Here is a 144,179-nt window from a genome sequence, read left to right as displayed (position 1 = left end):
TCTACCGTCAAAAAAAGAATTTGTTGGTCTAGGATTTGCTAAAACTCCTGCTTCATATCTTTCTCGTTTTTTTGCATTTTCATAAGGATCCGAAAATAGTGTTGTTCGAGGTAAAATTGAGTTTAAGTTTGGTTCTACTGGTATGAAATGTTGATGTTCTGAAATTTTTTCAGGCATGTTTATGGGAACATCTTCGACAGTATCATCATCAACATCTAATGTTTGTTTTTGAAGAAATGGTACTTGTTTTGATCCCTTAGAAAGAAGCTTTACTAACGAAGAATCTTGCTCTTGTTGGTTGGCACAATAAGCTAAAAAAAAATAAATACGAAATTTGTTAAATTGTATTATTTTTAGACTTTTAACACAAAATAACATAACACGGTCAAAATTTCATAACATGGTCAAAATATCATAACACGGTCAAAATATCATAATACGGTCAAAGTATCATAACACGGTCAAAATATCATAGCACGGTCAAAATATCATAACACGGTCAAAATATCATAACACGGTCAAAATATCATAACACGGTCAAAATATCATAACACGGTCAAAGTATCATTACACGGTCAAAACAGCATAACACGATCAAAATATCATAACACAATAAAAAAAATATCATAAGAAGATAACCAAGGTATCGAAGATTTACCAATATATCATAAATTTGCATTACAAAAAATACAAGAATAATTTAAGAAACTTTGAGAGAGTTTTTTGTGAGAATTTGTAGAAGATTTATATAAACTTTTATTTTTCTTTATTTTTAATATTATTTTATTTTTTATTTTTTTATTTTTTATTTCATTTTATTATTTTATTATTTATATAAACTTATATATTTTTATTTATTTAGATAAACATTTAAATTATCAGTTCTAACTTTTTAAAATTTATAAATTTTTAAAAGTTAGAACTGATTAGAATGAAATTTCTGTTTTTACAAATTTAAACATTTTCTTCAACTTTATTTCCTTACCATAATTTATTTTTTTATTGAGTTTCTAACTTTATTATTATACCACAGTTAATCGTTATACCGAGTTTCTAAAACTTATATTTATAAAAAAAAAAAACGACACCTTACCTGATGCAAACAAAACAAAGAATAAACAAAACCAATCTTTTCCCATCTTTTCTCATACAACATTATATGCAATTAATTAAAAGTTGTTTATTTTAATTCAAATAATTGAATAAATTTTCACCTTGCCATCTATTATAATACCCAATGTTTGGTATCCTATCTTTAAACACAAAATTTTCAGCACAATTGTGTTATTGCCCATGCATGCAGTTTTAAAAACAGCCAATTAATCATTCAAACGGAACATTCGAATGAAACTATGTATAGTTGATGTCTTGTAGACTTCAATTACAATTTTAAAAAGGATTATAGTTCTTCTTCTGAGTATTGATGTAACACTTTTTGCCTTTACATAAGCAACATTTTTTTAATTTGGTAGAATTAGTTTTAGTTTATATGAACTAAGACTTGCTTAATAAAGATACAATAATAAAATTTTTGTTAAATTATCTTAAAATTGAATATAAACTCAATAGAAATATTAAAAACAAGTTATAAACAAATACACAAGTTCAACGCAACGTTATTTGCGCAAAATTCTCAGAATTGTATCACTAAACATGCTGTTTATTTATTTGTAATATTTATTCATTTCGGTTCCCGCTGCTTCTAAAAATTTTTTTGAAAAACCACAACTCTCACAATTGCCTCTAATAATGACTTTTAATCTATCGCAAATTAAACAAATTTTTATTCTTGAAATCTGCTCGTTTTTTAAAATGTTAATTTCTGCATTAAAAAAGTTTGGAATAAAAGAACAATTCAATTTTTGGAGCAGAGTGGTGAAAACGCACTCGATAATAGAAATTTTATGTTTATCGTTAAGAACACTTTTTTCTGAATAATTCAACGACAACCATTTTTCCATGTGAATAATCACTTCAAAAAAGACATTTTTAACGAATTCGCGTGGTATATCTTTTAAAACGGGATCACCTTTAATAATAATTAACACTGCGTGTAGCGATTCCATGCAAATATTAACTGGAAAGGTTTTTATGATCTCTACTTCATGGAGGTGATAAGATATATTCCATTCTAAACAAGGTTCGTTAGCCGTATGGAAATTTTTGATTGCAATAAAACAAGGTACGTTAGCTCCTAACCATTTTTTAACAAACGGTATGCAAAAAAGTGGAAGTATGATAGTTGGAATCCATTTTATGCTAAAATTTATTGTTTTACTATCATCACTGTTGCCAAGACAAATGGATGTTGAATTTGTATTTGAAATACCAACAGAATGCAGACTAAGCTTACATTTGTTATCTTTCCATTCTTTTGTTTGTTTGTAGAGCTGAACGGCTTTTGAGAGAGTCGTATGAAAGCTCGTAATAACGTTGTCCACGTTTAAATAATGTAATCCTTCGCATAATAATGAGACATTGTGTAAATATTCTTTTGTCTCTGCCTCAGCAACTATCTTTGCTAAAACCTTACCACTTTTGAAAATATAAACTGAAGGATTTTTTTTCCCAATATTCAAGCATGAAAAACATTCATAATTTGTTTCTCCAACCTTTTGAATACAAAAGTCATTAGCTAACTTGTTATCGATAAAACACATTTTTTTATAGATTTCCTTGACAACCGCAGTTATAACTTTCTCGTGCTTTTTTTCAATTCTTTTGTATAAACAAACCTGATCTAGTGCAGATTTAAACAACTTGTTAACGCAACATTTTCTTTTTTCTAAAGTGGTGTTTATGTGCTCCATATTTGCTGCAGAAACTGCAGTTAAATTTAATTCCAAAACTCAAGGCGGCCATTCACTATTACACCATTGAATTTATTCACTATTTGACCAATGAATCATGCATTGAATTTTAATTGATACTAAAAATAACTTTAAATAAGTGATTTTCGCTGATACCATTTAATAAAAAACATTCGTGATGGGGAAAATGCTAATAGTAAAGTAATGCATATAATAAAGAAAAATTAAAAGATTTGAGAGGATAAACACATATATTAAATTTTTCTATTAAGTTTACGAAATACTTTAAAGGAATAAAATTACATTACATACATTTATACAAATAAAAGAGGCTTTGACTCTTGCGTTCCTTTTTATTAACTATCGAACCAATTAGACTTTTGTCACATTTAAAAAATTACGTATTTCAATATTATTATCATTATTATTATTGTTGTTATTATTGTTATTGCTATTATTATTAATATATATATTGTAGAGACTTTATGCACTTATTTACATTTATATATTATTATTACTTATTTACTTTTATATATTATTAAATATTGTAGAGTTTTAGTACACAAATATCTCTTTTATTCGTATGCACAAAACTCCATGGAAGTTGGGGGGGGGGGGGATTTGGGTGTTTAAGAGACACAAGTTTCAAGTTTATTTGCTCCCAGATACCAGTTACTTTAATTTTATCCAAAAAATTCTTTCTTTTTATAACATACCCAAAACGAGGTTTGCATAAACACACCCAAGTTTAAGGTTTGCTCCACAATTTAAAATTATCTTCAAAAAAAGATGCAGTGGTTCTTAAACACGCTCAAGTTTAAGGTTTGCTCCGCAATGCATAGATATCTCCGAAAAAAAGATGCAGTCGTATTTAAAGCGCTCGCTTCATAAACAAGAGGTTCCAAGTTTGATTCCCACCACGTCCCTGCTAGTACCGCGCTTGTTTGAACTTTCAAAATGGCCTCGGGCCTTCACTACGAAGTTAATTTTTGGTTGACGACCAATTTTTTTATTACACATAGCGTTTTTTATCATTTTCTACGAAGATAACCAGTTTTTAGGCTAACAGTAGTGTTTTGGTAACTTAATTTATTTATAAAGTAAGTAAAATAAATAGAGAACATAATTTTATGAATGATGCAGATTTACTTAAAAATCAAATCAAATCAAAATCAAATCAAATCAATATATTTTCACTTTAATAATAACTATATATATATACAATCGTGCGGGACATTTACAAACAGTTATAAACTGATGACGTGTAAAGACCTATGATGGTATAAATTATAGCATAATAATAATAATGATAATAGTAATAAGTAATAATAATAACAATAATAGTAATAAATAGTAATAATAATATTTAATACAGTAATATAAAAAAGTATAATCTGTACATATATTTTACTATATATAGATATATATTTTACTATATATTTATCTATATATATAATAGTGATAATCATTAATAATAATGCAAAATAAAAAATATAAAAATCATAATAACATCAATAACAAAAAATATAACAGGTAAAAAGAAGGAAAGAAAATGGAGAGAAGTTTAACGACTTGGAAAGTCAATGAAGGAGAAGTCCTAGGAGAGTTTTGTTATGTACCAGAACTTTTTAAGCATAGTATTTTACAAGGAAATAGAAATATTGAATATGCATTAAAGTATAATAAAAATAATTAAAAAAGAAAAAAAATTTGTTATAAAGAATTAAGCGGTACAATTGCATAGAAAATAGTTTATTGTTTATTTATTACATGTTACATGGTTTAGTAACAGTGCCACAAATTTTGGAGCTATATAGACTTTACAGGATGATGAAAATGAGGGTATTTGGTTGTGACTAAATGAGCATTTATATATTTTTTTAGAGTTTTATATTTTTATTTTTATTTCATGAGTTTTATATTTTTATTTCTATTTTTTAGTTTTGTATTGTTATTGTTATTTTTTATTTTTATTTATGAGTTTTATACTTTTAATGTATTGAAAATTTAGTTATAGAGAATAGCTTGGGGGTGATTGCATAACTGATAGTTTATTGATTATTTTTATTAAGGATAAACTTTTTTACATGGGTTATAAAGGCATTTCTATTTGTCATTTTGGAGAATATTTTTTTAGTTTCAACTGGAAGAGAGATCCAACAGTGAACTAATTGACACTTGATTGACTTTATGCCATACTTATGTGTTGGTTTTAAAGGCATAGAGAGACTACAATAAAATAAAGACCTAAGTTTATAACTATGAATATCATTTGTGAATTTAAAGTAGCTAGTAAAGCAGCTGGGCGTATTATTGTGGACAATGTCCCATACAAGAGCACAGTTTGATAAGTAGATAAGTTCGTCAAGCTTTAAAATTTTAGAAAGATTATATAGTATGTCAGAACTAAAACTGTTAGGTTGAAAGTGAATTATTCTTAAGGATTTGTTCTGGAGATTTTTAAGGTTTTTTTTATAAATGGATGAACTTTTTCCCCTTATCTGACAACCATAGCGTAGATGGGAGTTAAAAATAGCATGCCAAATATTCACAAGGGTTTCGTAATTTACAAAATGCGTTATTTTGGTAAGCGTTCCATTTGCTCGACTTTTGTTTGATATGGATTTAATTTGTTGAATGAACAAAAGATTTTTATCTAATAATATGCCCAGATATTTTATTTTATCTACAATATTTAGTTTTTGACCACTAATTCTAAAATTAAGTTTTTTGGTAATTTTTTTTCCTTGAGGTTTAAATAGAACTAATTCAGTTTTTATGACATTTAAAGATATTTTGTTTGATCGCAACCATTGAACCAGTGATGCCAGGTCATAATTTAGGTACTTATTTAGCTTTTTTAAAGACTTATCTATAATCAGAAGGTTAGTGTTATTAGCAAAATGATGCATCTTTGAGTATTTAATTCAAGTGTTTAAATCATTTATGTAGATAAGGAAAAGAAGGGGACCAAGAGTTGAACCCTGAGGAACACCTATAGACGTAAACTTAGTAGTGGATGAGATATTACCAATAGTAACACTTTGTGGAGGATAGTTTAGATATGACTTAAACCAGTTCAGAGCAATTCCCCTTACACCATAATGATACAGCTTTGATAATAGAATTTCATGGTTGACAGTATCAAAAGCTTTCTGCAGATCAACAAACATTCCACCAAGCAAATTGTTTTTGATCCAAAGTCTCGCGTATGGTTTCAGTTATATCTATGAGTGCTTGGTTAGTAGAGTGTTTCTTTCGGAATCCAAATTGCAGACTATAAAAGCTATCTGATAGATTTAAAAAACTAAGTAGCCTGTTATTCATAAGCTTTTCAATTAGTTTACCTACATTTGAGAGTAAGGATATAGGCCGATACCCGCCTTAAAATGATTTAAGGGACCCTTAAGGGTCCCTTAAAGGTTAAGGGTATCTTAAGGGCTAATTTTAAAATTCGGAAAAAATAATATTTTACGGAATAATTCTGTAAAATTGCTATTGTAAAAGGTTTTCCAAAACTTCTTCGGTAATGAATTCGCTTATAAGTGATCAAAATCAAGTCAAATATTTGTAGCTATAATATGATTACAGTTTCATTATATCTATTAACGAGTTTAAATAATCCTAATAATTTTTCATATATTATGATAACAATAACAATTTTTTCAGTTTTTAAATTATTTGCTTTATTATGGCTTCACGAAATGAAAGAAGAAAACGTGAAAATGAAATGGATACTTTTATATCGAGATTGAAAGGTAATACAATCCAAATATGCAGAATATTGTTAATCTTGATAATCATATAAAGGAAATCTTTTCAGTTGTGATCTATATTAAAAGACTATATATATATATTTATTTTTATTTATTTATTTATGCTCCTTGAGATTCAACGCCATGTTGAATCTATTATGAGCACATGCTAATTACAGTTTCATAATAATCATAGAGATCAGAGTTTCATAATATCCATATGTTTATCAAGCTTGTTTTTGAAGATTTCCATACTTTTTACGGAAAAATCTAATTCTATTTTAAATGAACAAGTTTGAATTATTTTATTTTTTACATATTTGTTTTAGGAGAAACTGGCAATAATTTAACACAGTTTGAAACTTCAGCAGATAAAGAAAATGTTGCAATTGGCGAAGATTACTTTTATGAAAATGTATCTTCTATTTTTGATGAGGTGACTGGAATATGTGATTCAACTGAGGAGGAAAACAATGAAAGTAATTTTTAATTTTTTTATTTTTAATAAATGAAGTTTGTTTTAATTTTAAACAAAGTTGCATAGTTTTTGACAATACTACTCAGTAAATATAACACGTAGTATTGATTTTTGTAAGTAATTTTATCAAGTGCTGGTAGTTGATTAGATGTTGACTGTTAAACTGACCATTATAAACTAATGTCTATTATAAATTGCTATAGCAATTTATAATAGACATTAGTTTTTAACATATAAATTGCTATAGCAATTTGTATGTTTTTAAATTAAGAAAATGATTAAAAAGTTATCTTTTTTTTCTTCAGGTGAAGTTCCATCGGAAGAGAATCAGGAAAGTAACAAAGATTACAAGAGTAATTTCTCATCCCTGCATACAAAATTATTATACTTCTGCTTACTTTATAAACTCAGCAATAGTGCAATACTCTGTTTACTTACTATTTTAAACGAGGAAGGAGTTGATGTTCCTGATTCAGTTTATCTTTTTAAAAAACCTCAAGTTGCAAAGAAGGTTCAGGTGTTAAAGAATACTTTAAACTGCGGTGGAAATTTTGGTTACTTATCGATTTTTGAAAATTTATTTTACTGTATTCAAAATAGTCTAGTGGTATTCAAAACGCAATATGTAGATCTTAAAATCAAAATTGGAATTGATGGTATTCCAATATTCAAAAGCTCACCTGTGTGTATCTGGCCAATTTTATTCATTATGAGAAATGTTGGTTTTAATAAACCTCTTCCTATTGCTGTTTATTCTGGTTTATGCAAGCCAAATTTTTCTGGTTTTATTGAACAATTGCACAAAGAGCTAGTTTTGTTTAAATCCTATGTTAATGTATCTGGATTTTTTATTAAAATAACCAATGTTTTATTTATATGTGATGCTCCAGCAAGATCATTCTGTCAATGTGTGAAAGGTCACTCAGGATATAATGCATGCCCATACTGCAGGATTTTAGGTGTGTATGCTTCAAATAAATTAATATTTCCATTTGGTGTTACATATCCTTCTTGTACTGACTGTAACTATAAATCACTATCTGAATCGAACCAACTACTTTTATCTCCACTAGCTGAAGTTGCAAATTTAAGTTATGATTTTCCTCCTGAATATATGCACACTGTTTGTCTAGGTGTAATGAGAAGACTTGTTATATCATATTTTTCAAACAAATATGGCCGGTTTAACTGTCGGGTCAGTGAGAATCTGAAAGAACTGTTAGAACAAAGAGTTAAATTGTGGCATGGAGCTTTGCCATCTGAATTTCACAGGAAAATAAGATCTTTCCGTAATATTAATTATTTTAAAGCCACAGAGTTTCGAACTATTTTACTGTATACAGGCCCTCTTCTTTTTAAAGGTATCATTCCGTTAAACTACTATAATCATTTTTTGTATTTACATTTTGCTATGTATGTGTTTATTGGGACAACACACAAACACTATTATGACAATGCTACTTCTTGTATACAGCATTTTCTAAATGATTTAAAGGAACTTTTTACTGAAAGTGCTTATACCTTCAATGCACATATGCTATCGCATTTACCAGAATTCGTTCAGCGACTAGGACCATTAGATAAGTTTTCTGCTTTTCCTTTTGAAAATTATTTGTATTTAATAAAACAGCGTGTAAAAACTGGAACTTATGTATTTGAACAGTCCATTAACTCTGTTTTAACTATTAGAAGTTTATATTCCAATCCACCGAAAAAAAGTTTTGTTTTCTCCAATAAATACCCAATAATACTGCTCTTATTGTTTATCAATCGAACTTTGTTCCACTTATTATAACTTCAATTAGTGACAACCATATTGCTTCTGGATCCTTATTATTATTTAAATCAGATTTATATGTTCATCCTTATCCTTCCAGTTCAATTGGTATAGGCAGGTACATTCTTTCTAATATCAATGTAACTGATGTTAAGATTATTAATAAATGTATTTCTTTTATTGATGGCAATGAATACATTATTATACCATTTGCAAATAATGTTTTTAAAGGTTGACAATCAATGACTGTGTTATGATGTAATAATTATTTTGTTTTTATGTCATAAAAAATGTTATGATATATTAAAATATATTTTATACATTATATACATTATACATTATAAATAGAGTTTATTTACAATATTGTGAAAAGAGTTTGAGTCTATACTAATTTAATTCACATATATGTATATTTATGTACATGTATATATATAATATATATATATATATATATATATATATATATATATATATATATATATATATATATATATATATATATATATATATATATATATATATATATATATATATATATATATACAATTTAAATACAATTTTTAAATATTTAGAATAGTTATTTAAATGTCATCTACATTAGACTATGTGTGTCAAAAATATGTTTTAACTTATGGTTTACATGACAAATCAATTTCAATTGTTCATGTCGATGATGTCATTGGCTGGACTCAAGAGGAGTTTGAGAAACTCAAAATTTGTAAGAGAGTTAATGGTGAACAATGATGATAGTCTGAATAAGGTAAAATTATCATTTTTTGTTTAATTGATTAATTACAATTCATAGCTTTTTTATGTAAATCTATTGTATTATTAGGTTTTAGTTCTGCAATGTGCATCAAGTTATGAGGGGCTCAAAGAAACTTTAAAGTTTGTTTTTGAAATGAAAAGAAAAAAGCAAACAATAAGTTTTATACAAACTCATTTCAATCCGGTCCGTGGCCTAAACAGACAAAGAATAAAAAACTATTGGATACAGACTCTTCTGAGTCAATCAAAATATTTTAAATTACAGATTTGACAATTTGTTTAATACCCTTTTATCTATAGAAATATATTAATTTTTTAGGCACCACATAATCAAGATACTGCTGCTGAAGCAGTTGTTTTAAAGCCTCTGCCACCTCTTAAATCTCAAAAATTTCCTGCTACACACAAGGTAATTTTTGTTCGTTTAGCTTTTTCACGCAGCTGAATCAAATTTTTAGATATTCTTCATAGCCAATCAGAATATTTTGTATATTAGACAATTTATTTAATACTCTTTTATCTATATTTTTTAATTTTATTTTGGTTGCATAAAATTTGTGAACACTTCAGTTAATTACTTATATAATGTAACATATTCAAATAGTCGTTTGAATATACTAATTATAATGCCTAAAATACTTTTTTGCTGCTCTTTATACTTTTTATTCACAGTGGTAATTAACATATTTGGCTGCTTTTAAACTTTATAGCCACTACTAAAAACTCAAAATCCTGTTTCAAAAAAGATAGTTTTTAATTTTGCAAATTACATGTGTTATTCTACATATAAGATTTCTTTTTGAACACTTACAACAAGTTTCTACATTTTTAGAGTTAAAATGAAAATAATTTTCAAACATCATTAAATCTATATAAAGTAATTTATTATCATAAAGTACTTCTAAATTGATTGATTTTTAAAAGCATGCTTCATGTATTTTGAAGTTTTTAATTATTTACTTTATTGTTTTTGTCTTGATAAATTCATTTTATGAATTTAATTGAATTTATCAAGCACTTCTTATTTAATATGATGTATAATAAAATTTCTAATTTTATTTATATCATAATTTATGATTTATTTGTATTGATATTTTATTTATGGAAGGTTCCAAGCGTACAACTACATTTATCTACCCAACCAATTGTAAGTTTTTAAAATTTTGGATCTAGTTGTATTTAGATTAAAAAAAATTAATTATGTAAATTTCTTGTAATTTCTTATAGGTTTCAAATGTTTCACAAACAGATATTCAGTCAATTGTATGCAGTTAACTATTTATTTTTCATATATAAGGATTTTTTATAGATATATATATATATATATATATATATATATATATATATATATATATATATATATTTATTTATATATATATATTTATTTATATATATATGTATGTATGTATGTATAAATATTAACTTTAGTCAAGTCCTCATGATTTCTCTGATACAAGTTTATTGCGGATGAACGATAGTATGCTAGGTGTTTGTAGCCGTCTTAACATTGAACCATTTAGTGCACAAGGTTTAATATTTTTTAAATATTTTTAATTTTTTAAATATATGGCAGAAATATTATGTATTTTTATTGTGGTTGTCTTAACAGGACAGTTTCTTATGAATGCGTACATTTTATGTGAATTAACATCAATTCAGTCTAAATTAAATAATTTAGAACAGCGGCAGGGAAGATTGGAGGCACGTGTTTGCAGTGTTTCTATTGACCAGAATTCCTCAAATACCCAATTTCCTGTTTTTACATCTCTGCTGCAATATTCTGAAGTTGCTAAGCACCCCAAGGATATGGTAAATTTTTTTAATTCATTTATCATTATGCCAGTATATCTATGTTGTGTTTGATTGCCAAGAAGAATATCTCTTATGAAAGATTTTAATATTAATGAGATTATTAATTTATGTTGTTACCTGATCATTTTTAGTTGTCATGGATGAAGCTTGAAGGAGGATTGACAGCCAATGAGCATATTTCTCGTGTCTTGAATAAGTTGCTGGCACTTGAACTGCAGCAAAATATTAACAGGACTGGGAGTAATGGCAAGCATAAGTTTTTAGATAACCTGGAAAATCTGGTCAAAAGTGAGTTTAATTCAGATCTACTGTTAACATTTTTGTATAAATAGGAGTTTGTCTGTGAGTCAACATTTTTGACTCATAGTGTTTCATTTAAAATCAATAACAAAAAGTTTGATTTAAAGAGTCTAGATTTTAAAATTCTTAAAATACTTCTATAGATGTTAAAAATTGATTAATTATTGTGATAATAAGATTTACTTATTATAACAATTAATTTACTTGTATTAATTTATATAATAACTATTTATATAATAAGAACAGTTATATTATATTTATAATAAATTATATGGAATCATGGAGAATTTTATTTGATTCATGCATATCGAATCATGGAGAATCTTATATGATTCTATAAAACGTTCTGTTATACGTGTGAATCCATATTAACTATATTGTTTGAACATTTATTATTGTATTATTTAAATTAAATCATATTAAGTGATTGTTTTGTTATATTTTTAGCGTCAACTATTCGCTTTTTTCCCAGTACAACAACAAAAGAAATTGAATTAAAAGTGGCTAGATTTTTTAATAACGCCAGAGATCGCTGTGGTGGTCGACTACAGAGAGGTCTGAAAAAGACAGACGTTTTAATCGAGCAAGACATAGATTGCGCTAGTAACGAGGGTAGTGAGGTGGACAGTTACAACGATCCTCAACCAAAAAAACGGAAGACTTTTTTAAATAAATATTAGTATTGTGTTTTTAATAAATCTTTGTATGGATACTTTTATTATAAGTTGTAATGCTTTAAATAAATAATAATAATAAAACTATCAAAATCCATAAAAAGAAGAATCGCTTATAAAAAAAATCTTTTGAAGATTTATAATTATTTAACTATATAAATTATGTTAGTGTTTTTAATAATTTATTTAAAAAATAATAATTTAAAAAACAACCACGTTTCACTACTCACATTTTGAGTAGTGAACCGTGGTTTTTTTTTTGGTCGCTTAAGGGCTAGCCCTTAAGGGACCCTTAAATTCCGCGCGGACATTTTCGGAAGGGTCCCTTAAGGGCTAGCCCTTAAGGGACCCTTAAGTTTTTTTAAGGCGGGTAGTTACAAGGATCTTGTTTATAGCTGCTTTTAAAAATTGGAACAACTTCTGCAACTTTAAATAAGTCAGGGAATATCCCTGATTGAAAAGATTGATTTATTATAATACTCAAGGGGAAGCTCAATTCTTGAGATGCTTAGGTTATTATTCTTGAAGGAATGCTATTGGGCCCGGTGCTTTTTTTTGGATTAAAGAGGGAGATATAGTCATTTACTTCTTGAGAAGTAACTGGAGGTATAAAAAAAGTCAGGATTTTGGTTTTTTAGATATTGGCTGAAGTGAAATCTAGGAGGTATAATATCTTTAGCAAGGTTATCTGCAATTGAGAGAAATATTCATTAAATGTGTTTGCAATTATTTTCTTGTTAGTTATAGTTTTATTATTGATATTTAAACTATCTATATTATTGTTGTTCTTTGATTTATTATAAATGATACTCCTTATTCCTTTCCAGGTGTTTTTAAGGTTATTTAGATTTTCATTAAAGTAGGTTGAATAATATGTTTTTTTTGGAGTATCACAGTAGGTTACTAATTTGATTTCAATAATATTTGAATTTTTGAAAGTATTGTAGCTTTAAATTCTCATTTTCACATTTTATAAACTTCTTGTGCAATTTATTTTCAATTTGTATTGACGTAATGATTCTATTAGTAACCCAGGGCTTTGATAAAGATTTATTAGCTTTTTTGGTAGACATTTTGAAAGGGGCATGATCATCAAGTAATCTTTTAAGTGTATCCAAAACTTAGAAGTAGAGTTATTAGCACGATAGTTCCCTTGTTGGTTTATTGAAAGCCAATCAGTTTCTTTAAGGTCTTTAATAAAACTTTTTTTATCAAAATTTTTAAAACATCTACGATATAGTTTGGGATGAGACTGTTTTAAGTTCTTGCATGGAAAGGATATGAACTGAATAAGATGGTCAGCAAGGCACGCTGTTAGGTTCCCCAAATACTAAATCATGCGATTTAGTATTTGGGGTGTGAAAGTTTACAAATATATTATCTATGAGTGTCTTTGATTTTGGAGTAATTCTGGTTGGTTGAGTAATTAATGGGAAGAGAGAGAAAGAGCACATAAGATCTTGACAGTTAGAAACTCATTACAGGAGTCATATTTTAAAAGATTAATGTTGAAGTTTCCTAAAAGAACTATATTTTTATTCTCTAGTGATAACTTGTCGAGTAAGGTTTGTATGTAAGTGATATTAAACTCACTCGTGTTCATACATGGGTGGCAATAAATGCAACCTACAATAATATTTTTTCCTGATGGCAGTAAAATTTCAATAAAAAGAAGTCTCTCTTTGATTTGTTTATAGATTTGTAAGGCTTTTTACTTTTTTTTTGAGCGGTAAAATTTAAAACTTTTTATAATTTTGTTTATATTTTTTATCTTTTTATTACTTTTAACTGATCTTAGCCCTCAATTTTTTTTCTTGTTCAAAAATCACATCTCACCATTTCCATAAAGTGACACCATTTTAGTTAATGATCTATGTAATGTCTTCATGTTAAATAAATCATGTCTTTATCCCAGTGGGCACAGTACGTTTTTTAAACGTTTTTTGGACGTTTTTATTAGGTTTAAACCTAATAAAAACGTCCAAAAAACGTTTTGAAAACGTACTGTGCCCACTAGGATGTAAAAAAGTTAACTGTTGTTGCCAACAAGCTTTAACTTTATCTATTAAATAGTGTTTATATTCATTAACTAAATTAAAATAATAAATCAATAATAAACTGCATACAAAATTAAAGATGCTATTTAAAATTAAATAAAAAAACTAAGTTAACTGAATAACCGACAAAGTTGGTTATTCAGTACACTTACCTAGAATTTTTTCTTTTTGTTAGGTGGAGATCCATAAAAAGAATTTAAATATTTTTTGTGGGGTTTGTAGATATTTGGTTTAGAAAATAAACTACGCTGTTGGAACAAACCAAAAAAATAAAAATGAAAAAGTGTTCCATGCCATGCTGTCAGATGAGATAGAAAATGTTCATCCGAACAAATTTTGCTATGTTATAATACCATAAGTAATATTATCAAAAGACTGACAACGACAACACTTTATTTAAGTATGATTTTTAAACCTCATTATGATGAATATTATTTTCAGCAGGTATAAAAACTCAGTAAAAGTCTAAATTTTGCAAAATAACTTAAACAAAATAAAAAGCCTATTGATTGTCCTGGTATTGGTGAAAAAGTCTGGTAATTTTCAATGATTTCGTACTTTAAAAAAAACATGGTGACAGCACACGACTCAGAAACAGATATTGAAGAATTAAAAAATGAATTTAATCCTATTTACAACCTTGTCAGTACAATTTATGTAATAAAATACCAAAACAATCAGTAAATCTAAAAAATTGCGAACTCTTATTTTGTTTTTTCTGCCTAGTAGAAAATTTAAAGGTAAACAAACTCTATAAAACTTTATGTCCAAAATGTAAAGAGCTTATATTACCTAAAAATTTGGTGACCAAAGCAAACTCTTTTTTAAATATGTTAACTGTTGAGTGTAAATGTAAAAAAAAGTTCAACGTAATGAATGAATATGGTTTACATACTAATCTTTAGAGAGTATCTGTATTGATAAATCAATATCACAAACAGCCCCATTGTTATTGCCAAAAATATCTTCATTTGGTTCTAATTAGGCTTCATCGTCATCACCTTTATTAGCTTCAGTATCATCGTCAACATCAACAACATCATACTTATTTAATAAGAGATTCTGCAACTTATATTTCCGCAGTGGGTAATGGTATTCCAAGAATAGTTGAAGATACTGCACTCTATGCTCTTAAGCAAAAGATAGCTAAAGATGGTGGACAAGTAGTTGTGTTAAAAAGTGGAGGATCTTGAGTAAAAATGTTTTTTAATTTTAACTTTTAATTTTATTATAACTATAGATTAAATAGGTGTTATTTTTCATGGATCTATTTTTTTTAACCAGTTTTGTTTTTACTTACTCCAAAAGCTTAAGTAAGCAGTAACCATGCATCAAATACAACTATAAATATCAGAAATGCGTTTATTAAAAGACACATAAAAGTTATGTCTGGTACATCCAATAATGCAATTTTCTGTCTATAATCAAGGCTGCTAAATTCATTTCAAGCAGAGACAAAAGGTTAATATTGGATATTCGAAATATTGGATATTCTAAATACTGGAAGAGTAGTATTTGTGCCACCAACATGGTAGTAATGAAAGCGAATCTGTGCATATTTTATTTGAATATCTAATATTTTATTCTGTTGAGAAAGAAGTGTCAATTAAAATATTTCTATTGACCTGGTTTTACATAGTCATAAAATATATGGAACAAAAGAAGTTTCCTCAAGAAAGAAATTAAAAATTGCAATTTTCATACTACAAACATAATAAAAACATATTTGGTTTTAAATAGTTTTTGAGTTATGAGCAATACATAAATATTGCCTCTGTTATTTCAATTGTTGTTGTCTTTTTCTTACACACACACAGATTAGATATTGACTGTTCATATACAACATTCAAAATGTTATATCTATACAGTACCGTGTCCCAGCCCCTTCTTTTTGAAAATAACATGTCATTAGAGCACTAAAATCTTAAAAATTTACTATTTGGTATTATTAAAAAATCCTTAAATTCGCTCGTTGCCCCACCCTCTAATTGAGGTGTGTGAAGTAGCCTTGCCACGGTCTTTATATGTATCTAAATGTATAAATACTCAAACAATTTAAAGAAAACAATTTTAAAAACTAAAACGACAATTCCAAAGTAAGAATATCTCAATTTGAATGTTAGCAAAAGCAAAAAACAGATTACATCTTCGTTTGAGCTCATCACTTGCAGATAGGGCCTCCAAGTCTTTATATATTATATATAAGCCCCGCGCCTCAATTAGTAGTTTATTTTCTTATATATTTTTCCAAATACACGTATCCGAGTATTAGATACTTAAGAGCCATGTTCATAGCATATCGAGAGCTTGGAACCAGAACGATGTATGTACATTTTTCAACATTTTGAATCATACATCTTAAATCTAATTCTTCACAAAATTTTATTTATTTGATGTAATTTGACATAATATTATTATGTAATAATTAGAATTAAATCTTTGATGAATGAGTTCAAATCGCTTTTTCTCAAATTGTTGAAAAGTGTACATACGCCGTTCTGGCTCCAAGCCCTCGATATATTAAAAAACTACAGATTTTGCCAATATGAAATTTTGAGTTCGTAAATATTAAGTGAATAACGAAATGTCATAATATTAAAATTCAGCTTTTTAAAGTTATTGCTAAATGCATATTGAATAGATCATTTCATCATTTTATTTAATCAATGCCTAACTAGAAACCGAAGTTGATTTGGCAGAGGCGTAACTAAGGCGAAGTGTAAGTAGGGACACACTCCTTCCTGAAGACATGGGCATGTTTGTGGGGAAGAAGTAGGTATTGATTTAAGAATTTTTTATTAAGACCTTAATGGTAATTCGGCTAAATGTATAGCGGCTTTTCAGATTGATGTTATTTATCCTCTTGGCTTTGTCTGCTAAATTGTCTGCTATCGGTTAGCTAAGTTTCCGCTTAGCAAACAAATGGCAGAAAATTTAATGCATTAGTTTAGATCTTTTTTTCAATTTTAAATTAGATCACTTTTTATTCCTTTTTTTTTTTTTGCTACAAAGAACATGTATGCTTATAGATAAATATAAAACATGTTGATGTAATGCTTTAATCCTTTCGGCAACTGATGTATTTAAAAATATGCTATTAACTATAATAACCTTTTACATATTATATGTGTGTGTATGTATATATATATATATATATATATATATATATATATATATATATATATATATATATATATATATATATATATATATAAAATTTTATTCTTAAGGTCCTTTAAAATAAAAGTCCCTGGCCCCCGGCGTCTTCGGCTTTACCTAACTAGAATACTGTATGTGCAGAGACGTATTTAAGGGGTTCAGGGTGGCTTCGGCTCCAAGGCGTCAAGTTTTGACAGGGCACCTGTTTTCAGAATGCTAGAATTTTAGGAAATTGTAAAATAGTCATTTTACATTATTTCACGAAAATTTTTATATTATTATTATGTCCAAATCATAGACCTACTTATTGACCTACTAAATATCTCCAGTTTTTTTCTGCAACATTTGGTTCGCAGAAGAAAATTTTACTCAAAAGGCGATCAAATTAAACTTGAAAATTGTAAACTTGAAAATTGTCCCTTTCCTCTTTCCCCAACTTTCTTGGCCAGTCCTCCCCCAGAGTCGGACTGGCCAAGAAAGTTGGGGAAAGAGGAAAGGGATTTCCCCCGGGCGTGTGCCATGCCTAAAAATCCTGGACCCTTCTATAAATCAAGATGCAGAAGTAAAACACACAAAAAAGCAAATTAGTAATAACTATTTATTATTTATATGTATTAATTTTGAGTAAGAGACTAAAAAATTAATTTATTACAAATAAACATTAAATTTCGAGTTTTGATTGAGTATTTTGTTTATATTTTATATAAGCCGATGGCTTATATAAAATATATACGCAGTATATACACGCAAAATAACCTACTAATGACGGATTCAACAAGTTGCACTTTTCAGTCTAAAAACATCTTATTATTGGGTTTTTGGAAGCAACAGCAGTTTTCATGAAACATTCAAGTAAAATAATGAAATGTGGAAGAAACTGGGAGGTTTTATAGAAGATAAAGTCAAAAGGTTGCAGATAATTGGTGATACACAATGGACATCAAAGGATAAAACTCTGGAAGATGTAATAGGAAGTTGTTCTTTGTTGCTAGCAGATCAATTTGTACTTCTGATTCGTGTATTACACCACTTTGCTTTATGCAATGAATTTAATACCAAAGCTGCATACAAGTCTTTGAGTTTAATGAAAAACTGGATAAAATTTGAAACAGTATTGACAGCAATATTTATTCGTAGATTTTCAATATATGCACATCTGTTTCAAAATATTTACAAACGGATGGCTTGGATCTTCTAGTTGGCATGAAGATGATAGAAATCACTTTAAACCGCCTCATTTTAGCCCGTAAAAAATTTCCTGATATCCTTATGAAAGCTGAATTTTTTGCACGATTGGCTAATAATATTATATCTGATGCTAACAAAGATATCGAAGAAACTTTTGAATTGAGCACCCACAAAAAATAGCTCGCCAAAAAAGTAGATGCCTGGTAAAAATACGAATGATGATATTCTAATATGAATGTTGCATATAAAATGGCATTATGTCTCCTTTACATAAAATTAAAAAGTGAGCAAGCTTTTTCGAAGTTGAAGATTGTAAAAAATTGGCTTTTGTAGTCTTGAAGGTGAAGAGTACCTCGAATCACTTATTTTAATGAATGTTGGGAATGACATAAAAATAGTTTAAAATGAGGCTGTCCACAGCTATGCAAAATCATCAAAACTTCTTACTGATTACTTGTTATAATATAATACTGCAAATGCATACCTTTTTCTTACATTTTGATTATTAATTTCTATATTAATAATTAAAAAACTTGAAAATAGACTTGTATTTTTCCTAATACTAATAAAGTTATTGGGAAAAACCATTTTAGAATGGTTATAATCTGCAGAAAATAAATTGGTGCAACATTACAATTTAGAAATGCTGTATTTTTAAAACCTTGCATATGGATTTATTTTCTTAAACGTGCTGAACAAATTGATGGATGAGTGCATGATCAAAGATATAGAAATTTGAATGCACATTATTAAAAAATGTTCATACTCTTATAACGAAAAAACTATGTGATCAAGGATTTTATTTATTTTTGCTAAATGTTTTGCTACCATGAGGGCCCCGTCTCTATCTCACCCTGGACCCTTTAAAGCCGGTCCGACTCTGCCTCCCGCCCATAAACGGTTGTAAAACATAGTCTTCAAACACCAAGGGTATGCTGACAAACTCGTGCTTTATGCGTTAGCAAAAACAAGATAAAGTTTCTTTAAAAATAATAAATTAAGTGGATAAATTAACATCAAAAGAATAAGACAATGGTTGTGGATAATTTAACATCAAAAAGTGGATAAGTTAACATCAAAAGAATAAGACAACGGTTGATCAATTGTCAGCCATTCAAGCAACAAGAAATAACACCAACCTAATTAAAATTCCGAAAATCCAACTTGAATTTGCTAAAAGTTCTTTCTATTACTCTGGTGCAAGTCTGAAACGATCTACCATTAGAAATTAGGAAAATCAACTCGTTGACTGAATTTAAAAATAAGTTAAAAATTTATTTTAAATAATGTTTTTTATAACATTTCTAATACCCTCATTATTTCAATTTATTATAATTTTTAATATATTCTATAACATGACTTACATTGATAACAGAATTGTAATAATTTCTGAAGAAATTTATCCTGTATAAATATTCGTCAAATAAAAAAATGAAAAAAAGACAACAATGTAATACTACTCCAATAGATGTAACTGGCCATGAAAAATGAAGTTAAATACAGCGGCATAAAGAAAATAGTATTATTAATTGATATTATTAATTATTCAACTGAACGATGATGCTATATTGAGAGCCGAATTTTTCAATAAATGTCCAAGTTAAGTTCCTTTCGTGATAATTATTAAAAAATTTATTAACCCAATCCCGAATCGGAAATTCGGGAATTCGTTTAACTTTTTTTTTTTCATAATGAATTGCTCACCGTAACATTTTGAAAGCGTTAAAATACGTTGAATTGAGAATTTGCTGGTTATCAATGATAACTTATCCCTTTCAATATGCTGGTTATCAGTGATAACTTATCACTTATAGTTAATTTAAAGTTATATAATATTGTGGATAAATATTTAACAAAAAACAAAAGTAGAAGATTGTATTTTGGCGATTTTTTGTTTTATTTTGTTCTAATTGTAGATTGTATATTTGTAAATTAAGATTAGTTAGGTATATTTAGATTAAGTTTTATTAAATTTGTTTTTATAAAGTGTATATGTTTATAGCTGTTTATATTAAGTTAAAATAAATTATATTTAACTTTTAGTATTTAAATTTTTTTATTTTCTATTAAATTAACAAAATAGCTGTTAAAAGTATATCTAGATTGTTTAAGGCTGATGGTTGCATCAAAATATATTTCACATTCTACAAGTTTAACCAGATTTATTATTAGTATTTCAATATATTGAATATAAGTATTCTTTTAATAAATTTTTTTACTAAAATAGACACTAAATATTGGACTGTTTGGATATTATTGATTGGACTGTTTGGATATTACTGGATATTGAACACTAATTATTGGACTGTTCAATAATACCAGCTCACTTTTCATTTAATTTCAGTATAATTTAATTTGATAGTTTTCTGTTCGATTCTTTTCAAGAGAAAGACTTGGTAGTTTTTTGTTTGTTAATGTATTGTGAAATAACATCCTACATGGTAGATCTGCAATGTTAGGTTTTTTAACTATTGTTCACTTAGGCCTCTGAGCTTAATTTTAAAGAAGAGAGTTGCTATTTTAATCGTAAAATTTGTCAGACTAACTGGCTGATTTCAGCTATCTGTTTACAAGTTGGCTGATTAATTTTACAAAAGGTTAATAAAAGAGTTAAAAGTTGGTTTTTTTCAATTTGATATCCATGTTATAATGCGAAAATATTTCTTATTGTAACATCTGTAATTTATAAATCCCTGTAAAATTCCTACAGAATTTGCCCATTAGAGAAATGTATGGATGGTTGCATTGTAAATAAATATCAAACCGGTGAATATGGCTATTGGGAATAATGGCTATTGGGAGCAAAACTTTTATTTGGCAGAATATAAAACTAATTAGATAGTGCAGAAATAGGCAGCAAAAATGATCCCATTTTGTAGATAAAGTGGCTGAATAATCAAAACAAAATGTTTTTATATAATGTTAAAAATTAAAGTGCTTATGTTTTTATTTTTGGGTGGGAGTTTTAGTACAGATCTAATAAGTGGCAGTTAATAACTTAATAAACAGGTAGGTAGAAATTTTTGATTTTCTTTTTATCAGTGAGTTTATATTTTAAATTTTTATGGCTGGTTTATACTGTAAATTTTGTTTTTGTTTTGAGATTTCTTTGTTGATAACAAAGTTTAATAAATTTTACTTATTATCAACATTCCATATCAAATCACCTAATGGTCCCCAGGGTATCACCTTAAATTTGCTTCAAATTTTGACCACCCACATTATTCATGAAAAAAATATAAACCTTAAAATTTCAGCTTGATTGACCAAACCTTTCAAAGGTTATGACTGATTTAATGTTGACAAAAGTCAAAAAAATTTACGTACCTGGAGCAGTAGATTTTTTTGATTTTTAATAGAGCATAACTTTGTAAATATTTCTACTTTTGTGTACTTAGAGCAACCACTTGTGGAAAAATTAAAACTGTGTTAAAAGTAAGTTTAAGACTTGCAAAATATCACTTTTTTTGAAAAATATAGTAAATTACATACACTTTGCAGGCATAGAAAATAGTGTAAACAGTTGAAATAAATTTAGAAACTTTTTACTGGTGAGGTTCTTTACATAGACAATCACCAAAAAAGAAATTGGTGCCCAAATACGGTTGACGCTGTTGAAAATGGTCTAGAATAGCCCCTGTCTATCTTATAACATAATTTTTGCATTTTGAGTGTGATGCTTTTTTTAGCTTTAAAGGATACCTAATAACGGAAGTTATATTATATTTCTAAAAAATAAAAATGACTATTTCTGCATGCACAAAACTTTTTATTTTTTGGTTCTTGCCATATTAAAAACTAAAATAATAAAATCTAGAAAACCTACTGTGCAGGTTTAAATTTTTAATACAAACTCTTGAAGTAATTAAAGTATTTTACACTCAACCATGTGAAAATTATATAATTATAATTATATTATACACATGAAATTAAACAAATACATATAAAATCATATCAAATAAATTAAGTTAAGTCACTGATAATGTTACTTTAGGGAAAACTGATTATATTTATTCAGGGAAAAATTAAAAATATACACCTAAGTGTATATAAGTAAAAAAGTAAAAAAGTGTACTAAGTGTATATAAGTATATAAGTGTCACCTAAGTGTATATAAGTATTTAAGTAAAAAAGTAAAAATGTCTCATTTTCACCTGGGGCTGGGGCCCTGCCCCAGCCCCAGGTGAAAATGAGACTTTTTTAAACCTGGCCCCGGCTAAACTATAAGATTTAGCAGAAGTTGATAGCCGGGGCTAGAAAAAAATTTATAATACTTTATATGATATAATTTTATGCTTACATTTACTATTTATTAATTACCTGCATATATTTATATATTTTCAAACTCTAATTTACTTCCAACAAGATTGCAAACAACCACTATTAAGTTATGAGTTACTTTAAAATAGAGAATAAGTAAAAATACTAGGAAATGCTTAACTGAAGACTTAAAAAATTGTAGGTTGCATATAAAAGAAAAACATGAAGATGGCTAGTAGTTGTAAGGTTTTTTGATGTGCTTGGAAAAGCACTTTTTATAAACTAAATATTGTTAAATATTATATATAGTTAATAAGATTAAGTGTTAGATTTACTATAGTTAATGACAGTGTTGAAGACTAACCAAAAGTCTCTAGAACCTAACATCTGATATAAGATACAAGATTTAGTAAACTGAGAATAACAGAGCTTAACATCAGATAAGACCTTTTTACAATAAAAGGACATTTGTTCTTAAGAGAGATGCTCTTGTTAAAAAGATGAAATAAATGATTAATAAAGCAACTGCTCAAGATGGTGAAAAATATGGAGTAGAATAAGGTTTGACTTAAAATTAAAAAGTAGGAATAAAAGCTTCTAAACTTTTAGTCCAGAAGGCATAAAAGCTTTTGAGACGGGCTTTATGCATTTATATTATAGATATAAACATATATGTTTGCTATTTATTTAGATGCTGGCTTACAATATCCTTTCATATTTATATAAACTTTAGTATTTATATGGTGTAGTATTTGCCGAAAGAGAAGATGATGATGATGATGATGATGATGATGATGATGATGATGATGATGATGATGATGATGATGATGATGATGATGATGATGATGATGATGATGATGATGATGATGATGATGATGGTAATGGTGATTATGATGATTATGGTAATGATGGTTATGATGATGATGGTAATGATGATTATGATCATGTTGATTTATATATATGCATATATATACAAATATAACATGAATTTTGAATTAAAAAATACTTTAGGATTTATAAATGTTTATGCAGCCCCAGTCACAAACCCGGCCCCGGCCCCGGTCAAATATCAACCCCGGTCATTTACTACTTCAATTATGTCATAAGACAGAGTATAGGTTTTTAAATTTTTTTTGGTGATTGTCTATATATAGAACCTTGCTAGTAAAAAGTTTTTTATGCCTTATTTTCTATGGCTACAAAGTGAATGTAATTTATCATATTTTTTGAAAAAAGTAATATTTTAACAGGCTGCCGCTAAAATAACTTTAATTATTTTAATTTTAATTTTTTCCACAACTCTAAGTACATAGAAGTAACAAAAAATTGACACAGCTTGTCTGTTGGTATTGAACTGTAGCACACTAAAGTTTCCAAAATTTTTTCTAATATTGGGTTATTTAGCAACTTGGAGGTACAAGAACTCAAAAATTGTTTAAAATCAATCAAAAACACCTGCAAAAATAGATATTTTGGGTGAAAAACTATAAATGTTGAGAATTTCAGGTGATCATCTATTTTATTTAAAAGAGTTATGATCTGTTAAAAATCAAAAAAATCTACTGTAAGCTGTATATATATATATATATATATATATATATATATATATATATATATATATATATATATATATATATATATATATATATATATATATATATATATATATATATACAGAGGGTGTTAGCCAGTCCAATGGCACCTCGTATACGACTGAATTCTCAATGAACAATAAAAAGAAATATTCCCAATATTGCAAAAACCTGGTGGCAAAAACTATTCCTGGCAAACACCCTGATATATGAGCTATAAAAGTTTTTACTGCTACTAAAAAATGTTTTATATTTTCTTATTGTAATAGCAATTAATGCAAATATTTTAAGATTTATTACAACAATTAAAATTTCTACAATTAAAGTGAATAATAATATATTAAAGTAATTATTGCATATAAATTATACAGTTCATTACATAAAATAAAAAGTGTTATGCAATAATTTCGAGTGTAATAATTTTATTTTTTATCAGTTCAATAATTTTATATTATATCGCTATAATTTAAAGTGTATTAATTTTATATTTATTAAATAGTCCAATCTAATCAAAAATATTTCGTGCCTTTTAAAAAACATTGCAGTTTATTATGCAACTAATTTTTTGTTTTATAAAAATGAATTTATGTTTTTCATTTTACTTATAATGATAATTATACTTTTGAGATAAAAAAATTATACTTTTGCGAGAGCCATAAATTGCTTTCGCAAACCATTTTAAGGGTTGATGTGGATATATATATATAGGTATATATATATATATATATATATATATATATATATATATATATATATATATATATATATATATATATATATATATATATATATATATATATAAAGGTTGATGTGGATATATATATATAGTATACATATATCTTGTTGTAGACCAGGATTAAATAACAAACTTCAAGCCTTTCCAGAAAATTCTTGCAGTTTTTAGTTGGCTCTTGCTGCTGCTGTTTTTACTTGAAATTTTACTTTCAAATCATGAGAAACTAGGTTTCTCATTATTTGTAAGTAAACTTCAAATAAATTCAAAAAAAAATTCAAAATAACTTTCAAATCATGAGAAACGTTGTTTCTTATGAAGTGAAAGTAAAATTTCAAGTAGAAGTATTACCAGATCATGTTTATTTTTGGTGCTTTCAAGTATTTGTCTGTTTCCCAATTGATCGAGCCTTGTGTAGTCTTGAGTCAATTTGTTGATTAGGCATATTTATTACTTTGCATTTTTCCATGTTCAATTCCATGAGCCATTTTTCAGACCAGGAAATAATGACCTATCATTGGTCATCTACTTTTGGAAAAAATTATGTTTTGATCCCCTAATATTAATTCTGGCTGATCAAATTTGATCAGCAAAAATTGCTAGGCAAGTTTAATATTAAAAAAATTTAAATACCTTCAAAAACAGAAAGTTAAAATTATTAAGTTAGAAACTAAATGTTTTTGAATATTAGAATTAACAAAGTTTTAAGACTGGCAATCAGCATTTATTGTGGATTATTAGGCTTTATTACAATAAAATACTTTTGGAACCATTTCCCATTATATATGTTTGTCTTTATTAACTCTCTCTCTCCCTTCCTCTCTCTCTCTCTCTCCCTCTCTCTCTCTCTCTCTCTCTCTCTCTCTCTCTCTCTTTCTATATATATATATATATATATATATATATATATATATATATATATATATATATATATATATATATATATATATATATATATATCACTACAAATATGTATATATATATATATATATATATATATATATATATATATATATATATATATATATATATATATATATATATATATGTAAATTATGTTAGTGTATTTTACAGATAGAGTGCTCAATGTTCTTAAAGAACAAAGCAATAATAAGTTAGTAAAAAACACTTATCTAACTTTTCTCCTCAACTTGAAGTTTCACCATTGCTGGATCATCAGGAAGAGAACTCTTCCTGATGATCCAGCAATGGTAGGGTTCCCATTCTCCTCTTTTTTGCGTAGGAGAGCGGGGCGCTAAACTAATTAAAATTGAAGTTTTCACAGCGTTCTCCTACGGAAAAAAGAGGAGAATGGGAACCCTAAGCAATGGTAAAACTTCAAGTTGAAGAAAAAAGTTAGATTAGTGTTTTTTACTAATTTATATATATATATATATAATATATATATATATATATATATATATATATATATATATATATATATGTATATATATATATATATATATATATAAATATATATATTCATGTTTGTAGTGAAGCTGTTTTGAAGTGCATATACAATCAAGAAAGTGCTTGATGAACTGAGTCAGAGCTATAATATAGTAGAAAACAAAACTTTGTGATTTTCACAACTTTATAAATTTGGTTTAACCTACCTGACAATAAAAGCATCTCTACCGATGTTGGCCAAATCTTTTTGCAATTAATAGATAAGCATTTCCCACTTTCAACCTCATTGCATAAACCATTCAATTGAAAAGTTAGTTACAGCTACTCAAACAACATTTCAATAATCATAAAACAACAAAAAAATAAATTCAAAAAGCATGTCTAAAAATTTCCCTTATAATTGCAAAAAAAAAAAAAGAAAAAGAAATCTGTCCAGAAAAACACGACAAAAAAATGTTTACTTTTTCATATGGAAAACTAATAATTTTACTTTGTAAAGATGCTGAAGAGCTACTTAATAAAAGAACAGTTGATTTCCAAATGTTGTCATGAAAATAAATTTCTATTTAAGCAACCACAAACCTAAAGATTCGATACACGCACTTATAACAATAGTTTTTTCTGTATAGTTTTACATAACTAGTTCAAATTGTATATAATTTTTTAATGAGAAAACTATATTTGTATTTCACCTGATGATTGCAATAGTATGAAACTTAAGTTGTAAAAATCATATAGTTTTGTTTTCTACTATATATATATATATATATATATATATATATATATATATATATATATATATATATATATATATATATATATATATATATATATATATATATATATATATATATTAAGGCGGGTCATACTTTTTTTTTTTTGTGGCTATAGCATAAAAAGTTGTTCTATTGGTCCAAAATCTAGGGACCATAAGATTTTTTAAATTTTAAGCTCAGTAAGTACTTGCAACTTGTAGTTGAAAATGTGGAAATAATGTGAAAAAGTATATCAATTTTATAAAGGCATATTCTTATTAGTGTTCACTGTGTTTAGTTTATATTACATTCGCTGGTACATGAAATGAGATTAGATAAGTCTAAGTAACCATAAATTAATCATACATTACCTTAACTCAACCAAAAGTAATCCTAGCATATCGTAAATTTACCCTCATCAAACCCTGTATTACGGTAATATATGTGTTTAACATGTTCTGTTTTATATTTTAGATTGTTTAAAAAAAGTGGTAATTGATTCTTGCTACAACAGGGTTTATTTCAATCAGTTGTTTATAATCAATCTTTTCTAATTGTTATATGATATTGTTTGGACAAGTTGGTTTCCATTGTATTGAGTATTAGTAAATGGCGTCCGTCAGCACAAGACTTGGGACTAAACACTCAGTTCTGGGGCAGCCTGCAGTTATAAAAAAAAATCAACTTCCTACATCTAGTGATGTTTACAGACTGTATGACTACTACTTAAAGCACAATAAATATGATTGTATGCAGAAGAGAGTGACAGCTGTAGCACATGAAGTTGTAAGTATCTACAACACTGCGAGTATCCCAGTAATTGACACAAAGAGTGTAGTCAATCGTATAAAGAAATTGATTGATAAAGTTAAGGGTCTTGCTAAATATCCCAGTTCTAAGAAGACATCCATCAACTACCTGTTTGAACAAGACTGTTTGAAATCATTACAAACTGTATTTGATGTATGTACTTGTAAATGTGTTGACAGCGGTATACAAGAGAATTCACAATGTATTTGTCCACTGTCGCATAAAATACCTCCAACAGAATGGTCTTTCTGGTTGGACCAAAAAACTGAAAGGAAAATGTATATAGGTGCTATAGATATAAAAGCTACAGGTATGTTGCAGAAGAAAGAAATGAGAGCAGTCAAACGTTTAAAATTTGAGCGCAATCAGAAAATAAAATATGAGACAAAAATAAATTATATCTACAATAACATGAGTGATGATGCTGATGATGATGGTGGTGAGGACGTAGAACTTCAACTAAATATGGGTGATGAAGTTCTTGATTATGAAATTTCCAGTGGTGAATCTGATGATGGTGTTGCAGCACCCAGAAACATGAAACAATATCCGGAGTTGTGCAAAGCTTTGGACAGATGCAAGATTAGTAACAGAGAAGCTTGTCTTGTAGTGAATGCAGTGCTAAAAGATATGAAGCTATTGTCGGCAGAAACTGCAATAGATCCTGCAAAACTTAGACGTCAGAGAGGTCTTTGGCGGCAGAAACAAGTTTCTAAGCATGCTGCCGAGATGCAAGAACTAATTTGTATTGGATTTGATGGGAAGAAAGACTTAACTTTTGTTGAGAAGTCTGGTATACGTAGAAGCATAAAGGAAGAACATTATGTTATTGTATCATTTCCAAACAATAACTATATTGATCATGTAATGCCAGAAACAGGTAAAGCAGTTGACGTTGCAAATGAGATATTATCGATAATTGCAAATACAAATTCAGCAAGTACGCTACTAGCAGTTGTTTGTGACGGTACAGTAACCAATACAGGCAAACGAAATGGTGTGATTCGAAAATTAGAGAAAGGCGTTGCAAGACCACTGCAATGGCTTGTTTGCCTGTTGCATGCTAATGAACTACCATTTCGGAAATACATTTCTGCTATTGATGGAGGATGTACAAGAGGTCCTAGTAGTTCCAGTGGTGTAATTATGAGTGCGCTAGACTTTGACCCCAAGGATTTACCAATTTCAAAGTTTAAAGCTATGTTAGGAAAAGTGGTTGAGATTAATGATGAGGTTAAGAACAGTCTAAGTACAGATCAAATATATCTTCTTAGAGCATGCTTAGCAGTGCAGCAAGGTTATACAAATAGTGATGAAATTAGGTCTTTACAGAACGCAATGCCAGGAAATTTAAACCATGCTAGGTGGCTGACAAAAGCCAACAGAATTTTGAGATTGTATATGTCAAAAGAAGTCTGTTCCCCATCACTATACAAAATTGTACGCTTTATAGTAAATGTTTACGCTCCTACATGGTTCAATATCAAGAGTCATCCTTCTTGCGCTGATGGTGCAAAGAACTTTTTTTACTTGCTGAAGCAGTGTCATGAGCTTGGAGCAGAAGATTGGAAAACATTAGAGCCTGTGTTGCAGAACAACAACCACTTTGCCCACAATCCGAAAACATTCTTCTTTCTGGTGTTTGTGACAATGATGATTCTGTGCGACATTTCTGTTGTGAAAAAATAATTAATTTGAGAAGTACTTCGTGTAGTTCTTCTGTGAGTGTTTTTGATAAGTCAAGTATCAAGCTAAACGCCAATGCTTTGACTTACGTTGATATGATTGACTGGACTACAGCTAACCTCACACCACCACCGTTGCTAGCAGCTATTGAAAGTGAAAAACTTCAACACTGTCAGTTTGATTTCATTTTTGGTATACCCTGTCACTCTCAGGCAGTTGAGCGTGCTATCCAAGATATCTCTGCAGCAAGCTCAATCGTTTTTGGGCATGAATCGCGACATGGAATGATTTTACAGTGTACTGCATCAAGAACAGAACTACCTAGTGTTAGCTGTAAATCAGACTTTTTGTAAATTACGTTTGATTATATTGTTTCATTGAACTAATGATATCTAGAACTTCACCATTTAAGTGAATTTTATGTTTCGACGTCGATAACACCCCCTTATCGTTGACAGGGCCGCAATTAAGGGGGTGCATCTTTTTTTTTAACTTTTTTTTATAGTAAGCAAAAAATGCTTATATAACCCCCAAAAAAATACTTTTTTGCGCTAGCCATGGATATGGCCTCTGTATCATATTAAGTGCTTGATGAATTTCTTATATTTTTAGCTATAAGCCATTAAAGGGTAAATCTTTGCGGTAAAGTTGCAAGTACAAGACACCTGTTGTTTTAAATGTTTTTGGCCTTTTTACAATAAGTAGCACCTAGAGCAACTTTTTAGACCATAGCCAGGTTAGCAACTCTAAAAAAAAAATAGTATGACCCGCCCTAATATATATATATATATATATATATATATATATATATATATATATATATATATATATATATATATATATATATATATATATATATATATATATATATATATATGTATATATATATATATATATATGTATATATATATATATATATATATGTATATATATATATATATGTATATATATATATATATATATATGTATATATATATATATATATATATATATGTATATATATATATATATGTATATATATATATATATATATATATATATATATATATATATATATATATGTATATATATATATGTATATATATATATGTATATATATATATGTATATATATATATGTATATATATATATATATATATACACATATATATATATATATGTATATATATATATACACACACACATATATATATGTATATATAGTTAATAAAGACAATAGATGTTGAAATGGGATGGTTGAAAAATGTGTTGTGCAGTGTGAAATGGATACTTGGTTACGATGATGAAATTGTTGAAAAAAAATCGATTGCTGCTACACCATTTGTGACTCACAAACCTAGGTAATGTTGTATTGAAGTTTCTTATAAATATCATTAGTAATTGTTGTTTTATCAATTGAATTTATTAAATGAATCCTAGATTACTAATATGTTCTGTTGTAGAATGCTATGTTCTATCAAATAACAAAGTTTTTTAAGCTGTATATTTATATTAAATGTATATAACTGAATGTCTTTAATTCAGGATACGGAGTCCCAAAAAGGACTCCAGATTTGAAAGTAACAAAAAGATTATTTCTTTCTGGTTTTTGGTATCCAAGAGCTCCAAAAATGGCTCATGGCTACTAGGCAAAAAAATTAAAAGTTTTAAGTTCAGATCAATCAATTTTTAAACATCTTTATGTATAATGGGGGCAAGGACTCAGAGACTCTAATCTAAAAACAGGAGGTACCAAGTCATGAAATCACATTAATTTTTTTTTTATTGTAGATCATAAGTCATTCAACAATTTTAGAGATGGACATAAGAGACCAAGAAAAAGAAGAGATTTAAAGCTATAATTCTTTTGGGACTTTGTATCCCTGGTTATAAATTATTTTGCCAACAAATTTTGATAAAATGTGTACAATATATATATATATATATATATATATATATATATATATATATATATATATATATATATATATATATATATATATATACATATATATATATATATATTCACGCATACATTTTTCAAAGTATTTATCGACTTTATTAAGGTTCTAATAAAAAAATTCTAAAAAAGTATAATCAACAGCATTTGTTTTGAAAAATTCATCATCAGGTATTTTCATATATTCACAAAATTTATTATATTTAGCTATGTGAGCATATATTTAACTAAATTAGTTTTGTAAAGTTTGTATTACTTATTTACAAAGTTGTAATGGTTATGGCTAAAGATTAAATAATGTAGTGTTATTGAGTCAATTTTAAAGTTAAAACTGTTCATTAGAAAACTTCTCTTTGAATAATTTTTAACTTTAAATGTCTAGAGACAGTTTTTAATGTAAAACACTTTCCAAGTATGATATTTAAATTGAGAAATACCAAGTACCGTTGAGTGGGGTTACTTTGATACCTGGGGTAACTTTGATAATTTTTTTGAAATTGCTTTTTCAGTATATTATCTTCAAAATATCTTTGTGATATTTTTTTATTATCTTTTCTATTTTCGGTTTCTTTGGTTTAAAATAAATAAACACTAATCAAAAATATACTAAGATTTCTTAAAATCGATTTGAAAGGTAAAATACATAACAAATGAAAAAATGAAGAAAGAAAAAAAAAAACTTTATAAAAAAGTGTATGAAAGTATAAAAAACATTTTCTAAACAATAATAAATACCTATAGATACATACCTACCTATCCGTAATATGTGGACCTACAAAAGGAAGGATAGGAATTGTGCTTATCGTTCACATTCAGAAACTCAGTTGTCAGCGTCCCTTCAATGTTGCTGGAAGGGTACTTTGAGTTTGCTGAAAGCATCTAAAACATTTATAATTCCATATGGGACATTGCACAATAGAATGAAAGGTTAACATGGAAAACAAGTTGGATATCCAGTTGTACTCTCTTTTTATTGCAAGAATTTCCTTTTGAAGGCAATAAACATTCTTTCTGATTGGAAAATGCCTGTTGATGGATTAACATGGATCACCTTTAGGGGTTTGTGGACGAACTGTGAATGCTTACTTTGATGAATTAGAATAGGCATTAGAAGGCATTGAGCCCTGTAACATTTATAACTATGACAAGACTAATCTTTCGGAAGATCCTGGCGCAAAATCAATCATGCTGACGAGGACTATTAAAGTAACCCCAAAATGCGGGGTTATATTGATAACTGTTTGGGCTTTAAAAAAAAATATAAGACAAGTTCTGATATTTCTTAAAAACATTTTTTCCTGTTAAGGAGAGATCATTTGGTATATATACCAAATGATCTCTCCTTAATATATTCAATATATTCAATATATTTGAATATATGAATATATATGAATATATTCATTATATGAATTATATGAAATAAATGAATTTATTTGAATTATATGAAATTATTGAATTATTATATGAAATTATATGAATTATATGAAATAAATGAATATATTCAATATATTTTAATATATTCAAATAAATATATTCAAACCAAAAACGACAGCAATTTATTAAAATTTTATCTCAATTTAAAAAAAAATATCACAAAAACCTATCAAAGTAACCCCGCTCGACGGTATAATAAGTTTTTTTAATGTACTTTACAACACTTTGACAATTAAAATCACAATCATCTTTTATTTTAAGGTAAGATTCATTGGATAAAAAGTTACTTAAAGGACCACAAATATTTGTGAAGGATAATTTGGTAATGATGGGTTTTTTTTGTTTAATATTTTTAGGTACTTTATTCGTGTTTTAAATTAATAAAGAACGTGACTAAATCATAGGTAGTGCATAACACTTTAAGCAACGAGCTATGAAATGGCCTCATTCTTGGTAATCAACCCAAAGTTAACAAATAACTTTTTATGTGGCCTTGACAAAAAAAAAATCCTACAAGGTGGCAAAAAATAAGGCATTTTGTACTAGACTACCAGTATTAGGTTGATCACGATGGTTATAATCTGATAATTACTGAACATATTGATGCAACATATTACTAGAACTAACTGCTGCAGCATATTACTGGAGCATTACTGGAGTGTATTACCATAACAAGTAATTGAAACGAATTACTGAAACAAATTACTAGAATATATTACTGAAACATATTTTTGGAACAATTGACTGGAACAAATTACTAGAACATATTACTGGAATATTTTACTGAAACATATTACCGGAGTGTATTACTAGAATGTTTTACTGGAACAATACTAGAATATAATGCTGAACCAAATTACTGGAATGAATTAAGTAAACAAACTGACTAGAACAAATTATATTTCTGAAAAAGCTGTATGCTGTAACATTCTCTGTGTTAATTTATCCTAATAAATAACATTTATTAGGATAAATTTGTTTAATTGCACTGAGAAATCTTAAAGCAAGGAACTGACAAATAAAATAAACACATTTATGATATATATATACATAAAAGAATGTTTTACAAAAAAAAAAAAAGTTAAATAGATTGATATTATTTTGAGTATTTTTATATTAATTTGAATATTATTTTTAATTAATTTGAAAATATTTATTTATTAAATATTAATTATAAATAAAAATATTAATTTATATTAATTGAGATTAATTGAGATTAATAAATAATAAAAAAATTAATATATATATAAAAAAAAAAATAGAAAAAAAACATTAATTGAATTAATTTGATTTAAATATATATTTAAATATTATTTTGAGTATTTTTGAATTTATGAGCCTGAAAAAACAGGATTTTGATAAAATTTGATAATACAGGAGTTTGTTAAAGTTATTCATCACAAGCCCTGATGAAGAAAAAAGACAGCTTTAAATTATTTTTGTTTTTTTAATTTGAATAACTTTATTTTACATTAAGCACCCAATATGTTGATGAGGATGGGGACGTTGCTGAAGAATTTTATGAAGAAGTTATTTCAAGTCATGGCTATCCATGGATGAAAAGAATTACAGAACGCCTTTGTTGGCAGGTAAATTTAAATCTAAGAAAATTAAAACAAATAAATAATAAAATTATTAGTGTTAAATTATTGTGTGTTTTTAGCATACTTATTTTGTTTTACATATGAGTTTTCATAATTAGAACAAATATATAATAGAATTGTTATTATTAAATTATTGCTGTGTATTTTCATCGTAATACCATTTTTCCAAGTAAAATACACACGCATGTGCATGCTAATATTTCATAAAATACACTCACCTTATTTAACTTTTGTTCCTATATGTGTGTTTGAATGTATTATGTGTGTGTATACTGAAAAGGTGTTATATAACACATGGTTAAAAAGTTTATCAACCTAAATAATAAAACAACTGCAATAAAATATTTGCATCTAAAAGAATTTTGTTATTTAGACCCTATATATGTTAGTTACCTAAGGATTTTGAGCTTGAAATTTCTTCTGAAAAATAAATTTTTTGGCCAAACTTCAGTTATCATTATTAAACCTCTTAAAAATCTACTTTTTAACTGAGAATCTACAGTTATAAGAAAAATAACTAGTAAATTTAGACTAACTTTTTATATTATGCTCATTTTCAATTTTATAAGATCATAGATGCTGTCAATCACATCATTCTTAAAAGAAGAGAGATCTAGTCGGAAATAAAGTTATTAATTCTTTTTTGATATTTTTTCATACGATGTTGCTTTCAGTTGCTTATTAAAATCACAAGTTCTTGTTAAGAGTCTTGTTAAGAATCACAAGTTCTTGTTAATCACAAGTTGTTGTTATTAAAATCACAAGTTGCTTATTAAAATCACAAGTATGATTTTTCTTCACCTTACAAAAACAACCAGACACCTTGTTTGTTATTGGTTGTCTTTCAGGGGCCATAATAGGTGCCATACATCGACCTCCCATGAACCTTTGTTGAAACCCATCTGAGGCTGTTTACATTTTTATGAGTACATTTAACTTGCTTTTTAATTCCTTGTGATTCATTGTATTCATAATAAATCTCATTGCATTCATATTTTCATTATTTTACTTCAAATGAGTCTTTTAAAACAAAGTACTGATAACAATGTGCTATATCGCAACAGATGCATCTGTTGAGACAAATGCATTTAGATGCAGTCTAGAGAAATTAATAACATAAATATTAAATAATGTGTTAATTGGGTGAAGAAACACCTTTTTCAAGTCTTTTTCTGTTTCTTACATTTATCATTTTTTTGTTTTCTTAGCTGTTATATTTTTAGCTTTTTAGTGTTATTGTTATTATTTTAGTGTTATCTTTTTGAAAACTACACTTTCATATGTAATGCAGTTTTACATGTTGTTTACTTGTTGTTTTTACATGTTGTTTTTATATGTTGTTTTTACATCTAAAAGTTTAATCTTAATTGCACCTTAAGATGTAATTGCAAAGAAATTATATGTAATTGGAAACTCATATAATTGTGAAAAACATAGTTTGAGTGAGTTGCATCACCCTTGCCATATGCTTACAAACGCACACACACCAATTATAGTAAGACGAAAATACCACAAAAAATACGTTCGATGTTTGGCGATAACTTAAAATATTAGGGTGTCAATGTAAACCATTTTTTATAAGTTTTGTTGAGAATTCAGATAATAAAAAAATAGCTCTTTTAAAACGGATGAACTGGAGACCACTCAATAAATAATTAATAAAGCATAAATTATTATTACCAAAAAGTTATTAGAATAAAATTAAACTTTAATAATGCTATTAAAATTATTGCGATGTTAAGTTAAACATCAATATGGGCGTCTTTCAAATTTAAATTGGTTGCATAATGGCTCATATTGTGTTGCGCAGCACATGTACAATCGCCCCCTATTATTTTTTGCAACAATATTTTCTAAATGTTGAGTCCGCTCAGATGGAATTCAATTTTCGTTTTTAACATTTTTTTAAGTTTGGAGCAGGTTGTTTCCACTGGTGATATTTGTGATTATTTTTCATCCTATCTGGTGGCTGTTTGCGATATGTTTTTTGATGCGCTAACATATTCAACTATTTATCATCTGATATTACTGTTCATTCTAGAAGGCTCTTTTTGTGCCTTTTTTAAAAGAAACAAAAATCTGCCTTTAAGGTTGTTATTTATGGTTGTTGTATTGATACTTATATTAAATTTCTTGGTTTTGATTGCTAAAAACATCATTTGGCAGTCATTTTCAATCAATGTTACCATTAAACATCCATACTTGAACAAGTATGTAATACTATGTTTTTTCTAAGTATTTAATACTATGTTTGTGACAGCATGTAACAAGTATAACGAACAAACACAAGATAATGTATAACAAAAACATAATAATTTTATTATTTTATATCATTAAGGCTAAGTCAAATTTCTCACATCAATTTAATAATAAATTAGTTACCAACTTATCAAAACACGTCCTAACAGATGATAAAAAAGAGCTTTTAAGTTTAGGATTAAATTTTGTTCCTTCAATTACAAATACGTCACTTAATATTCACATAATGGCTTTTGAAAGATTTAAAACAACCCTTCTCCAACAACTCTATTTTGGGACCGAAGAGATAACGAGGCATCCATTTCATAAAAAATCAAATTGGTCTCCCCCTATTATGAATAACAAAACTATTATAAGTTATCTTAACTTCGTAGAAAGTGGTATAACCGCACTTGTTTTTTCACAACTACCGAAAGATGAAAAAAATTTAACTCCTGAACTTATTCACGCACTAAACTCCCTTATGCTTAATCCCACAATTACCATAAAAAAGGCCGACAAGGGAGGGGGTATTTGTATTTTAGACAAAACGGACTATGAAGAGAAGATCTCTCTACTTTTATCAGATAAAAACACATATAAACTACTTTCAGAAGATCCAACAAAAAGTATAGCAAGAGATGTTAACAATCTTATTGACTATATGTTTCTTCATCATATGATTGATAAAAAAACATCGGAGTTCCTTCGTCCAAAAACATCTCTTTGTACACCCCTGTTTTATGGCCTTCCCAGAATTGATAAAATAGGCATTCCCTTAAGACCAATTGTTTCTGGTTGTGACGGACCAATCGACAACTTGTTGTTCTTTATCACAGAATTTATTCAGCTAGTTGCTGAACAACTACCAGCATACTTTAAAGACACAACACACCTCCTTAAACTCCTTCAATCTCATGTATTAGAAACCAACAATTATATTCTTGTAATGGCTGATGTTATATCTTTACATACAAACATTCCTCACCGTGAAGTTATTGACGACGTTAAATTTTATTTAAATAGAGCACCCCCATATAACGGACCCATAAAACGCCCACTTATTGACATATTAGAAACCATCCTAACCCACAGCAACTTTCAATTTTCAACTGATCACTTTTTACAATTAACAGGTACTACCATGGGAACACGTATGGCCCCACCCTATGCTAATTTATTTATGGGAAGAATTGATGAGAAAATAATTGACCAATTTTCAATGTGGATTTCTTTTTATAAAAGATTTATAGATGATATATTTTTTATTTTTCATGGGCCTCCTGAGAAACTAACACAAGTTTCGGAATTTATGAATGCCATCCACTCCACGATCAAATTTACTTTCAATAATTCTAACAATTCTAATAATTTTATGGATCTAACAATTATCAAAAAGCTAGATGGAAAGCTAGAAACAACAATATTCAAAAAGGCAACAGATAAAACAGCACTATTACATTATAATTCATTCCATCCCCCTCATCAAAAAAGCAACTTAATATATAGCCAAGCGTTAAGATACAATAAGATTATTTCGAACAATTACAACCTAATAAAAGAGCTACAACAACTAGCACAGATTTTAGTTATACCAGGCTACCCCCTCAAATTGAGAGGGGTTTAAACTACGAGGCTACCCTATTCAATCTAATTACAAAGGTTTTAAAAAAGCACTATAACATACACAACACGAACTTGTCTACAACAAATATAAAGAAGAAAGAGAAAAAGAGAAAATTTTACCGATAGTGACAACATTTGGAAAAGTTGGAAAACTTATAAATAAAATAATAAAAAAGCGCTGGAATATTGTGGAACAGGATACTGATCTTAAAAATATGGCCAACTCCACCTATTGCGAGTTACAAAAATATTAAATCGATCAAGAAATTTTTAATCCAAACGGCACATAAAAAAACATAAATGAAAATATATATATATATATATTTTTATTAAGTCACAGTTCCTAGGTGTTACTATTTAGGTGTTATAATATTATTGGTTTACCTTTATTTTTATTACATTATTTTTCTAGTTTTATCCATATTTGATTGTTTAGAATTAAACTTTTTATCGTGCATTTGTTATGGTCTGAAATATATGTTAATTCGGACCGTAGAGAAATCCTTATTTTAAAATATGTTTTCCCGCTGTTTACATTGATTTTGTATTTGGTATATTTCTCATGTTATTCTATTTAATTAAATACCAATTTAACCGAAAATTGTCTGTTTTTCTTTTATTGTATTTTTTACTAAAACATTATTTCATATAAGTTTTACTTTTTGTTAACCTCGGTTTAGTCATGTTCTTTGTTGATGAAGTTTTTTGTATCGTTTTTGTTGTGGTCTTAATAAAACGTTTAATTCGGACCATAGAGAAAACTCGTAGTTTATATATATATGTGTGTGTGTGTATGTATGTATATATGTATCATATATGTATATTGTATATATGTATGTATGTTTGTAGATGTACGGTTGTTTGTATATATATAAGTATATATATATATATATATATATATATATATATATATATATATATATATATATATATATATATATATATATATATGAGCAATTCTTTTTGACTAGCGGCTTTCGAAATGTTTTGTTGATGGACGTCTTTTTGTTGTTGTTTTGTTATGGTCTCAAATTTATGTTTAATTCGAACGTAAAGAAAACTTAACTTTTTCGGAAACTTTGATTTAGATATGGTCTCAAAGTTATCTTTAATTCGGACCGTTAAGAAGACTTTACTTCAAAACAATATTTTTCCCGCTTCGTACATCATTTTTATATCGCGACTAATATTATTGCTTTATCACCCAAAATAATTTTTTAACCACTTATTTGGCTAAAATTTATCTGGTCTTATTTTAGTATTTAGTTTATCTTATTACACTATTTTTTAATATATTATTTATCCGCTATTTTCATATTTTACCATTATCAAGGAACTTTTATGCTATATTATATTACATTCATTACTCAGCTTTGTTTTAATTTTCGCGTGCACAATTTTCGTCTTTTATTATTATTCAGAGAATTTCTTAAATACTTCACTACATTTTTAAATCTTTACATTTTGGTAGGCGATATATATATATATATATTGTACTTTTTCATATATTACTTGATTTTTAGTTATGATTTTAGGTTGCGCGGGTTGTTTCATTTTCTAACACTTAAGATTGGTTAACGAAATTCGAATGAAGTATCTATGACAGCGTTAGAGTTTTTTGAAGACTCTATTGTGTTTTATTTAATTTTAAAAGGGTTTTTAGTAGGGTATATTGCCATTTGATTGTTTTGGATTTATTTGTGCTGGAAGTACCTATATGGTTTAAATGGTCTAAGGGGTTAATTTGTTAGTATTTTCTGTTTACACACTTTAGTTGTTTTAGTTTTGTTTTTGGCGTTTTTACTTGAAATTTAATTTATTGTGCTTAGTTTTTTCTACCAGTGGTATGGTAAGTGATTTATTTTATTATTTTTATTTATATTGTGCAGTAGATCGACACTTTTTATCATATCAAAAAAATATTAGTGCTTTACAAATTTGGGTATGGTAGGGTTTAGCTACTTGTAGTGAATCCTTTTTTACTACAGTATGGAATAGGCGTAAGTTGAGGGGTAAAGCATAAGTGGCGATGACGTTTGTCTGACGGGATAAACTAGTTATAAGTGCTGATCCTCGTCGAAACGCCATTAATAATAGACGCGACTCTGAGAAGATGTTTATTACTTAATCACTACACAAATTATGTTTACACATTGGCATTAATGTCTTTTTTTTTTCCATTCCACAGTGGGCCAGAATGCACTTTTACTGGACAAAATTCATAACTAATTTAATATTAGAGCTATATTCACTAAAATTAGTATGAGTACTAATATGATGTCTGCGCTTTTTATGAAGGTAATATTTTTTTATTTCGTTGCTATGGATATCTTTATTTTGCTTAGCAACAACTTTCCTTAGTTACAAAGTGGTAAATTGATATTTGAATATCTTATCGGATTTTTGACCCACCTATATTGAATAAAAATTGAGTATTTAGGTAAATAATGTTTTAGGAATAATAAAAGCAAAAAATAGTGCAAGAAAACGTTATCAATTTTAAATTACATCAAAAAATTATAAAGCAATAATATCGTTTGAAGATTGTTTAAGTAATTGTAAAACATCTGAAGGAAATGCTTTATGATTTGTTTGGTGTGATGTTGATTTACGCAATGATGAAATAACAGGATCACTGGAAACTAGGAGTCTATTGATAAGATCAGTATTTGTTGCTTTTCTGGATGTTTTTCGGCTAAAATTTTCGCGATAAGATTTAAAGTCTTTATTTCTAGCCTCTTGAGCTTCCTCTGACATAAGTCCGATGGGTAATGTAAGGCTTTTAATTATGTCATGTCCATGTATCAATACTTTGTGAACTGATTGAGCCATGTAATACCATGGATAAAGGGACACATATAGTCTAAAAGTGCCAAAACAATAATCCTTGAACTTTAAGCAGTCTATTTCATATCCTGAAGAGAGCGTTACCAAGATAATGTAAAATCTGAATATAAGGTTTTGGTCAATACCTAGAATTTCAGCTGTTTGTTCTTATGCTGCAAAAGCACGCCTTGAGGTATTGCCATCATTACTTGTTCCAGAACCACCACTTTTAGGGAAATCAACAACAAGTCCCATTTTGTTCATAAAATCAGTCTGAATCTTTTGTTTAGCTACAGATGCCTTTTCTTTGTGTTCTTTAGATCTTGCTTGCAACTTTCTTGTTTCTTTTTTATATGCAATGTGCAATAACATCTCAAAAAATCGAATCCATGCATGAAGACTGGAAAGACCATATTTGAACTCTCTGTTAGTATAATCTATATTAAGGATATCAAGACTATTCATATTTTTTGGAGAGACACCACACACTGAACAGCATTGGTATGAGTTATTTTTTTCAGATAATATTGTTTGAACCTTCCCATCAATCATTGTAAGTTCAATAATACAATTCACTTCAATAGAAGATCGGCAAACCTCTAATAAAATCATACCCAAGCTTTCTATCTCACTTTTAATGTACTGATCTTCTTCAATCACAGATTCCTTGGATTCCATTTTGTATGCAAATCTTATGGGTCTACAATAGGCTGTGGAGGACGACTTTTGATTTCTCCAAATAGGCACCTTTTCGTTGCTGTTGTTAAATCCAGTCAAATCCAATGGGACAAGACAAGTAATAAATAATGATTCTTCACGCTTTAAATCTCTGTTAATGTCGGGTTCTGATAAAACTTGTTTATAAATGCTTTGGCCAGTAGCACCATCAAAACCAGCCTTACACGTTAGTGTCATTGTTTTTATTGCTTTGTCGTTCAATATCAAGTGCCTTAGCACAGGTTCCTGAACTGCACAGATTCTTTGCAAAGTATGAGTCATTAAATCTTTTAAAGGAACTGAAGCTGAATAGTCCTCCACTGTTATGTTTGCAGGATAACATTTCAATTTTGCATCTCTGACATCATTGTAAGCGGGGTAGATGTTATATTCTTTCTCCAAGGCTCCGCTTCTAATCAATTGATAGGAAGCTTTTGTCAGACTTACATCAATTATTAAAGCCAGTGCTTCGTCTGCTGAATATTTAGTTGCTTTATCTGTATTTGATATATTTAAAACATTCTTGGCAGCAATAACAACAGATTCATCTCTAAATTTTTTATTAGCAGCAAAAAATAATTCATTGGATGAATGAGATTCAATTAAACAAGATACACGGCGTTTTTTAGTTTTATTAGAACTATTATCAAATGCAACTGGTTTTCGACCACGTCTACTTGCAGTTGGTTCATTGTCTTTTTTTCTGACAATTAAATATTCATTAAGCCAGTTCACAAACTTCTTTTCAAAATTTTTCACAGTATAGTTTGCAGATTTCCACTTTTTTTTATACAAGTAAACAAATCGTTGAACAGCATGTCTAAAATCAACGTCTTTAAAATCAGCAAATTTTGGCTGAATAAATTTTAATATATCTTCAGTAATATTTTGTTTTGAAATACTAAGATTGTTTTTTTGGAGAAAATTATGAATGCCTAAGTTTAACAAAACCATATCTAAATAATTATTGTAACAAGTATTTTGTATTTAAAAGTAAAATGTTATAATATATATGCCGCCTGGACTACTAATACTTGTTAGTAATTAAGTTACTACAAGTGTTAGTAATTAAAATTAAAAGTAATTAAATTACTGTCAGTGTTAGTAATTAAATTACTAACAACTACCGAAAATATGTTGTTGCTATGTTATGCAAAGTAAGGTATCCATAGTAACCAAAAAAAGTTAACCTCATAAGAATTCTGAATCTCATTTTAATACATACCCCCAATATTGTGTATTTAGCGCAAGTAAAATACTGTTAAAACAACGTTAATGTAAAAATGAGATGTTGCTATGCAAAATTTAGTACCATAGCAACCAAGTTAAAACATACATAAAATCTGAACGGGGATTTAAGGGGACGAGCAATCAATTAAAACTCGATTGAAGCATCATATATTTATTAGTTATTGTGCGGCAAAAAATAAGTTTCTTAAGAAATTTTTTTTTTTAATCTGTGATTTTTAAAGTATAACTGAGATAACATGCTATAACAAATTTATTTCACACATTGGTTTTTCTTATCTCTAAATACTCTAGAATAACATGTACTAATTTTTTGTTTCAAAAACGTAGATGTAATTGAAATATAACACAACGTTGATGTCACCGTTAATTACTTATTTATAATTTTTATTTTTTTTTATTTTATCTCAATATTCAAATGCTTAGAGTCCTGGTAACTAAGGGATTTAATATAAATAAATTATCAATAGATTTCTCCTAATATATGTAGATACTAAAATTAAATAGGTTTTCAAGATTAGACAACTAAAATTTTTCCCATTTTGTCCACCTACTGGCCCACTGTGCATTCTGAGGCCTTTCATTGTTGTATGCATACTTTTTATTTTTTAATGTATTTTTTGTTTTATTTATTTTTTGTTTGGTGATATATTTTTTGTTTATCTTAGTTTATATTAGTATTTATATAACAATTTTTTTTTTTTTTTAATTTATTTTTGTTTGTTCTGTTTAGGTGCATTGTCTTTCTTTTTTATATTTTAAATATTCCTCTATTAATCTTTTATTTTGTCTTGACAACTGTCAAAATATACTTTGTTTGAAAAATTATTCTCCTTTAATCTAATGTACTTCATTTCTTCCCTCAGGCGTTTACTGCTCATGTGTGACCATTCGGGGAATTTTATATATGTCAGAATTATATATATGCCAAAGTTTATAAATAACAAAAAAATTTTATTATTTTAGTTATTTAAAAAATATTTTTTTAATTTTGAAAATTTTTTTTTTTGTCAGTTATTGTATTGATTCGAAAACAAAGATGCTATTGAAAAAAAAGCTTTTGTTTAATAAAAATGCTTTTGAATAATTGTAACTGGCGTAAAAGTATCCTCGGAAAATAAAGTTTTTGATATATCATAAAATCATTGATTCTGATAATGATTTTTAATTTCTCAAGAAAAAATGAACTGAATTGAATAATTATTTCTTTTTTTAATTTTAGGGTTTGGTAGCGCTTGAGTTTCCTCGTTTACACTATGATTTTCCGATTGTCATTTATCATAATTGAAAACTTTGATTTTATATTGAAGGTGGCGTTAAAAGTTATATTTTAACATGTTTTAAAATATATTTTAACGAAGTGCTATATCTATTATTTACAGTTGGTAAATGACGTTATAGTCAAATAATATATTAAGCAAGTGGCTGGCTAAGAATGTTTTAATATTTGGGATTTTGAATTAGATTAGATATATATAACGAAATGTGGACTGGTATAACGAAATGTAAACAATTATGTAAAATTTATTTTTGCTTTTTAGAATTGTATTCTAATTTACTTCAAATTTTCTTTTGATTAATATTTACAAAAGATACCTTCGACAAATCTACATTTTCCTGAATAAAGCATTTTTATAGTTGCTATTGGTTGCTTTTAATCATAAATGGAGTCTAGAAAAAATTGTATATTGCTTTTTCTTTCAAAGTTAAATCTTGATCAAAATAATACTTATTTTGTTTGGAAGGAATATTTAAAATAAAAAATAATTGGAATATAATTTTAATAAAAATTAAAAATATATCTATAAATTGGAAATAAATAAATGATTAAAGACCCCCCATCGTCCTTTGTACGCACCCGTGTGCTTTCAGAATCCCTCCTCCTCTTCCTCCTCTGCGTGCTTACGCATCATTTATTACAAAATTAACCCCTCACCCTTCCCTAAAGGCCGTTCTCGATTCAGAATTTTTTGCGCTTAAGCGGAAATTTAAGGCTATTCTCCATTCAGCTTTTTTTTAAAATTTTTTTTTAAACTTCACGCATGCGCGCACTGTAATATTAAAAAAAGTTGGTGGAAAATAATAATAAAAGTTGGAGGAAATGAAAGCTCAACAACGTTGAGCTTTTGAGCGGATAGTTATTTGTTCCAATATTATTATCCAATAAAAAACAAGAAAGCTATCACATGATACAAGAAATAATATTTTGTTTTAAACAAACTTCGAAAAATAAACAAGTATACTTGGATTAACAACTTTGCTATTTTATGATTATATTATGAAATATTAATGCTAAATTAGATATAGTAAACGGGTAAACAAAGTAATAATTATTTTAGGAATAATATAACTAGACTTTTATGATATTTTACTTTACAACTAATTTGTTTTTGAATTATAAAAAGGTATAAAAGCAAAATGGAAATTAATAACAATGGTGATTTGGCTAGAATTAATATGTCACCTGAACAACAAACATATATTTTATCTTTGCTTCAAAAACAAAACAATTCACAGCAACTGCTTTTGTCGCAACCAACAATTGAAACCTCACTTATATATTCTAAAGAGTTAACTGAAAAAAATGTAAATACAGCTCTAAAAAAAAAAATTAACTCCAACGATATAGACGAAATCGATAATGAAGAGTTTATTGAGTGTGTTAAAAAATACTCCTGTTTATGGAATACTGCATTATCTTCGCATAAAGATTATGATAAAAGAAAAAATGCTTGGGAAATGATTAATGAAAGTCTTGGTGGTGCTAGTCAGGTTAATAAATTTCTTGCAAGGGAAACTATAGAGAAAAGTTTTAGTTTTGGGCTGATTTATGTTTATAAATCTAATTTATAATTCTAATTAATTAATAGGAACTGATTATACTTATTTTAATGTATCATGGCACTCGAAGTAGTGCTTTTTTTAAGTTTTTTTGTTATACTTGATTTTTTGTTATTAAAACTCACTCTGTTCTAATTAACTTTATAGTTGAATCCCTAAAAAAGCTATGGAAAGGTTTACGAGAAAATTTTAAACGATGCAATGACAGACGAGAGAAAGCAACACGGTCAGGGGCAGCAGCATCTATACTGCCAACATGCAAATATTTTAAACAACTACAATTCTTGACAGATACAGTCTGTCCTCAAGACACAGATTCGAAATTAGATTCAATAGTTGAAGAAAACGTCAATATAGAGTTTCAAGTTGAACCAACTATATACACAAAAAATTTAGCTGAACAAGTCGGTTGCAGTTCCACCGATTTGCAGTTCAACACAAAAACTTGCTCAAGTCGCAATAAAAAAAAACATAAAGCAGTCAATGCTATTGATACCTTACTTGTTGAAAGTTTAAAACAATTAAATAAAGATGAAAATGAAACTGTTAACACAGATTCTGATGATTTATATTGTAGAAGTTTGTTTAGCAGGTTAAAAGAGCCTCCAAAAAAGAAAAATCGTTTGTCAAGAATAAGAATTGAAGAGGTTTTATTTACTTTAGAGTTTGAAGAATAATAACTTTTTAAACAAAACTTTTTATATAAAAATTATATAAACTTATTTATATTTATGATAAAAAACATCAAACTTTAAATTATTTTATTTTTTATTCCTTGCATACTGTGTCTGAATAATGTTATTTACTATTTTATATTTTTCTTTATCAAAAGGATTAGATGTACTGTTAACTATTCTATCTCGCCATAAAACTAAGCCCTCCTCCGAATTAAAGTAATCTTTAGAATTATTTCTTATAGATTTTGCTTTTTTGATAAAATTATGGGCTCCTTGACATTGAATTGATTTAAGTCCTTGATAATTATTTGTTTCTTTTCTCCATTGACCAGGAATACTCTCGTGTGAAGATTCTTGATCAACATAATGACTTGGGCAATATGAGAAATTATCTGTTTTTATTTGTATTTTCATTAGAAAGTTGTGCAGATCCATAGTTGCTTTTACAACAATTTTCACATTTTCAACTTTTAACACTATTGGTCTTCTAAATATTCGGAATCTGCTAGCCAATACCCCAAAAGAGTTCTCAACTACTCTTCTTCCTCTTGATAAGCGATAGTTAAACACAATTTCTGTTTTATCGAGATTAGTTCTTCTTGGATAAGGCCTCATCATATGCGGTTTTAATGCAAATGCCTCGTCTGCTAAAAAAGTGTAGGGAAATGTTATGGATTTCGAATAACCACTTATACATGATGGATCAGGAAAATTTAACAAACTATTGTCAATAGCGGATCCAACTTTGCTATAATTGTAAATACCATTGTCACTTTGACGCCCGGAGCCACCTATATCAACCAAAGTGAATTCATATTTTGCATTACACGTTGCTAAAAGTACAATGCTAAATGTTTTTTTGTAGTTAAAATATATTGAGCCACTTCGGGCTGGCGACTGAATAATTACTTGTTTACCATCTATTGCCCCAAGACAATGAGGAAAATTCCATCTTTCGTAGAACTCAGAAGATATTTCAAGCCATTCTTTTTGTGAAGATGGTGCTAACAAATATCCTTTTTTACAAATAACATTCCAAATTACTTTACATGTTTCTATGATAATTCTTCCGATAGTTGTAGGGCTCATTCTGAAACTTATTGCGATTGTTATCTGAGCATCGCCAGTAACAAGATATCTTAATGCTATGCATAGTCTTTCTTCAGCAGTTGCAACTGCCCGTCTTAGAGAAGATTTAGATAAAAATGGAGCAACCCATGATAGTAATATTTCAAAAGTTTGTGAACTCATGCGAAAACTCTGAAGGAAGTATACACTGTCAAATAGTTTTAAATCTTTTACTAATACATTAAAAAGACCTTTTCGTGAACGTTCCATAAAAATTCTACGCATCCACATATTATGTTTGCTGCGATTTCTCAATAAATACACTTTTTTAATATAAGCAACAAAGTTATTTTCTTTTTTAGTAGATTTCTTTTATTTAAAACCATTTTTTTTTTATAAAAAAACAAAACAACACAAAATTAAGCGCGGTAAATGGAGATTAAATTCCGCTTGAAGTTTTCCGCCCAAGAGCAAACTATAGCGCGTAAATTTTCGCCTAAACGCAAAAAATTCTGAATGGAGAACGGCCTATATTATATTACGCGCTATAGTTTGCTCTTGGACGGAAAACTTCAAGCGGAATTTAATCTCCAACTGCTGAAGCAACTGCTGAAGAAAGACTATGCATAGCATTAAGATATCTTGTTACTGGCGATGCTCAGATAACAATCGCAATAAGTTTCAGAATGAGCCCTACAACTATCGGAAGAATTATCATAGAAACATGTAAAGTAATTTGGAATGTTATTTGTAAAAAAGGATATTTGTTAGCACCATCTTCACAAAAAGAATGGCTTGAAATATCTTCTGAGTTCTACGAAAGATGGAATTTTCCTCATTGTCTTGGGGCAATAGATGGTAAACAAGTAATTATTCAGTCGCCAGCCCGAAGTGGCTCAATATATTTTAACTACAAAAAAACATTTAGCATTGTACTTTTAGCAACGTGTAATGCAAAATATGAATTCACTTTGGTTGATATAGGTGGCTCCGGGCGTCAAAGTGACAATGGTATTTACAATTATAGCAAAGTTGGATCCGCTATTGACAATAGTTTGTTAAATTTTCCTGATCCATCATGTATAAGTGGTTATTCGAAATCCATAACATTTCCCTACACTTTTTTAGCAGACGAGGCATTTGCATTAAAGCCGCATATGATGAGGCCTTATCCATGTCACCGTTATCATAATGAGCTACACATCAAACATAAATTCATCGCATTACGAGGAGATAGCAAGAATCCGGATGAGTCCATTTTAAAACACTTTTAGGTCGAATTTTCAAGAACTGATATTGATTACTCAAACTTTAATTTTTTTGAATGGCCTACTGACAATACAATAATAATGACCTACTACTCAAATCAGAAATATTTAATCAAGAAAGTTTATTTATGAAATGGGCTTATCAATGCCTTGATGAGAAAATAATTCGCTAGAAGACTGTCTTGAGTTAATTGAGTTAACTTTTATCTACCTTGGGGTAAAACTAACAGTGGGCAGAATGTTCAAAACTTACAGACCAGATGCAATTCACAATGCAACATTTATGTCACATTCTATATATATTTTAAAATCGAAACTCTTACCTGATAAATTTATTATGTCCAATGATGAGCAAACTATGATCCACCGTATGGCTAAGTTTATTAGCCTTTTTCTAAGATCTTTCGAGGATTTCCGTACTTTCTCCAATCAATAACTTCAAATTTTTTGTTACGATGAACTGGTAACAAGAAGAGTATTTAGATATTGCAACTGCTGTGATTTTTTCAATTAACCAACACCTTCGGTATTTAACAGAAGAGCTTGTTATTTTATCTTTAATAAATAAAAAATTGTCAAACTTTACCAGAACAATAATGATAGAGAAACTTTTTTTTACCCCAAAACCAAAAATATTTTTAGTTGGGAAACCAAAATTTCCCATATAAAAGTTCTTCAACCATTATTTATTTTTTAATTGGACAAGGTCTTTTTGATTTATTATTATTTAATTTATTAATAATTTTTTTATTTTTTATTATTATTATTTATTTAAATTGTTATTACTTTTTAATTGGAAAATATTTGAATATGGATTTTGTATTGTTTATTCAACAACTGTTTTGTGTTGTTGTTCAAAAACACAGAAAGCAAAACCCATCTTATTCGAAATCAAAACTAATTAATACTTTGAAGTATTTTTTATATTACAAGTATCTTTTTTATTAATTGTTATTATATTTTATCTTATATCTTAGAAATATTTTTTATCTTAAATTTTTATTAAGATTTTAAAAATAACAGGTTTTGGAGCTTTATATTTTAATACGACGAACTCTAGACATTAACCAATTTTTCTTAAAATTTGACCAAACGTTCATCTAATAACCCTTGATATATACACCAAGTAACGAAACATAAAATTAATTATTTTTTAAGTTATTTAAGCTTAAAGTTGAAAAAAGTGGAAAAAACGATGATTTCAAGATGGCGACCTCAAGTAAACATTTTAAAATTTTGAAAAATTTTCAGACTTGTTTTTTGCCCATTATTTACCCCGTTATGCATGTAACGTAGCCATTTTCGAAAAGTTTTCGGGAATGGAACACCCTAATGATATACCTATTTTTCATTAAATGCATGTACTTTTAAATTTTCCTAAAAAAAATGCCTAATTTTCTAAAACTTACGGAAACAAAGTATTAACGGACACACAAATTTGTCTCCGTTAATTTGTTGTTCCCGTAAGCATGCGTTTGTTCATAAACATGTCTCTGTAAGTGAAACGTACGGGGACATGTTTATGAATATTTATAGATATGATGATTTTACCTCTTCTTTACCCGTGTGACACAAATATAATATATTATTAGTCAGCATTGGACTTTCGTCGACATTAGTTTTCAATACATTTAAAAAAAAGTCGCCTTTAAAAATTGCATCTGGTATATAAGAAATGGGAATGAAAATGTTATCATTTAGAAATATAAACATTAGCTTTATACTAATCAAAATATTCGCTTTAAAAACACTTTTTTCAAACCTTAGGACTATTTATTGGAATTAAATGAATTACTATTACGATTTGTGTATTATATTAAATGTATTATTATTTATATAATAAAGTTGCTCATTTTTAATATATAAATGGTTGTCCGGAACCAACCTCCAAACAAGTGTCCGATACGACCCGATCATACTTCATAACAAGTAATAGTTTCAAAACCAGTGAATTAAAGTATTAAACAAATTTTTTTTTAATGTACTTTTAATAAAAATCTTTAATAAACAAAAAGTTATTAGTTTACATAAAAATTAGGTATGTTAATATGTGGATCAAATATGATGATACATCGCTCTTCTGGTGGTGGGAAACAATATCTTGCACTCTCAGCCAATCGCTTTGGCATGTCATAATAGATATTTTGCCTACGCCAAAATATCTATTATGGCATGCTACCCGATTTTCCCATATATATATATATATATATATATATATATATATATATATATATATATATATATATATATATATTACATTAATATATATATATATATATATATATATATATTACATTAATATATATATATATATATATATATATATATATATATATATATATATATATATATATATATTACATTAATATATATATATATATATATATATATATATATATATATATATATATATATATATTACATTAATATATATATATATATATATATATATATATATATATATATATATATATATATATATATATATGTATATATATATTTATATATATATATATATAAATAACTTTTAATTTTTAATATAAATGACAAAATTACAAAATTGTACCTCTATATACACTGAGGCATATTCGTTTAGACGCATCAATTTTTTTCTCTTTACCTTAATTTTTTTCTATGTAATGTTAACTGATATGCATGCAAGTTATTATCAAAATAATTGTTGTGTTGTGGGCTAATAAAAACCACAAAAAAAATTTTTCTATGTGTCTTTACTAACATGAGAGTATGTTTGATATACAAAAGCACATTTTTTAATTGGAATATATCTATAGACGCAATCAGGTTAATAACGGTAATTGTTGATTTTTAATCACTTTTACACAAATAAATTGATAAATTTTAGTGTAATTTGATCTTTTGCTTTGCCAGTATCATTTTTATTGCATTTTACGAAATGCCTAAAGGAAAGTATTTGACAGATGCTGAAAAAATACAAATTAATTTATATCGTGGCTCAGAAATCTCACCAGCACTCTCTATACGAGAAATAGCAAGAAAAATTGGAAGATCTGACCATGTTGTACAAAACTACATTGCAAAAGGTGACAATTACGGTGTAAAAAAAGCAACAAACGGCAACAAAGTATTAACAAATCGGCAAATTAATCGAATTCGCTTCTAAGCAACCAAAAATAAATTGAATGCAACACAAATAAAGGATAAATTATTATTGCCTGTCACCAATAAACATGTTGCACATATTCTACGTACAACACCAAACGTAAAGTGGAAGAAACCACACCAAAAACCAATGTTAAAAAAACACCATAAAATTGCTAGATTACAGTTTGCTAAAAACCATATGCATTGGACTCATGAGTGGCAAAACGTAATATTTTCAGATGAAAAAAAGTTCAATTTAGATGGTCCGGACTCTTACAGTTGTTATTGGCATGATCTAAGAAGAATAGATGACCCACAAACAAAACGAAATTATGGAGGAGGAAGTTTAATGGTTTGGGGTGGATTTTCTTATTCAGGAAAATTGACTCTGTGTTGTGGTTTACCTAAAATGAACTCGATAAAGTATACAGAAATGTTGGATGATGTTCTCATAACTTATACGGATGAAAACATGGACGATAATGCCATATTTCAGCAAGATAATGCTGCAATTCACACATCTAGGCATTCTATGAAATGGCTTAAAGACCACAATATTCCGGTTCTCGAATGGCCAGCTTGTAGCCCGGACTTAAATCCAATCGAGAACGTGTGGGGAATGCTATCAAGAAAAGTTTATGACGCTAAAGCAGCCGGACACCAATTTAAAACTGTTACTGAGTTAAAGTGTAAAATCCTTGAAGCATGGTGCGAGTTGGATCAAACTACACTTCAACGACTAGTGGAGTCAATGAAAGGCAGAATTTTTGAGGTGATCCAGGGTAATGGAGGACATACGCATTACTAATTTCCATTTTTTATTGTCAAAAATATGACTGCGTCTATAGATATATTCCAATTAAAAAAGTACTTTTGTATATCAAACATACTCTCATGTTAATAAAGACACATAGAAAAATTTATTGTGAGATTTTTATTAGCCCACAACACAACAATTATTTTGATAATAACTTGCATGCATATCAGTTGACAATTCATAGAAAAAAATTAAGACAAAGAGAAAAAAATTGATGCGTCTAAACGAATATGCCTCAGTGTATGGCATTTGATTTACTATAATAGTTGTTGTTATCATATTTCACTTTTAACTTATTTTATAATAGAATGTTAATATTTTAGAAAAATAAAAACATGATAAATACTTTTTTGCTTACGAATACTTTATTTGTATCCCCCTCCCCAAAACAAACATATGCTTTTTATTATTTTTATTTTTCATCTAATTTTTTTACTTTTCTTTTAAAGTTCAAGTTTATTACTAAACTATAATAATAAACTCAAGTTCTAAACAAATTTTCAAACAATTTTGAATATGATTCTTTTTTAAACGCCTAAAATTTTAGAGTTAAAGTCAGCCGGAATGTAATAATGTAAATACAAATTCCTTTTCAAAAATCAAGATAAACAAACAAACTATCTTTGGCATTCAAATTTTGTTTTATTAATAATTTTGTTAAACATTTTGCCATCACATTTATTTAAAGGTAATTAGGATTTTTTCCTATATAATTATTGCCAAATGTCCATGGATTAGCTTTATGACGGCTTATTCTGTTGAAATGTTGTGGTTAAAAGAAAATTGATATTGTTCACACTTACAAAATAAATTGGTTAATGCCAACAATGAAACAACAATTGATTGCGAAAAGGATGCAAATTTAGAACATATTCTTTATAATTAATTGCATCAATTTCGCAATGTTGACAAAAACGCTTTATACACTGTGCCGATATCCCATTAACTAGGCCGGTGCCGAGTGAAAAACATATTATTTGTTTGTAATATTATGTATTCAGTAACATTATGAAAAAACTAAATTTAAAAAAATATCATTTTTTTAATATAATCTTTTGGAAGTATTGATTAATAGTTTCAAAGAATGCATTATTTCAAAACGACTCAATTGTCTCGTCCTAATGAATTTTGTACAAAAAACTTTTATAGCTTTAAAAAAAAAATCTTACTAACTTATTTCTAGTTATGTTGTTACAAAAATCATGATAACAATATAAAAAATTTTGAAACACAGATTATCCGTATCATTCAATAATTTAGGTTTTTTTCTTATCAAAGGCTTACTCTTGTTATATTTAGTTCAAGGATACGCAGTTTCAAACAAAGAGATTACAGTCCAATCATTAAAGTGAGTTGTTTATAATCAGTAGATACTCTGGTTTTTTAATCTTTTGATTGTTGATGAAAGTAGCTGTAGTTAACTATAATAATGTAACATTAGATATCAATCAAATAAATAAATTGTAAAAGAAAAATACTTTGTATGCTATAAAACTAAAAAGCCTTGATCAACTATTATAATTAGAAATTTTATCAACTTCTCCATTCTTTAAATACTTTTTTTCAATCTTAACTAAAGCTTGTTCGTCGAAAATGGCAGCAACAATATTCCATAATAAGATAATACTTTATCGCTATGCTTTGCTATTATTACGGTTTGATTAAATTAGATTTAGGACGTTTGACGACAAGTTAATTAATATCAATCAAAGCGGCTTAAAAATTTAAAACTATTTATAAACGTCATTTTAATAACATGTTTGTTACATGTCCTGTGTGTCACTTAAATACAGAACACCTTGTATGATAAAATATATTAGCTTCCTTTTTTTCAAAGCATCAAATCTGTTACTAGGAAATAAAAACAAACAAATTTACTTTAGGATTTGAAAGAGGCTTAATAAGCTTGGCAAGTAAGTTTCGTGAGAAAGTTTGCACAGAACAGCGTCATTTGAAAAACTACACTTTTATTCAAGTAAACAAAACTGGGTATATGCTACAACGGTATAAATACATAGTAGATAGTATACAGGTATATATATTTTAATACTGTTAAAAAGAGTTCTTAGCATCAAAACTTTTTTATTTCAATAAAAGCATGACAATAAACAACGAAATTGGACGAAGGCTAAATGAAATTGTCGAAGAGTTGGAACACTGGTATAATAGTCAAGAAAACTTCTCTCCCACGCCATTTCAGTTTCCCGCAAGCTCAGCTTGTACATCAACAAACTTGAGGAGTATAGAAGAAAAACAATTTATATTTGAAATTAAAGAAAACAATTTACTTCAAAATTTAGAACCTGGTTTATCAAGAACAAGACTTGATTTGCAGCACTGCAATAATATTATAACAAGTAGTGACGTTTTCCCGCCGAAAACTCTTTATAAAGACAATACAAATTTTAAAAGTAACTTTATACGCAATCAAGTAAAATACAAAGATGATGAAAATGGGATATCTTTAGTGAAAAAAAAAGCTTATAACTTTCTACAGAAACTCTCTGATTCAAGTCTAATGAGTAAATTGTCAAACTCTCAAAGCATAAACAAAGAATTTTCACAAATTGCATATAAGTTAACAGATAAAAACAATTCTGTTGATTGGCTTGCACATAAATTAACAGATATAAATGAACAATCTACAGATTGGTTTGCTACAATTGACATAACTGTTGATCAGTTTGGTCATTATGATAAAAACTCTTTGAAGGCGAAAATAGAAAAGTGTACTGCCGAATACATCAAAGTTAGGATACCTAGCGATACGGACGTCAATTTGAGTGATTGTGGGACTCTAAAAAGTCCGACCATTACTGAATATTTTGTTTGAAAATTTTTGCTGAAATTTTTTCTTCTTAAAAATATATTTAAATTGAAAAGAATATTTAACCATTTTAAATTATTTATTGTATTTTTACTTACTTTTTTTTATTTTTTATAACAATTTGATGAATTTAAACTTTTTTTGAAATGAACTTTAAAAAAAAATGATGTTTAAGGTAAGATTTTTTTGTTTAGTAAGAAAAAATAACATTTGAACAAAACATTTACTGCGCGTAACTGTTTTCATGATGGTATATGTCTACAAGATTGTTTATTAACAAATTTGATCAAACTTTATTAACAAATTTATGACAAATAATAAAGTTAATTAAGTTTGAAGTTTTTCAAAAATTTGAATGAAAGAAATAATAGTTTGCTAATAAATTTTAATATAAAAAAATTCAATAATAAAAAACGAAAATCTATTTATAAAATGTATAATGTATTGGTCTATAAATATCAAAAATAAAGTTGTAAACCTTTCTCGCTGGTAATTCGAGGTGCTCAAGGTTTTACATACTTTGTAAAAAGACTGCAACGTAAAACAATAATTGACCGGTTTAAAATGTAGTCTTCATATTAATCTAAAAAGAATGTTGCCATTTTAAGTCTAAACTTATTTAAAATAAAAGCAAGGTCTCCTCGAAAGCCTCAATCTAATTGACTGAGGTGTATAGGGATATCTAAACACTAATTTTGAAATCAGTATTTTGAATATACAAATTGTTTTTTTGATGGTTATGTTTTAATTTGGTATATATGCAGAACATCAACCTTATGCAGTATTTCAGCCTTCTAAATATGTTTTTTTAGGTTGAATTATTTTTTGGTTTATCTCTTTGATGTAGCCTAGATCATGTTTTATTTTGGAATTTGAAAAACAAAATTTTTTTTTTCAAAATTAAAAAAAAAAACTCGACATAAAAAGTCTTGATCATTTTTCATTTAAATAAGTGATTGTTATTTCTATGTAACAATATTCATAGTCTATGAATCATAGACATCTTGAGTTTTGTATTACCAAAACAGTCTGCAACGTTTTGGTTTTCCTCAATTTTGCAACAACAAAATTTGACGAAATCGCTAAAACATTTTTTTGTATGTGTCCCATATCTAATACTTAGTCAAGTTTTATTACTGCGTCACTTATTGTCGCCATCATGCTCAAATTTAATAACTGCAAAAAATTTTACAAATTTTTCGTATAATTCAGTTTAAAAGATCATATCAGTTAATTTAAATCTTTTCTTTTTTAAATTTCTTTTTTATAATTTATTTTGTCTCAAAATTCAGCTAAAGCATATGACTAAATGTTAAAATACAAATAAAATGACAAATAGTAAAAAAAGAATAAATATAAAGTTTTTACATTTTTAAAATAGTTTAACGAAGAGTTTTTTAAATCAACCTCTTGATGCACTTAAAAAACAAATAAACATTTCAAAAGTTTGTCAATCAAAAAACAGTTTGTCTTTTTAACACTGTATTAAACTATATATAGTTTAAAACAGTTTTAAAAATCAGTTCATATATATATATATATATATATATATATATATATATATATATATATATATATATATATATATATATATATATATATATATATATATATATATATATATATATGTATATATATATATATATATATATATGTATATATATATATATATATATATATATATAGTAATATTAATTTATAATGTAATATTTGAATATATATATATATATATATATATATATATATATATATATATATATATATATATGTATATATATATATATATATATATATATATATATGTTTATATATATATATATATATATATATATAATTGAATATCATCAGTTCGTATATATATATACGAACTGATATCATTAGAAACAAATGATCTGCAAAAAATTACAAACTTTTATTGAAAATCATTAAAAATCAAAAAGTTTATTTAGTTAATTAAAACTCCTCCATAAAAAAAGGTTTTTTTAATATTAAAAAAGAAAAACTATATTTTTTAAAGTTACATTTTAGTATATATATATATTTTTTAAATGAAATTAATATTTAGGTTTTATTTATAAGTCACAGTTATCGTAATTGGTTTTTTTTTTTTTTTTAATAAAAGCATCATTTACTGAGTTTAGAATTACAAATATTTTTCCTATTGCATAGAAATAAATTTTTTCAATACGAGTAACCGTGGTGCAGTGGTTAGAGTTCTGGCTCAGAATCAAGAGGTCCAAAGTTCGTTGCCGGTTATGGCCGGATAGCGACATTGGTGAAGAAGGAGGCGTAAACTTCCTTGTTAAATGCTTTCACCGTGCTCTGTGTAAAGACCGTAATGACTTCTTTGAGCATGTCCACAAAAAATAATGTCAAAAGTTTGCGATAATTAAAAAAAAAAAAATCTTAAGATTAGAATAATTTGAATAATTAAAATTTGAATAATTAAAGTTTGATTAAAAAACTGGTTTAAATAAAACTGGTTTAAATAATTTTCAAGTTTAGTGAAGCTTTTTTTTTTTTTTTTATAAAATATTAAAAGACCGTGTTTAAAATTTTGATTAAATATTTGCACTGCAGGTGGTCCAAATTGATGGGTACATGAATGGTTATCATTTATAATTATTTTGATTCTGTGACAACTCTTATGATTTTTAAGTTAACATATATAGTTATTTTGACCGTGTGACAACTCAATAGGTATGATTGAAATAGGTATACTTAAATAAACACTTCAAACCACTTTAAACCATATATATATTTTTTGTTTTGCTTATAATTTTCTATTTTATTAAATTTAGATTGAGTGATCTTTAAGTCCTAATTTTTTTTCTACTAAAATGTCAAAATATTTAAGAAACTTGCTATTTCAAAAAGATATTTGGCAATAAAAAAACATTTAGCACTAGTGTTAAACTAATTAGTTTAAAAATAAAATAAAAATAAAAAGTAAAAAAAAAATCTTTAGTGGTGATCTAGCCGGTCAATAATCAAGACTACTTTTGGTCAGTCACAAATTTAATAAACTAATGCCAAGCCGACAAAATCTTTGGGTATAAAGAGTGATTTATAAGGAAATTTTGATAAAAACTGAAGGAATTTTGTATATAAAATCATATAATATACATATACAAATATATATATATATATATATATATATATATATATATATATATATATATATATATATATATATATATATATATATATATATATATATATACATATATATATATATATATATTTATATACAGTATATATTTATATAAAGTATATATTTATATAAAGTATATAAAAAGTATTTAAAAAAAGACAATAAAAAAGTACAACACTTTGATTTAATTTTGTTATTGTTTTGCTATTGTCTGTTTGTTTTTTATAATTTTTTATAATAATAATAATAATAATAATAATTTTTTTTTTAACATTACGTTTGTATTTGTTTGTCTTTTTTATCTCTAGTTTTTTGTCGTTACAAAAATGCGAAATCAAGTCAAACTCAAAAGCTGTAACAGATATATTAACAACGAACGGCGTAGATGTTTGCTGTTTATTCTATAGTTATTGCTGTTGATCATATAGAGAAAAAATTTAAAAATTTATGATTGAAATTTAAACTTTGTTTTTATTGCGCTAAACAATGCACCCAGAATTTAAAAACCTAAAACAGAATGTTTGGCGTATGATAATGTGGCGGTATTGTATTGCAAAAGTTACTTTGTGTTAAAAGAACTCATTCAAGCACAGTTATTGAGTTCTTGATTGTGCAAAAGTTGTTATCAAAGCTGCAGTTTATGTGTCTAAACAAAAAACTGAAAAATCTCAAAACATTCAAATTCAAAAGAAAGGCCACAAAAACAGTCGACTTAAAAATTACAACTGTAGACAAGGGCGGATCCATAGTGGGGCAACGGAGCGATCCACCCTCCTCCCTTAAATATTTCGAAAAAATCGTTTTTTAAAATTTATATATTTAACGCTGCCTGTTAAGAAAACAAAAGAAAGTTAAAAAGATTGTTAAAAGGTGATATGAAATTTTAATAAAGTTGTAAATTTATACAAGACGTAATTTCCTAGGACAACTGTGTTTTTAAATTGGCAAGTAAAATAAACCGTTTTTATTGATGAATACTTCAGCGAAGAAACTATTAAAATTCGCAAGGATTTCTTTTTGATGAATTTGTGCAAGCCAAAAATTCATTAATGTAAAGGAAAACTATGCAAATATTATATATAGCCGCTAAAAAAATAAAACCTGACGAATTCTTATATGCAAAATAATATATAACCGTTAAAACCTGACGACTTTTAATATACAAAAAAGTAATGCTTTTTATACGAGACAAAGATGATATTTTTTTCTTTTACTTTTACCTTGCAAAAAGTTTTACATTTGGTGAATAAGCAAAAAAGACAGATCAAACTTAAAATAAACAAACATATTGAAACTTTGTGTATAGAAAATTTAAATAAAACCGGTAAGCCTTTCTTAACCTTGTTTTATCGACCGCCATGTAGCAAGCAAATTAACTTAACATTACTTTGAACTTAGCCTTTGAACTATTATGTCACAATGGGTAAACTAAATAAGCATATGTTTTTATGCCGGTGATTTAAATATGGATGTGTTACGAAAAGATTGCATACAAAAATTTTTATTTGAGTTTAACATTATACCTAGGGTTTTTCAACTTGCGCTTATTACAAAAACTACTTCTTGAAATATTCATTTTGTGTTTTTATTGATTTTTCTCATCATTTTCCTATCATTTTTATTGCACGCGGATTTTATTCTTATCACAACAGTAAACAAAACTCGTAACTAGACCTTTGTTTAAAAAATTTAGATTAATTAAAAAAGAAATTTTACAAAGAGTAAAACACACTTTAATAGTAAAATACGCTTTAACACTCTTGTAAAACACACTTTAATAGTAGAACATACTTTAATACTGTAGTAAAACACACTTTAACAGAAAAACACGCATTAACACTCTTGTAAAACACATTTTAACAGTAAAACACGCTTTAACAAAAAAAATACTCATTAATAATGATGTAAAACATATTTTAACAGTAAAGCTCGAATTAACAGCAAAACGCACAATATCACTGTTGTAAAATACCCTTTAGGAGTAAAACACACATTAAAACAGTTGTAAAATACACTATAACAATAAAACACACATTAATACTGTTGTAAAATACACTTTAAATAGTTAAACACGCTTTAAAAGTAAAACACGCATTAACATTGTACACACATTAGAACAAGCACATTATGACACACTTTAACAGTTAAATTGACAAACAGTTATATAACAGTTATATAAACAAATGCTTTGTTTGTATATGGCTAAAACACTTTTTGTAATAACAACGTAGTTTTAATTTAGAAATTTAAATATATATAAAATATTAAAAACTCATTCTGGAAGTAAAAGAGATTGTTTGCTTGTAATCAGTACACACTCATAAAAAAAGGTAATTTAACATAAGTAACCATCTGGTTCTTTCACGGCTGTTTCAAACAAGCTTTACGGCTTCTTGTTAATTTATGAAAATATTCACTCAAGAGTTGCTGAAACTTTTATAACTTTTGAAATATTTGAAAAAAAATTGTTCTCTAAAAAAAAAAAAAACACCAATAAAATGTTTTATCTTATGACATTTAACGAATAAATTAAAAAACTTTTTAATAATCACGACAAATGTTAAATTCGGCTGAATTTTAGTAATTTGGTATTACTTTTTATCAAAAAAAAATTTAGAAAAAATGTATTTTTATAATAGTACAAAAATATAGACATTTTTGTACTATTATAAAAACAAAAAAAACTTACTTAAATGTTAAAAGTCAACTAAAACAGACTTTATTTAAGTCACTTGGCAATATAATTATTTAATGGCACTTGGATCAAAATAACTTTTTTTCACAAAAAAAGATATTGCGTGTTTAAATTTACTAATAGCTATATTGACAATCTAAAGTCTTACACTCCTTCAACAATAACTTATACAGTTTCAACACTATTCCTAACATAGTATGCAAACAGGTGGCACTACATTATCCCACTACATTATAAGTTATTATGGGGAAAATCACAGGAGCAATGATTGATTTACAAAACTTACCTAGAGCTCTTAATTTTCCACCTTGTCTAAAGGCAAAATATATTTTAAGGAAAATATATTTTCTGGAAAGCACTTTCTAGAAAATATATTTTCCTCCTTAAGATGCTACAATTAGCAGGTGTGTAAGGCATAGAGGCATGGTTTCTAAGAGAATTCAATTCAACTAGGTCTATAGAATTAGGAAAGCTAGCAGCTGAACCCTGGTGTCCCAGAACATCATCAATGAAATGAAAATCCCTATCTAAGAACAACTTAGTTATTTTGCCTTTCAGCTTAAAATCTGACAACTGAATTCTTTTAATATCGTTGGCATAATGCCCAAGAATCGAGGAAGTATTCTCACGACAGTCTGACTCCTGATACATACAAAACAATTGAACATCATATACAGACCCTGATGATTTAGAATTGACAACTTCAAAATGGAACTTCATATACTTTCCACCATTATCCCCAACAAAAGGAACCATACTCCTTTGCCAAAACCTACATCAGAATTCATGTGGTTACGAACGGGAAAACTGTAAAAAACCTCTTCAATATAATTTGTCAAATTCTTGATCATCAGTACAGATACTAAACAAGGTGCTTCATTCGCAGATGGATAAGCAACATGTATTTCACAGTAACATGTTCTTTACTGACATGCATTGTCCGCATTTCTTGTTCTTGTTTTATCTTGGGCTTAGATGGAAGAATTCTTGCACTAAGATTACTCAGAAAAAATCTTAGCCTATGGATTCAGCCACGGGCATCCTTAATTAAGTCTGCAGCTCTATAGCATCAGAAACACTTAACTGTATAACTAAGCCTAAATTATTTGCAACACAACGAAATATAGACTTTTCACAAAACAACATAGATAAATCACTTTCTAAATCTGATCAAGTTTATAATCGAAGGAATATTAAAGTAAGTTTAGATCGTCTAGGTACAGCATGTCAACCAAACTCAGAACATGGCTTACTACGACATAACTTAATATAAGTATACTTTTTACCAACTATTGGCTTTTTAACTGATAAAGTATGTGGATTACTTAACTTAAATCCACAGAATAATTCAGAAAAACCAATGTTGTCATAGCCTAGATAGGGGTTAATAACAACTAAATCCTTATCACAGCTTAAAAAACGTCTGTAAATTTGGCAACTATTTTTGTTTATATCACTAGTTTTTACATTATTTTTTCAAGTTTAATGTTTTTTAACAATCATACATTTTTGGCACGAGCATATGCAAATTTACCTTGTGCTGTTTTAATTTTTTTTTTAATAAGTTGAAACTGCTCCTCCTCTTTTAGCCTAATACTCATAGTCTCTAATTAAGAACTTAAAGAGTTACAATGTGTGTTGAAAGCCTTGTTTTAGAGCTTAAATCTATAATAATTATCTTTATATGCCCCATATTTTTTTTATTTTTAAAAGTTAATTGGTCAACTAGACTCAGTAGCTCCTGATTCTTATTCAAAATAAAAAACTCTTTTTTTTTTTTAGAAGAAGAAGCTCGCGACAGTTACATATTAAAAAATGCTTCGTTTTTTAAAGAAGCTTCATAATTATTTTTATAATGATTTTTTTGGCGTACTAACTTTCGGCACATCTGGTCAAATTCCTCACTACGAGGCAAATTAAAATCTATTGGCAAGATATAGCTCATAAAACTATATAATTTTTTTCTTTATTTAAAAGACTGACATTAAAATTGGAATAGTTTTGTGAGTGATTTTATTGCTGTTAATTATTCGCTTAACTAAAGGAAAGTTAAATCGATCTTTCCCATCCAACAAATAGTTGCAAAATTCCCCTCTCTGCAGAATACATAGTTATAAAACAAACATTGACGTTGCAATACCAATATAATACAAACAACTTAATTAAAATAATATTATTTGACAAACAGATGCCATAGATATAATAGGATTAACAAACTTATCTGAAAATTCCGCGAAACTTTGTTTATTTTATACTTCAGAATTTGTCAAAAAGTAGTTCTGTTGAAATTCCTTAGATAATTGCTTGGGACGTAAACACATGTAAGGTTACGTCATCGCTTTTTAATGTAATAAAAATTAACACTAAAACTGAAAATATTTGTTGCTAAACATGTTAAGTTTAAAAAGATATTGTATAACATAACTAGAGTTACAGAAAATAGGTTTTTATCTTGATATGCATAAAAAATTAACATTTCAATAACTTACGTTACTGATTAAAAAGCACAGTAGTAACGTAAAAATATGATAAAATAGACACTCATTGATAAGTGTTCCGAATTTCAACCGTTAAGCATGTAGCTATGCAGAGCCGACAACACCCGGGAGGCCGGTGTCGTCGGCTCTGCATAGCTAAATGCCCCTTCCCCCCACCCCACCCCACATATTTTCTAAAGTTAATTTTTTTTAAGAAAAATCTAGATATGGAGGACTCTTTTTACAAATTGATGATTGTGCTCCCCTCCCCCCCCCCCCTTCCTACCACTTCGAAAACCGTGTCGTCGGCCCTGCTATGTTATACAATCTTAGTTGGCCCAAGACAGGTTTTAAGTGAAAATCACAAAAAACAGAAAAGTGATCCCAAATCATTAGCAACATTTTAACAACATTTTATTATAGTCCGTTTAATGTAAATATTTATTTATCAAGGAAAGATAGATCTTTTATATTTTTTTATTTGAAGATGAAAACGTTTATAGAAAAAATTACTATTATTTTAAATTTAGTGAATTTTTATACTTATTAAGAGAACATTTTTTTTTTATTAACTCAAAAATTTATGTTACTTCAAGCTCGCTTTTATATTGAATGAAACAACCGTGCTTTACTGTCAACAACTCTAATCAGGAATAATATAATTCTAATCAGGAATAATATAAATCGACCAAATAATTCTTGAAGACAAAGATGATTATAACATTACTAGTAATTTGGTTTATTAAAACTTTTAGTAAAAGAGATAGCTACTGTGAAAACAAGGATTTAGTTGAGAGCTACACTTATCATGCATTTAAAGTTCTTGTTAATGGGATCAAACATCCGAATCTTACAAGAGTCCTATTGCTTATAAGTGAAATAAGAAAAATTACAAAATACTTTCACAAAAGGTTCTTTGCCACTAATTAAATGTTGATAGCATTTAGAGAAGACTATAGAATTCATAGAGCTATAAAATCCTTTACTTTATTATTTGCTACTATTCTGCTACCTCGTATTTTTTTAAAAGCTTACAAAAATATTAGAAATATTTTGCGTGGTATATATACTAGCGTTTGTAAAGGATTTAGGACGTAAATAGTCATGGAAAAAGCAAGAAAAAGGAAGCAGAAAAGTGAAGAAACTATGACCTGTTCAGTTTCTGTTGGTGGTTAATGGCAGAAGAGAGGACACATTTCAGTTAATATCCGAATGAAATTTTTGTATCAAGAAAATATTTGAAACAGCTATTTGTTCTGCATTATTTATTTTAATAATGGTAAATCTGTTTTAAGACCAATAATACAAAAACTTGGGTTTCCAGTTTCACAGTTTATTCTTAATGTGTTTAGCGAAAGTTATTTAGAGCGCATAAAGAGCATTCATAAAATTTATCAACCAAAGGCGTAAATGCTAGAAGAAAATTAAAAGCCGCTAGAAATGGATTTCAACATAAAGAAAAGGAGTTTGAAGAGACTCATATTTTGCAGGCCAATAAATTATTATAATATTAATGAATTCATAGTATTTTTGTCAGTTTAACTTTATTTTTGTGTTTTTCTCAGAGTTTAATATTTAGCAATTTTGTTAACTTTAAAACATGATATTTCAAGATCAACAAGCTTTTAGGTTGAAATTTTCACAGTACATTTTTTATTCTTTATTTATAATGGCAGGAGTTGAACCAAAACTGATGTTTTACATCTAAAAGTTGTCATTTTATGGCACTTTTTAAGAGAATTTCCAATTGAAAATACTATCAATGAGTAAAAAATATCAATATTTTTTAGTTTTTTAAATATTTTGTTTACTAAATGCCATCAAAATACCATTTTTTCAGTAATAATTGAGACAAAAAGACTTACTATCTACTTTTTGAATTAAATTTTATCAAAAAATTATACTTTCAATTTAAAAAAAAATTAGAAAATTGTTGTATATTGTCTCATTCTGAATTTTTTTGTTATTGGTATATACCATCAGTTAATATTTTTTTAATATTTACTTGGTTTCCAGTAACAACAACTGGGTTTCTAAAAACTTAATTGGGTTTGATAAACTTCTTTAAAAAGTGACAAATATTAAATGTAAAGTTATAGTCATTAAAATAACAGTTAAAATGGAATTGTTATAAAAAGTAATTAATCTTTCTAATCAAAATAATGTTTAAAACCTGTTTCTCAAAGAAAACCAAGTTGGCCGCAAAGTACAATGAGAATCGAAAAGACTAAATACTTTGATGAAGTATATTTCATATTTTTCTAAATCTTGCACATTGGGTCTAGAGCAACACAGTCTGGGCTACCAGCCCAGACTGTGTTGCTCTAGACCCAATGTGCCTCTAGACCCATCTTACTTTTATTTTCTATTATAAAAAGTGAAAAAAAAATTTCATAACTTTATTTCATAACATTATTATCATGATTGCGACATAACTTTTAGTGAGCAAAAAAAATTTCTTAGTTCAAATGTTACCATGGCATTAACATGAAAAAAAAATGATGAAAAAACTTTTCTAAAAATAAAAATTACCAAATTCAAGTAAAAAAAAAACTTTCAGTGCTAAATATTAAACTCTTTTCCAATTTTCATAAATCTAATAAAAACCGAAAATAACGTTTTTCAAAAACACTTTTTTAATGGAATCAAATAAAAATCACCTTTGTGAAATATACAATAGAGAAATTTTGGATTTCCAGAATATTTACGTCATATTATGAATAATAATTTCTTTAGTTGAGGTAGAAATATTAATGAATATCTTTCCTTGACCTGATTCGATTAATTAATCTTTCAGGGACAAATTATAATAGTCAAGGAAACTGTAGCCTATGTGAAGTCAATCGGAAAAACATTGAAAACATCGAAGTGGTTTGTCATCAAGTAAGTTGGTTTTCTACATTTTGGAAATGAACCTCCTTTATTCAAGCAATCATCAATTGCATAAACTTTCATTGTCTTCATTTATACTGGAAAACGAAATTCGAAGTGCATCATTATAGATGCTCTTCTTTCATTCTATTTCTCGGCTCAGTTTTAACATGCTTCATTTTTGTGCAAAATACTTTTCATCACTGATTGTTGTACAAAAACATTTTTTGTAAGCAATTCCATTTTGTCAATACAAAAATGGCCTTTAAAATTGCTATAACTTGCAGCATATTTTTGTTTAAAAATTTTAAATATGGCTACTGTTTAAAATAGACACTTATGCAATGTTTTATTGCATTAACCTGAACCCCTTTCTACTCCGCCAAATACCTAATAACCAGGTCGCCACACTCCACAATGATAGTTGCTATGAAAAAGCTCTAATTCATCTTTTCCACAACAATCAGAATACCCTCATTGTTTATTTTACAAACTCTTGACAGAAGTTTCCAAATTTACACATTTTTTTATAGTTATTAAGGTGCTCCCAAAAGTCTATACGTCTTATCGCAGAGCACCGCGGAAAAGTATTTAACTAGAAAGTTCACACCTCCTTTGCTTACCAATGTCGCTTATTGGGCTAGAGCCGGCGTTGAACTTCGGATCTCTTGGTTCTGAGCCATTACTCTAACCACTGCAACAATGCTGCGCAAATATATATCTCTGCTCCAATAATAAATAAAGTGTATAATCTGGTTCATTAACAAATTACTCCTGATAAAAAACGATCCATCGCGTGAATTTTATCTAAACTTAAAATATATAAATACTTAATGAAGATTTAAAAAACATTGATGCGTTTAAAAATTTTTTTGAAATATCTGATTAATTTATTCTTTAATAGCTTGTTAACTTCACACAAGGTTTAAAACAAATGATTAATAGCGTGATAGAACTATTTATATATTTTTGTTTATAGTCTTTATTCTATCAAGTACTCGTGCTTTTATTAAAAGGTTGTCGCGGACGTACCAGAGGCGAAGGATTTATTTCATCAGCTCGGTTTCTACAAAATCAATAGAAGTTATCATTGGTCGGGAAATAGAATATTTTGACAAAATGGTCCTTTGTTTAAAACATTGTAACCACGTGATAAAGTGAGTGCAAAAATTTTTTTACCGAGTGAAGTCTTTAGTTTCATTCACTTCTCTTAATTCTACTTGCTAGATATTTTATTATAACTTCTATTGACTATGGTTTCTATGGCTACAATCAAGGCATTCGAGTGCAGGTATTTACAATGTCATGTCTAAATCGAATGGGAAAAGAAACAATAGTAGCAATCAAAATGAAAAAATGGGGAAAAGTTTGGAATAAAATAATTTTTTGAAGCCATTTCAACCCATTTTAAATGGTTTGAGTTTTTTTCTTAAATTACTAAGTTAATTGCAACTGACACAACAACTGCAGCAAAATTGAAAACGTTGGTTTTGTTTTTGCATAAATTTACGCTCTCTTTAGAACAAGAAACCTTTCCTGATAAACTTAAAGTTGCAAGAGTAATACCTATACTAAAATCAGGAGGTAAGATTAGTGTCTCCAATTACAGACCTATCACCATGCTATCATGCTTTTAAAAATTATTAGAACAAATCATGTATAAAAGATTGTATTACTTTTTAAATGAAAACAATTTTCTTTGTAATAAGCAATTCGGGTTTAAAACTAGGCACTCTGCTGATCAATCTTGTTCATGATATCTTAAAACAGTTTGATGAAAATAAATGTACATTAGGTGTATTTATTGATCTCGGTAAGGCTTTTGACACAGTCTAAAACTATAAATAGAAAACTATGGTAATAAACATATAAATATTGTGTGATTTAAAAGTTATTTGTCAAATAAAAAGCAATTTAATTCTTATAATGAAGGTTAAACGACCAATATGAACATAACATGTGTGGGTTCCTCAGGGATCTATATTGGGAACACTCCTTTTTCATATTTATATTAATAATTTAAGCAAAGCTTGTACTGAAGTAGATATAATTCTATCTGCAGATGACACAAATCTATTTTATGCTCATAATGATATAAATATTCTGTTTAAGACCTATTAAATCTTTCTGAATGGTTTAATGCAAACAAATTATCATTAAATGTAACTAAAACGAAATACGCTTTTTTTCATCGTTTTTATGATCAAGTTTAAATTCCTTTAAAACTTCCAAAACTTTGTATTACCAATGAGAACATAAAAAGAGAATTCACATTGAAATTACTCGGGGTACTTCTTGATGATGATGTGACGTAGAAAGATCACGTACATTATCTCCAAAATAAAATATCAAAGAACATTATCCTATTTTGTAAAGCAAAACCTTTTTTAAAACTAGTTTGCTTTAAACTTTTATATTTCTTGTTCACTCATGACCATCTTAATTACCCAAACATTGCTTGGTGCATTACAAAATTAAAAAAAACAAAACAGAATCATTTCCAATATGGACCGTTTTACAAATTCCCAAGCATTATTTGTCAAGTCAAATATAATGAATGTCTACCAAACACCATCTTCTTATGTTTATGTTCAAAATTAATAAAAATATATCTTCTGAAATATTTTACCCGCTATTCAAAGTAAATCAGAACCAGATTCTCAAATAACAGTTACATTCAACCCAAAAGTTATTTTGCGGCGACTAATGGTTAACTAATGGTTGCTACTGATAAACTTACCCAACAGTTGGAGGTTTGTCATTTTTAATAAAAAATACTTTCAGAAAATGAAAATGCTTTAAACATTTTTTAATTTAATGAATTTATTTACATTTAAAAAAGATTGAATAAAAATAATTTATTTTTATTTATAACATTAATTTCATTTATTTTTATTTATAACATTAATTTGTTTCAAGACTCCTTATAAAATATTAATACAAAAGAGATGAAAAATGAATAATAAAAAAAAGAAATAAGAATGAATGTGAATAACAAACAAACAAACAGTTTAATAATAAAATAAGCATGAATATTCATATGAAATAATCTAAATGACGTATTAAATAAAAACAATAAACAAAAAAAAAACAAGAAAAAAAGTATGAATTAAATATGAATAACTAGAAAATAAGGGAGAAATATTTTTAGTATTTATATGTATTTTAAAGAAAGATAATAAATTGAGATTGTAAGATTGTTTGACAGAGGTGGTGCATTTGTTTTTATACAGCTGTGTTGCATCTGATTAAATAAAGCCGTGGTGCACCTGACTAATTAGAGCTGTGTTGCATCTGGCTAGACTGCTAGCTTTTAAAACCGTTCTGACCATATAAACGACTTGGTGAGGAAAGTGTCATTTTTTTAAAATCATTTACTTAAAATAATTTGTTTTAAATATATTTACAAAGTATTATATGAATTTAAAATAATAATGGTAAAAATTTTGTTTTTTCAATATTTAGAAATATTTCTAAATATTGAAACTACTTACTTTGCATTTTAAGGCGATACACACACACACACACACACACACACACACACACACACACACACACACACACACACACACACACATACACACACATATATATCTATACACTTTTTTGGATAAATTTGACCAACGTAACATCCAAAATTGAATTAGCAGAGCGCAATTTAAAGAAAAATGTATAAAAAAAAATGTTGAAGGTTTTAAAAAAGTGTCATTGGATAAAAAGTTGTATAGAGAGGGAGGAGAAAGTTATTTTAGGAGAGGATTTTAGTTCTTAAAATAATTTATTTTTTTGTTTTTATATTTTTGCATCTTGTTTTTTGACAAGATTCACAATAATTAACTTAAATTACTTTTAGGGTTTGTTCATTTGCTATAAATAAAAATACGAATCTGCTTTTAAGCTGGCTCACCACTAAAAAAAAAAACTTCCTCAATTTCATTATTTCTAATTAAATATTTGAGAACAAAATAAGTATATAGAGAAAGTTTTATATCACAACAATTTATTATGAAAATTGCAAATATATGTAAAAAAAGCTTGCAAAATAAGTCATTTTGAATCCAGTTTAAAAAAATGGTAACTTATAAACTATTAAAAACTAGGGCCTAATATTTTATAAAACGTTTTATATTCATAAAATGAAGGGCCTGCATTAAAATTATTGCCAAAACTTTCAGTAAATATGTAGTCTTTGATTTTTTAGGGGGAAAAGTCAAACATTGGAGAGTCGGCTAATGAAATAAAACGGAAAAATGTCAATAACTCACAAAGTACTTTAATTTTAACACCAGTTTTGCTTCAGGCCCTTTATCTATATTTAGGTCTTCTATTATATGAAGAACAAACCCTAAAAATTTGAAGCAAAAGCCTCCAGTCATTTATAAGTTACGATTTTTCAAAAATTACAAAATGCACTAAAAAGCAAAAGCTAAAAAATATCAATAAACATTTTATAACTTAAAAAAAAATATCAAAAACTTCCAGATGAGTTAGGCTTATTAGTTTCTAGTTGTTGTTCTTATTAATGGCTTTTAATTGAAATCTCCTACTTTTTCTTCTACTTTTTCTTCTTTAAAGTATTCTTTTTATTTATTTTGGAAATGCGTTTTTAATCCTTAAAAATTGAGGACGCTGAGGGTTTTACACCACTCTCAAGGCTGAGGTGACTCATTGCTCTCAGAACACCAGCAGTTTTCTCAATAAAAAATAACACAGCTGAGTTCACTCCCAACTCAAATGAAGGATTGTGAATAAAAATGTTTTTTGGGCATCTGAACCATTTAACATTGTTGAGACATTCATTAGATTTCTTTTTTTGACCAAGGACGTATTAATAGATCCGCGCTGTCAATCGTTATAAATAGCAATAGAAAAACAATAGAAAACATTTGAATCACGAGAAAATACTTTTATATAAATATACATCAAAATTACAACTGCCTTGGCTATATATATATATATATATATATATATATATATATATATATATATATATATATATATATATATATATATATATATATAAGTAGAAAATCACTTAACAAAAATTTTTTCCATTTAACACTGTGTTTCATCAACAAAGATTCATCAGAAATTTGACCCTCATATATATATATATATATGTATATATATATATATATATATATATATATATATATATATATATATATATATATATATATATATATATATATATGAGGGGCTCAGCGGAAAAGTGATCTAAGCCACAATTACTTCATTTTTAGTATATTGGGAAAGCCTTTGAGGATCATTTTAAAAACAACAAAAAAAATTATGATTATCTGAAGGATAGTATTTATTATAAAGAAAGGGAAAAAATACACTGGTGTATCTTCAAAAAAACCACAACTATCTCTATACAATGTTAAATGGGTCACAGTTTCTGGAATGTGTTGAAAAACATGCTCTCGGATACACGAACCTATCTCTTGAGTACCCCTGGATGCTTGTTCCTCACTCCATACAAACATAAACTCTATCTTTAAGTTTTCATCATGGATTCCAAGATTGTAAGTCCACATATGATTTTATAGTAGGCTTTTTCTGTACTAAGCACTGGTGTCAGTAGAGTTTTTTGTAGGTCGAAAACTAATACCCTCTTGTTTGGATTTGTATGTGCATCTAGTGTATTTTCTTTCATTTTTTTCATTTACCTTAACAGCCATTTCTTGATGAATAATAAGGTCCCTCCTAACATGTGCTCTTTTCTTTACCCTCTAAAAGATACTTTTTTTATTATTAAATAGATCACATTTTTGACATGTATCTGATTGCGGATGGTGAAAATATAAATTGAATTTTGTATTGAATATGTGTCAAAATACAAAAATTGAAAGTGAGGTGCGATCATTTTCATTGCAATTGCAAACATTTTTCTTGAACATTGTCGACATTCCTAAAGTTGGAGGCAAATAATTTCTGTACTGGTTGTCCCTTTTTGGCCATAGTCGGATTGGTACATTGGAAATAAGTGAATAAATCTTAGAAGATATTCGGTATCTTCATCACTACTTTTATTTTGTGGAGCCAATTACCACTGCGGTTTTTGATTGGTGTACCATGAATTCCTAAAACAACAAACTAAATGACCCTAGATGGTTTAATGCTAGGCCTAACACTAATGTGTTATGCAATCGGTCTTAGACTATAACAATAGGGACTAAAATATTCCTTGTATGAACCTATTTATTGTAAGACAATTTGTACATACCATCAACTCCTGTTAATATAGATATAGGTCTTGCGTTTTCTTCATCATATTGCTGGATTTTTACGAAAACATTTTTTTTGACATCAAAGTTTTTTACAAATAATTCTTATTAAACAAAGCTTGCAAATCAATTAGAATATTTTCAAACACATGAGACATTCTTAAATATATAAAATGTATTTATATTTTGGTGTTTAACTTTTGTTGCAGAGTTTACTTTCTTTTATTTACACTAGCTATTAGAACCAATCAAAACACGTTGCAGTGAGACTAATCAGAAAAATTAGAACCAATCAAAACACGTCGCGGTGAGACTAATCAGAAAAATTAGTGCAATAAATTTACTCACAATATACTAAAGTTATGTCAAAATAGATTTCAGAAACATTTACAGCTATGTTGAATTGATATCAAAAAAAAAAAAAGAAATCCAAAAAACCAAATATTGATGAAAATTAAGATTTATTTAGTGGTGAGATTTATCTGGAGGTACCTTAATAAAAAGTCACTTTTTTAAAGTAAAAGCGAACCACCTTAAAACAATTGCAAAGTTTAAAATAACTAGTAATTTTACTGCGCTTATGGGATTTTAAGCCTGGTTATTTCAGTAACAATATACCCTCATATATTTTCATATCCAATATATATATTTATACAATATATATATTTATACTTGAAGCATTAAATATATATGAAATCAATTTACATCAAATTTTAGTCTTTATGTATAGAATTAAGTTAGGATTGTCTCCAAAAATATTTGAATCCTATTTTAATGAAATCTGTCATAAATACACTACCAGATTCTCGAAAAATAATTTTGTTATTCCAAAATATAGTTTGATATTGAGCTCATACTCAATTAAGTATCGTGGACCAAATCTATGGAAAACATTTACAGACATTGCTGATAAAATGATAACCTATCTAGATCGATTTAAAAAGGAATCTAAACAGTACTACTTATTTATGAATTACGCTATGATTGATTTTAAACGTTTCTTTTAAATAAAGTTAAACTCAAATATAAAAATTAGGATAATTAAAAAAAAAATTTATTATCGAAATCCATATAAAAAAGTGTATTAATGATATTACCTCAGAATGGTATATGTATGCGGGTAATATTTATTTGTTCTTCTGCTACTGTAGAAAGTGTAAGCAGTTTAACAGTTACTATTTGCTACTTTATGTATAAAAACTTATATAAAACAATACGATAAATTATCTTCTAGTTTTTATATTTACGTCTTTACAATAAAATATTTGTAAATTACGATTTTATCAAATTGGTGTTCGGTGATAAGACATTATGTCTTCTTCTTGCTTCAGCTATTTATTTTATTGCGTATTTATGAATATCAAAACTGTATTTATAGTTAAAGACGAAACAAAATAATATATATATATATATATATATATATATATATATATATATATATATATATATATATATATATATATATATATATATATATATAATTCAATATACCCTAATATATTTCTGTGACTTGATGAATTGATATATTTTCAGACTTGATGTTTTAAAATTTTGAAATTTTTTCATATATAATGTTTTTACAAAAATTAATTTTTTTTGAATTGTACTTGGTAATGTCAAAAATTCTAATCATATATATAATAATCATATATATAATATATGTAAATAAATTAAAAAACACACGCAAAAAACAAAAACGCAAACAAAAAAAACAATTTTCACAAAAAAACACGCAAAAAATTATAGAAACTATTTGTCGTCACCTAGGACTATCTACGAAAGAAAAAAACTTAATTTATTTTTTCAGTTTTTAAAAGTTTTTCAAATATTTAGAAAAATTTAAAAACGTTTTTAAAAAGTGACAATCTCAAGTTAAAGAAACAAATCCTTCTGAGCTCCTGGTATGAAGACTAACTCTATTGTGACAATTAAAGCACAATTTGATTCTGCGTGTTTTATCGTCGTACTGATCGAGATATATGCCGGCATCAATTCAATCTTTATTATATATTTTCGAAACTTTATTACTTTATTGTAATTTATATGTAAGACGCTTTGAACAAAAAGCTCAAAATAAATAAACTATAACTGTTAAAGTTAAGAAACATCCTTGCAAAACGATTCGTTGTTTTCGACTTAATTATTGATATTCATCAAATCTTCTCTTATTGCTACTTTTTATTGGTTCTTTTATAAATCTGTTGATTGTTATAATGAACTGAACAAAGGCGATGTTGTATTTGTTCATGTTTCACTCTTGGTCATCTAAGTTGTCCAGCTTGATTTCCTTATAGAACAAAAACTTGTCTTGCTTAAGTTACCTAAAAATAACTATTAATGACATCGAATTTCGACGACAAATAGGGAACATCGACAATGTTTTATTCAACATTGATTTATCATGATGTCGTATTCCTCTGGAGAAGAGTTTAAACTAAAAAAGTTCATTCCGCAGTTGCTACGTGACTCCATGCTCCGCGCCTTTATGTCTTGCGAAGGTATTAAAATACCATGAGAACTGTATTTAAAAATAGGAGAACTACTGTAATTCTTAAGAGAATTTTTTGACCGAACATTATCGAAAGGGTTTGATTGGTTCGGAAACAAAGTTTTATGTCTATAGTTTGGTTGTTTTCTATTTAACGAGAGTTGAGGTATTTTAAGGGATTCGCTCTTATAGTTTATTAGAATGTCATTTCTTTTAGGAATGCTGCTTACTTCAGTATTCTGATTTAGTATTCTACTATCATGAAAACCATTGCTCAAAATTTTTCTTTGACTTATAGGTTTTGTAAAACTTTCTTTTCTGGTTCGTTTTTCAAGAAGCTCGTCCCAATTAACTAAAAAGAATGCATTCTTAAAACTGCGGTAAAGTTTTCACGAACGAAAAAACCTTTTTTCTAAATTCAAGAAACAACGACTTACCGCTCTCGTCATCAGTATTTGTTGACCGACTAATTTTTTCAAATTTTTTTGTTTCTTGTCTTAATCTCCTTTGAAAACTGCTTCTAAAGTAAGTTGTGTCTTGGTGGTGGCAGCAAAGCATGTTAAGGTTTAACGAATTTGCTAGAAGATAATAATAATAAAAAGTTAAATTTTAAGATATATAGCGCGTAATTAACAGCAAAAAGTTTTATTCAAATAATTTTAAAGCGTAAATCAGGATTAGGAGTCATAGATTTCTATTTGGATTTGTTTCCAGGTAGAGGAGGATAAAAAAAATGTATTAGTTACTTTTGTTTTCTTTATTCTTAAATAATATTATTCATTTTGCAGAGAGTTGTAATATTTGTGTCGTTTTGTTGTGATCAATTGATAAGTAACGATAACAGTTTTCTGCAAGTAGTGACGTCATGATAAATAATTAAAACAGTTTACAATTTACAATCAGTTACAGTTTACGATTAAATATAATTTATAAAAATTAGCTGTTAAATATAAAAATTGTAATATAAAAAGAATTATAAAGATATTGTTACCAAATTTCGAACTTGAAAGAATGCTGTTTATTTCTTCCATTGCGTTTGAGAGCGCTGTAAACACTGTTGAAACTAGACTTAAACCCACTGATAAGTATAATGCTCGTAAAAACCAAATAGCTTTTTCTTCTTTTGAATCTGGTGCTTTTCCACGGTTTGGTACAAGGTCCCCAAAACCTATGGTTGACATAGCTATAAAGCAATAATATATACTGTCAATATAAGTCCAACTTTCGGTGCTCCAGTACAAGAAACCGCCAAGAAATAACATGCAAACCATTAGAGCAATGGATACAAGCATGACTTTTATGTTTATATTTTTGAGTTTATGTTTTTTTGTAAACCTATTATTGCAATAACGTAGAAAAGTATATATAGAAACAGTTATATGCTCGCCAACTGATGCCAATGCTAAGATATTTAGCGGTATGCCAATAAGAGCAAATAAAATTAAAAAGACTCTCCCTTCTTGTGTTTGGGGAGTAATATGCCCGTAACCTAAACAAAGAAAAGATATTATAAGAATCCTTTCTAAGTTATTATATATTTCAAAAATATAAAATAATATTATTATTTTAACCAATTGTTGTTGTGACTGTTGAGGCAAAATAAAGTGATTGATAATAATCCCATTCGCGCTGCGAGTTTCTTTTCTCTACAATCATTTGTTGAATTTGATGTTCAAGTACTTCCAATGTTTTTAGAGATATATTATGATTTTTTACAAGATTGTCTTTACTTGCTATTACTAAATCGTTCCAGTATCTTGTTTGATTGTCATTCTTTTCAAGCGCTTGAAAAACTAATGCTCCGAGCAGTAGGTATGATATTATAACTATGCCACGAATAATAAGTATCTTTATTGACGGTTGAAAAGGACCACGATCTAACTCTAACTTTTTAATTGTAGCGCTATATTGATGTCGGGATTTTGGGTACCCTAAAAAAATATTTTGGGTGCTTTAAAAAAATTTTGCATCAAAGAAAAGGTATAATGTGCTTAACACTTAGGGAACATGTTGAGACATTATTCAAACGGAAGCACTTTTTTCCCTTTATTGTGAGGTAAAAAAAGTAAAAAATAATGGGACTTTTAAAAATTCTACCTTTTCTTGCAAATTTCTGTGCAAACCACATCACTATAACCATACTGTAAATGACATATTTTATTGTTATAACCTCTTTGGCATTCGAAAAGTGGACTTTTTTTTTATACAATATTAAATCGATAACAGTATTTTATTTTTGTCCACACTTTTTAATGTTTGTTTTCATTCTGTGGATATGTATAAGTGTAAAAATATATTTTATTTATGGAACAGTTTTAAAACAAAAAAGAAATACAAATTAAAAATTAATTATTAATTACTTAAAACCTAAAACTGTTCTGAATAATTTTTCAAAGAATGGATCGTAAAAATGTGTTTTTATAGTTAACATGAAAAGCAGCCAATCAACGTAAAATTGACGCAAGAAGAGTAAACATTGTTTTTCTTTTTAATAAACAACATATTTTATAAATATTTTGCTTGTTGACATACGCGACATCTAAAATCTATGCATTTTTAACAGCCCTGCAATAAAACTTTTTAAAGTTTTAAACTGTAGGGAAAGCAAAAAAAAAAAGTAATGGCTTTTTTAAATTTATTGTTTAAGAAAAATAGGCTTTTTAAAATAAATTAATAAAAAGCCGAAAGCTTAAACTTATATCAAAACTATACTTTATATGTAACAAGACGAGTGTATCATCTAATTTTGTATTTCCTTTTTTTATTGATTTTTTAATTTTATTTTTTATTTTAGTGCCTGATTTTGATTTGATAATAACATAAAAATTGAAACTATTTTAATTTCTGAAAAAAGTCATCTATATTATATATCACATAACACATGTAATATATATATATATATATATATATATATATATATATATATATATATATATATATATATATATATATATATATATATATATATATATATATATATATATATATATATATATATATATATATATATATATATATATATATATATATATATATATATATATATATATATATATATATAGTATAAGCTTTATATACGTTTGACTATTTAAAAACAGAACGCGCTGAATTTAGGGTAATTTGTTAAATTTGAAAGCACCGCATGAGAATTTTAGAAATAAAATATTTTATGGTATCAAAAATCAATTAGTTTGAAACTGTTTTATAATTTATGAGAGATTGTTTAATTCATAGTAAAATCAAATAAAATCTTTTATAGCATTTTTAATTTATGTAAATTTAATAAATTTTATTAAAACTTTTTTAAACAGTTTTTATATTTTTATTTAGATAAATTCCTACAATTCCTAATAATTTTTGCGTGTGTGTTTGTGTGCGTGTGTGTGTGTGTGTGTGTGTGTGTGTGTGTGAGTGTGTGTGCGGCTTTTTAAATGCTCCAGGAAGTTTTAACTTAATTAATCTCAGAGTATCGCGGAAGAGCATTTAACTAAGAATTTCACGCCTCCTTCCTTACCAATATCGCTTATCTGGCCACTTTAAATGACAATGGTTTGTGTTCACCTTAAATGGTAACAACTTTTGTCAACCTTAAATGGTTTTTCTTCTTTCGAATTATTTTGATTTGATCATTTTATGATATTTAAAGTAAACATTGTGATAATGTCCATTATGAATCCAAATATAATGCCCATAATGTCCAAAATAAAAGACACTTGTTCGTTTTATTTTACCCAAATACTGAGGGTGAGTTATAGTCGTAAATAAATCGGCATTACTAAACCTACACTTGTAACTAAACGTGCGGTAGTAAATAAACTGTATATAAAACCATGATTTATGTCATAGTATATAAAATTTTAAATGTATACATAGTTTACTCATGTAATTCAAATCCTCAAGAGATCTTAAATTATTTTCTTTTTACAAGTGTTTTCGAGTTATTGGAGTTTATTTCTAAACATTAAAGCCTGAAGAAACAGTAAAATTTGTTAGAGATAAATGATTTTTCGAATTATAGGGGTTCGAATTACAAGAGCTCGACTATATTTGCAATGACGGAAGAAATACCGTGACAGACACTGTCACGTGAAAGGCACAAAATAAACAGCATTTTACTGAGTGCATAAGAAATAATAAAATAACAGCACTAACTAAATTTAAAAATAATTTAAATATTTATAAAGATTTTTTTTTTACATTTTTTTAAAAAAAAGCAATCGAAGTTTAAAAGAAAATATAATTTAATTTTGAACTGTTCATAAGATATTTACAATGTTTGGATAAATATAAAAGAAATATATAAAGATATATGGAAACTAAAATAAATGTAATTGCAGAAACTATACTGAATTTACTTACTTAAAAAATAATCATTACGAATACAAATTTAAAATCTTTGTTGCAATTTTGTTTTGTTTTTTTTAAAAAAACAACCATTCTAAATTTAATCAATCAAATGCATTATGAGTTAAAGCCACACAAACGTAACAAATTAAACATTAAAAACTTGTAGAAGGAGGAAATGCCTGCATCCCTCCATGTAACATGGGAAGAATATACGAGATATTATATTATTAAAGCTAAAACAGTGCCTAAATATTTTGGGTTCAATAATAACAAAACTGATTTAAATGCTGTTTAAATTGATTGTAAACTTTTCGAAACTTTTGTTATTAAATTTAGTAAAATACTAGGCGTTGCAAAAAATACCTCGATTTATCAATAATTTTGTTATTAAAGTAAGAATGTTTGTTTTTAAGCAGATAAATAAAAAATTGAGAAAAAAAGTGTTTATAGAATAGTTTTGTATGGTACTGTTTTATATTCTATAAGTAGTATATATAGTAAGAGTAACTCCAAGTTTTTTTGGATTAAAAAGCCATAAAAAAATGTTTTGAAATGCAGCTGGTTAAAGTAAATGTAATTTTTGTAAAAAAGTATTCAGGAGTTAGTTTAATTGCGTGAAAAGTAAGTTGAATTGCAAGTAAGAAAATATGTTGCAAGTAAGAAAATATGTTGCAAGTAAGAAAATATGTTGCAAGTAAGTAAATAGATTAAGTGGCAAGTAAGAATTGAGTGAGAAAATTTTTATTAGTTTCATTGGGCAAAATACTTAGGGCATCTCGTCTCAGGGCTTGAGTCTGTTTTTTCTAAGAAAGTATAATTTCTTGTGTTTCTTGAAATGCAAAAACAAGGTTGTTTTTTTTTTTAGCTTATTATGTTTTCTCTTGTATATAAAAAAAGTTGTTAAAAACGTAAGATATTCTAAAGTATTTTTTACATGCTTTAAATTTTTTTAAGACGTCACATTGCTCCCTACCCTAAACTGAAAGATTTCTATAAAAAATAAAAAAAGTTAAATACCAAACTTATCCAAAGAAAAAACAAATAAAATGCAAAAAAAAAAAAAAAAGTAAGCAGCTATTACAAACACTATTAACAGAACTTTTAAATAAATACTTTACAAAAATAAATAAGTTTTATTCTCAATTTTTGGATAACAAAGACTAACGTTTGGATAACAAAGATTAACGTTGAATAGAATAATAAGCACAACAAAATCTTTAATTTTAAAACAAGATTTAATAAAAAAGCAATTTCTTAATAAATATGCAGTAACCAAAACAACCAAAGTAACTAAAAGTTAGTAAAAAATCAATGAGCCATTAATAGATTAAAAATCTACATCCGACGCCTTAAGATAGACTTAACGCTGAGACATTAAAAAAAAAACAGCTATAAAAACTTCCACCCAGGGTTTATTATTTTATTGATTTTATATATTTTGTTTTATATGTAAGTACTTTTACTAAAGAGCTTTGCATTAAAATATTCTGAGCAGAACTTGAAAAAATGACTTTGTGAAATTGAAAAGTTTAAATATAGGCACTTTATTATTATATTTTATTATACTAATGTTTTTATCTTGATGAATATTTTAATGATTTTTATTGTCTCGTCACATACAAGAACAGCGTTTATCAAATGCAGGGACCTAACTACAAACTGCACTAACTTTTGATTGTATCGTAAAGCTGATATGAAAAATTTCTTTCGCATTTTTATAAGATAAAAAAATTGTTTACATGCAAGAATGTCTGAATTTTCTAATAAAATGTTACAGGTTGCATATGCAAAATACACTTTTTTTATTGATTTATTAAAATCTCATTAAAGACCATATAGATAGATACATGCATACATACATACATACATACATACATACATACATACATACATACATACATACATACATACATACATACATACATACATACATACATACATACATACATACATACATACATACATACATACATACATACATACATACATACATACATACATACATACATACATACATACATACATACATACATACATACATACATACATACATACATACATACATACATACATACATACATACATACATACATACATACATACATACATACATACATACATACATACATACATACATACATACATACATACATACATACATACATACATACATACATACATACATACATACATACATACATACATACATACATACATACATGCATGCATACATACATACATACATACAAACATACATACATACATACATACATACATACATACATACATACATACATACATACATACATACATACATACATATATATATATATATATATATATATATATATATATATATATATATATATATATATATATATATATATATATGTATATATATATATTAGGAGTGTACCGGAATGGATACTTCAAATTCCAGCCAGAACCGGACTTGGCGGAATTGTTAGTAAGTTCTTTATTTAATTAAAACTGTCTTGAAGTTCCGAGTTCCAATCTTGAAGGTAAAAAATTACATGAATATAGTTCTTGTTCCAGTTGGAACAAGAATTATATTAATGTAATTTTTTACCTTCAAGATTGAAAGTGAAAGCCTGCACCTCGGCATCGTGACTATATAATTCTTGTTTCATTTAAATTTAATATCTTGTTTCTTATAAATTTATGTATTGAAAGTTTTAACCTGTATAATATTTTTGTTTAAATTATGATCTATATTTTTTAACTATTTAAAATTTAAGTAACATTTAAAATGAAACTATTCTCAGAAGCAGGAAACTTTTTTGATGAAAAAAGAGCTAGTTTGTTGGCCCAAAAATGGATAGTTGTTGCCCAAAAAAAATGGATAGCAGTTCATTTTGCACCACAACATTCCCATACTTTTAGAAATCCTTTTATAATTGATTACTGCATATATAACTACATTGTGTTCATTAATAAATTTCTATTTTTTCCATAGGTTTATTTATAGTTCTTCATTGCCGTGTTGGACAATGATTTTTTGATTTAATTTACACAGTCTGTGTCACATGTCTTTAAAAAAAAGGTAAAAAGTAAATTCCTGCATCCCGGCCTGTATTTCTGTATTTATAAATTGTAATTGTGGTCGAAAGCGGAATGAACTAAAAGTCACAAATTCGGTACATCCCTAACATAAATATGTAAATCTATATATATGTAAATTATGTTAGTGTATTTTACAAATAGAGTGCTCAATGTTCTTAAAGAACAGAGCAATAATAAATTAGTAAAAAACACTTATCTAACTTTTATCTTCGACTTGAAGTTTCACCATTGCTGGATCATCAGGAACTCTTCCTGATGACCCAGCATTGGTTAAACTTCAAGTCGAAGATAAAAGTTAGATAAGTGTTTTTTACTAATTTAAATATATATATATATATATATATATATATATATATATATATATATATATATATATATATATATATATATATACATATATATATATATATATATATATATATATATATATATATATATATATATATATATATATATATATATATATATATATATATATATATATATATATATATATATATATATATATTAGAAACTTTTATATTATATATTTAAGTTGGTTTTTGTGTTACAAAATCAAAGTTTTTATTAAAATTAAACAATATTAAAAAAAGTTTTAATACCCCGAATTATTTGGTACTCCAAGACGCTAAATCGTTTAACGTTTAGTTTTTGTAAAGTTTTAAAGATTATATTTATCAAGTTTATATGAAGGCTGCGGCGTATCCTAAAGATGAGGTGAATACATTCCATATTGGGCAGACTTTTTTTGGGGGCAACCTTTTATATTAAATTTTAGTTGTAAAAAGAAACATGTTTATGTTTGGTTCATAAGCTCTATTGATAAGACTGAATTTTTACGAAATGTAAGTTATACTATATTATCGAAATATTTTAATCATAATTAAGTCAAGAGAAAAATGTTTAAAATCGTTTTAAACTTAAAATTGCTTATTTTACTAAAAATTATTTTTATGTAAAACACAAAGATGAAAATATTCAAATTTTTCAATTAATAAATGTTTCTTGAGGTGTAAACAGTTTTGAAATCACACATTTTTAAGTAGATGCTTTAATTTTAAAATTTAGTTATAAGGGAAGTTAGATCGGTGGATCGGATTGCTTTATTTTTTAAATTGAGCAAAAGTTAAAATATGTACTTTATTGTTTTCAAGGCGAATTGATTTAGATATATGTCCTTCATGATAAGAAATCACTAAAACCAAAATGTTTATTATCTAACGGCTCACATAAAGGTTTAGAGTGAGTTGTGTTACCTGATTCACTGTGCCCCAGTACTGAGGCCCAGTCAATAAATAAACAGAGCCGATAATTAATGATAGTGAGGGGTATAGCCAAATAACTTTGAGGCTGAGGGAGTAAAGACATTGTACACTATACTTTTGGCATAGTTTGTTAATTCGATTAGTATAAAATCGAAAAAATAGACACTCTGAAAATTGAGAAGAAAAAAAAGGAATTTTATTGATAATAAAACTTCTAATATTTGAAAATTAAAAATTTTTTTAAATATTATTATTTATATAAAAATTATAAATATTATTATTTATAACTAATAAATTCATTATCATATAGTTTGTTTGTTAAAAATGCATGAACTTAATCTTTAAGATCATTAATGGGTTATAGTGAATCAACTATTCACCATACGCTAATTCACTGTGCCCCACCGTAGCAAATCAAGTTTAAGTCTAATTTCTTGGGACATGAATGTTATTAAAGGAAAAGTTAAACCACTGAAAGGAAACATAAATATCAATAATCTGAATGAAAAACTTCATTTTTTAAAATTATTTCAACCATGATCTCCATAACAAACATAAGGAAGGTAAGAAAATTTACTTTAGTTAGCTAAAAACAAAAATTATCTACCAAAAACCGATAGTCAAAAATTATGTGGTAACAACTATGAATAAAGATTGCTGATATATGAGCACATAAAATAATTAAATTATCAAGATGAACAAAATTCTAATTTTTGAGAAAATTCCTTTAATTCACTGTTCCCCTCAATCCACTGTACCCCAGCTTCCCAATTTTCGTAGTTTAAGTATATTTTTATAACATTTATTATTTAAAAAACATTTTATTATATATTATTTAATTTATTTGTAGAATAAAACGAATTAAAGAAAGTGGAGCAAAAAAAGTTATGAACCAACTTCTTGATCTTTTGGTATTCCCAGTGGGCACACAACGTGTTTAAGACGTTTAAAACACATATTAAAATGTAGTAACACGTATTTTTAACGTCTTGTGTCTGTTTGGCTGTTGCCTCAAATGCTAGTAAAAAAGCAACTTCTTCTAATGTTTTCAAAGAAGGAAAAACCTGCCGTATATTGGCAAAGAAGTAAAAAAGTTGCTTAAGTTTTAAGGTAACGAGTTGCTGTAAAAAATTTTTTCCACGATATATTCCTGACACAACAGGAGTTTTTCTGGTGCGTAATGGTCAATTTGAAATTTAAAATTTAAACAACGACTTCATGTGAACAAAACGCCCTGGTAATTCAACCACAATCAATGGTGAAACAATAAAGCTTAACCATTAAACAAAATTTTTTCAAATTTCTTTTAATGGTGAAAAGCTGTTTGCGAAAAAGATTACCAAAACATTTTTTTGCTGCGCATTTGTTTCGTGTGTTTTTTTTAAATAATAAACACGGAAAACGGTTTTTCCAATTGGCAGAAACCTTATCTCAAAAAATAATTTAACACAAGTTGAACTCTTTGCACATTTAAGCATTTTTTCCATCGGTAAAGAATTTCCCAATCGATAGAATTATTTATAAGATCTAAAATGACGCAATTTAATTATTTTCACAATTGAACGAATTAGAAATAAGGGGTCGTCGATAAATTACGCAACGCTAAGAATCACTGAAATAAAAGCAAAAAAGATCAAAAGCTCTTCTTCGCTAAGCTCTAAATTAAATAAAAAACCCAAATAGAACTTTAAGGTTAATGAAACGCGCCGCGTAAAAGAGTTTAAAATCTCCTACTTCTGTTTTATTAATTTTTTTTTTTTAATTTAAGTTGTGTAATTTATGGACAATCCCTAAGATCTGAACATAACACAATTTTCGATAAACTACAATAACAGAATATTAACGAAGAAATAAAAATAAAATAAAATAATAATTAAAATAAGATAAAAAGAAAGTTTTATTAAGAACACTTAATTTATTTCGACGTTTAAGAAAATTTACACTGTACAAATGTATAACAAAATCAATGGCTGGGGCGAAAAGAAGGCAGCAATATCCCATAACACCGCGCCCTATTTAAAACAAACTTTGCAAATTCGTAACACAAAATAAAAACAAAACAAAAAAAATCAATAAAAGCAGAAATCACAACAGTAAGAAGTTTAAAAATAAGAAATTAAAAAAAAAAAAAAATAACAAACACTATTTCAAAAATTACTATGCCTAATATACTGAAATATAGATTATAATTCTGAATAAATATATTAAAAACAACAACTAAATTTTAACAAAATCAATAAACAGATTAAAAATGTATAAAGAGTTACTATTTTTATGTTTCTACTAGATAGTTAGTTTTTTTTTGTATATGATCCCGCATAGTTTTATAATAAATAATTGAATGTTGGATTATTTACAAAAAGATTCTCTATATATAGATTAAATAAATGCAAAAAATAAAACTTTCAGAGTTAACTTTAAGAAGGAAAATTTTAATAAAAAATATTTCCATAGAAATTGTGATAAAGACATTCATATTTTTAATAAATGAGACAGAGAGTTGTATGAATAAATGAGGCTGAGAGTTGTACGAATAAATGAGGCTGAGAGTTGTATAAAATATGAATTGTCACTAAAGAAAAAGCAATTCAGTGATTAAAACGCGATTAAGTACTCATGGCTTTTTATGAAATAGATAGTGTTTTCCTCTTTTAGAAGTTATTTAGCTAAATTAGCTTTATAAATTATTATCCAGACTCTTTAATAATAATAAGTAAATTAATTTTAATATTAGTAAAAAGGTAAAATTTTAAGTAATATTAGTAAAAAAGTACAAATTATATTTTGGAGTTCCATATATAACACCTTCAGGCTTTGTGCAAATTCCTAACTTAAGTATGTTCATGCTTATGTAATTTGACAATGTTTTGCAAAAACTTGCGTTAATTAGAGACTGAGCACAAAGTACCTCAAAAAGTTAGCATCCCCCCCCCCAACCTTAAATATGAGAGCAATTAGTTAATGGTATATCTTTTTTAGCATATTATATTAAACTTAAATCCATTACAAATTTTAAAATTCGTTCAATAATCTTTAAGTATTCAAAAGTTATGATTACGTGAAGTTCACAAACATTTTAGAGAATGAAAAAAAAACCTGCAGATGAATTTAAGTCTAACATCATATGCTAAAAAAAATGCATTTCATTAACTAATTGCCATAACATTTAGGGTTGAGGGGCTAACTTTTGTGAATATTTTTGCTAACAGGTTCTAATCATCGCAAATTTTTACAAAATTATCTAATTTGAAAGATGCTTAGACATACTTAAGTTTGAGGTTTGCACACTGCCTAAAAGTGTTAAGAAACTTCAAAAGCGCACCTAATTATATTATAACTAATTTACTTATTATTATAAATAATTCTAGGTAAGTTATAATTTATAAAGATAATTTACCTAAATAACTTCTAAAAGAGAAAAACAAAACCTGAAATATAAAAAACCATGAGAACTAAATGACGTATTAACTTTTAACTACCGATGCGCTTTTTCTTTAGTGACAATTCATAATTGATAAATCTAGAGCAAAACAAAATTTGGCTATTCAATGTCATTGTGAAAGTGTTGTTTTATTTTTTATCTAGTAAACGCTAATGCAAAACATAAATATGTTATGCATTAGCGCATCTCTTTGTTATAGAAATGGTTTTGCAAATAATTTAACCATAAATGAGATTGATAGACGTTTAACCTTTTTGTTTGCATTTTTATCCGTAACTAATTTTTAATATTAGATAGGTTTTTATAAGCTAATATAGCATAAAAAAGAAAAGGAGGGGGGGGGGCATTGAATTGAGTAATACTCCATAATTTTTTTCTTTTTTTTTCTTTAAGCATTTAACTAGTATTGACAGAAAGTAAAACATCACATCAACAAGTGGATGAAGAAAAAATCTGAATAACTACCTCCAAAAAATGTTAAAAAAATATTGTAGTATTATTAAAAGTAAAAGTTGTATGAATAAATGTTTAAAGAATGATTTATACATGCAACAAATTCTGCATTTGAATTTATTAATTTAATGCAAGTTTGAGCTCCTCTGTTTATTCCTCCAATAAAGGCAGCATTATTATGTCATTATTATGCCAGTTCTATGCTTTAAATATATCTAAACTATTATTTTCTGATTTCAATAGTTTTTCCATTAGTTTTGACAACATCAACAAACAGTTCTACAATTTTAACTTTGCTTTCGTTGATAACAACAGATTTAATAGCTTGACTGATTTGATCTTGGTAAAAAAAATCTGGAATTTTGTAAAATTACATCATTAGAAAATTATTAATCTTGTTACATTATTAGAAAATTGAAAAAAATATAAATAATAATAAACGTTCACTTAATAATTATATAACGGTGACAGATTTTCAGGTCAAATTGCAGTTGTCGAATTTTTGAAAAACTAAACTGTTCGTTATGAAGATTATTATTTCTTAAAATCTGTTTTATAAATAATACGCTCCTGAATGGTGAAAAAGCAGCTTAGTATGGAAATTAGTATGTAATAAACTTTAAAAAATTTATTTAACTACACAAATAAATTTTTTCTTGTTTTAACTGATCAGGAAAAATGCTATTTAAAAAAAAAAAAATTAAAATTTTAAGAGTCTTTTTGTCATTCACAAACTTTAAAAAAAAAACTTAAAAAGTTTTTTATAAAACATTCAGTGAACTATGTTTTATAAAACATTCAGTGAACTATGTTAGTTGTCTGAACCATGAAATACTTTTAAATATTTTAAATAGCTCATTAAAATATTTAATCAATATCTTAAACATATAAACAACTTTAGAGAAACAAGTAACTGTATACAATCATAAATAAAGTTGCGACTGAAAATAAAGGTTTATTGTCTTCATAAAAGTTTCGAAAATTTAAAAAAAGAAATAACTATTCTCTAGTTATTATAAATTTTGAAGAAAAAAATGGGTCCGTCCAAATGCAGCAAACTTTTGCTAATAAAATTTTTGTCTCGACTTTCAGAAGAAATGTTTATTTGAAATTTGAAAGCTTAAAAAGTGGAAACAGATAGATAGTATTCGGAAGAATTAAAAAAGCTTGTTCTAAATGTTCAGTTTTATTCAACACGTGTTTACAAATATTTAAGAACAGTTTTTAAGATGCTTCCAATAAGTTTAGATATTATCTGCAATCCATTTAGATATTATCTGCAAATTTTGACCCTGGTTTATATTATGCCCTGTTTATTGAATAAAAATGAGTAAATTAAGTATGAGTAATTAAAAACAATGCAGTGTTCTGGGATGCAGCTAAATAATGGATTCTATGCGCATCAAAACAATCTGGAAAATTACTGGATTTGTAGATTATAGAGGAATTACCGTGGAATCTGATGACAGTATAGCAACACAAGAGTTTGTAATTTTGCTTGATATTTTGGAAAGTTATTGGAAACATCCAGTTGGTTATGTGGTTGTTCATTGGTTGACGGGCAAAATTTAAAAGCTTTAGTTCAAACCTGTTTATAAAAATGAAAAAAAAAAGTAACTTATAAAAATGAATTTAACAATATTCAGATATCATTCAATTTAAATCTTCAATGAGGCAAGTACTGAGTCACAACAGTACTGTTTCTAGCAGAAATACAAACTGTTCAATTGTGCATCTGATCTCAACTTTTCAATCTGAAATAGTCACGTTGTAGAACTTCACTACAAGATCTGCTATCAAGTTCAGCGAACAGCCGTTTCTCATTGTTTTGCAAACTAGTTACGGAGAGCAGAAGCATCTTGCAACAAGCTTTATTATGGGTTAATATTCTAGGGTCTAATGTTTGTGGTTGTAACATCATATAGAGTGCACAATGTGTGCCCAAGCATTATCAACGACAGGAATTATACCTTCAGACTATGACTGCCTTGGTTATGTTAAAATGTTACTTATACGACACAGACACAGCTTTTTTGTGCAATAAAAATAGAGGAAAATTATTTTTTGTTTATGTAGCGATTTTAAAGTGTTGAAACCTGTGACAAAGCGCTTTATACAAGCATATAAAACATCGCTTAAGGCTAAAATTAAACAACAATTACAGTTAGTCATAACATTTTATCTTGAGTTGTTTTTACACAAGTTTTTGCCTAATGTTAATATTTTTTGATGCTGAATGATCATTTATCAAAAAGTTTTATTTTTAAATTTATTAACGCTTAGAGCTTTATGTTATTTACAGTGCGTCCTAAAGTTTAAGGACAGTCAGTTATTTCACTATAAATTTTAAGCCGAGCATTCAATATTCTTGAAATTTTCACTGAATATACCTAATAATATTATTTGTTTAAAAGTAAAAAAAATTTTTTAAATTAACATTTAATTATGCAATTAAAAAAAATGTAGTGCATGTTAAACAACCTGATGGTAATCACCTGATGGTAATGTTGTAAAATTTTAAAATTTTATGAATATTAACTACAAAAGCAATAGCAAAAAAAAAAAAATTATTTTTTGGGGGGAATCCTAGCATTAACATATTAAAGTACAAAGAACTGCTGTGGTGTTACTTAAAACTTCTTCAACTACTTCATTGACGTATCCAGAAATTATTCGGGTAAACCAGCACATGGTATTTTCGCGAACGTTCTAAAGACTTTTTTTTTTTTTTTACGTGGGTACCGCTTTAATTATCACAATTTACGCTAACTTATTGACAAGAGAGTATCTTATATCGCGCGGTTAGAATTATTTCTTTCAATCTCCACTTTTTGAAAAATTTGAGTTATTTATTGTGTCAAGTACATCTAATTAATGTTTTTATACTATACTGAAATCTAATTTATAATCAAAAATGTTGCGTAGAAAACATTAGTTATAAAAATGCTTTTATATTTATTAAATTATTTTATCTCAAAATTCAAAATTGTGGAGATAGAATAAACTAGTTCTAACATCGCGATATATAGTTGTATCTTATACATTATATACTGCCTTTACTTTTCGGAACGCAAAGAAATTATGCAAAAATTAAATCCGTTATTATTATATCATAAACTTTTGCTGCTTTAATGTTGTCTGTTCTGCTTTTTCTGTATACCATTAACTGAATAATATTGAATAAACTATATTTAGTTTGACCACGTTTAAAAATTCGAAAAAAAAATTATTTATAGTCATGAGCACCGATTTGTATTATACACTTATATGGGGCGATTTCGCTAATGTAAAAAGAGTCAAATCTTTATTATATTTTGTCGAATTAAGCACATTCTGTGCACATGTTGATGCAAAATCAGAATTCACATGCCCATACATGACAACAAATGCACTGGAGCTAGTCTTCTAATGAAACCATCCATTACACACCGCACACACAGCAGTGAATTGTTTTTTGATGTTTCTATTATAAGCTTTTAATGTACTCGGTAGCATTTGGTTTAATATTAATTTTTCAACTATGGGACTTCCTCTTCTTTGAGCCATATGCTTTTATTTGATTGGGAAAGAATTCCTTTTCTTTCTTCTATTTTAAACATGAATCACCCTACGATTATACCTCTTACAACTACCTTAGAGCTGACTGGGACTCATTTCGTTATTTTCTTCGTGACGGCCTTTTGATAGACATATTTCGTCTTCCTGCTAACAAATTTGCCTCATACATAACTTCATGAATTCAGGCTGGCATGGAATCTTTTATTCCCTCTCGACAATTCCAGGTCAAGCCTCACTCTTCTACATGCTTTTCCACACATTGTGCAGCTGCAATTTCCAATCGAAACCGTTACTCCCATATCTATCAGCAAAATAATTCTCTAGAAAACAGACGGCTGTATATTAATGCTAGGAACCATTGTAAAAAGGTTTTTTCCAACGCCAAAGCCCGCTATTCTCAGGTCATGAAATCTCGTATATCCTCGCAAAAATTAGACTCTCGTGACATCTGAAGAATCTTTAATAGTATAAATAATAAGGACAAACCTGCTACTCCACCTCTCTGATATGGTTCAGACTTTGTCACCTCACCTAAAGAAAAAGCTGTATTGTTTGCTAAGAACTTTTCATCAATATCATCTCTTGATTTCACTAGTTGCGTTCTATCTGATATAGCCGTCAAACAGGTTGATTAATTGCTTGACATTTGTATTAGTCCAGCTTCTGGATCTAAAGGGACTTCCTACTAAGACTCTCTGGAGAACACTTCTGTCTTGCAAAAGTGTTCTCCGGAGCTGTCGTCTATATTTTTTCCAGCATCTACACTCACTTTGGGTGCTCAATAACTTCTTCAATTTCAAAACCAGACTGGGCTTTCAAACAGAGAGATGAATAAGCTTTTTTTAACACTTAACAAAGTAGCTCCTCTGCAAGATTTCCTGTCTTGATACTTCTACAGCTTGTGGCCCGGACAACATACCTGTTATTGTCTTGCAGAAGTGTTCTCCGGAGCTATCGTCTATACTCTCAAAACTATTCAATAAGTGCTTATCAGAGTCTTATTTTCCAGCCTGCTGGAAAGCTACATCTGTTATCCATATCTTCAAAAATTCTGGAGAGCGATCTGATTTGTCAAACTACCGTCCCATTAGTCTTTTTTCTATCATAAGCTAGGTTTTTGAATCATTAATTAACAAATATCAAATCTCTCATCTTGAATCTAATAACTTACTTTCTGATCATCAATATGGATTTCGATCTTCTCGTTCTACAGCTGGTTTGCTAACAGTAATAACCAATAGGTTTTATCGTGCATTAGATAAAGGTGGAGAGATTAAGGCCATTGCTCTTGGCATTTCAAAAGCTTTTGATAAAGTTTGACATGCTGGTCTTCTCCATAAGCTTTCTTATGGTGTATCTGGTTACATCTTTAAGTTTATTGAATCCTCCCTTTCCAATCGTAGTATAAAAGTTGTCATCGATGAACAGCCTTCTTTTCTCATATTCTGTAACTTCAGAGGTTCCTCAAGGTTCAGTTCTTGGTCCTATACTCTTTTAAATTTACATTAACGATCTTCCAAGTATTCTCACACCTATGGTGTCATTTTTCGCTGATGATACTACCATTTATTATTGTCATGATAAGAAGCCAACAGTCTCTGATTGGAGGGGTCATTTGAGCTTGAAAAGGATCTTACTTCTGCTACAGCATTAGGCTCAGAGTCGATTGTAAACTTTAATTTAGATAAAACTCAATCTTTTTCAACCAATCGTTATCGCATTGAGTACATTACCGTTCATAAATATAGATCTTCCTATATTTATGAACGGTAATGTACTCAATGAGTCACCTACCCTTAATCTTCTAGGATTAACTCTTACATCCGGTCTTTCTTGGAAACCATATATCAAACCCATTGCAAAATTAGCACCCGCTAAGGTTGCATCTCTTTATCGAGCTTGACACTTTCTTACTCCGGATTCTATTCATTATCCCAATAAATCTCAAATCCGGCCTTGTATATAATACTGTTGCCATATCTGGGGCGGATCTTCTAATGATGCCCTTTCTGTTTTAGACAAGGTGCAAAAACACATTGTAAACATAGTTGGACCTGCTCTTGCAGCCATTATCACATAGTCGTAATGTTGCTTCTCTTTAGCCATCAGCTAGCGTCTCTTGTGCCATCTATTAAAATTCATTCTCGTGTTACTCATCATTCAATTAAGTCTCATTCTTTTTTTCTGTGACTGTTCTTAAGTGCTCCAAAACCTCTTATTCGTCTAGTTTTTTTCCTCGAACATCAGTTCTTTTGAATTCGCTTCCTTCATCTTGGTTTCCTGATTCATACAATTTGCAATCTTTTAAGTTGTCTGTCAATCGTTATCTTGCTCTAAAATCTTCATCTTTTCTCTTCCAGTAACTTCCAACTCTAATTAGTGGTTACTTGCAGCCTTATCTGTTAGAAGCGAAGATGTTAAAAAAAAAAAAATGCTAATCGATATAGTGGCTATCGACAATCAGCGATGGTGAGCATTTAATGATAATAAATGCGAATATAAGAAATGCATTCAAATTATACTATAATTCCTAATTTATGTCCAATGATTTTATTTAATTGTTTATATAATTATAAACAATTAAATAAAATCTTCTACATTATATATATAATTTTAACTGTGGGTCTATTTTATCATACTGTGGTGAAACCACCCCACAATATTCTACTTCGACAAAAACCTATTTAAAATATATACCACGAACGCCAGTTAAATAGCTTTAACAAATTTCTCACCTTAGCAGTTGTTCTCAAATGAAGCTTCAATCAATTTTGCAAAATTAATAATAATGCCACTTGGAGCAAGAGTGACACGATAATATCAATTAGTAAAATTAAATAGCAAATCTCATTTAAAATTTTCAACAACCAACCAAATTAGGCGGCAACTATGATTAATCAATAGTTATAATTTTAAAATAATAAATATTTTACATCGTATTAATGCGGTGTTACGCTAAAATAACATCTTTTTCTTGAAATATTAAAAGTGGCGAAATCACCCTCGTGGCGATATTGCCCCGGTCTACCCTATTATTACTATATAATATAAATAAAGTTAATAAAGAAAGCTTCTCTAAAATCATTATAGTTAAAACGGGTAAATTAGATTACTTTCCAATTTGCTATGAAAATAGATTGGAAATTTTTTTCAAAGAAAAATGTTGAACTTTCGACTTGAAAATTTAAAACTCGACATTAAATTGACAAGAGGTTGACAGAGAATGTAACCTGGAAACACTAACTCATAAATATAGCATAGTAAATTTATAGATACTTTCCATTTACATTTAGGCATTTAGGCTTTCAGGCATTTATTGCATAAGCATTTTCCCATATGAAGAAGAAAACAAAAGTAAAATGTACAAATTTATTTTTAACATAAATATAAACATTCTTTAACATAAACAAAAATTTTGCTCAAAATATTTAAAAAAAATAATCCAACTTGTCTTCAAACACTAGAGTAAGGTGGGGTAATCCAAGCCTTTTTTTTGTTATTATTTTTTTTTATTAATTTATGACTTTAAGCAAAAAAAAATAGCAAAACAATTTTTTTTTTTCGAAGAAGTTCTACAATTATAATTAAACATCATTTTTAATAAACATCAACAAAAAAATTTTTACATAATTTTTAAAGATGTCTAAGGAGCACTAATTTTAGTTGTATTCTATAGACCCACATTACCACGTTTAGTGGGGTAATGTAAGTCTAAGTTACATTTATACCTTTTTTCAATGAAATATACCAACTTATAGAAAAATGTGACTAAAGTCATTAAGTATATATTATACTGAAATTATTTGATCAAAAGTTTAAAGGTAATAATACCTTAATAGATGTTTTAAATACAAAAAAACTCGTTCAAAGCGCTAAATTAGAAACGCAAAATGAATATTTTTTTCTCTGTTAGCTAATTTCCAAGTAATGAAAAGTATTCTTAAGGTTTGATTTCCATAGTTTAATTTTTACGAACTTTCTTGATAATTAAATAAATGATATTAAAAGTCGAAGTACTTATACCAGTCAAGCATAATAAAATAATGTTTAATGAAGAATGAAGCAAAAACCTTATAAAAACTTATCAAAATTTTTGTGTGTTATATATTAAAGATTCATTATCCTACAAAAGCGAAATTTTTATATAATAAAAATTCAATGCACAATCCTTCAAAACTGCTACGCTTCGTAATCTTCTAGTTTCAATTGAAATCATGATATCATTACATCTTTAATGATAATCTAAAGCAACCCATAGAATCATGACTCCAGAAAAATGAATCTAGAAACATAGTCAGACTTCTAATTTATACTAATTTTCATTTTAAAGGTATTTATTGTTGTATAAGCATTATCGGCACAAAACACATTTTTATATAGACCCAGATTACCAGACCCAAGAATGTTGCTTATTTCAAAAAAACTATGCATCATTCCGTCTTAAAACTAGTTGAACCTAATTATCTGGTAATTTTTCTTCCCGATAAAACATTTTATATGTGTTAGACTCCGTTTTTAATACCCTTTTTTCTGAAGTTTAAGGTTTTCGATAAAAAAAATCTCTCTTTAAATGCATACGCTATTTTCAATAAAAAATATACTTAAGAACTTGCCTAGTAATCTGATAATTAAAATTTAGAGAGCTGTTTTTACCATCTATAACATACAGAAAAAAAACTTCTATCTAAAACCTTTCTTCTGAAAAACTAATAAATACTGATTAGACCCACATTACCCTTTAGACCATTTAGACTTTAGACATTACCTCATCCTACCCTACAACATTACCTCACCCTACCCTACAACATTACCTCACCCTAACCTACAAAATTAAAAAAAAAAAGTTTAAAAATCAAAAACTTTTAGTTAAATACAAAAGTTTAATGAAGATTAAAAAAAAGAAAGTTTTTTTTAATTTTCATTAAACTTTTGTACATTTACGTTTTATACATTTACAAAACAATTACTTATTTTTATCTATTTCTAAATACTTAATCAAAATAAAAATGGCTAAACACAAAGAATATGTATCTATAACAATGATGAGAGAAATAATGCACGTACAAAAAGAAACAGTTATGGCTTTTTTTTGTGAAATTGCTAGCAGTTTAAATATAAAAATTGAAACGCTTCAAAATGATGTTTATGATGTAAAAAAGGAAATTGCAAATGATATTAGGATTGAACGTGCTCATTGAGTTGGTAATGGTGGTTCTGAACGAGCGCGAACGACTGTGCTAAAGTTGCATGACTTTGAAGATAAAGCGATAATTATGGATAAAGCGAACAAACTAAAAGGTACTAATATACATATATAAATGAGGATTTTAGCGAAACAACTAGGAGAATTCGTAAAGAACTATTTGCACAAGCAAAAACTCATAAGCAAAATGGCTATTATGCAAAAGTTCTATATAATAAATTGATAGTTCACGATTTTAAGCAAAAAAATATAGATCTAGTTGAAATTTCGCCGGCTATTTAAAAATAAGTAATATTATTATACGAGTTCTTGAATAAGCTCTTGTTTTATCTTTTATCTTTAATTTTTAAAAATGGCTGAAAATTTTTGTTCTAATGAAGATTTTTTTTAATTAAATTTTGATCCTTTTGAAGATTTTCTTAACTTTTCTGAAGATAATTTAAATATTAAATTGAAAATGAATTTAATGAATACATCATATTTTGATCCTTATAATTTTAAAATAAAAAAATATATTAATTCTTTTTCTATATCACATTTAAACATAAGAAGCATGAGTCAAAGCTTTGAAAAATTTAAAGAATTTTTTTAAAAATTCTTTAAATTTTTCAAAGCTTTGACTCATGCTTCTTATGTTTAAATGTGTTAAAAGTTTATAATATTTAAAAATATTAAAAACTACGTTTACGTCATAGCTGTGTCAGAGACTTGGCATGAAACAGATAGTCCAATTGAATCAAACTCTAATTATAGATTGCCAAATTACAAAGTAATTAGCCAACCACGAGGAAATCATAAAAAAGGTGGAGGAATAGGATTTTACATACTTGAAAAATATTTTTTTAAGATAAAAAAACAATTAAGCTTAGTAAAAGAAAACTATGAAAGTCTTTTTATTGAAATAATTAATAACCAAAAATAAAAATACTATAATTTAATGTGTTTACCGTCCACCATGTGAAGAAATCAGATTGTTTCAAAATTTTATTGAAAATTGTGTTTTGAAAATAAATAAAGAAAAAAAATGTATGACCGGTGACATAACTTTAAACGCTCTGAATTACCACAACTTTCCAAAAACTAAATCGTTTTTTGAAATGTTGTTTAGATACAATGTCTTGCCAGTAATCAATAAACCTACTCAAGTGAATAAAAACTCAAAAACAGCAATTGATAATATACTTATTAACAATTACTTAGAAACGTCATTTCAGTCAGGCATTTTTAAAACAGATATAAGCGATTATTTCCCGATCTACATAACTATTAAAAAAATTTAAGGATACTCAGCCAAAGTTTACAAACTTAAAAAATCAATAATACAAATAAACTATCGAATAAATTAAATTTAGAAAATTGGAATGATGTCTATAATTGTCATAATACAAATGAAGTTTTTAGTATTCTTTTAGCTAAATTTTTAGCGATATTCGACGAAGCTTGTCCATATGAAAAAATACAAATTAAAACAAAAGCACTTAATAACCCTTGGATGAATAATACACTTTTAAAGTGTTTTAAAACAAAACAAAAAAACTATACAACAAGTTCTTAAAAAATAAAAGTACAGAGAATGAGAAAATATACAAATTATTATAAGTTTTTATGAACATCTTCTTAAAAAAACAAAACAAATGTATTATAGTAAACAAATTAGCAATTCCAAGTTTGATGTTAAAAAAACATGGTCATTAATAAACGTCATAAAGGGCCGAAGTCAAACAAAAAGTTCAGTATTACCTCAAAGAATTAATATTAATAAATCAGATATATTTTGTCCTTATAAAATATCTAACGAGTTTAATTAATACTTTACAAATGTTGGGATTAGTCTCGCAAACAAAATTATACCAACTTCTACGTCATTTAAGACATATCTAAAAAAATCAATAGATAAAACAATGTATGATAGTGGTTTAACTTTTCTTGAATTTGACGCAGCTTTATTTTCTTTAAAAAAAAAAATCTCCAGGATTTGATGAAATTCCCAGTAATATCCTTATATCTAACAAAAAAAGCATTACAAAACCTTTGTTCCACATAGTCAACCTTTCTTAAGGAGATTAAGGAGTATTTCCTGATATACTTAAGCTTGCAAGAGTATACCCAACTTATAAAGACAATGATCGCGCCGACGTATCAAACTATAGACCCATATCGGTACTTTCTGTTTTCTCAAAAATCTTCGAACATGTAGTTTACAATAGAATATTTGATTATTTTACAAACAATAATCTTTTTAATCCAAAACAATTCGGATTTCAAAAAAAACATTCACCATAACATTTATTCTGTTAGAAAAACTAAAATGGTACGGGATATGCAATAAACATTGGATAAAAAGTTATCCATCTAATAGAAAACAATATGTTCAAAACAAGAAATCCGGAATACTGAATTTTCTGTGTGGAGTGCCTCAAGGATCGATCCTAGGACCGCTCTTATCTTTAATTTATGTTAATAATTTTAACAATGCATCAGTAAAACTAAATGCTATCATGTTTGCAGGCAATACAAATCTATTTTTATCTAACTGCAATATTAATCAACTTTATGCTGACATGAACATTGAATTGGAAAAGTTAATGATTGGTTCAGGTCAAATAAACTTTCTCTTAACGTTGAAAAAACACAATATACCTTGTTTCATAAAAAAAAACAAGAAGAAAACCTTCCTCTAAAACTGCCAAAACTTATTATAAATTATAAACAAATTAAAAAATAAGATACTATAAATTTTTTAGGAGTTATTGTGAATGATCATTTATCATGGCTCCCACATGTAAAATATATACAGTCAAAAATCAGTAGAACCATTAGTATTATGTATCGAACTCGCCCATACATAAATTCACATGTCTAAAGCTCATATACTTCAGCTTAACTCATTGTTACATTACTTATGCAAATATTACGAGGGCAAGTTGTCGACCAACAAAAACTTAAAAATATTCTTTCCTTACAAAAACATGATTGTAAAATTATATACAACCAAAAAAAGGGGGGACCACACTAAACCTTTAATGATGGATATGAAAATGATGAACATATATCAGATAAATATTTACCAACACCTAATCTTGTATAAAAATACAAATAATCTAACTCCTGAAATCTTAATAAGTAAATTTAATAAAAATCTAAATGAGAAGTATTTCTTAAGAATAAATCAAAGTAACACATATAAATTACCTTAAAAAGTAAACAAATACACAGAATATAGTATAACTTATAGAGGTCCCAAGCTATGGAACTCTTTTCTGAAAGGCAATTTAAATATGGCAAAATCTTTAAATTCATTTCAGTGTCAAACAAAAACTTACGTTTTAAATCTTAAGGGTTAATTTTTATTTTTGTTTACAAAAAATTGTTTTTTAAGCATTATATCTGATTATTAGATATTAAATGTAATCTTTATATATTATATGTTGAATATGATATCATATATTTAATTGGAAATTTGTATTTAAATATCTTCTTTTTATGACCTTTTGTGACTATTAGTATCTATTAATATTATATCTTCTTCTTAACTATTTGTATCAATATATATATATATATATATATATATATTTTAAATAAAATTTTTTCACTTTTTCAATATTGTATCCTCTTTTTTGACTAATTGAGGGTGTTTGTACTTTTAATTGATACATCTTCTTTTTTCTCTATTTTTATTCTTAAATATTATATTTCTTTTTTTTTCTCCTAAAATTTTTACTTGATTTACTAACCATATATTACTGTTATTGTTATAATCTGTCGGGGCTCTATGAAAAGATTAGGTTGGTATCTTGCCATCCATATCCTCTTTGAGCCCCTGTCTGTTTACTATTTATACATTTGTAGCTATATTTTATTTTTTGTGAAAGGGAATTGTAATTTATATAAACAGCAAAATAAAATTAGAACAAATAAATTAAAAAAAAATAGAACGGAAATAATTGTTAAAAGTAATGTAAAATTAATGTAGTTAAGAAACTTAATATTAGTTCAAACAAAAAGACTTCTAAATGAAAAGAAACAAATAATAAGAATGATAAAGACTTATCATTTTTTTATATTTTGTTCAAATTTGTTAACTACTTTATCGACATTTTGGTTTATTAAAATTTCAAAAAATTAAATCATGACAAACTCTAGCTATCGTGCTCAAAAAAGAAATAAATCATGACAAACTCTAGCAATCGTGCTAAAAAAAGAGATAAAACCTTAGGTATTGATGACATTATTGTACGTGTTGATGATAGATGTGAAGTTGTTTTATATTTTTTTAAGGAGTTATGTAATTCTGTTTCTTAAGTATTCAACTCATATTAAAGTATAGCGTAAAATCAAGTTTTAAAATGATTTTAAAACTCAGTAACAGATAAAAGTATGTAATTACCGATGGAAATAACAACTTAAAAAAAATGAAAACTAGAATTGTTTTATCTCAAGTAACGTTAATTTGATTAATCTCAAGTAACACAGTTTTGATAGTAAAGATTTAATTTACCCCATGTAACAAAGATTTAATAAACCTCAATAGAGGTTAATCTAATCATTGTTACTTAAATTGATCAAATAACAAAGATTTTTTACTCAAGTAACAATGGTTTAACTAATCTTAAGTAACAAAGATTAATCTCAAGGGTGCATTTTTGCTAATTTATTTAAATATTCCAAATTTTTATGTTATAATGTTTACAAATGGTACATATTTATTTTACTCATTCATATCTCTTGTAAGTAACACATATTGAACTAAAAAAACTAAATATGTTAAACGAATAAATTATCACAAAATATAGAATAAAACTAAAAACAATCTATTTCATGCTAATCAACAGAAAAATAAAATGAAAATTTACTGACGATTAATATATAACACATAACTATCAAACGACGTCAGATTGTAAAAGTTTTAGGGGCTTCGAATAATGAAAAGTGCTCCTGGAAACTCCACATGAATTATATAGACACAACAGTCTATAAACAGTCTTTTATACATAGCTTTCTCATGTATGCCTATATAGCATAGAAAAATACTAACAGATGTATGTTAGAACCGCTTTATTTACGTCAGAAGCATGTTTTGAGACAAGTGTTTAATAAAGACTAACATATTGATGCTCAACCATTACTGGACCAAATGAAAGCATTTTTTTCAGTATAACTATGCCATAAAAGTTTACAAAACCATTTGCTCCCAAGTTTCTTAATTACTTAAAAATTTAAATGACTAAACCAAGGTTTAAAACAAGTTTAAACCAAGGTTTAAAGTTGTAATTATGAAGTTAAAAAATCATGAGAAATTTCATTTAAAACTCTCTTCAAAAACCAAAATTAAAAAAAAAATTAAAAAAAGAAATTGTTAAAATATTTTAAAATGTGTCTCAAATACAAAGTGAATTAATTATGTGTATTACACGCATAGTATATAATTATTTTTTTTATCTTAACAACAAATAATATGTATTTTTTTCCTATGTCTTATTTTTATCTTTATTTTTTACCTCTGGATATTTACATTTGTATAACCGCAGTTAAAATAAAAAAAATGGGGTTTTTGCATTGGTTAATAACATTTTGCGATTCAGATTTTAAATGATCTCTTACTGGCCCTCACGTTCAGTGAAATGCTGGTCCACAGCCTTGTAATCCCGTAAACAAAGAAAACACGAGTATTTCGTGTATCCTTTTCGTAGACCGAGAAGAAATACTATTATCTTAAAGACTCCACTTACATACACCCCGCTCTAAGACTCCAAAATATACTTTATGCTTTTTCTTAGGAAATTTTGATAATAGAAGAAAACAAATGGAACCACTGAATTGAGCATAACAAAATTATCTAAATAACATTAAAAAATTGAGAAGTTGTGTAATTTACATTATGGATAAAATATAAGACGACTTGCTTTGTTCCTGAAGTACTCTCAAAATGTTCTTATTATTAGGTTTGTTCCTGCAATACTCTTGGAATGCTGCCATTATTAAGTTTATTCCTGTAAAAACTTTCGGAGTGTTTTCATTATTCTTAAACATCGCTTGTTGTTACTTAAAATTTTATAGCCGGAATAATTATTTAAAATTTTCGCAATGTTGGCTTCCAATACTTTTTTAGGGCGTGTAAGATTAATTTTTCTACCTTCGTTCATACTTTAGAGTGTGTTTACTTTAAACAGATTACATTTTGAAAACACTTTGTTTATAAACGATTTTTGATTATTTACTCACAGTAATTAAGCAATATCGAATAAAATGTGGGATTGTTGAATAGCATGATGAATAAGTTAATTTATTGTAAAAGAGAATATCTTCTTCTTTGAAAAAAGAATGCGGATAGTTTTTACTGTGCTTAAAGATAATAAAAAAGAGCTTTAAAACAAATTACCAACCATATTTATGTTGTCAAGAAACTTATTGTTATAATTACACAGTTTTAATCCATATTATCCGTACCTTTAGTACTTATATAAAATTAAACAAGGGCATTTCCAAAATCATCACGCTGAAATTTCAGGAAAAATTTGCTCAAAAATTTCCGGAAATTTTCAAAAAATATTTAATTGCAATAAACTTATAGCTATTATAATAGTTTTACAAAATTCATTTCTTTGTTTCATACAAAGATTGCATACAAAAACAATTTTAGGGGAGGCTGTGTGGGGAAGGGAGTGTTCTACTCCCACAAAGAAGGTAATTTTCAAGTTAGAGTCTGTTTTTTGACGAATTTAGACGACTAGTTAGGTATTTGACATAAATCAGTCGGGTGAATTTTAGTTTTTAAGGGACCTTTTTCTTTTTTTTAAGAAACGGTACTTTTTACGGATTTGCCCCCTCCCCCTCCCTTTTTTAATTTATCAATTTATAAAGTTAAAAGTGCCCTAACAAAGTTGTGGCGAGTTAGACTTAAGTCTTAAAAGCACTTATTTAAACATAGCAGTGGAACTTATGACCTCGAAATCATTAGTTCATTATTTTTATTGCCAACTATATTTTTAAATAGTTCAAATTTATCATAAAAATTTTCTTTACTTTTTGCCTTTTATTAATCAATGACGTCTTTAAATCTCATTAATCAATGACGTCTTTAAATCAATGACGTCTTTAAATCAAGGAAAAATTTCAAAGTACTCTATATATTCAATCAAATCTTTTCATAAATAATGTTACAGTTTTCAGTAACTTGTAGGCGAATTTAATAGATATTGACAAATGCCCCATCCCCTTTAGGGATGGGGGTGCAAATTATGTTAACCCTTAAACAAAGCTTGCTACGACAATAAACATCAATATGCTTAACATATAACAGGATAAAACAGTTTTAGAAAATTTAGAAAACAAGTTTATTATAGCTGCTACTTATAGTTATAATAAAAAAACTCAACAAAAGACCAAAAAAAGTGTTTTTCAAAGGGGACTTTCTAAAAATTTTATGAACTGCTTTACAATATTTTACCATAAAATAACAACTGTCTAAATAAGACATAAAATTTTACCCATTAATTATAAAATAATTAATTTTCAAAATTTCCAAAATTTCGCGAGATGAAAATTTCCGGAAAATTTTCAATCCTAGTTGTGCCTATAATTTGCATAACTATAAAACTGAAAATCACCGGTTTACTCTCATTTAATTCTAACCTATATAAATATTTTGTAAACAAAGAATGGTATTGTTAGTAATGTTTTCAAAGAACAAATTAAGTTTGAAGCGGAATCACGTACGGAACAGAAAAATGCAAACTTTAGTTACTAGATAAATAAACTTTAATTCCTCGAAAAATATAAGTTTCACCAGTATATATATATATTTTTAAAAATATTTTAAATATAATTTCCAGAGAGTTGCAATATTGCACTGTGTATCATAGATTCACAACAATCGTTTAAATGCAGTTCATTTATGGTCACGCACGGTTGTAAATTTGTCGGTTTTATGCAGTTATTTTTATAAAAATAAAATGCTTGTGAATATTTCAAGTCAAATATTATATTGCTACATATTTAATATATTTTCGATGAGAAATAGCCGTCATCAAATATTTCTTTCTTAAAAAAATAAAAATATCAATAATAATAAAAGTACATATATATATATATATATATATATATATATATATATATATATATATATATATATATATATATATATATATATATATATATATATATATATATATATATATATATTTATATATATATATATATAATACGCCCAGAAATACCAATAAATAAACTATGCTAGCGGGCAAGCAACAGCCATCAAAGTTAGCAAATTCTATCTATTGCAGATCGAAGGTATAGCCATAACAAATAGTGTAAACAGTTATGAAGTGCAATAACAGATATTGCACTGTTGCAGCTAAGTTATTTTTATGTTTTTTGTTTTAACAAATAGTTTCTGAAAAATTTAGATTTGTCTAGTTTGTTTTTGAAATTCTTTATTTAATCAGCTTCTATTATTTTAGACGGTAAGTTGTTAAATACATTAACATCTCGATTTTTTGAAGGTATTTCTGAAAAAAGGCTTTTACAGCTTGAATTTGTGTTGTTTTAAATATGGACCTTCTTTTAATGTATATTGATAATGGTCTGTAAACCGATCTATTTTCATGATAATAATTTCAAAGTTATACTTTTACCAAAAAAGATGGAAATTTTATAAGTAAAAAAAAAAGGTAAAAAATTGACCTGCATAAAGTTTAGTCTTAAAACGGCAAAGAATTGTGTTTGCAACAACTGTGATGACGGTTACTGAGTGCTTTATCACAAAAACCATTTTTATTTTTTATCTATAATTTTTGTAACCAGAACTATTTTTAAAAACTTTTTAACTTTAAGTAAATTTATTTCAACCATCCAAACACGAGTACTTAAAGCATTTTTGGTTCTAATCTAAATATGATAGTAGTATAACTCTATCAATAGTATAATAAAAAGGTTAAACAATACATTACCATACAATAAACTACTAAATTACAAAAAAGGTACCCTTAAAGTAAAACTTTATCCTGCCAGTTAGTGTGCTTGGTTTCTTTTTTTTTTTTGATTAAAAAAATAATTATTGGACATAATTGAAATTTTTAGAATTCATCATAATTGACAATGTGGTATCCCTTGCCCCTAAAATTTCTTTATGAAGTTATAATAATTCTAGTTAAATGTTGCAACTGTATATATATATATATATATATGTATATATATATATATGTATATATATATATATATATATATATATATATATATATATATATATATATATATATATATATAAAAACTGTAAATATAAGTATGTATATGTATATATAAATATATATATATATATACATATACATATATATATATATATATATATATATATATATATATATATATATATATATATATATATATATATATATATATATATATATATATATATATATATATATACATATAGTTAAATTAAAACCTGAACTTTTTATAGCTCAATTAAATAAAATCAAAATGTCTTAAAATAGATCTACTTACCATAGTACGGGCGTGAACGTGAAAAGCTTGAAGATAACATTCTTTATTCAAGATAAACGCATTTTTCATGATTAAACTTCGACATTAAATTTTTCACCGCTTTGAATGTGACAAATGTTATGTTGGACCCAAATGTTATATCGAACAAATAATAATAAGTAAACAAAAAATGAAAACAGCTGCTCCTAATATTCATTTGTTAATGTTATTATCAGAAACGATTAATTTCATCTTTCTGTATCAATACATCAGCTTCATTAATTCTTTTTTTATAAACTATTTTGTACATTAATAAGCAAACGAATTAAGGTTAATCCTTTATTCATTTCTTAAGATTAAACCTTCCCATTTTTAATGTTTATATAATAACTTGCATTTTTATGTATATGTTAATATATATATATATATATATATATATATATATATATATATATATATATATATATATATATATATATATATATATACATATATATATATATATATATATATATATATATATATATATATATATATATATATATATATATATATATATATATGCTTGTATGTGTTTGTTTATTCTATTTCTTTGTTTAATTATTGCTTAACCAGTGTATATATTAATTTTACTAGTGCCTTTTTTTTTTTTATTAACATTTGTTTGTTGCATGCTCCTCCTACGATAATATTTTTAAATTGGAATTGAGTACTCTGCATTTTAAAAATGATAGAATATTGTAATACATAGAAAAGAATATTAAGAAGAAAAAATTAATTTTAGAGATATATAATTGTGAGCATACATTTTGAGCCACACACTCGTTTAATGAAAAACTCATGTTCTCTTTGTTTGTACTTTTTTTATTTAAAAAGGGTCACTTGAAGTTTATTTATTTTTTTCAATGGTTTTGTAGTCGTTTAGTAATTTATTTAAAAATCCTTAAGTTAACTCAGTTGTTGTTTAATTTTTGTGTTTCTTTCATTAAGCCATCAGCGCAAATTAAAGAAAAAATTTAACTAAAAGAGAATAAAGCTATTTTTGTGAATCAACTTAAAAAATTTTGTACCAATAGCTTGAAGCCTCAAAAGAAATGTTAGGAAAAAACAGATAAAAGATTTAAATCTGAGTCTTAAAATTTAGAGCATTGCCAAAATTTTAGCTTGGAACATACAAAGTTTTGTTGATTGCAAAGAAAAATGTCTAATATATTTACTTACTTCTAGAATCCATTTCGTGCTCGTCTAATATGCATTTTTCTTTGTTCACCGTGAGTAAAAACATAAGGTTTATTAAAACGTTTCTTTGAATATAGAGAACAAAAAATTCTTTGGATTAAAACAAACAAAAGCGAAACTAAAAAATGATTAGCGTAATTTTTTTACTCAATATTTATATTACTTTTAAAATTTTATTTAATATTTATATTAATCACATATTCAGTCTTTCTATAAAATTTATATTTAAAATTAATATTTAGTTTAGACACAATGTTTATATTTATCATTTTATATATATATATATATATATTTTTAAATACAAAGTTGGCTACAATTTTAAAGTATCGTTTAAAGACGATATCATATTATTATAGACAAAATGCTGGAATAATAATCCAAAGACGCAAAAATCTAACACAAAAAAAATTTATGTATAAGATACTAGATTTTTTTTGTATGCGAACAAGGACAGTATAAAAAATTAGATTTATTTTCAAAAAAACACTTACAATAGATTTGGACACAAAAAGAAACAATACAATTATTTTCTATAAATTTTTTCCTTAACATTAGAAGTGCCTTGATAATTTCGGTTTTCTTGAGTGCATACTTTAACCTTTTCTGACTGGAGACTATATATAATCTCTCATCACAGCAGCATCTTTCGTCCTTGATATCTACTTTCAAATTCTGCAATGTCCTGATGAAACTTCTCACTACGCTTCTTACTGACATCAACCATGGTTTTAAGAAGAAATCTAGTTGTGAATGCAAGATTAGATCTTTAAGGTCATACGAAAACCCAGTTTCTTGAATTTTTTCAATAAATTTTGCTACTAGTTTAGTAGTTTCAAGATTAAAATCTTGAGAATTTCAATTGCAATTTCCTAAAAATTAAAGAAATACATCACGAAATGCACACCATACTTCTTCTTTACCTTTTGTTAATGCTCTTTCAATTTTCTCTGACTTCAAAATTGCTTTTATTTTGGGGTCAACAATTATATTACCTTTGATCTTTGCCTCAGATATCTTTAGAAACATGAGACGAATTTCTTGTAAAACTTTTCAAGAATCTAAGGATATTACAAACTGTTATACCAAACCTAGTTAGATTGGAATTGGGGGTAATCTATAGAGGGTGCTTGACAACATTCCTGGCTCTATTTTTGTGGTGATCAATGAACTTCGAGTAATGAATGTCATCAATCCTTTTGTTTCATAAGTAAAGTAAATATAAGTATCTTGTGTATCTTACTTGTAAGGCTAGCTTGAAAGCGAGCATCTTGAAATCATCAAACAGCTGATCTGAATTTAAAACAATTAATTTTGTCAAGAAGCTCTTTGACATTATCATAGTCTTCTTTCTTCTCTACCATGCAGGTAATGTTCAATTTTTCAAAACATCTAGATCATTTTGAATGAATGTTAAATGAACGTTAAATGAACGTTGAATACTTCAAAATATTCAATCATAGCATAATTCAAAATACCTGGGGCAGGTATTTTGTTTTGCTTATACCTAGCTTATGCCTTACTTATATCTAGCCTGCAAATACTTAGACTAGCTTAAGCTAGGTATTTGCTGCAGCTTAAAAAAGTTTAGTGTGAAAAAAATAATAGATGCAACTAAATCAGAGCATCAAACATTAAAAAAAGTCTTGTGTTTGATTGTGTTTTCATCCATGTGTTTCATTGTGTTTGCAAGGCTTGGGCTTAATGCTTACCGAGAGTAATTTTAGTCATTACCTTATATTGAATTCTTACATGTTAAAACATTATTTTAAAGTTTTAGAGTTGTGATTTTGTAAGAGTTTTGGTTTATTTTCCTTCATAAAAATTTTGATTTTTTAAAAGTGCGAATTTTTTGAAATGTCAAACATTGATTTTAAACTAACGAAAAGTTATATAAATTATCAAAGTGCACTAAGAAGTTTATAAACTTGTATAAAAAAAACTTCCCAAAGAAAACAAAAACTATCAAAATAAAAAAAACTTAAATTCACCATAGTAATGGTTTCAAAACATACTCAAAGTGAAAACAGCGGCTATACGATAAATATCTAAGACAAAAAAGCATAAAGACCAAAGAAGAATATAAATACTATAGGACTTTTTTAAGAAAATTAAACGAATTGCAAAATCAAAGTATTAAAAAAAACAATTAAAAAAGTTTCAATTAAGTTCTAGGAAAACTTGGTTTTTTATTGTTAATTATAAAAAACAATTCTATGAAAACTTGGTTTTACTGGAAAACTTGGCAAATTCTAAATGAAATAATTGGCAAACCAAAAATCAATAAATCATGTTTTCCAAATATTTTAAATAATAAAAATAAAACTATTGACAACGAAAACGATATAGCAAATGAATTTAACAACTTTTTTGTGAATATAGGACCTAAACTAGCCGCAAAATTTTCCAATGTAAATAAATCATTCACGAAACACCTCCAATTTAATAAAAAAAATATATAACTTAATAAAAAATCCAGTTTAATAAAAAAAATAACAACCTAAAAACGAAGAATATACATTTAAAGAACTTGAAACAGCTTTTAAAAGCCTAAAATGAAACAAATCTCCTGGAATTGGTGACATAAATGGTAACATCGTAATTGACTGCTATAATGAATTAAAATTGCCTTTACTTAAAACTTTTGAGTCTTCACTAAAAGTTTTTCCTAAAATACTTAAAACAGAAAAAGTTAAACCTATAGTTGAATCTGATGATAAAACCTATATTGGTAATTACAAACCAATAGCAATACTTTCCATTTTTATAAGATTTTTTGAACGAATTATGTTTAATAGATTATATATCTTTTTTAAAGATAAGGATTTATTTTATTCAAAGCAGAGCCTTGAAATTCTTCTTGGGCCTTTTTTATGCGAATGATCTCTGGAGAGCGTCAATAATTTTGTTATCAATAATTATATTTATCAATAATTATGTCAATAATTTAATTATATTTATAATTTAATTATATCAATAATTTAATTATATCAATAATTTAACTATATTTATCAATAATTATGTTTGTTGACGACAGTAACTTTTTTTATTTCAGCGAAAGAAACACCTCAACTCTTCGTTTAAATGAATGATGAGTTAAAAAATATTTCAATATTGTTCAAAGCAAACAAACTTTCTATTAGTTAAAAAAACACAAAGTTTTTGTTATTTCATTTTTTTAAATAAAACAAAAAGAATTCCTATTTCTTTTCCAAAACTAAAGAGTAACAAAAATTTCTTGATGTTCTCATCGACGAAAATATTACCTGGAATAAAAATATTACCTATATTGGCATTAAAATATCAAAAAGTAATAGAATTTTATGCCAATCAAGGGATCTACTAAATAAACATAATCTAAAACAAATATGTTTTAGTTTTATTTAAAGTTATTTAAACTACTCAAATATCGTATGGAGTAGTATTTCTTAAGGCAAGCTTAAAACACTCTATAAAAAACAGAAATATGCTTTAAGAATAATGAATTTTAAAAACATAATGCAAAAATTTTTTTTAAATATACATGCGAACAGGGCCGTCCCGAATGTGGTGTAGGGGTGTCTTCCTCCCCCCTCCCCTCCCCTCCCCCCTCCTTCCCTAAGCTGTTATATGCATATGAGTTGGCACATTTGTACATTTAGTATTTCAGTTGGCAAGTTTTGAAATATAGTTGGCAAATGTCAAATATCGAGGACCTTTTTTTTTTTGGTGTCTTTAGTTGACACCAAATATGATAAAATATGATAGAATGTGATAAAATATGATAAAATATGATAAAATATTCATTAGAGATTTTCGTAAATAATTTTAATTTTAACATAGTACTTAATCGAGATTTGTGAAATAGTTTTGTACATTTTTTATTAAGCTGGTACTTTACACAATGACTAACGAAAACAAAAACAAAACAAAAGATTTTGAAACGCTGCGTTTCAACGTCTTCGAAACTGTTAATAATATATTGCTAAATGATTTTTACGACTCTGAAGCGCAAATTTTTCCCAGAAATAATTATGGTTCGAAATATTTTGAAACTGAAACTTTGAAAATTGAACTTGAAACTGTAAAAAATAATTTTACTGCAATACACATAAATATTAGAAGTATAAATAAAAATTTTGATAAACTAAAACACTTTCTAATAGATTGCAATTACTCGTTTAGTATGATTTGCATAACCGAAACGTGGTGTTCTGATGAATAAATTCTGAATCTGATGAATCTGAAATTCTGAATCTGATGAATCATTTCCGATCTGATGAATTAGTTCTATTTTTAAATTATGAATCAAATAAACTCAAATTTTCAAATTCCAAATTATAAATTAATACCTTTTAAAAGAAAAACAAACAAAATGGGAGGGATCGCAACGTATAACCGAAATAATCAAGTGTTTATAGTAAGGCAAGACCTCTCCATCTCTGAAACTTGTAGCGAAGTTTTTACTATTGAGATAACGGGTAATAAATCAAAAAATGTTATAATTTCCACTTGCTATAGACCTCCGAAAGGTGATATAATTAAATTTTCAAACTTTTTAAATGAAATTTTTCTCAAAATAAATGACAAGGTAAAAAGTATTTTCTTTATAGGGGATTTAAATATTAACAGTCTAAACTACAAAGAAAATGCGATTACTAAACTCTTTTTTGATAATCTGTTTCAATTGTGTATCCTCCCAATCATCAACAAACCTATCCGGGTAACCCCAACCTCCGTCTTAAAAAACCTCTTTAAAAGCAGGAATTATCAAAACCGATATATTAGATTATTTTCGTATTTAATTATTCATTATCTCAAGATTTAAGAACCTATAACAATCCAAAAACCAAAATTTATAAAAATAAAAATCAATCAGTCCTCTATTAACAATTTAAAGACTTGCTATCGGTAGTAAATTGGGATGGAGTGTATCAAGAATGTAACCTTGGACACACAAACTCCGCATACAATTTATTTATAAATATTTTTCTAAACCACTACAATAAACATTTCCCTGTTGAAGAGAAAGAAATAAAGCTAAAATATTTAAACTGCCTATGGATAACTAACGGGATTAGAAAATCATCAAAAAGAAAGCAAAAACTCTATATCAAGTATTTAAAAAACAGAAACAAAACTAACTTAACTACATAAAAGGAATACAAAAATCTAATTGAAAAAAATTGAAGGAATCCAAAAAAATTTATTATTCAAACCAACTACAAAAAAGCAAAAGTGATATAAAAAAACCTGCAACATTTTGAAAGAAATAATAGGTAAAAACCATAGAAAATCAAATAATTTACCCGATAAAATTATTGCTAACGAAACTGAATATATCGACAAAATTTCTATTGCTGAAAACTTCAATAGTTTTTTGCAAACATAGTCTCTAACATGGCTTCAAAAATGCAATGCCCTGATATCTCCTTTGAAACCTATATCACAAACCAACATTTCTGTTTAAATATTTTCTCTGGACTAAACCATGAAGAATTAGAAATTGCAAAAAACTCGCTTAAGAATAATAAGGTTCCTGGGATAGACAACATTTGAAGCTATATAGTTGCAAATATGTTCCCGGTGATAAAACAATCAATCTATGAAATATTTAAATCTTCATATTACAGGATCTGTACCGAATAAATTAAAAATAGCTAAGGTAATACCAATATTAAAAACCGGGGATTCGTTTACACTAAATAACTACAGACCTATCTCAGAATTTCTGTATTTTCAAAACTTTTGAAGAGAGTAATATACAATAAACTGTATAAATATCTAACAAATAACAAAATTCTAAATGAAAAACAGTTTGACTTCCAAAAGCAATATTCAACCGAACACGCAATTCTTGATCTTATAAATAATATAAATGACTCCATTGAAAACAAAAAATACGTCCTTGGAGTCTTTGTTGATTTATCTAAGGCATTTGACACAGTAGATCCCGCTATCTTAATTAGTAAAATGGATAAATATAGGATTAAAGAAGCACTAAACTGGTTCAAAAATTTTTTACTACACAGAAAAAAATGCTTTATTGCTCATGAAAAAAAATTTTTAAGGTCCCATTCTTGCACCTCTTTTGCTTTTAATATACATAAACAATCTTCCTAAAGCCGAGTACTCATAAATCCAAGTATGGGCGAGAACTCATAAATCCAAACTAACCACACTATATCGAAAACAAAAACATGCAGCAAGAATAGTTTTTAATAAAGATAGGCTCTCGCATGCTGGGCCTTTTTTTAAAAATTTTGAAAGCATTAAATGTATATCAAATCAATATAGTCCAAAATTTGTTATTTATGCTCAAATATAAACTTGGACTTGTTCCTTCTCACTTTTCAAAGAATTTCTTCCAAAATAGCAAAAATAGATACCATACCAGAGGAACGGGAAACTTCAACGTACCTTTTAAAAAAACTAATCTCTCGCGCTTTTCCATTTCGTACCGTGGTGCTTGTCTATATAACAAATTGATATCGAAAATACTCAACTGGAAAAATCGAATAACTTAAATACTTTGAAAACTTTATTAAAAGATCTCATTTAAACACTAACAACTTTATGAATTTTTATTAACCTTAAAACATTTAAAACTATGTATAAAACTAACTTTGTTTCTTAACCAATGTAAACTCTAATAACTCTAAAAACTCTAAATAACTAAAAAACAACAACAACAACAAAAACAACAACAACAACAACAACAACAACAACAACAACTAATAGGCCTATTTATCTACACGTGAACGACTATATATTACCTATTTAGCAAATCATGTACCAACTTATATTATGTGTATTAAAATAAAATTAAAAACTTCTTTTTGTCTGCATTCTTTGTTGGTAAAAAGTACATACGACAACCCCCCTCCCCATGAGAGACCTCTTCGGGACGGCCCGGCAAACGAAACTACTTTTTGAAAGTATGAATATTTATACAATATATGAGCTAAACATATTTAAAATTATATGTCTCATGTACAAAAGTAAATTTCCACAATACCCTTCAATTTTTTATGGTCTTTGTAAAATAACAAGAATATAGTTTACAAGAATAGATGGTATAAAGTGAAGCAAATTTTACGTTGTTTTGAAATTACTATGATATAATTTAAAGGTCGAATAAGATATTTTTAGTGTCCTTTTCACCCCGCTCTCTGAATATATTTCTTACTTTAAGGTTTAAATAAGAGAATATTTATAATTTTTATGGGAAATGTCGAACTTACTTGTCTCACTTTTTTTTTAAATAAATATGTATTTTTTTTCCGCGGACGATCTTCTTTTAAAGTTTCTTATTTTTGATTCCTGAATCGCATTTTAATATTAATTAAGTTTAAAATTTAAAGGTATTTTAACTAAGAGCATTTTACAATTCATATAAAAAAATATTAGTTTCAGGAGCTAGAAAGAATTATAGAGTATGCATCTTTAATTAGTATTTTTAAAACATTTTTAATTAGTATTTTTAAAACATTTTTAAACAGTCAGTCGTGTAAACTACTTTATTAAATAATAATAATAAATAAATGAAACTTGGTAATAAAAAATATAGAAATAAAATTAACAAGATTTTAATCTTATCATTATTAACAAAAGTGTTATTGTTGTTATAATAAGATAATCTTATTATTTTTATTATGCCATTGTTATTAAGATATCTTAAAGATTGTATCTTTATTGTCATATTTTATCTATTTTCAAATGATACGCAACTTTATTTTTAACCTATTATAGGTACTACATCAAAAGAAGTATATGCACATATCTTTTATCTCATTACTGGATAGATAATGAGTCTTAATGAGAAATCTTTGAAAAACTTATGTAGAAAATGTGGCTTAAAAATAAAAAAGGATAGTCAATATCAATTAAAACCTGTTATTATCTATAAAAATACAATTCTTAGTTTTTACAGACAACTTCAGACAATCAAAAGGTACTCCTTTTAGATTTAAAAACAAAAAATAGCTCTGGAATTGAAAGGGGTGATAAGCTCTTCACCTTTACTAAAACACACAGAAACTTGTTATGCAAGTAACACACTCACAAAAGTTGGAAGAAATTAAAAAGTGCCAGCGATAAATACGTTTTGACAGCTAAAAGCAATTGTATCAAAACATGATTTTGACTGTTACAATGAAAACAACAAAAATTATTTTGCAGTATTTAAAATCAATAGTTGTTGCCAAATTATTAGCAAAACATTGTTATTAGAGTCAAACAGCTTGTGAAGACGAATTGTTTTAAATCATGAAATACCATTATCCAATAATGTTATTAAATCACTTCCAGATCACCTAAATCTTCAATCTGCTGATAATAAATTCTCAACCATTTCATGTGTAAACATATGTAATGGTAATAAAGATTTTCACTATTTAATAGGAAATAAATTTTCTGATTTAAAAAATTTCCAAAGCACATCAAATGAGGATGTTGGAATAATAGAGATGGAAGAAGGTAATACAGTTGATAACTTTAAAGTTATTGCAAATAAAGATTGTTCATTAATATGTTCCATAGTCTGTTGCGATTCTTGTACCATGTACCGTATTAACCTGCGTGTAATGGAATCCAGACTAACGAAAACCAATCATCTATGTCATCTAACAGTAAGAAGAATGACCGGTACTTTTCTAAATCAGAACTGTTCACAAAAACTAAACTTTTAGAGAAAGAAAGAAAAGAAAATCTTGCAAAACAATAACGTAAACAAAAAAACTTGAAAAATCTATAACAGAAAAAAGGGTTGTTCTTGAGGAGGAGGAGCACGCCATTATTGAGGAAACATATGAAAAATATGGGGAAGAAAATCCATTTACTGAGGCCTCACCTCAAGTATTGTTGTGACAGCAACAAAAAATCCAGTCTGAACTTAAAGACAGAAGGTCTATAAGCTAGCATCCTTGTAATGTAATGTACAACTTGGCCAAAAAAATTAGTTTACCAAATATAAAAGAGCACAAGAGCTATGTTTCAATCATTGTTGACGAAATTTAAATAAAATGTGGCCTTGCTTTTAGCTCATCTACTGAAAAGTTAGTGGGTTTTTCAGAAAGTGGATCAATTAATGAGCTGCTCTTGAATTCAAAAAATATATATATATAGAAAATAAAAAGAACAGCAACGTGGAAGATCCAATAGCCATACCGTTGACATCATATGCAACTGTTTTAATGGTGAGGGGCATCACATCTTCTCTAAAATATATTTTGGGCTATTTTGCTTCTACTGGAGGTCTTTCTAGCAGCCAATTGTACTTTACTATATGGGATGGTGTAAGGCAATTAGAGTCTGTTGGTCTAAAGGTGATGGCTATTGTAGCTGATGGTGCATCTCCAAATAGAAAGTTTATGCGCCTCCATTCTTGGAAATCTGAAGATCATTTACTGGACTTGGAATGAGTGCTGTCCTGGTATTTATAAATAATTATATTTATAAAAAATTGTAAAAAGATGAATAAAAATAACAAAGTAATGAATATAGCTACACTAAATTTATTAGCATTTATAATCTACTAATGTTAGTTTTCGATAAGAGCCAATAAAAAGTGGCTCAACATTAAATTGTTCAAAAAAGTATTTTTGAAACTATTTTTTAGACGGGAAAATGTTTTTTATTTGTAATGTACCTCACTTGATGAAAACCACTAGAAACAACCTCAAAAAAGCACATGGAAACTCTTCATGTAGAAGTTATATGGTATGTATATGTTTTTACACTAATGCGTATTTTACGTCCATGGTAAAACTAAGCAGGATCAATTTAAAATTACATATCGTGCTCCTCATATTTGGAATAAAATCTTAGCAAAAGATAATATTATAACACGTGTAGAAAATATAAACTGCTTTCAAAAAATTATTTAAAAAGAATATTTTATACTGATCTTATTACTGATTTCTTTTAAATTACTTTTTGTACTTTTATTTTAATTACAGTTTTGAGAGTTTTTTGTTCTTAATACTATTAGCATTCAGGTCAGGTTATCCTGCTACTGGTAACTTGTAACCCAGTACAATCTGCGCCACGTCCTGCTGCCTTGTAGGATACGTTTTTTTAGGCAAAGTCAAGGAGAAGACAACTCTGACTTAAAATACCCTCAGTCTTGCGGCTCTTGGTTGAGAAAAGGTTAGAGGTGGTGTCTCGATAAAAATACTCATCTGGGTAGATGTTAAATGCATCCGACCACTGACTTGTAGAAGGCCTCCTTGGCCAATATTTAAGGGGTAAACAGATTCTATCTGTTGACCAGCCTCGCACCCCTTCTTCATTTATTAGGCTGGCGCAGATGTATTTAAAATACATTGTTTCCAGTTTAGGATGTTTAATGATCGATCTTCTTGACTCATTGCAAAGGTCTTGTGTCTCTGTTTTTATGACTAGGCAACTCATTCTATCATCTCAAATGAGGGTACAGCTCTAAAACTCAGTTTTATGGTCCTGAGGCCGGCTGGTAGCCAGGTTTCCAAAACTCTGTGGTAGGTCTTAGAGAGGCTGATTCAATCAACAGCTGAAAAATATCAAAGTATTAAAAGTGCCATGTTGCGCATGGTGGTGTCCCCGTTTGCAATTTAGGTATGCATTTTCAAGGCCACATTTGGAACCCTTTGTTACGGCTTCGGGTTTATTGTTAGTAATGAGGCAAATGCTTGGGCTATTAAGACAGTACTCAGTGTACTGAGCACTGTCTATGCTTTGAGTCAACTCTTTAACAAATTTAAAAATGAATAAAGTACCAAAACTATAAGACACAAAATTCCATAGTCATCACCAAGTCTTAAAACCTATCATTCACTAATATTCGTGGTCTTCGAAGTAACTTTGCTTCTGTTGAGTCTTATCTCTTGCAAAGTTCGCCAGACCTACTTGCTCTTTGTTAGACTAATTTGAGTTCAGCTGTCTCATCATGTGATCTTAGTGTTGATTTTATCTTCCTTTAATTCGTAAAGACTCCAATAGTTACATGCTTGGTCTAGGCATTTATATTCGTAAGAATTCACTCATTTGTCGGGAAACTAGATTTGAATCCTCAGAATATTCTTTTATGTGCTTTGATTTAGCATCACTTCATTCTATCGCGTTTCTCTTTGTTCTATATCGCTCTCCTTCATCTGAAGACTGCACTCTTTTTGATTTTACTTCTGCACAAAATGACAAAGCCCTCTCTCTTTATCCATCAACCAATATCGTGGGTGACTTTAATGATCATCACACTAAATGGCTTGGCTCTAGTGTCAGTGACTCTGCAGGTGTTATGGCCCACAAAATTTGCCTTTCTCATTCTTTAACTCGAATAGTCAACTTTCCAACTTGCTTCCAGACAACCCAATTCATTTACCTTCTCTACTCGACTTATGTATTGTTTCTGATCCTATTAAGTGCTCAGTTACTCAACATTCACCATTAGGGACTTCTGATCACGGTTTAATCTCTCTGAAACTATTATTTCATTCCTCTTCATCAATTGAATCCCCCTATTATTGTACCTCCTACAACTACCTATAAGCTGACTGGGACTCTTTCCATGATTTTTTTCGTGATGGCCCTTGGGTAGAAGTCTTTCGTTTTCCTACTGACAAAAGTGCTTCTTACATAACTTCATGGATTCAGGCTGGCATGGAATCTTTTATTCCCTCTTGGCAATTCCTCACATTGTGCAGCTGCAACTTCCAATCAAAACCGTTACTTTCATATCTATAAGCAAAACAATTCTCCGAAAATCAGACGTCTGTTTATTACTGTTAGAAACTATTGTAAAAAGGTATAGTCTAATGCAAAAGCCCACTATTCTCAGGTCATGAAATCTCGTATTTCATCACAAAAATTAGGCTCTTGTGATTGCCAGAGAATCTTTAATAGTATCAATAATAAAGGCAAATCTGTTATTCCACCTCTCTTGTATGATTCACTGTCACCTCACCTAAAGAAAAAGTTGAATTGTTTGCTAAGAACTTTTCATCAATATCATATCTTGTTTCCACTAGTTGCATTCTACCTAATTTAGCCGTCAAACAAATTGATCCATTGCTTGAAATTCGTATCACTCCAGTTTCTGTATCTAAAGTGATTTCCTGCTTAGGCTCTTCTACAGCTTGTGGTCCGGACAACATACCTGTTTTTGTCTTGCAGAAGTGGTCTCTGGAGTTGTTGTCTATACTTACAAAACTATTTAACAAGTGCTTATCAGAGTCTTATTTTCCAGCCTGCTAGAAAGCGGTATCTGTTATCCCTATTTTTAAAAATTTTGGAGAGCCATTTGATTTGTCAAACTACCGTCCCATTAGTCTTTTTCCTATCATAAGCTAGGTTTTTGAATCATTAATTAACAAATATCAAATCTCTCATCTTGAATCTAATAACTTACTTTCTGATCATCAATATGGATTTCGATCTTCTCGTTCTACAGCTGGTTTGCTAACAGTAATAACCAATAGGTTTTATCGTGCATTAGATAAAGGTGGAGAGGTTAAGGCCATTGCTCTTGGCATTTCAAAAGCTTTTGATAAAGTTTGACATGCTGGTCTTCTCCATAAGCTTTCTTCTTATGGTGTATCTGGTTACATCTTTAAGTTTATTGAATCCTTCCATTCCAATCGTAATATAAAAGTTGTCTTCGATGGACAGCATTCTTCTTCTTATTCTGCAACTTCAGGGTTTCCTCATAGTTCAATCCTTGGCCCTTTACTCTTTTAAATTTACATTAAAGATTTTCCAGATATTTTCGCATTTAAGGTTGCATTGTTCGCTAATGATACTACCATTTACTCTTGTCATTATAAGAAGCCAACAGTCTCTGATTGGAGAGGTCATCTGAGCTTGAAAAGGATCTCACTTCTGCTACAGCTGGTAAACTTTAATTCAGATAAAACTCAATTTTTTTCAACCAATCTTTATTGCAATAACTGAGATCTTCCTACATTTATGAACAGTAATGTACTCGATGAGTTATCTTCCCTTTATCTTCAAGGATTGATTCCTACTTCCGATCTTTCTTGGAAACCATATATCAAATCTGTTGCAAAATTAGCAAATTATTCTAATTTTTTATTGAATTTTATTTAACCTTTATTCATTTTTACGTATTATTTTTATATTTTCTCATTTTTGCAGATTGCGATACCTGTATTAGAATGTTTAGAAGGGCTTGACAACTATTGGAAACCGCAACCGATCAACAGATTTTTTGTTCAGTTTTCTCGAAACCGAAAACCAGCTTTTTTTTTTCTAAATAGAAAGACGTTAATTATACATTACTAAATAGATAAATAGTTTGAAGAATTCTTGTTTTGACAACAAGTAACGTGAAGCGCACAAATATTGTGAAAACATATACAATTTTAAAAAGCATTTTGATATTGAATTTAGTTTTATTTATTTTAATATTTTTATACCAATTATTATGAGATGACATATTGACAGAATCTTTCAACAGTTTTTAAATTTTGAAATACTTAGAATAATCAAAACAGTCCAGAAAAGACAAGTAACAACTAAGTAACCAAGTAACACTAAATTGAAGTAGCACTAACTTAAAATATATTGTCAATTTTTTGATACTTTTGTTTGAAGTTTTATTTCACTTGTTAATTAATTTTTATTATTGTTTAATCATTTTAATTAGATTTAATTTGTTTAATAACAAAAATCTCAAAATCGTACACCCCATCTTTAAAATAAATAGTATTACTAAATATTGATTCTTTTTATACTCTTTCTGATTTAAAAACTAAATTAAAAAAAATCTCTCTATGGACAATTTTCTAAAATTCTACTAAAAACGAACGTATTAAATCTTCAAAATATCTATATATTATAAATAAATGTCTACTTTTTAAGGTTCTGATTTTAATTTATAAAAAAATTTAGAATCTTTTTAATTTAAAACTGTTATTAACTGTTACTATAAATAGTAAAACTCATTCTTAGTATTGTTCTAAAGTGTTTAAAATCAAATAAACAAACATTAACACTACTTGACACTGAATTCTGGCAAGTAAGTTTACTGCTTACCGAGCAGCATTTTTTACATTTCAACAATGACTAATTTCATCTTGCCCAGCTCTATCTCTTGATTTTGTTTATCAAAAATAAAACAATATTTATTTACATCAATAAATTGTAATTTAATAAAGAATCTGGACTACAATACACAATCTAAAAGGGTAAAAAATGAAGCAATATCAGTCAGTATATTTTACTCTTAAGTAATAAAAAAAAAATAAAGGAATTCAAGAGTATGTGTATACTATATGCGGTAGTGGCGTCGTGGTAGAGCGCTTGCTTTAAAAAGCGAGAGGTTCCGAGTTCAATCCCCACCACGTCCCTGATAGTACGCGCTCAACTTGTTTCTCCGTTGGGTTCTCTTCACTAATAATATTTTGCAATCGAAACATTAAATCTTTAAGCAAAGATAATTACCACCTTGTCACATTATAAAATTTACCGCTGCAAGTGAATCATAGATGTATAGTTGACATTATGTCAGCGGAACATCTTGATTTGGCCTAAGATTACCTATACGATGAAAAACTTGACCACATATTCTAAAACATGGCAGCCCATGATTCATTGAACTACATAAGCTTTAAATGAAGCAAAAGAAAGACAGGCATTATAATTTCTAATATATTTAAAAAAATTCGGATTGGCATTTCCATCTGCATAGTTTTCTTTAAATAAATCTTCTATATCTTGCGGAAATGATGAAGGTTGCGACAAAACTACCTTTCCATTATGGCAATGTAAAAATTGTGTTTTATCAGGAAATTTCTTAGCACCACAATGCTGACAAATATAATTCATTTCTCCTAAATAATTATTATCTGGAATAGTTTCTGGAATTATTTCTTGCTATACAATGCATTCTTTCGTATCTAGCAGCAATTCTAGCATTTTGTCGGTTATTAATTTCATCTCGCCTAAGCGTATCTCCTTCATTTCTGCGACGATTAACTTGTCTATTAACATTTCCACTTTCTAAAATAATATCTGCTTCTAGCCTAATATCATCCATTTAAACTTCACTTTTAATTAAAAGTAGTAACAAAAAATCTTAAACGAATCTTGAAGATTGCGATCTTTCCTATATACTTTTTTTTCTACTCTAAATAGCACACACACTTAATTTTTATATATAACAAACTGTCATTTAAAATAAATTAGGGGAGAGTTGTCGAAATTGAAACAGCTCCTTAATTGGAACACTTAGCTTTATTTAGAAACTGGAACTTATTCTACTTTCATGAATATTTTTTCTTGTAAAGAAAATAATTTTCTTTATTTTTTGAAACTTCTAGTATTTAAACTTAAAAACTGCACGTATGTGAATAAAATTACTTTTTTTTAAAGAAAAAAATTTTTGCGATCTAATTTTATCGTTGCATTTAAACGATTACAGAAGCTTAACGATATTGAGTTTGATGATAATTTTTTTAAAATTTTAAATTTTAAGGGTTTCAAGTCTATGTGATATTAAGAGCTTAAATCGTAAGTTGTTACTTGTATGTAAATATTTTGCTACAACACCATGGTCCTATGTTGCCCAGAATGGAACTTCAAAAGTTGCCGTTGTCACGTTAAATAAGTAGACCGTTAAATAAGTAGACAAAATGATATTCTGCGCATGCGTTAGTTCACGGATACTTATTTAGCGTATCAAGTCACGTTAAATAAGCAGACCGTTAAATAAGTAGACAAATTGAACAGTCGAGGCATTTTTTGTTAACCCAGACAAACAAATTTAAAAAAACATACGTTAAACGACGAACTTTAAGTCAAGCGAATTGTTATTTCCCGGCATTTTTATAGTGACAGTTTACTACTTTTAATATTTAACTCACGAAGTATATTCTAGTCGAAATTTATATCTTTTTAGTATAGTATGGCAAGACATATATTTTTAAGAAAAGCTTTTTTCTTTTCTTAGGTCACTGGATAACTGCATACTGGATAAGTATACTACAATAAAAGACATACTTTAATGATATCAAATAAAATAGTCATCTCACGAGCAAATTAACTGTAATTACTAAATAATTTAACTGCGCATTTTAGCAAAATGTTTCACGTTAAATTATCTATCTAACAACTGTATTTATTTTAAATTTAATGTTTAATTAAAGAAAAGTTCCCACTAACAATTAAATTTTTCGATTAAAAGTAATTGTTACTTGATCGCACGCACATAAATAGTAAGAAAAGTATTCTGATATTTTCACAGAAGAAAAGAAGAGGACTTATTAATTAGTGTCTAGCTTTTTGTGTGTGTTAATTTACCTTTCCAAGGCCGAGAAAGCCACTACAGTCGAGGAGGCAACTTAAGTTGAGGTTACAACCCTCTCTGAACTCTATAACACCGAAACACAAACCATGACGGGCAAGGCTGTTTTGTGGAGAAACAAGTTGAGCGTGGTACTACGTGGAACTTGGAACTTCTTGATTAAGAGGCGAGCGTTCTACCACTACACCACTATTGCACTACTGTTGAATAATGATTTTAGCGGTGTTATGTTATATTAAAAAGACATTAAAGAAACGACACACTTCATGCTAAACTAAAGCTTTATTTTGTAAATAAGATCAAAAAATTCTTACACAATATAAACAACAAAATAAAATAACATGGTTTCTGTGTCCTTTTGAAAAAATTTAACTTGGTTGAAACTTGGACATTTTCGGAAGAAATTCGATTTTCCACATGGAATTACAAGCCTATATAATATAGAAATATAGTATAACATAAATTGCATAATAAAAATGCAGTGAAAAAAATTTAAATAATAAATACCTGCTTTTGTGCCAGAAAAGTATTTAACAACTGCATTGATCAATATATGTCAATGAATTTATTTACAAAATGAACTCTAAATTTGTACCAGAAAAATTTGAATCTTTGAAATGTATGAATGTTAAAAATGCTAAAACGTTTACGCCATTTACAAGCCAGAATAGTCTAAACTATTACAATATTCTATAATAAATTTATCAAATATCTCATTAAAATTAAAAATAAAATACCCATATTTTTAAATATTACTCTTGTCGTAGTAGAAGAACTTATAGGTTACTGCTACAAAAACAAACGCTTGTAAGTAAAGAGTTTAATAACAATAGCTATTAACTATATATCAATAATCCTAATTGATATAATAAATAACTGATAAGATTAAAAAATAAACTACAAAGTAAGAAAAACAAATCATCATGCCAATAACGAAATAAAGAAGAAGCAATAGTTGACCTAAATTAACCATTTATATAACTTTAAACGACTATAAGACATATACAAACATAAAATAAATAATCAACTTATTAACTAAAATTTTAAATATACTAAATAACTAAATTAAACTAAATTATTAACTAAAACATAAGATACATAAACAAATCGACGATAGAAAACAAAAAAACTTTTTTATGTGTATTATGTCACAAAAACTAAAAAAACCGCAGGAACAACAAGATACATAAACACTAATGATGTAGCAGGAATTATAATCCATATCCAGAAAAACTTGAATGACAATCAATTATTATCATTTTGTCTGCACTTACAAAAACGATTGCAATCAATAGAAAAGGCAGACCTTTTATGACCACAATCATTTCCATTTGGTTGCGTTTGACAATCCATTACTTCGACAATTAAAGGACTGCTTGTTTGACAATTCAAGGATGAACGTGCAACTCTGTGCACTATCAATGGTATATCATCTTTATGTGAACAAATAAAAAGTGAATTTGTAGAACTGATCTCACTTCAAATGGAAAACAACATCAAAGGACACATTACTTAAAAGCACCTAATGTGAATTTCTAACATTGATTATCTGTATAAAACTGTAATTTTCTGAAAAACCACCTGAATTAAAGCAACTAAAAATACACGAACTTCGAAACCCAGATATTTTAGGAAACTGATATAACAGCAAACATTGTGCTGTATCTATCAAGGAAAACTTACTCAAGCCAGCCAGATGGATTTCTTAAAATATCTAAGGCTTTTTCTTTAGACTGTGTTGACAATTTTGAATAAAAATTACTGGCAATAGTAACTGCACAAAAAACTTAAGAAAACTTTCGAACTTCTGCATTCACTTTTTTTAATTATACTATCAGATTTAACACTTTCTACAACACTATCAACTGGCTTCTCTTCTTTAACTGCTAAAAGTTTGTTACTATAAATATAGTTACTATTACTATAGTTTTTATTAGTATTATAATTGCTAGAAGACGTAGGAAAAGCTTTCACTTCAATAACTTTTATTTTATTTCTTTCTAAATCATACATTAATGTGGATGTAATCTTTAATGCCGTGGAAGTAGATTTTGTATTTTTATCACATGGTTTTTTGTTTATATGCATTTGGTCAGTGATTTCCAAACAATAATTATGTACTTTCAAAATATTTGAAGAGATAAAACTTAGATTTTCTTCCAAGTAAGGCTTCATATTGGGGATAGCTACAGCTGATTTCCAAACTTTACCATTAAGGGACACAACAGCTCCAGCTGGCTTAAAGTCGGTAATTATAGCAGGTCCGAGCCAATCATGCTCCATACGGTTACCTTTGCAACCTATCTTTTTGTAATTTTTCACTAAACCCTTGCCACCTATTTTAAAGTTAAATGACTTGAAACCGTTTAAATGTTTTTTATCATGGTACTTTTGTATTTTTGCAATACAGGAATCCATTATTTCTTGAATCTGTGATTCAGTTGCATTACTTTCTGCAATGTCAGTACTATCATCATTAAAATCAGGATCATTACCATTAAGAGCTAAAGATGGAAAAAGTGTTGCCTCCCTGCCAAACATTAAAAATGGAGTGAACTAAGTTGAAGATTGTACACATGTATGGAGACCAAATAATACTGGTTCTAATAAAGTATCCCAATTATCTTGGGATTCTTTAGCTACTTTTGAAAGATCTTGCTTAATAATTTGATTTGTTCTCTCATCTTGTCCATTTGTTTGTGGATGATAAGCAGATGTTATTAAATGCCTAAATATTGAAAAAATAAAAATTCATTCAAGCTATTTAAAAATTCTCTACCTCGGTCTGATAGTACTTTTTTTGGAGGGCCAAATTGATAAAACAAAGTAACAAGACACTTAGAAACAAAAAAAGCAGATTTTTCTGGTATTGAAAATACTTCGACATGCTTACTCCAAAGGTAAGTAACAGTTAAAATGTATTTATTACTTTGTGTTGTAAGTGGAAAGGGACCAATGAGGTCTATACCTAAAAACTCCCACAATTAGATGACCTTAATTGGTTTCAGTACTGGAGCACAATTTTTAATCTTCTCCATGCTCTGGCACTTGTCGCATTCTTTCACCCATTTAGTAATATCACTAACCATACCTAGATAACATTATGCAAACAATATGATAAGCATTTTGTGCTGGAAAAAATTGTTATTATAATTACAATTACATTAAGTTAGAAAATGAACCATGTTGAAAATCATTTATAATGCAAAGAAGACAATTATTATATGAGAAAATTTGATAAAAAATATATCCAATTGAAATATTTAACCCTGTTACCTAGCTAATAAAATACACTTTTTAGCTTAATTCTTGTGTTATTAAGGCCAATATGAGCTCCATGATTAGAGTCGTGCAGACCTCTAAAAGCATATTTTTTTTCTTCATCTGTTAAAAGAGCTTGCAGCTTATTAAAAGCAGTTACATAGTACAGCCTTCCACCTAAAAGAAAAAAATAAAAAACAAGTGTTCCCACACTTTCATCAAACTATTTTAAAACTAATGTTCATTTGAAGACTAGTTTGCAGAATTTTGTTTGCAATGTTTACATTTGTATACCAAAGATGTATGCAATGGTTACTTTTGAGTACTTGTATAAGTTTATGCAATATTATTCATTGCAGAACTATTTCTGTAATGTTTAGAATGGTATATAAATTATATGCAATCGTTTACAACACATGTAAACATTGGTAAACACATGTGACATGTGTATGCAAAACGTGCATGCAACGATTACTCTTTTATATGTTCATTTGAAGATTATTTATTTGCAGAATTATAACTGCAATTTTTACAATCGTATATAAATGATACGCAAATGTTTACATTTGTATACAATGTTTACATTTTATCACAGATTAAATTCTAAATCTTTAAAAAAAGTTAAAGTCCAAATACAAAATTACTCTTAATATTAATACATACCAGTAAACTGAAATTTTTAAGAATATTTTAGAAATGATTTAGCTGTTTTAAACACATACATTTCTTAATTGTTTCATCATAAAGATATTTTTAACATCTTCAACAGAGTAACCGTGATCAGCCATCTTTTTTGTTTATAAGCAATGTTACTTATTTAACGCTGAGTTTTAGGATCCCAATTTTAAGTTTCAGTGTTTTTACGCATGCGCAGAACTGTTTGTCTACTTATTTAACGAGCTACTTATTTAACGCGACACCGTTGTCGCGTTAAATAAGTAGCTCGTTAAATAAGTAAACAAACAGTTCTGCGCATGCGTAAAAACAATAAAACTTGTATTTGGGATCCTAAAACCCAGCGTTAAACATTGCTTATAAACAAAAAAGATGGCTGACCACGATTATTCTGTTGAAGATGTTAAAAATATCTTTATGATGAAACAATTAAGAAATGTATGAGTTTAAAACAGCGTATATCATTTCTAAAATATTCTTAAAAATTTCAGTTTACTGGTATGTATTAATATTAAGAGTAATTTTGTATTTGGACTTTAACTTTTTTTAAAGATTTAGAATTTAATCTGTGATAAAATGTAAACATTGTATACAAATGTAAACATTTGCGTATCATTTATATACGATTGTAAAAATTGCAGTTATAATTCTGCAAATAAATAATCTTCAAATGAACATATAAAAGAGTAATCGTTGCATGCACGTTTTGCATACACATGTCACATGTGTTTACCAATGTTTACATGTGTTGTAAACGATTGCATATAATTTATATACCATTCTAAACATTACAGAAATAGTTCTGCAATGAATAATATTGCATAAACTTATACAAGTACTCAAAAGTAACCATTTCATACATCTTTGGTATACAAATGTAAACATTGCAAACAAAATTCTGCAAACTAGTCTTCAAATGAACATTAGTTTTAAAATAGTTTGATGAAAGTGTGGGAACACTTGTTTTTTATTTTTTTCTTTTAGGTGGAAGGCTGTACTATGTAACTGCTTTTAATAAGCTGCAAGCTCTTTTAACAGATGAAGAAAAAAAATATGCTTTTAGAGGTCTGCACGACTCTAATCATGGAGCTCATATTGGCCTTAATAACACAAGAATTAAGCTAAAAAGTGTATTTTATTAGCTAGGTAACAGGGTTAAATATTTCAATTGGATATATTTTTTATCAAATTTTCTCATATAATAATTGTCTTCTTTGCATTATAAATGATTTTCAACATGGTTCATTTTCTAACTTAATGTAATTGTAATTATAATAACAATTTTTTCCAGCACAAAATGCTTATCATATTGTTTGCATAATGTTATCTAGGTATGGTTAGTGATATTACTAAATGGGTGAAAGAATGCGACAAGTGCCAGAGCATGGAGAAGATTAAAAATTGTGCTCCAGTACTGAAACCAATTAAGGTCATCTAATTGTGGGAGTTTTTAGGTATAGACCTCATTGGTCCCTTTCCACTTACAACACAAAGTAATAAATACATTTTAACTGTTACTTACCTTTGGAGTAAGCATGTCGAAGTATTTTCAATACCAGAAAAATCTGCTTTTTTTGTTTCTAAGTGTCTTGTTACTTTGTTTTATCAATTTGGCCCTCCAAAAAAAGTACTATCAGACCGAGGTAGAGAATTTTTAAATAGCTTGAATGAATTTTTATTTTATTTTTTTAATATTAGGCATTTAATAACATCTGCTTATCATCCACAAACAAATGGACAAGATGAGAGAACAAATCAAATTATTAAGCAAGATCTTTCAAAAGTAGCTAAAGAATCCCAAGATAATTGGGATACTTTATTAGAACCAGTTTTTTTTGGTCTCCATACATGTGTACAATCTTCAACTTAGTTCACTCCATTTTTAATGTTTGGCAGGGAGGCAACACTTTTTCCATCTTTAGCTCTTAATGGTAATGATCCTGATTTTAATGATGATAGTACTGACATTGCAGAAAGTAATGCAACTGAATCACAGAATCAAGAAATAATGGATTCCCGTATTGCAAAAATACAAAAGTACCATGATAAAAAACATTTAAACGGTTTCAAGTCATTTAACTTTAAAATAGATGGCAAGGATTTAGTGAAAAATTACAAAAAGATAGGTTGCAAAGGTAACCGTATGGAGCATGATTGGCTCGGACCTGCTATAATTACCGACTTTAAGCCAGCTGGAGCTGTTGTGTCCCTTAATGGTAAAGTTTGGAAATCAGCTGTAGCTATCCCCAATATGAAGCCTTACTTGGAAGAAAATCTAAGTTTTATCTCTTCAAATATTTTGAGAGTACATAATTATTGTTTGGAAATCACTGACCAAATGCATATAAACAAAAAACCATGTGATAAAAATACAAAATCTACTTCCATGGCATTAAAGATTACATCCACATTAATGTATGATCTAGAAAGAAAGAAAATAAAAGTTATTGAAGTGAAAGCTTTTCCTACGTCTTCTAGCAATTATAATACTAATAAAAACTATAGTAATAGTAACTATATTTATAGTAACAAACTTTTAGCAGTTAAAGAAGAGAAGCCAGTTGATAGTGTTGTAGAAAGTGTTAAATCTGATAGTATAATTAAAAAAAGTGAATGCAGAAGTTCGAAAGTTTTCTTAAGTTTTTTGTGCAGTTACTATTGCCAGTAATTTTTATTCAAAATTGTCAACACAGTCTAAAGAAAAAGCCTTAGATATTTTAAGAAATCCATCTGGCTGGCTTGAGTAAGTTTTCCTTGATAGATACAGCACAATGTTTGCTGTTATATCAGTTTCCTAAAATATCTGGGTTTCGAAGTTCGTGTATTTTTAGTTGCTTTAATTCAGGTGGTTTTTCAGAAAATTACAGTTTTATACAGATAATCAATGTTAGAAATTCACATTAGGTGCTTTTAAGTAATGTGTCCTTTGATGTTGTTTTCCATTTGAAGTGAGATCAGTTCTACAAATTCACTTTTTATTTGTTCACATAAAGATGATATACCATTGATAGTGCACAGAGTTGCACGTTCATCCTTGAATTGTCAAACAAGCAGTCCTTTAATTGTCGAAGTAATGGATTGTCAAACGCAACCAAATGGAAATGATTGTGGTCATAAAAGGTCTGCCTTTTCTATTGATTGCAATCGTTTTTGTAAGTGCAGACAAAATGATAATAATTGATTGTCATTCAAGTTTTTCTGGATATGGATTATAATTCCTGCTACATCATTAGTGTTTATGTATCTTGTTGTTCCTGCGGTTTTTTTAGTTTTTGTGACATAATACACATAAAAAAGTTTTTTTGTTTTCTATCGTCGATTTGTTTATGTATCTTATGTTTTAGTTAATAATTTAGTTTAATTTAGTTATTTAGTATATTTAAAATTTTAGTTAATAAGTTGATTATTTATTTTATGTTTGTATATGTCTTATAGTCGTTTAAAGTTATATAAATGGTTAATTTAGGTCAACTATTGCTTCTTCTTTATTTCGTTATTGGCATGATGATTTGTTTTTCTTACTTTGTAGTTTATTTTTTAATCTTATCAGTTATTTATTATATCAATTAGGATTATTGATATATAGTTAATAGCTATTGTTATTAAACTCTTTACTTACAAGCGTTTGTTTTTGTAGCAGTAACCTATAAGTTCTTCTACTACGACAAGAGTAATATTTAAAAATATGGGTATTTTATTTTTAATTTTAATGAGATATTTGATAAATTTATTATAGAATATTGTAATAGTTTAGACTATTCTGGCTTGTAAATGGCGTAAACGTTTTAGCATTTTTAACATTCATACATTTCAAAGATTCAAATTTTTCTGGTACAAATTTAGAGTTCATTTTGTAAATAAATTCATTGACATATATTGATCAATGCAGTTGTTAAATACTTTTCTGGCACAAAAGCAGGTATTTATTATTTAAATTTTTTTCACTGCATTTTTATTATGCAATTTATGTTATACTATATTTCTATATTATATAGGCTTGTAATTCCATGTGGAAAATCGAATTTCTTCCGAAAATGTCCAAGTTTCAACCAAGTTAAATTTTTTCAAAAGGACACAGAAACCATGTTATTTTATTTTGTTGTTTATATTGTGTAAGAATTTTTTGATCTTATTTACAAAATAAAGCTTTAGTTTAGCATGAAGTGTGTCGTTTCTTTAATGTCTTTTTAATATAACATAACACCGCTAAAATCATTATTCAACAGTAGTGCAATAGTGGTGTAGTGGTAGAACGCTCGCCTCTTAATCAAGAAGTTCCAAGTTCCACGTAGTACCACGCTCAACTTGTTTCTCCACAAAACAGCCTTGCCCGTCATGGTTTGTGTTTCGGTGTTATAGAGTTCAGAGAGGGTTGTAACCTCAACTTAAGTTGCCTCCTCGACTGTAGTGGCTTTCTCGGCCTTGGAAAGGTAAATTAACACACACAAAAAGCTAGACACTAATTAATAAGTCCTCTTCTTTTCTTCTGTGAAAATATCAGAATACTTTTCTTACTATTTATGTGCGTGCGATCAAGTAACAATTACTTTTAATCGAAAAATTTAATTGTTAGTGGGAACTTTTCTTTAATTAAACATTAAATTTAAAATAAATACAGTTGTTAGATAGATAATTTAACGTGAAACATTTTGCTAAAATGCGCAGTTAAATTATTTAGTAATTACAGTTAATTTGCTCGTGAGATGACTATTTTATTTGATATCATTAAAGTATGTCTTTTATTGTAGTATACTTATCCAGTATGCAGTTATCCAGTGACCTAAGAAAAGAAAAAAGCTTTTCTTAAAAATATATGTCTTGCCATACTATACTAAAAAGATATAAATTTCGACTAGAATATACTTCGTGAGTTAAATATTAAAAGTAGTAAACTGTCACTATCAAAATGCCGAGAAATAACAATTCGCTTGACTTAAAGTTCGTCGTTTAACGTATGTTTTTTTAAATTTGTTTGTCTGGGTTAACAAAAAATGCCTCGACTGTTCAATTTGTCTACTTATTTAACGGTCTACTTTTTTAACGTGACTTGATATGTTAAATAGGTATCCGTGAACTAACGCATGCGCAGAGTATCATTTTGTCTACTTATTTAACGGTCTACTTATTTAACGTGACACCGTAATTGAAACGATGTCATCTCATAACACGCTACTTGACGTCCGAATTATCAGAAAATTTCATTAGTCCGACTATATAATATTTTTTAAAGGGAATTTCTTTAATAGACATAGTATTATTGTTAGATATTTGTTGCTTTTTTGGAATTGGTATTTAGTCTTGCTTTAAAGTATGAAATGATTTTTCACAAAATTTTTTTCATAGTCTAAAGTCTAGTCATAGTCTAAGGATATAAAGTTGATTGTAAACATCGTATACTTTAATTAACAAATCATTTTATCTTTTAGTAAAAAATAAAATGTAAAAGTTTTACAAAAGTTATACATTTCTATTTAACGGATAAACTTGTAAGACAACATAAAGTATATACCCAGCATAAGTTTTTTACTGTATATAGAAGTTAATATATAAAGTTGCAAACTTTATATAGTTTATATAGATTTTGATTTATATAGCTAATGATTAACTAAACAAAAATGATGAAAAATAATGATTATATAATGAGTATATAATTAACTTAATCATATATGAATAACAAATAAATATATGAAAAAATAAGCCTGTAATAAGATTATAAAACTCTCCTTATGTATCTTCATAGTAGTTTGCTTTTATTTTAGATGCAAACACCACGAAAATATGGAAAATGGAAAGTAGAAAACTTGAAAAAGGCTGTTGAAGCAATAAAACAAGGAGAAATCAGCTTAAATGAAGCCGCTTATGAATTTTGTATTCCAAAAGCAACTTTGTCAAGGCATATAAATGAAAAAAACAAAGTTGCTGTTGCAAATGTGAAATTTCATGGTCGACTTACCACCTTACCTAATGAAATTGAAACAGAACTAGCTGATCACTGTTTATTATTAGAATCGATGTACTTTGGATTAAGGATTGATGATCTTCGTCGTCTAGCATTTGATATTGCGGAAGCTAACAACATCACACATAATTTTAACAAACAAACACGAATGGCAGGAAAAAAGTGGTATTATGCATTTATGCAAAGGCACCCACAACTGTTGCTTCGTGGGCCTGAATCAACATCAATTGCACGTGCACAAGGTTTTAATAAAGAGCGAGTGCAATCTTTCTTTAATTTACTTTCAAAGTTATACATGGAAGAAAAGTTAACTCCAGACAGACTTTGTAATATGGATGAAACTAGTTTATCAACAGTACAAGATGGTCAGATAAAAATTATTAGTGCAAGGGGCAAAAACCGAGTTGGAATTTTGACTAGTAGTGAACGAGGAAATTCAGTAACAGCTTTAGTTTGTGTATCTGCAGCAGGATTTTATGTTCCACCAATGTTAATATATAAACGCAAAAGAATGAAGCCAGAAATAACAAATGGTGCACCTCCAGGAACTGTATTTAGTACTCAAGAGAAAGGATGGATGTCAAATGAAGGTTTTTTAGATTGGCTCAATCATTTCATTAAAGTTGTTAAACCTTTAAAACAATCAAAAGTTTTGTTGATACTTGATGGTCATGTTACACATTCAAAAAATTTGGCAGCGGTATATCTAGCACGAAATGCTGGAGTGCGTATGGTATCACTACCTCCCCATACTACACACAGACTGCAACCATTAGACGTTGCGTTCTTTGGACCACTTGGTACATACTATGATGAAGCTATGTGAAAATGGATGCGGTCACATATATCACAACCAGTAACAACTTGGCAAGTTGCAGAATTATTTGGTGACGCATATAGTCAGGCAGCATCATTGAGAATTGCTATGAAAGGATTTCAGGCAAGTGGGTTGTGGCCTTTGGACATAAATGTATTCACTGATTCTGATTTTACAGCCTCTTCATTTACTGATGTTGGTCCTTCAAACAATCTTCAGTCATCTGAAAGTATAGATGGGATGACAAAACTATCTACAGATAAATCAAGTGAAAAAAAATTAAAATGTCATGTTTCAGTTTCAACTTTGTCTCTTTTGCCAGTGGTTTCACTTGAAGTAAAAAACAAAAAAAGAAGATCACGAACAACTCAGGCGGCTGATCTTACAAGCTCCCCATATAGACGTGCTCTAGAAATTACACCAAGAAATCAAAAGCACGCACTAAATCAAATAGCTTCCAAACAAATTAAAAATTCTACAAAAAAAAAAGCTCACACTAAATCCAATAACTGCCAAACTATTGCAAAAACCACAGGAAAGCAAAGTAGCACTTGACTCAATCACCATGGACCAAATGAAATTGAGCACATCAAATAAAATACCATCGCCACCACAACACACCACATATCACCACTACCATCACAAGTGCAGAAGCTGCAAGAAAAAAAGACTTATGAATTGCGAAAAAAGGATTAAATATTTGTTGTAATTTTTATTTGTTATTATATCTTTTAAATATCTTTTATTAAAAAGCTAATCAATTAATTTTTCCTTTGAGCCATAAGTTTTATAGCTGTAATTTATTCAAATATTAGAACTGTTCTAATTAAAGAATATATGTGTTCCATTTAAGGAGACCAGTTGCCTTTATTGGAACAAAATGGTGCCTTGAAAAATCAAAGTTTATATCCAATAAGGGTGCGATCAATAGAGTCGAATCATTAATAAAAGCATAGTAGGGTTGTATATCTATATTATTTAATTCATAAATGTTTTCATAGTTAAGCCATCTTTGGTTAATAAATATTTTTTCCTAAAGTGTTCCAATTAAGGCAACTCTCCCCTATATAATAATCTTATGACTTTAAAAAGTATATATATATCAGCTAGGAGATGTTTAAAAACAATTAACTTAGCAAATAATGATAAAAGTATTATTAAAAACATGCAATTCTAATAATAAAAATACTGCTAACACAAAAAAACTAAAAAAACAAACATTGTAAACCCTTTTTTGCAAACTTAAATATTATTTCATCAAAAAAATTATTAGTAAACGTTTTTAAAAAATTCACAAAACTTTACAATATTTTGTTCTTCTACACCACATTTATACATCATATGATAAATCTAAAATAAAAATGTAACGAATAAGTAAATAAATAAGAAAAACATTACATACAAAAAATGAAAATCAATGTACCTTATAGAGAAAAGCTGTTGTGATTTATTAGAGTAGTAGTTGTAAAATATTATTATTTCATGTTAGCTTTTGCAAAATAGTATATGCTGGAACATGATTCCAAAATATATATAACAAAATCGTGTTGTAAACAGCGCTAAAGACAAAAAATCAAATTGAGACAAAACAAATTGTATATATGGCAAAATAATTTGTCTTGGCTTTTAGTGAATGATTAAAAGCAGCGATCTTTAATAATAAAACTACCTATTTATCATTTTTAACAATAGACATAAACGTGAAGATAAGCCAAATGTCTATCAATTCAAAAGATAACAAAAAAACATTACAGCAACAACACACAACAATAGCACACACTATAAGTTAATATAATATGCATATAACATAAATTAAGTAACATAACATTCATATATAACAGAAAGTAACAACATTACGCAAAATGTTATTAAAATGCATTACGTGTATTTTTAGAATAATTAATAATAAGGCTTGAAAACACCTAGGTGTTTTCAAGCCTTATTATTAATTTTAAAGCAGTAAAAAACAGTTTGACACTAAACACTGTCGTGTAACCCTCTGTTATAAGTACATCACTTGGCTGGCATAGTTGACAAATCTTGCACTACACGTCACATTTTTAGTGTTGACAGATGCATGAAAATAATTAAAAAAAAATTATTTAAGTCTACAAAAATTAAATGAGTTCAAGCATTTCTTCTCATAGCTCCAAACATGCTTATCAAATCCATCTGAAAATCTTCAATCTACCACAAAGATATAGGAAGTGAAATGTGCCAATTGTTATGGTTTGTGCAAAGCTATCAAGATGATCAAAAAATAAGGATTTCAAAATTCTGAAGATGCTAGTTCTATTTATGATTTGGAAATTGCTGTAAAGGATATATTCAACTATGTAAAACATCTTTTAAGAGATTCTGAACAGAAAAAATGCTTTCTAGCTCAAAAATTTTTGTTCAAAACAGTTGCTCGAATTAGCAATCATAAAACTTTAATGGACCGATGATCAAGAACATTAGCAAACATCACTTATTCGATTTTAGTGAAAACAGTATTTACTTGACACCGCTGGAAGAATGGAGCTAGAGTATAGAAAATCTGAAAATTCAGTCCTCAATTAAGTTGTTGTTGCCATTTAGCAAAACAGATAATTCAGTTAAACAAAGCAAGTCACTAAAGAAAAAACAAAAAAAGTAATAGTTTGTTTAACAATGATAACTGTTTTATGTGTGTAAATGACTCTATTTCTCAATAAACAATTATTTGAGTTTCATTTAATTAGCAATATAGATTACGTCTGTTGTTAATTACGAAAGTGTTGTGCAACTTCTTGCTTTGTCAAAAAATGGATTTAAAGGTGGCAATAACTAGATTTTCATAAAATTCTTAAAACTTTTATCCAAATTCTGAATGCACTGATAAAATTTAAATCACTTTTTTATGCACGTACTAAAAAAGAAATTACAAAATAAAGTTTTTAATTTTAAAATAATTTAAGTTGTTGTAAAAATTTTACAGCAACTAAGCTATTATAATCAAACACAGTTCAAGGAGGTGTGCGTGACCCCGCCACAAAAAATAAGTTGTTCATGGGGGATCAAGTCATTGAAAAGATGACATGAACAAGTTGTTAAAACTGAGCGAAATGACATCAAAACCTTTAATAAATCTTGGAAGGATCCTGAATAATGATTTTTTTAAATCCAAATATTCTAAATTACAAATTTCGGAAAAATATAAAATTAAATTTTGAGGAAAATTTAACATGCAGAATCTTGTGAAACTGTTTGAACTTATGTAGATTGCAATTGGTTTAGATTGCAACTATTTGAATGTAGAATGCAATTGATTTAGATTGCAACTGCGTGAATGTAGATTGCAATTGATTTTGATGGAAGATAAAAAGAAGGCAAAACTATATTTTTTAATTGTCAACTTTTTTTGTTTACATTAACGGGGTTTTTTTTTTAACTTTTTCGGCCATTTTTGATAATTTTTTAGAATTAATTTCATATGTTTATTATGATTTCATAAACAGATTTTCATTCAGATTTTTAGTATAACAGCTGTTTTCCAATAAATACAATATAAAAAAAATCTCAAAAATGCACGCATTCAATAGTTTTGGAATCTTGTTTTCCATAATAAAAAAATAATCCTGGCAAAAAAATTATAACGCAAAATAAAGAAAATTATAAAAGTTTCAAACAACAAGTTAACAAATACGCTACTTTCAAACAACAAGTTAGCAAATACGCTACTTTCAAACAACGAGTTAACAAATACGCTACTTTCAAACAACAAGTTAACAAATACGCTACTTTCAAACAATGAGTTAACAAGTACGCTACTTTCAAACAACAAGTTAACAAATACGCTACTTTTAAACAACAAGTTAACAAATACGCTACTTTCAAACAACAAGTTAACAAATACGCTACTTTCAAACAACGCTTATATCAAAAAATATCAAAATTCCAAATGACTAACTTTAGTTGTATCTATCTCAGAAACAAAATAACTAAGTGGTCTAATAATGTTGAATCTACAATCTAAACAACTCTAACGAGTATGAATTTTGGAATATTTACAAAAACAACCTCTTTACACATCACATTCCCTACATTCCAGGCAACCTACGGTTTCCCAAAAAATATGTTAGACTTATTATTTACTAACAACAATAATTCTATTTTAAATTTGTCTCATAACACTATGCTAGGTAATAACACTAAGGGTCACTTTAGTATTACTTGGAGAATCTTAGCGTCAGAATCTCTACCCGAAAACGAATCTCAATTTTTTAGTTATAACATGAGTGATTATATTTCAATATCAAACTTTATTGGATCAATTGATGGAAATATTCTATTTCTACAGAAAAATGCCAATTAAATGTTCAATATATTAATTTTTTATTATCATTTTGCTTGCAAATTTTTTATCCCCAAAATTGGAAGAAAAAAAAAAGTATGATGCTTGGATTACTCCACATATTAAATGCTTATTCCGAGCAAAATAATCGGCTTGGCATATCAACTGTTCAACTAAATGGAAGAATAAAGATCTCAAAATAAATTATAATCGTCTCAGAAAACATGCTTTCATTGGACCGTAATGTGTAAAGTTGCCGCCGGCATGCCGATACTGGTCCACTTTAAAACATAATGCAACCCGCCGCCGTTGCAAAAACGCTGAAGGTCCACTCTGCTATTTATTGTTTGCTAGCGTTTTTAAAATGGCATGCCAACATCAATAAGAACATCGTGGTACGTTGTAGTTTTACTAACATAGATTCAAAACTTGCATACACTGTGGTTCAAAACAAATGCCGTGATTCAAAACAAGCGTTTATAAGCTTTGTTGTGTTCATAACATATTCTTTTCTCAAAGACCGGCATCGATCTATCCAATTAAGGCGTGATACATGTTTATAAATATGACACACGTACTTCATAAAACAAAACAAATATAATTGTGAATAAGAAGTCAAGTTTACAAATCCTCATAATCGAGTGGCTTTTTACTCTTTATTTTTCGTCCTCGAATTAATACTTGTATTATTTATTTTTCGTTAATATCATTTTGAATATTTTTAGTTTTTGCTATTATTCTCTTGTGCGCCATCATCTCCGCATTATTTCGAGTTCAGTGTGAAGCAAATATAGTATACAATCTTCTAAGATGATTTTGGTTTCGACGGAGAACATTTCCGTTGTGGTTCAATTTGACTTCATATGATCTAGGGGCTACGCACTTTTTTTATTTTACTTCTAAGACGTGTTGAAAAAATTGATGAAACAATTTTGAAGTATATTTTGTACTATTATCTGAAACCAATTCTTCCTGGACACCATTTCAAAAAAGTGATTCTTTGCATGCTGATATTACATTTATCGAATTGGTATTTGAAAGCAGAAAAACTTCCGGCCATAAACTATAAAATCAACAATGTTTAAGTAATTTTTATTAGCCCACTGAAATAAATCCGTTTCATCCTTTTCCCATGGTCGCATTAGAACGTTATAAGTTAACAGAGGTTTTTTTAGTTTTGATGGAAAATACCTCATGCATGCTTCGCACTTTTTGATTAACTGTTCAATTTGGTCATTTAAACCTGGCCAGAAAACTGCCTGAAGTGCACGACGTTTGCGCTTTTCCATTCTTTAATAACTTTCGTGCAATTTCAAAAGTATTTCTTTTTCCCAGTTAGTATAACTGGGATTATTATTCGGTTTTCATACATCAAGAGTCCATCAATTTTAAATATTTCAACTTTAAAATTCAAATAAGGTTGAAGGTTTTTTGGACAACATTTTTTTGAATTCGGCTATTTAGAAACTACACTATCTTGCAGTTGTTGTAAAAGTTCATCCTGCTTAGTTTTCTGCCTAATTTCTTCTAATCGACTCTCTGTAGCCGGCATACATTTAACTATTGAATTAACGTATATATTCAGATCATTTTCTGCAATTTCGTCGTCCTCTGTAGGTTGCAATACAGGTGCATGAGACATTGCATCAACATCCGTAATTGACTTGCCAGCAACATGCTCTGCAGTAAATGAAAATCTTAACAATTTCATTCTTAATCGTTGAATTCTTGGCGACATCTCGGTAAGCGAACAATGATTTAATATAGGAATTAAATGTTTATGATCTGTTTCTAAAATACTGCAATAGGATCCTACTAAAACTACTATCCTAACAGAAACCTACTGACACCAGTCAGTAGGTTGATCTTCTACTTTGATAACATCCATCTTTTTCATACGTTTCTATTCTATCTTTAATGGTTCTAGAAGTAGGAACGCTACTCGTCGTGGCGCTCCATCTGTTTTGACCATTGATTGTAAATAATTTTTGGAAATATTCTAAGCAATTTAATGGTTTATGATCAGGACTTAATAATTGTCTGTTACTAATATGTAATTGATTAATTTTAATTTCAAACTTTTTTAAATGGTTAGGTCCAATAACGGTAACTTCGGCATCAATGTCAATTTTGAATTTTATTATACCATTTTTTACTTTTAATTGTATTTCCAAAGGTCTTTCTAGTACCGAACTAATCTGATCTAATTGCACAAAATCAGATTTCACACTTTCGAAATACAATGCCCCATAAATGCTGCTGCGAGGTTGAAAAAATTTTTTTTTTTTTTACTGATCAGCCTCTCTATCTGAAATATTTAAAATAGTTGTTGTCCGATTTGGTCAACATTTTAATTTGGTCATAATTCAGATACACTATCTTGTGCTTTTTAGGAAAAACGACAAATTTCCACTGCTTTATCCAGTGTTAACGTCTTTTCAGAAAGTAATTTTTCTCTTACTTTGTCATGTTGTATCCTCGATACAATTTTATCTCTAAATAAAATGTTAAGACACTCGGCTGTTTTACAAAAATTGTTTTTACTTATTAATTTTACTTCTGTCAAGAAGTCATCAAAACATTCACCATCTTCTTGAAAACGTTTAAAATAAATATGCCTTTCCAAAGTTTCATTAATAATACCCTTGGCAAAGACTTCCATTTTTTCCAATATAACAGAAGGGTCTATTTTTTCAACTTCGGTTAGACTTAATGATTCATAAATGTTTCGAGTTTCTGAAGAAAATGTATACCTTAACATACCAGCTTGATATGTGGTTTTTTCTCCGACAACAAAACATAATCATGGCATTTCGTATATAAATATGACACAAGCTTCGACATACAATGATCTATTTAAGGTAGTATTAATACACTGGAAAATAAAGTAATTGTTTAATAAAAAGTATCAAGTAATACAAGTTCTTACTATATTTTATTTAAAATAAGTAATTCAAGTTATAATTTTGTGGTAGTTAAAAACATATGACTATTGTGGTATAAATTTAAATGTTTATTTCAAATAAAATATTTTAATATATATTGGTGACTTGAAGTATTATTTGTTTAAATATTAACGAAAAATAATACAATAAAGTACACTGTGTCACAGTGTACTTTAGTTATTGTTTTTATTAAGCAATATCACAGTCGTGATTTTGCTTAATGAATATTTTTATCACAGAATTAATATACTGAGAGTGTGCCCTTATGTTAATAGTAATGATTTTAAATTGAATTATGAAAGGTTTCAAACAATTTCTGACCCAGGCCGTAATTCTTCAATTTGGTATATAGCAGGGTTAATAATTTTTAACACATTTAAAAATTTTAAAAATAGGAGTCGTCACATTTTTTAATCTAATCTTTTTACATTACAGAAGATATATTTTTTTTGTGCTGAATAGTTAACAACTATTATTTGCAACTGTTTTGCCGATTAGTTTTTTTCTTTACGAGCTTGATATTTGTTTGAATTGTTATTTTGGTCCATCCAATCCATATAACCTGATGTTTGTATTTAGCTTCGATTCTAAATATTTATAATAATTTATTTTTTGTTTTAAAAAATGCAGACAAAGTATTAATTCAAAGAAAATCTCTTTTTTTTTGATACTTTTTGTATTAAAGTGTTTAGTTTAATAAATATGAGGTTATTGATCAAAATGTTGAGTATTTGATGAATGAGGTGTTTCAGTGTTTTGAAGCCTTGTTGTTGAGTTTGTTGCTGTTGTGGTCTCAAGCAGCTGCACTTTATTTTAATTTAGTAGTCATTGATGCCTGTTTAAGAAGCCATAATTCTTCTTTTACATTTCATTTTTCTTTTTCACAAGGTTTGTAAGGATTTTAAGTATGTATGTTTCAGGCGCGGGTTTAGGTTTTTAAAGAAGTTAGTAAAGAAATGTTAGAGCCTCTAGGTAGAGGGGCAAAGCGGGGGGGGGGGGGGGGGGAAAGGCCCCCTTCAAGCGAGGAGGTATCTTAAATTTGCCCGAGGCAAATTTAAGATTGTCGAGGGGACAAATTTAAAGGGTTCAAAAAATTTTAAAAGAAAAATGGACACGGACCATTGGACCTGCTCAATCTGCCAAGCTTTAGACTCTCTCCCATCGTCGTAAAGTTGTCGTAAAAAAATCTCTTTTTCTTTTCTACAAATATTTTCATGATCACTACTCAAAGGAGCTACTATCTCTAGTTCCATCAACTAAAATTCATTCTCGCTATTTAGCAAAGTCTAAAGCATAATTATTTCAGACACCCTTTTTATGAATTCAAAAAAGAAGCATAGGGTTAAAATTCAACACACTAATTAAAAACACTGCCATAATATTTCAAATTTAATACACAGTATAATTAATTTATGACAAAACAGTCACAACAAAAAATGTTTATACTTTTAGCTACTTACTTAGCTCAGTTTTTAATTGATCCTTAATATCTTAAACGTTAATACCGGTACCTTGAAACAAATTTCTAATTTTACTTTAAATAGTCTCACAAGTTTAACCTGTTATATCTTGGTAATTTATAGAATTTATTTTGTCGAAATAAATTTTTTGTACAAATTAAACCATTTGCCTAAAAAAACATGCGAATTAAAAAAATTGTTACGAAGC

The 144,179-nt window shown here is 27.6% G+C and overlaps 10 protein-coding genes and 1 long non-coding RNA gene across 20 annotated transcripts in view; 7 read left to right on the top strand and 4 right to left on the bottom strand.

Annotated features, from left to right (window-relative positions):
* LOC100212032 (carbonic anhydrase 9) overlaps nt 1-2,872 on the bottom strand; it is a 10,115-nt gene extending 7,243 nt beyond the window's left edge. The window contains exons 1-2 of one of the 2 annotated variants that reach the window (XM_065812783.1): nt 1,215-2,872; nt 1-311 (exon numbers count right to left, since the gene is read on the bottom strand). The exon at nt 1-311 is cut by the window's left edge and continues 697 nt beyond it. In XM_065812783.1, coding sequence (XP_065668855.1) covers nt 1-177 — 177 coding nt within the window. In that variant the 5' untranslated portion in view covers nt 178-311; nt 1,215-2,872. Of the gene's footprint in view, nt 312-1,093 lie in introns of both variants that reach the window. The other variant, XM_065812782.1, reaches the window with a different exon arrangement.
* Nucleotides 2,873-5,192: 2,320 nt separating this feature from the next.
* LOC136088622 (uncharacterized) lies at nt 5,193-9,523 on the top strand. 2 transcript variants are annotated; one of them, XR_010642327.1, is made up of 4 exons: nt 6,362-6,568; nt 6,895-7,044; nt 7,349-8,938; nt 9,393-9,523. XR_010642327.1 is itself a non-coding variant. In XM_065812779.1 (3 exons), exons 1-3 carry the CDS (start codon nt 6,502-6,504, stop codon nt 8,836-8,838), a joined length of 1,707 nt encoding a protein of 568 aa, XP_065668851.1. In that variant the 5' UTR covers nt 5,193-6,501; the 3' UTR covers nt 8,839-9,145. The 2 variants fall into 2 exon arrangements, 1 of the variants encoding a protein (XP_065668851.1); XM_065812779.1 differs by lacking the exon at nt 9,393-9,523 and having other exon boundaries at nt 5,193-6,568; nt 7,349-9,145.
* Nucleotides 9,442-12,418, top strand: LOC136088623 (uncharacterized). Of its 2 annotated transcripts, none has more exons than XM_065812781.1 (8): nt 9,442-9,580; nt 9,908-9,997; nt 10,697-10,735; nt 10,816-10,851; nt 11,017-11,116; nt 11,267-11,397; nt 11,532-11,688; nt 12,148-12,418. In XM_065812781.1, the coding sequence occupies exons 1-8, from the start codon at nt 9,452-9,454 to the stop codon at nt 12,378-12,380; spliced, it is 915 nt and encodes a 304-aa protein (XP_065668853.1). In that variant the 5' UTR covers nt 9,442-9,451; the 3' UTR covers nt 12,381-12,418. The 2 variants fall into 2 exon arrangements, with proteins under 2 accessions (XP_065668853.1, XP_065668852.1); XM_065812780.1 differs by having other exon boundaries at nt 11,198-11,397.
* An 18,788-nt stretch (nt 12,419-31,206) lies between these two features.
* On the top strand, nt 31,207-47,140 carry LOC101240790 (tumor suppressor candidate 2). Of its 2 annotated transcripts, XM_065812776.1 has the most exons (4): nt 31,207-31,364; nt 34,875-34,986; nt 44,879-46,428; nt 46,645-47,140. In XM_065812776.1, the coding sequence occupies exons 3-4, from the start codon at nt 46,075-46,077 to the stop codon at nt 46,654-46,656; spliced, it is 366 nt and encodes a 121-aa protein (XP_065668848.1). In that variant the 5' UTR covers nt 31,207-31,364; nt 34,875-34,986; nt 44,879-46,074; the 3' UTR covers nt 46,657-47,140. The 2 variants fall into 2 exon arrangements, with proteins under 2 accessions (XP_065668848.1, XP_065668849.1); XM_065812777.1 differs by lacking the exon at nt 46,645-47,140 and having other exon boundaries at nt 44,879-45,067.
* Nucleotides 47,141-47,258: 118 nt separating this feature from the next.
* LOC136088038 (putative nuclease HARBI1) lies at nt 47,259-48,533 on the bottom strand. Its single transcript, XM_065811682.1, has one exon. The coding sequence runs from the start codon at nt 48,531-48,533 to the stop codon at nt 47,259-47,261; it is 1,275 nt and encodes a 424-aa protein (XP_065667754.1).
* A 395-nt stretch (nt 48,534-48,928) lies between these two features.
* LOC136088037 (uncharacterized) lies at nt 48,929-49,516 on the top strand. The gene has a single exon (XM_065811681.1). It carries the CDS (start codon nt 48,929-48,931, stop codon nt 49,514-49,516), a length of 588 nt encoding a protein of 195 aa, XP_065667753.1.
* A 25,982-nt stretch (nt 49,517-75,498) lies between these two features.
* On the bottom strand, nt 75,499-108,332 carry LOC100201241 (potassium channel subfamily K member 9). 3 transcript variants are annotated; one of them, XM_065812775.1, is made up of 5 exons: nt 108,246-108,332; nt 77,764-78,123; nt 77,184-77,681; nt 76,630-76,770; nt 75,499-76,544 (listed from the first exon to the last, which is right to left on the bottom strand). In XM_065812775.1, the coding sequence occupies exons 1-5, from the start codon at nt 108,307-108,309 to the stop codon at nt 76,090-76,092; spliced, it is 1,518 nt and encodes a 505-aa protein (XP_065668847.1). In that variant the 5' UTR covers nt 108,310-108,332; the 3' UTR covers nt 75,499-76,089. The 3 variants fall into 3 exon arrangements, with proteins under 3 accessions (XP_065668847.1, XP_065668846.1, XP_065668845.1); XM_065812774.1 differs by lacking the exon at nt 108,246-108,332 and adding an exon at nt 107,046-107,252; XM_065812773.1 differs by lacking the exon at nt 108,246-108,332 and adding an exon at nt 78,290-78,566.
* On the top strand, nt 78,576-86,301 carry LOC136088621 (uncharacterized). The gene is made up of 3 exons (XR_010642326.1): nt 78,576-78,661; nt 82,948-83,006; nt 85,739-86,301. It is a non-coding gene; the product is annotated as an uncharacterized LOC136088621 (long non-coding RNA).
* A 16,474-nt stretch (nt 108,333-124,806) lies between the features above and the next one.
* Nucleotides 124,807-128,639, bottom strand: LOC136088620 (uncharacterized). Of its 2 annotated transcripts, none has more exons than XR_010642325.1 (4): nt 128,464-128,639; nt 127,816-127,977; nt 125,047-125,216; nt 124,807-124,970 (listed from the first exon to the last, which is right to left on the bottom strand). XR_010642325.1 is itself a non-coding variant. In XM_065812772.1 (4 exons), exon 3 carries the CDS (start codon nt 127,078-127,080, stop codon nt 126,298-126,300), a length of 783 nt encoding a protein of 260 aa, XP_065668844.1. In that variant the 5' UTR covers nt 127,081-127,630; nt 127,816-127,977; nt 128,464-128,636; the 3' UTR covers nt 124,807-124,970; nt 125,047-126,297. The 2 variants fall into 2 exon arrangements, 1 of the variants encoding a protein (XP_065668844.1); XM_065812772.1 differs by having other exon boundaries at nt 125,047-127,630; nt 128,464-128,636.
* A 175-nt stretch (nt 128,640-128,814) lies between these two features.
* LOC136088619 (uncharacterized) lies at nt 128,815-132,634 on the top strand. Of its 2 annotated transcripts, none has more exons than XR_010642324.1 (4): nt 128,815-128,973; nt 129,460-129,621; nt 132,225-132,394; nt 132,471-132,634. XR_010642324.1 is itself a non-coding variant. In XM_065812771.1 (4 exons), exon 3 carries the CDS (start codon nt 130,361-130,363, stop codon nt 131,141-131,143), a length of 783 nt encoding a protein of 260 aa, XP_065668843.1. In that variant the 5' UTR covers nt 128,815-128,973; nt 129,460-129,621; nt 129,807-130,360; the 3' UTR covers nt 131,144-132,394; nt 132,471-132,634. The 2 variants fall into 2 exon arrangements, 1 of the variants encoding a protein (XP_065668843.1); XM_065812771.1 differs by having other exon boundaries at nt 129,807-132,394.
* Nucleotides 132,635-133,611: 977 nt separating this feature from the next.
* LOC136088618 (uncharacterized) lies at nt 133,612-136,008 on the top strand. Of its 2 annotated transcripts, none has more exons than XM_065812770.1 (2): nt 133,612-133,783; nt 134,235-136,008. In XM_065812770.1, the coding sequence occupies exon 2, from the start codon at nt 135,267-135,269 to the stop codon at nt 135,804-135,806; it is 540 nt and encodes a 179-aa protein (XP_065668842.1). In that variant the 5' UTR covers nt 133,612-133,783; nt 134,235-135,266; the 3' UTR covers nt 135,807-136,008. The 2 variants fall into 2 exon arrangements, with proteins under 2 accessions (XP_065668842.1, XP_065668841.1); XM_065812769.1 differs by having other exon boundaries at nt 134,235-135,710.
* The last annotated feature ends 8,171 nt before the right edge of the window (nt 136,009-144,179 follow it).

This window comes from Hydra vulgaris, chromosome 12 (genome assembly GCF_038396675.1).
Source record: "Hydra vulgaris chromosome 12, alternate assembly HydraT2T_AEP".
Classification (NCBI taxonomy): Eukaryota; Metazoa; Cnidaria; class Hydrozoa; order Anthoathecata; family Hydridae; genus Hydra; species Hydra vulgaris.
Note: the sequence above shows the minus strand (reverse complement) of the source record. Positions and strands in the feature narration are given on the sequence as shown.

What these genes read in the sequence shown, in the direction of transcription:
- LOC136088038 (XM_065811682.1), bottom strand. Translation starts at nt 48,533, where the DNA reads ATGTGGATGCGTAGAATTTTTATGGAACGTTCACGAAAAGGTCTTTTT.
- LOC136088618 (XM_065812769.1), top strand. Translation starts at nt 134,235, where the DNA reads ATGCAAACACCACGAAAATATGGAAAATGGAAAGTAGAAAACTTGAAA.
- LOC136088620 (XM_065812772.1), bottom strand. Translation starts at nt 127,080, where the DNA reads ATGTTTGGCAGGGAGGCAACACTTTTTCCATCTTTAGCTCTTAATGGT.
- LOC136088622 (XM_065812779.1), top strand. Translation starts at nt 6,502, where the DNA reads ATGGCTTCACGAAATGAAAGAAGAAAACGTGAAAATGAAATGGATACT. An exon ending in TTTTATATCGAGATTGAAAG is followed by an intron (nt 6,569 to 6,894) that starts GTAATACAATCC and finishes TATTTGTTTTAG; the next exon opens with GAGAAACTGGCAATAATTTA. An exon ending in TGAGGAGGAAAACAATGAAA is followed by an intron (nt 7,045 to 7,348) that starts GTAATTTTTAAT and finishes TTTTTTCTTCAG; the next exon opens with GTGAAGTTCCATCGGAAGAG.
- LOC136088619 (XM_065812771.1), top strand. Translation starts at nt 130,361, where the DNA reads ATGTTTGGCAGGGAGGCAACACTTTTTCCATCTTTAGCTCTTAATGGT.
- LOC101240790 (XM_065812776.1), top strand. Translation starts at nt 46,075, where the DNA reads ATGGAAATTAATAACAATGGTGATTTGGCTAGAATTAATATGTCACCT.
- LOC100201241 (XM_065812775.1), bottom strand. Translation starts at nt 108,309, where the DNA reads ATGTTTTTACTCACGGTGAACAAAGAAAAATGCATATTAGACGAGCAC. An exon ending in GCACGAAATGGATTCTAGAA is followed by an intron (nt 78,124 to 108,245) that starts GTAAGTAAATAT and finishes ATATTTTTTTAG; the next exon opens with GGTACCCAAAATCCCGACAT. An exon ending in AAATACTGATGACGAGAGCG is followed by an intron (nt 76,545 to 76,629) that starts GTAAGTCGTTGT and finishes CATTCTTTTTAG; the next exon opens with TTAATTGGGACGAGCTTCTT.
- LOC136088623 (XM_065812780.1), top strand. Translation starts at nt 9,452, where the DNA reads ATGGTTTACATGACAAATCAATTTCAATTGTTCATGTCGATGATGTCA. An exon ending in AATTTCCTGCTACACACAAG is followed by an intron (nt 9,998 to 10,696) that starts GTAATTTTTGTT and finishes TATTTATGGAAG; the next exon opens with GTTCCAAGCGTACAACTACA. An exon ending in ATTTATCTACCCAACCAATT is followed by an intron (nt 10,736 to 10,815) that starts GTAAGTTTTTAA and finishes AATTTCTTATAG; the next exon opens with GTTTCAAATGTTTCACAAAC.
- LOC136088037 (XM_065811681.1), top strand. Translation starts at nt 48,929, where the DNA reads ATGAGCCCTACAACTATCGGAAGAATTATCATAGAAACATGTAAAGTA.